The 144,179-nt window shown below is 37.5% G+C and overlaps 2 protein-coding genes and 1 non-coding gene across 4 annotated transcripts; 1 reads left to right on the plus strand and 2 right to left on the minus strand.

Annotated features, from left to right (window-relative positions):
• Nucleotides 1–13,262: 13,262 nt before the first annotated feature.
• LOC754943 (ubiquitin-conjugating enzyme E2 G1) lies at nt 13,263–23,324 on the minus strand. Of its 2 annotated transcripts, XM_030992223.1 has the most exons (5): nt 23,174–23,318; nt 18,070–18,172; nt 16,088–16,185; nt 14,344–14,522; nt 13,263–13,362 (listed from the first exon to the last, which is right to left on the minus strand). In XM_030992223.1, the coding sequence occupies exons 1-5, from the start codon at nt 23,226–23,228 to the stop codon at nt 13,282–13,284; spliced, it is 516 nt and encodes a 171-aa protein (XP_030848083.1). In that variant the 5' UTR covers nt 23,229–23,318; the 3' UTR covers nt 13,263–13,281. The 2 variants fall into 2 exon arrangements, with proteins under 2 accessions (XP_030848083.1, XP_030848082.1); XM_030992222.1 differs by lacking the exon at nt 13,263–13,362 and having other exon boundaries at nt 14,038–14,522; nt 23,174–23,324.
• Nucleotides 23,325–33,826: 10,502 nt separating this feature from the next.
• LOC579190 (ARF GTPase-activating protein GIT2) lies at nt 33,827–93,130 on the plus strand. The gene is given in 19 exon segments (XM_030992224.1): nt 33,827–33,947; nt 43,196–43,305; nt 43,308–43,331; nt 44,367–44,479; nt 52,550–52,649; nt 53,087–53,173; nt 53,759–53,889; nt 57,313–57,407; nt 58,090–58,187; nt 60,236–60,308; nt 63,294–63,388; nt 64,529–64,643; nt 66,912–67,126; nt 81,909–82,061; nt 85,281–85,649; nt 86,500–86,594; nt 87,540–87,782; nt 90,374–90,437; nt 91,564–93,130. Coding segments are annotated over 19 exon segments (2,433 nt in total). The 5' UTR covers nt 33,827–33,892; the 3' UTR covers nt 91,762–93,130.
• Nucleotides 72,443–72,530, minus strand: Mir4849 (microRNA mir-4849). Its single transcript, NR_038818.1, has one exon. It is a non-coding gene; the product is annotated as a microRNA mir-4849 (primary transcript).
• Nucleotides 93,131–144,179: the final 51,049 nt, after the last annotated feature.

Raw genomic sequence — 144,179 nt, forward strand, 5'->3', positions numbered from 1 at the left:
CAGTTGCTGTTTCATTAACGTCATTTTTCTGAAAGGTCACACACTTGTCCATTCTCAGGGGTTTATGTTGCATGAAATTATTGCGATAAAAATTCAGAGAATCTTAGAAGTGCAGTTTTAAATGGGTTGCGATCAGCCTGAGCATTGTGATTTTAAATGTGTCTACTTAATTTTTCCAATTACCCCATTTTAAAACATGATTATCATTCATGAACACATGTAAATTTTTGTTATGACCTCCGATGTCAAACGCTTTAGAATTATTGCTGTGTTAATTGAACAAAACTTGCAACTACTGTGCATTGTAAAGCGAACATAAGCTGATAATGCATTAGATGATTTGTTCTCCCTATACATGTAAGTAGCAAAAAGTTTGTTGCTTTCACCAGCTTTGCATTATCATGAAGGTGTCATCCGAGGATGCCAAGGTCAGCGGTTCAAGCCCCGGCATGAAACCTGTCCTTAAGCAAGGCATTTAATATACATCGCTTCCCTCCACCCAGGTTTATAAATTGACGCCCGGTTGCATGTGAATGTCATCTTTAATGGATTAGCATGTGAATGCCTGTGTAATAAAATAGGGATGAGGTGGAATGCTTGCCATATGGAGTGGAGAGGTGTCACATTAAGTACAGATTCGCAAATGAATCCAGTCAACAGGGGCCCATTGCATAAAACTTGTCATTCATGGTAACTTTGCCATCAATAGTAACTTGCTGTTGAGTGATGTTGCCATGGTAGTTATCATTTATGCCAAAGTTACCATCGATGGTAGGTTTTTATGCAACTTGCCCCTGGATGATGATATATTGCAAAGAGCGTTGCTCATCTGGAACTGCAAAAGCGGTATCATTATTTGTATATTTCTTAAGTGAGAATGCAGGTTACAAGCATTATTTTTTGCAAGTTTGTATGAACACCCGACTACATGTAGCTTGTGACCTCTTGAGACGGAAGACCAAGATGGTTCAATATGTGCTTTTTTAAGCAATATATATTGTACTTATGCAATGAGCTGGCTCATAGAGGTTGTGTGCATAAAAGGTATGTTGGCACCGATTAGCTAGGGTACAGATTCGCCCCCCCCCCCCCCCCTCCTTAGCTTCGGAGTATGGATGTTAGTAATATTGTACTCCAATGATACCATTTTATGTTGATGTAACAATGTTATTTATTCTCTACAGTGCAATAACTATTAATATATTACATATTTTAAGCAAAGGAAAGCATCAATAATGCCTGCTCAGTGCTTTATCAAGCACATATTATATTGCTAGATAGGAGAGCATTACTTAATGAATTTGAACATGTCAATAATTCAGAATAGGAGGTTCGTTTTGTAGAGAGATAGGGGGAAATACAATACACATGTGGCAAGCTATGGTATAAAACTCTTCAGTCTAATTTCATACACATTCATTCTCTTGTTTAGAAAGAATCTGAATATCTCATTATTTAGCCAGACGCATAATGTATGAAAACATGCCAAATATGTTTAACAGCTACATAAGTTCATTTTTAATTTCCACGGCAAGATGTACTTAATTTTGTATTCTGAAATGTTGATACCTTGGGCTAGTTTAGCTTCTACATAAAAGGTATACTTTACTAACAATATTTAATGGTTACAACAAAAAGAAAACTTTTGATCATTAATAGTGAAATTAGGGAGTATAATAAACTGAATTTGTTCCTTTTGCATGGGATCCATTTTATATAAATATTTTGTTTTAATTGTAGTCATCCCTTTGGCATTAAGCATGCATGAAGTTCAAGTGTATTTATTTTACATTAACCATGTTCTTGTACATGTATTTTGAAAGTAATTAATGATAACCGATCACCTACTGGAACCAGCCGTTCCCTGTATGAATCCAATGGGAAGTATGTAATTCATTAATTCAACGGGTTAATGATGATTATATTATGGGATGGATAGAGATGCCATGTAACAATTAGGCAAATTAAGCCCACCACTCACTACATGTATGCTATCAGACTGTGATATACTAGTAATGTGTGAAGAAATTCCAATGGCGCTTGGCGTAAAGATCCAATCATGTTAGCACTTTGATGCGTCACCAAAAAGGTTTCAAGATTCCATGAATAAAATACGCCCCACTTCTTGTATTAGAGAAGAAATGATTGATGATATACACTAGATGTTAGGAGCTAGTGGAAGTGGCTTGACGGTGTCGTTTTACCCTCGATCACTATACATCCACTTTAAGGGTACTTTCTGATGCTACATGTAAGATATAAAGCTTGCTGCGTTGTACATGTATGTTGATTTTTAAAGGGAGATGGTCTTTATGCTATTATCAGAATGAGAGGGTGTGTCAAGACTCAAGACCGATTGTTTTCTTGTGATATTGCTTTTATGATATCCTTCCACATACCATTGTATTGAGAAAAGAGAAAAGAGAATGAGAAAAGTTAGAAATTGTTTTTCCTCTTTACAAGAACTCTGACTACCTTTTCTACCTTTTCTCTAACCTGTTTTGAATTTCCTTTGTAATAGTGCAATGTATGTCCTTGTTTCTTTTCTGTGTGCAATTTTATTTGTAGACTATGTGTTCCCTGTAGATATGTGAATCTGTAGAAAAAAGTATATTCTCATAGATGATAGTGATATATAGTAACAATATTCAAAAAGCATGTATGCAATGGTCTGTAGTCTAAAATTGTCACCCTAATCATTGTACGAATCCTTAATTTCATCCTAAATTGTGAGTGTCCAGTCATTCATTTCATATGAGAATGGAATGCAGCCTTTCTATGAATGTTCACTATGGAGGTCCGTTCCCATATGATGGGGCAAACCACAACAAAATAAACAGTTTTACCTGTTAATGATTTGAAATTAAGGGTCAGAAAAATGTTAACTGTCTATGGTACATTGCGCACTCACCTAACAGCTAAGCCAAGTGAAATTGAATCCTATTTTCTCATCCAGATTTTTGAAAAAAGAGCGGGATGTCATGAAATTCAGAAACTAAACTATAGAATAAAGAATTTGAGACCAGCAGAAAAGAGGAATCGGAGGAGGGGATGAGAGAAAGAGTTTAAATTGTATTTGGCTTTATTTCTGTGTTTGAACATACAATGCCAGCCTTATGCTCTAATACAGTGTAAATCATTTTTATTTTCACCAAGCTATATGGGAAAGGGGTTTTTAATGTCTGTTTGTTTTGTTTTGTTCTGTTTTACCCGAATGCTATCAAAGAAAGCATGTGTATGCTTGTAAGTAAGCAACCAGGGGACCGACGGCTTTTAGTCCTCTCCATGGGACTTGGTAATGAGGATTAATATCAAAGGGCACTAGCGCATCAACTTGGTCTCGAACCTGGGACCTCCCGGTTACGAGACCACTACATACCACTTAGCCATCGCGCCTCCCTGTGCTTAACTCTTGTTTCTTTAAAAATACAATGTCAGTGGACAGGTTCTTGCCTTCCTTTTTATCATGAATTCCGTCTTATCCTCTATGTGCTTTGCATGCTAGTATGTATTTATTTTTGACCCGTTGCATGTATGTGCTCGGCTAATGTGGCGAGAATCATGATGCATGAAACTTTGATATACCGGTCATTGAAATGCTGCACGATGGCATTTGTTTGAATACAATCTATATTTCCAATTTCTTTTTAGTTTATTTCAAGGTGTGATGATGCTATCGATTTACTTGTGATCTATTTGTTGGTTATGTAATTTGTCAGCTGATAGGTTTAATAATTTGATTTAGATCGAGACTGAGACTTTGCATTTTGTCATGTATATGACCAGTCTGCTCTTGTTAGAAAATTTAGTTGAGTCCCGACTAGCAAGGATCGATGATCTCATGAAAATGTAACTACAGTGTATCGTTAATTTATCTAACATAGAATCCTTGATGCTCTGTTTTTATTAGATTACAAAACAGTGATGAATTGAAACCCTGCAATACAGCCCATAACCTTATCAATATGTTATCATGTGATACACACACTATTGGGAGAGGTTTAGCTTAACATGATCTTTTTAATTGTTCTCAACTGTTATGCATGTATTTGAAAGTTATTAATTTTTTGTAATCTGTGGAAAGGAATTACCCATTATATTATATGGGGTTGTTCATGGAGTATGGAAATTAACAAAACTTGTTATTGGAAAGTAACTCAGTTGTAAAGTAAGATCTTTGACATGTAATTGTGATATATGGCATGAGCCGGCGATGTAAGAAATGAAAGTATAAACATCTTTTGCTATGAATAATCTGATGTCGTTTGTCTGATTTTTGGAAGTTGGGTACATGTATTTAATTGTACAAGGTGTTTGTGTTTTTGTATAGGGATGTTTGTAGGTGTGTGCTTTTTTTTTTTACCGGTAATGCCTTGATTCGATCTTGATTGAAACACAGTACATGTATGGCTAGTAGGACACTTCAGAGAAATCTGTACAAAGACCCTGTCCAATGAAAATACAACTTCAGATCAGTGGAAAGCTGAATGAACACAGAATACATATATAAAGGAATACAAAACAAAATTGAATTAAAATCTTAGTCATTTTCGGCCCCCTCCCTCTCATAAAGTTATGAATTTGATTAATTATTGAAAAGGGAATTTTAAAGAATTTATGAATTTGATTTAATGATTGAAAAGGGAAAAATTGTCACCAGAGCATTTTAGGACATTTATTTTATTTATTTTTTTATTTATTTTGTCGTTCGACAATCCACACTTTTTCATGCCGATACCCCAGTCGCAACAATTAGTCAAAACACCATACCTAAACAAGACCAAACAATCAATTACATTACCCCAAACGATCAAGGATTGGTCGGTTTGGATTTGATGTGGAGTTAATAGACCAGTACACAGGAGCACATGTCCCAAATGACCCTGAATAATCACTCCTACACTAGTACAGCGATGGAGGTGCTACATAAATAGCCTTTGTTTCCCCTTTTTAAAGAATACTTCCACCTAACGGTATGTACCGTATAATGGAGTGCACTGCCTGTGTAGTGCATAAATGAATGATTACATAACTTTCATGAGCACATGTACAGTATTTTATCTCTGTGTATTTCACAATTTGGTCTGCAATGACCTTTATCTGCTCATGCTCAGACTGCAACTATGAACTGGCTTATTTGGCAATGTGAACAGGGTATGAACCCAGTATGAGACTACATTGTACAGTACATGTAAAACAAACACAGAAGGCACAGCACGTTGGCATTGTATTTGAACTTCTGACAGTCAATATGGTTTATTACAAATGTACAATCGTATCAGAGTCAGTATTTTTGTTTTTCATAGTAATTGCCTTTCTCTCTGTTCGACCTACAAACATGGCATCACAATATCATTCCATGTCGTCATATCTCTGAGAAATGAAATCCAACATACATGTACAACAGACTAACATCTATACATGACTACAAAATTACAAAATGTCCTGACATGCATTGTGATCTAAATAAAAAATATTCAACAATTCAATGGAAAAGAATGTTTATCAATCAATTTTGGGTAACAAAGAGACCAAAAAAATGAAAATGAAAAAAAAAGCATCAAATGCAGACACAGGATATTTTGCAGGCAATCTGAGAGTTAGATTCAACTTAATGCTAATAAAACAGAAGCAAGTCGATCAAACTGTACGAGAAGAAAAGAATAATATCAAGAATATCTATGAAAATCAGGAAAAACACTTCAAAAATGCTACACTGAAATGAGGACCATTAACATGAACATTGATAAGCGACATAAATCGGAAAAGAACGATTCACACATATTCATAAGCAAAATTCTTCAACTGTCAAATGAATGATTTTTCCTTTCATTTTTTGTGAAAGCTTTTTAAAAGAAAAAACAGAAAGCTTATTCACTTTTCTGGTCATCCCACAAATAAAGAAAGTTGACAAAAATTGGTTCAATTTGGGAAAATGCATTTGCTTGCTTACACATGACAAAACTCCTTAATGGTATCACACACAAGCATTTCATAGTCCCAAATGTTTTTGTTTTTTAAATCCAAACATTGAATTTTGAACAAAAGAAAGGTTGGATCAGACCAAATTCAAAAGCAAAATGACACTCTAAGTTGTTAAGCTTCTATTATTCTTGGTTAAATATGGGACAGCAAACGACCACATGCATGTAGGTACGGTATATGTTTGTAACTTGGACTAGCCCTATAACAGTTGTGCAATAAAAGAGTGTACAGTTCATAACAAACTACAAGTAAACTAGCTAATAACTGCTTAAATATATCAATAATCTCCGCGATATTCAATTTCCGTTCAGACAAGAAGTAGTACACCGTGGAAAAAAACAATGACATGACAATCGCAAATTAGAGAAGCGGCAACGGTTTAGGTTGAAAAAATAGCTGCCGACAACAACGTCCGCTATATGCATGTTCGCTGATCTGTGCGTTACAACAGAGAAAAGCAATTGAAGTATTTAAATGCATACTTGCGTTTCTCATACAGGTCTGAAAGAGCAGCATTTTTCTTTTACTAAAACAGTAAGGGCCTTGCATGGCAACAGGAAATTTGCACAATGCAATCAAACTTGATACGTCAGAGATGTATACATTAAATTTGATTACATTACAAAAATTGCCATTTACTGGTAGATAACATCACACTACACGAACAAGAAATATGCAAGGTCTCAAAACTTTCATTTCAACACTTAGTTTATGCAAAACAAAATAAAGAATGAGAGAAAATTCAATGGCATATATAGTAAAGAATAGAAATGATGAATTCTTGGACACAGTTCCTCTTCCTACCCTTATTAAATGCCAAATTATCTTGATACCATGCATAACAAATGGAAAAGGTCTACATTATAAACCTGAAATATCTCATAAATACTTCAAAAATAGGAATAAATTACTTTCTTATATTACTTCTACATAAATATAGAGGAATCTTTGTTTAATTGAAATTTCTTTGTGAGATAATCACTTATTTATGATCACTGCATGTAGGCTACCAACTTCGCACTAAATATCAAAGATGATCACATTTTGGGTATCTTTCATGTAGTGGTTGTCCTTAACCGTGGCAGGCGTGAATTTGCATTCATGCCGAAACAATACAAAAATGTTGACAACTACATGTACCCTCTAACCACTAATTATCTTATCTACAACAAATAATTATCTCAATGGCAAATAGTTTGGACATTTTATAGCAATTGGGTATAGATCAGAAGAATAATACCTCTCTTAGATTGGCACATCTATGATATAAACAGAGCTACATACCGTGCTCAATTGTTGGAAATTATGGATTCATTGTATCTACCTTTCTCCCTTCTGTTAGTCGATTATTATTCAACAACGAAGTCTGACAACAAATCTGAGGCTGTCAGAAATCCATGTTTCACAAAGAACAATCCTACTGCATTTCACTGTATGCAAAAAGAAAAAGGCATTTCTTTCCATGTAATCATTTACATGCAGTGTGAAAAGCATATACAGGTTCAGAGTACCAACACCCTCTTTTGACCTTTGACACGTGTATGCTATAAAATAAATGGAAAATGCTACATATGTTGAAATACCTCAAACAAGCATAAGAAACCTCATATGGCACGGGACACTTGTTTGTGTACTAAATGAACAGCAAGTGAGGATTATCTGTGTGTTAAGAGATACAGAAATGAGACGAGCTTAAGAAGGTTTATAAAAACCTGCAGTGAACTGCTTAGCGGGGCACATGTAAACAAGCCTTAAAGCCCATCTGTACTAGTTTGGCTAGGAGGGATTAGACCACCCAGGATGGTCACTGACAGGTGGCTATCTCATCAACTCAGCTCTCAATTAGCATAAGAAAAAGAGGATCATGGGGGACCAATGGGGGACCAATGGTCACCGATTAGGCAATGTTTTCTATATAGAGGGAGCAAGTAGCTTCAAGTAGTACAGTGGGCCTTTAATACATTGGTTTAGCTCTGTTTTGACACTACTATGCAATTCAACATAGGCTTCAAGACATCGATCAGGATTATACAGAGTTCACACCGCCAATCCACACGTAACAATCACTTATCTTATCTACGGTAGTACATTCGGAGAGACAGTTGGCTTTCCTGAAGTCGAGTCATGAAGTTGGAGGACTGCATTCATTCCTAGTCGTTGGAAGACATAGAAGTATAGTCGCAGAGTTTCGCAAACCCTAATAAAAGGTCATGTACAGCAATGGCAAGGAAAATGGATATCATTTTACATGAAAATAAAATCGAGAGAGGGGTTGGAAAAGGGTAGCTGCAAGCAACGAAGACCTGGTCGCACGCACTCACTTCCCTCTGTGTAATACGATACAGAAATGTGAAGTTTAACGAGACAAATGCAATTCCAGTTTTGATTTTTGACCCAGCGTTTTTTTCTTTCTCGGAGGCAATTTACAGCACATGTGAACAATGGGGGGGGGGGGGGGATATAGAGTGATTCTGATTATGTTTGAGGGCTCAAAAAACAATCATAAACTTGATTTCCAAGAAATTGGCAATTAAAAGGATTTGACATTAGTCACTGAACTATATGAAAAAAGTATGTTTTATAGGCTAACATGAATCATTATTTTCAACAATGATATTTATTCTATTTAACAAAAGAATAGAAATAAATAACTTTGAAACCAATATCAGTAACTTGCTATCTAGCTATATTAAAAAATATATGTGGAAGAAATCTGGAGAATTATCCAGTTAGGATTGCCATTACTGTACATGGGCTTCAAAAAGCATGCAGTGCACTTTTACAGTATTTGCACTCGCAAATAGGATGACCTACTACAAAACTGTACCTACTACAAACTGAGGTGTATAACGTATGTACACAAATTAATTTTTCTTTTACTACCTCTTTTGTTATATATTGTTTAGAAGTGCCTGATGAAAAAGAAATGAAATGAACTCGTCTATCTGGACTTTGATTACCAAGTAACTCTGCATGGATATCTGTGTAAAAAGCATGTGCAATGTTTTCAATTTCTTCTCTGTCCCTGAGACAGCAACGCTAATAGAAATGAGATGAAAATGAGGTTACATATTGTGACAATGTAATACACGCGATAGGAATTACACGACAACACTACAACCCTAGCACATGATACACATCTAACTACTATGAAATTTGGAGAAAGTAGAAATTGAAAAGTAGGTATTGAAATATCTTTAAATGTCATATAAATCCCTAAATGCTATTTATTCCAAACATGGGTTGGAGTAGCATCATAAGTTGTGATAAAGGCTTTATAGATCAAATAACACCAAAACAGTATACACGGGACCACTCTACAGCTTAAAAGTGTAATACAGACACATGTACCTCAAATGGAAGTGTTTGATAGAAAAGGATTTACTTTGTACAAGTCTTTACATTTCATGTGAAACAATTCGGCTGAGTATGTCTTATTATACACGAGTCTCTGATGACCGCTGACCTCTGAACGTGAAAGAAACACAAATTCTAAATACACATCAATTAGAGGATCCCGAGAGACTTGAGAGCTAAGATTTTCAATAGGGATAGATCGAGATGTGGGAATGGCTGGTTACAACTGCCAATCCTTGAACGATTCATGACACAATAATATACCTCCACCATTCAATGCTTACATTTTCTTTTCTTTGCAATATTTAAAGGTATTATTCAATATTCGGAATATCATGAGATAAACATAAGCATAAATTTTGAAGGATTTTAAACTAAACACAACACAATAGTAAGTGAAAATCTCTTTTAAAAAGAAATCAGATTTTTTTTGTTTTGGGCAAGTTTTCTGCATGCCATGTTTTCTATGCTGTTTGAGCAAACAGAAGAAGAAGAAAAAAAAAAGAAGACAAATTTCATTTTTTCTGAAAACAAAAAATTGGCTACCATTTTACTTGAAACATTTTCTGCATTTCAAATTACATCAATGTACAAACAAATCAGTAAATCTACAAATATTGAATAGTACCTTCAACATGCTGTCAGAAGAGCTGTTAGTAGAGTTTTCAGGGTTCTAATAAAGTTATAATGGCCATAACGAATCTACAAGAAAAACTTTATTTAGGATTAATCGTTGGTCAGAGATAGAAAGAGTGCACTTTTTGTATGCATTAAAATGTCTCTCAATAATAACAGATATTTCAAAAAAAGACATGAGAGGGAGGGGGGGGGGGGGGGGGGAGGGGGTAGTTAACCTTGTGATTTCCCTGGCTTGGCTTGAACTACATGGACGGTTCTGGCAAAGACCCCCAAAAAACATTCCATTTTCCAGAGGTCTGGCATGCCTGCAGCATACACAACATTCACTACAATTCATTTACAATGAAGTATTCAAGAATCAAATACACATATACTACAAGTCCAAGGCATTCGCCTCGGACAACATATTGCAGATGTGGGGGCAGACGTTTCTCTTTCTCAACTCATCCATCTTCGTATTTACAGGACTAAATTGGAGATGGACACAACAAAAATGTACTCCCGAGAAATTGAAGGGCTCTCAGTTACTCTTCCTTTCCCTTTCTATTAAAAAGAAAAACATCCGGAAATTCAAAACATAAGAAAATATGCTAAGTCGCCAAACTGCCTCCTTGTGAAGTCTCATTTATCTTTCTGAGCTGGTTCTATTCACACGTCTATTCATTTTGATCTTTCCTCTCATTGGTTTCATACCTTGTAAGGCTCGATACCTACTCTAGTTGGTATTAACTGGTATAAATTTATTTTTTTCGCGCAGAAATTCCTCTCTGTATCCTCTTGCGGTGATCAAGTTGATGAAAGCAGGTTTCTACATATTCTGTGTGCTGTATCCATGAGGGGAAATCTAATTCGTGTTCTGTCTATCGCTACTTCGTAAAACATCTCTTTCATAGCAGCATGACAGTCCCAAACACATCACTATAATACCGTATGTCCTTTCCAAACCTTATTTGGCTCTAGGGTAGTTCCAAAGTTTCTCTTTCCTTGGTATACACTGAAGATAACATATTCCTGAAATGGGAATAAAATGGGAATAAAGAGACAACAGAAATATCAAATTGACGTTTATCACGTTGGAACAACAAACAAGCAAGGTTTTGTTGCCCCTACAGAGCTCTAAAAACAATAATAATCGGCAAGGTTTTGTTGCCCCTACAGAGCTCTAAAAACAATAATCATCGGCAAGGTTTTGTTGCCCCTACAGAGATCTAAAAACAATAATAATCGGCAAGGTTTTGTTGCCCCTACAGAGATCTAAAAACAATAATAATCGGCAAGGTTTTGTTGCCCCTACAGAGCTCTAAAAACAATAATAATCGGCAAGGTCTTGTTGCCCCTACAGAGATCTAAAAACAATAATTATCGGCAAGGTTTTGTTACCCCTACGGAGATCTAAAAACAATAATAATCGGCAAGGTTTTGTTGCCCCTACAGAGCTCTAAAAACAATAATTATCGGCAAGGTTTTGTTACCCCTACGGAGCTCTAAAAACAATAATAATCAGCAAGGTTTTGTTGCCCCTACAGAGCTCTAAAAACAATAATTATCGGCAAGGTTTTGTTGCCCCTACAGAGCTCTAAAAACAATAATTATCGGCAAGGTTTTGTTGCCCCTACAGAGCTCTAAAAACAATAATTATCGGCAAGGTTTTGTTGCCCCTACAGAGCTCTAAAAACAATAATAATCGGCAAGGTTTTGTTACCCCTACGGAGATCTAAAAACAATAATTATCGGCAAGGTTATACATTTAACGGTTAAACGTTTAGCACAAAAAACGTAATGACTCAGGCTTATCAAAAACCACTAGTGTAGCATTTTGAGGAGTCAAAATATCCTGTACCTGTGTATAAGGTGCACCCCCTTATACACAGAGATTTACGGTATTTTACAAATTTCTTTATATTTTGTATACACTGAAGATACATATTCCTGAAATGGGGATAGAGAGAAAACAGAATAAAATCAAAATGACTTGATTACTTTAGTACAAATAAATTTAAAAATATCAGCATAGCTCAGTGTCAGTACCAGTCATATCTGAATTTGTCCTTTCCAAATCTATTTTGGTTCTAGAATATTTATCAAAGTTCTTTTTCGGTTTTATACACTGAAGAGGATACATTCTTAAAATAATAAAGAGAGAACAGAAAAAAATTGTATTGACTTAATTATTTTGGTAAAATCAAAATCAAAACACATCTAAAAGAAATAGACATATAATTCAAAATGTATTATGAACTGACTGCACTATAACATAATGATTATGTTTTCATCTAAAATCGTTCACCCCCGAGATCTCAAGAATTTATGGGAATTTTGGAATTTGGTGAATTTGAAATTCTTTGAAACAGATTTCTGCAGAAAACAAGAGGAATATTGGGTTTGTAACACTACATGTAGTTTGAAGGCAGAAAAAGAGGAATCGTTCCTCAACAATAGCTATTTGACTGTGCAGTTCCCGCTTCCTTACATTTCACCAGAAGCTTACTATCATACTCCCTGCTAAATTTATGAACTCTCTGGTCTTTGACCTTTGACCTACTCACACCAAAATCTAATCAGATTGTCTACCAAGGGTGATACACACTATCACTAGGTTTGTGGGTTCTTGAGATATAGCGATTACGAGGCGAATACCTGAAATGTTCATAACTTGACCTCTATGACCTTTGACCTACTTACTCCAAAATTTAATCACGACTGTCTCCCTATGGTGATACATAATATCACCAAGTTCGAAGTTCATATTTCAAGTGGATCTTGAGATATTGCGCACTGACAAAAAAGCGGGACTAACGTACGGAGAACCTGATTTACATAATGCCTCTGGCACCACCTTTGGCGGGCGGAGGCATAAAAATGGAAATACTTGGCTGCTTTAAAGATTTACTTCTCTGGTTGCAAAGAGGAATGGTCTATTTTGGAGAGTTCTAAAGTAACTTTGGGCAGTATGATGATTGATTAATCACTTAAGCACTGTGTATAACTACATGTATGATATAAGATGTGGCAGACTTACTGTATAGATCCTTATCGTTCAAGAAAACACCAAGCATCAAATACCAGATTTGACATAAAGTGTGTCTAAACCAAACAATCTAAAATGCACTGAACACTGAAGTAAACAAGGTCAGCAAACTATTTTTTTCTTTCTTTTTTAAAATTCATCTTATGATTCATTTTTTCACGATGTTTGCTAGTGCATCTTCAAAATAGATTTGAAGAAGAAAAAAATATTAAAAATGGGTTAATTCTCACCTTCAGGCTGGGAAAAACACAAATATAAAGATTTTTGAAGCTTTACAACGTATCCTGACTTTTTCTCACACACTTTTTCACCCTCTTCCTGAAGGCCCCTTGGTAATCTTCTCTCCAGTCTTTCTGTAAAATACACACATCATTTTGTAAAGAAATAGTATCAGGCAGCTGTCAACATCATTAACACATTTCCATTATAATAGATTTTTTGATGAACATTCTGAGATATAAACATAGCAATTAAACGCTATTGCGTTGTACACATATTGGAATTAATATATTAAATTAAGGATAAGACAAAACTATTACTTGTAAATATAGCAACAAAGGAACTTGTCTTGCAGGATTCAAAGCATTGAATGAAATCAAGTGTCTTTATTTTTCCTTGATATTTCCCTGGAGGTGTTTCAAATTCCAGGTTCATTATTTCGACCTAACTCCAATGCGAAATGTCGCTTTAACGAATCATAATAGATACGCCACTTGGAAAAGAGAGAAACTCTTGGAGACTGGCAACATTCTGAAATTTCCTGCTTTTTCCATGATATGAGTGATTTTTTTTTAAATCAGGGCTCTTCCCTGGTTTGAAAAAAAGGGAACTGTATTCCCTGTTTTTAAATTTTAAGGATAGCTGGGGTCCCCTGTCTTGAGTTCAACAAATGACTTTCCTTGGGAGAAAACAAGAGTTTGTGAGAAAAACCACTAAAAGAGAGATGTACAAGAGAGAAATACATGTAAAAGAGAGAAAAATACATACATATATATATATATATATATATATATATATGTGGAAAATGAGCTTTGAAGGAGGGTAAAAGAGAAATAGGGAATGGAATGATGGCAAAATTCATAGCATTTAATGGGGATTCCATGCAATGTTTCCTGTATGATATTACATTTATCCATTAATTTCATGAAAAATTAAAAAATCTTCTTGATATGACCATTTACTTATGGTTGCTTCTGGCCGGATCATTAACATTATTAAATGGTCAAGCAAGAATTTGTATCATTCTTGAAAGAAATAAATGGAAAAAGAACATATGACGTTGTGTGACACATTGGATGGAATCGCTCTTTTACACGTTTGGGTATAATACTCACAGCAGCATCTACATTTGCGGGTGATTCGTCGTTGGGGTCTGCTAACATTGAAATAACACTGATGAGTATCGTCTCCACTGTGTGGATAGGTAACCAGCGTTCTGAAGGCCTCTCGTAGCCCCACTTGTCTTCGCCTGGTTCATGGAGTATTGAGATACATACATCGCCCTCCTTGTCAACTGGAAAAAAAGGTGAACAAGACACATGCATTACTTAAGGTATAGACCAGTTTTGGAAACGCCCCCCTCTCAAAGAATGAAATGGAAGCTCTTATTACCAATCATGTGAAAGATTATGTGTTGGCTCATACGTGATGATACAACTTTTGCCGGGAAACTGCCTACTCATTGATATATTTGGTAAATTATTATACCTATCCAGACTGGATAGATCCCATATATATCTTTCTGTGTACAGTGGTTGCAACTTAACCCAGACTGGGCCTAATTTCTTATCATTTTGATGATTCCAGAACCTTGCAGTACACACCAATACTTACATGTATATGCTAGATGATCAACCTTTTCTGATCTATTGCACAACATTTCTTTCACAATGCAATCGCATGACCAGAACTGGTCTATTCCTTTGATAGGTTCTTCTCTCCTGAATCGGGCGAATTAGGCCCTTCTAACTCTAATCGAAGATGCCCAAAACCAGTTCATGCCCTATCATTTTTAATCAATATCTTGATTGCAAATTTTGGCATTAAATACAGAGGAAACTAAGACCTACATACATGTAGTGATATGCATTTAACTCAATATTGCCAAAAGGCAAATCGAGGCCCATCTCATTCTGAAGTCTCAACCGACAATTTTTTTTGTTGAAAATAATTTGCAAATCGAGGCCCATCTCATTCTGAAGTCTCAACCGACAATTTTTTTTGTTGAAAATAATTTGCAAAATAATACACATGGCATATAACATGGGAATCTTGCTAGTTGTTAAAAACAAATAGGAAAAACCAAATCTCTAATATATGTACATACTACATGTACATCTATTCATGAAAACATGAGACAAGGACCAGTATTCTTAAAATTATGTTAACTTTTTTTTTTATGTCAAGTTCCAGAATTTAAAGTGCCCATTATACCTTAAAATCAGTATTCTGAAACCTATGTTAAGGGTGAGTTAACTTTTTTAAGGTCACCGCCCATTTTTCATCGATTCTCTAATGAGAATCACCGTAATAATATTATACTCTCAGCCAATCTCGTTTTACGTTTGATTGCGTGAACAGCTACATGTGGACTACGTGTATATTGAGCATCATCATTTCATATGCACTACCTTTGTCCAAGCCTTTGAAACAAAGGTGTACATGAAAAGCTACTTCATTCCTTGTTTTCTAAGTTTGTGTTACCATTAAAAAGTTGTAGATTCCAAGAATCATATTATAGTGTTCACAGAAACCAAATAGGGAAAAGTGCAGGAAATAAAACGTCTACCGGTAATGCATTTCACATATAAATAGACCGATGTACATGTACAATACTTAATAAAGGACCTCTACACCAATGATATTTCTATGTTCACTTCTCTGTCACTCTTTGCTCAAAGAGTTTTCAGTATACCAAAACTATGTTAACTATCATGTTAAGTCCACGTAAGGTTCTGTGCATGCCCGCTCGCTGCATCTTAGTTTTCAGAATACAAATTATGTTAGCTATACCTACTTTTCATGCTAACATCATTTTCGAAATACCACCCCACGAGATAATCCTTTGATGATACTTACTATTTGGATGCCAAATCTCGGAGACAAACTTCATTTTAGGTGGCTTATTTGGGTAGTCCTTTGGAAAAATTAAATGTGCTTTGAAGTATCCTCCCTCACTGTGAACAATGAAAATAAAATGATAGAATTATTGGTATTTTCATCACATCGTCCATTGAGATCCAAAGCCCAATTTATTAAAGGCATACATGTCTAAAAATCTAAAACGAGTACCTGCACCATCAGTCTACATACTGTAGGCTACTGTACATCCGAAAAATATTGTACTATAACATTAGAAAGCAGCCAAAATGCTACATGAAACTGTGGGGGATCCGGATGGGGGGGGGGGGGTGATCTTGATGTGGTAAACTGGCCAGTCACAAGGACTGCTATTTATAAGGACCGCTATTCATAATGTGAGATGAGGGTCGCTATTCATAATTCACATTGAAGGTCATTACTCATAAGGACTGCTATTCATAACACGGAAAGGGGGGTCACTATTCATAAAAGGCATAAGGACCGCTATTCATGATGTGAGATGAGGGTCGCTATGCATAATACGAGAAGAGGGTCGCTATTCATAATACACTGTAGCTACGCCACAGCCGTGGGGGTGTCCCCCATCCAATATTTCTCTTCTTCGATTATGAATAGTTGGGCTTATAAATAAGGACCCTTATGAATAATGACCCTTTTCTAAAATAATGAATATCGGTCCTTATGAATAGCGAGCGGACCCCAATCTGACACTGTGTTTAATAGACACGATTGGTTTCAGTATTCAGAAGTCAGGCAGGCAGCATCCAAGCGAACTGCTGCTCGAGCAATTTAACAAATCATGTTATTAACGTGCCAGTGGAATTAAGTGGAATGGAAAATATGACCCTCACTCACTATTATTATTCACTTCATCCATTACGTTTAGCTGAAATGACATCACTTCTTTTCAGACTACTGAGAACAACTTACACTATGAACATCATGGACAAAGAAAGAGGACAAAATATACAGTTCCTCATTCTACCCCCAACAATTGCTGTGGTAGACAAAGGAACATCCCTTCACTGCTATTACGTAAAAACAGGTGAATATGCATGTGACACCTGTTCTACACATTTTTACATGATAGCAGTGAAGGGATGTTCCTTTGTCTACCACAGCAATTGTTGAGGGTAGAATGAGGAACTGTATATTTTGTCCTCTTTCTTTGTCCGTCATGTTCATAGTGTAAGTTTTGCTCATCAAGAAGCTTGCGGTCCCCTGATATTTTTATTTATCATTCATGTACAAGTATGTATTCCAAACCTTGATTATGGTACTAAAATTTTACATGCTGCAATATTCATGTCAATAATATTAAAATATGACCCTCACTTATTACAGAGCTGCCAACCTTGTGCGACCAAAAAAAGGAATCATGATGGCAAAAAAAAGGAATTCATGAAAACGAAACTTACAACCACGCGCGACACACTTCCAATGCAGAAATGTTCATTCATCATGCTGTTTTTTCCATACAAGCAGGTCATTTTTTTTGTGGTTATTTTGGTATTATCGGCATTTCATTTTTTTGGAGAATATTTTTCTCTTCAAGTATGTTTTAAAATTAGTTTTCTATTGAATTTGTGATCAAATCACCATTTAAGGGCAGTTGTTTGACGTGTGGTATGTAAAAAAAAATAATAATAATAATAATTTAAAAAAATAAATAAAAAAAATAAAAAAATAAAAAAAATTATTAAAAAACATATTTTATGAAGAAAAAACGTAATACCGTAATTTAGAGGAAAAAACGGAGTAATTCCGGCAAAAACGGAATGGTTGGCAGCTCTGTTATTACTATTTACTCTTATCTATTACGTTTAGCTGAAATGACATCTCTACGATTCTGAGCTGATAGGAGTTTTGCTCCTTACGAAGCTTGCAGCCCCCCAATGTTGTTATCTACCATTGATGTACATGTTGAAAGCTATTATTGCAAATTTGCATTTACTTACTAGAAAGTTTCGGGAGGTCCAATCACCATCACCGTCCATTTGTAGATATCATCATCATCTATAAGACCAGCTGAAAATCCAGTCATTGGTTGCTTTTTTAAATCTACCAAGAGAGAGAGATCAAGAATGAATTCTTTTTAATGGAATAAGAAAATGAACAACTATAACAACAACAACAACAATAATATAATTTGTTTAAATAATTTTTTTATGGATCTTTATTGCAACTTTTTAGTTAGGGAAATTCCACTCTGACTTCTGCCTTGGTTAGCTCTACTAATATTAGGGTATCTGATTGCGCACCCGATGTGTCCTAAAGTCCTTCCCATACATATTGCACGCATCCATCTGCAGTCTATGTGCATTGCGCGACCATGCAAAATTGGTCAACGTTAACAAAAATAAATTGAGATTTAAACCTTTATTTGTTGTGATCCTGAAGGTGATAATCAATAAATGAGGTCATATGAAAGGGTAGATTAATCTCCATATTTCCAAAAGGGTGTTATATCCGATATCTAAATATATCTTCCTCAAAACAGCGATAGGCCTATAAATGTTGTTTGCATCCTAGCTCTGAAATTTGACACTTTTTAGAACCGACGGCCTGATCGTTTATAGTCCAAGTCGTAGAAATCGACCAATGGGCTTGTTTTTTCGCTAGCCCCAATTGCAATTCAGACTGCGTGTGACAGCATGTGCGTGTTTGTGTATTGGTTGCGATCGCGCTCTAGGAGCGCATGCAGCTAAGCAACAGGCGTACACGTACGCTACTACGCTTGCATATTGCGCAATGCAGATGTTTTGCTGAATTTAGCAAAACAGAATAGCTCCGCATGTACGTCTTTTTCGTTGATTCTGACAAAAATTGGATGAATATTGCCTAGATTTTGAGGGGCTGTAAGGTGGATCTTTTCATAGAAACATCGGGGAGTCTTGAAATTTGATTAAATGTCTTATTTAATTGTCCAACCATAATGGTGAAAATTGATCCCAAAGGGAAAATTGAAAAATCGTTCAGACACCCTACTAATATTGCAGCCAAGACGTAAAGAGTGAAAACAAACTATTAGCACTACCCCATACAACGTTCTTCAGCTCAAGTCTAAGAATCACCTTGAGCACCCTCTGGGTGGATATGTCGCGCATTAGAAATGTCTTTATTATTATTAATAGAGGCGGTCAGAGGAGCCAGATGTAATCTCAGCAGAACAACCATCAATATCAGAGACTAAAGCTTTCGGTCTAGCCTTTGCCTTGCTTTGTATGTACCGCAGAACTTTAGCTTACGGTACATCTAGCGCATGCGCATTACCCGGTTTGTCAATCCAGCCTCGGCCTCGTTTTCCTAAATTGGCGCCTACAAGGGCCCTTCTGAATAGCTTTTGCTGGCTGCCATTCGCCTAATGTTATAAAATGTTGGTGCGAGGAGAAACCGTAGGTCTGATTTTCATAAAAATTCTTTTAAAAGTTGCGCAAGACTCAAAAGAAAAAAGTCAGCGAGCGGCGGGGCGCCATCCATATGCGTTCCCGAGCAATCAGGAAAATCGTGGAGGGGGGGGGGCCATAATGCCCCCCCCCCCCCCCCGGCCTTATTAGGGTTAAGTTATCTCCCTTGACTCCTTGAGTGATTTCAAGTTGGGTGTTTAGGGCTGGTGTTAGTGTTTAATAAACATTATATTCCACATACTAAGAATCTTGCTCTCCGATTGGTCAAAAGTAAATCATGTGATGAAAGATAGTTCGCCCATTATTGATGGGAGAAGCAAAAAGTTTGTTACACTGTGTAGATGTACTACTATCTACACAGTGCAACGCACTTTCACTGAAAATAGAGGTACTATCTACACAGGGCAACGCACTTCTACTGAAGATTATCCAAAAGCGCACTAAAACAGGCGTAATTAAGCGCGCATTACCCATGAGCGCAATTAAAGCAAACACATGCGCGCACCGTACCCTCAAGGGGTTAGGTTAAATTTTTAACTTTTTTGGTGTGAATTTGGGCCTGGTGTCTTTCATGTACATTTGCAGATGCATACACGTCCTTTCCTTTTTGTAGTTAAATTGTTTTACATGTGGAATATATAGCAAATAATCACCTTTTGGTTTCATGCGATGGCAAACTATCACTTCCTCGTCGATCAGAATGTATACGCTATCTTTCCTCAGCTTCGCTTTGGAAAGATAGCTACATCCAGAACGCCTCGGAAGTGATAGTTTGTCCCATCACCTTCACCAACGTTAGTTATTTGCTTACTAACACAAGCCCTAACACCGAAATGGAAATCAGCTGGTGTTAAAGCTTTGACCTCTGAATATCGTCAACTCCCGGTAGCTAGTCTTAACGATTTTACAAAATTGTCGTCTGCTGAACCGACCTGTGTGGCTGGTGTTAATATTTTACATACGATTATCCTATTCACTAACACTAGCCCCTAGGGATTAAGCAAATGTTCATTTCCAGTTCGGTATTAGTGTTATACCCGCAAAACAGTCAACGCACGAAAGATGCTAATTTATTGTCTGACAATCAAATACAAATATGTGAAACAGGTCTTTTACTATGTGATTCATATATTCTTTTGTGTAAAATGAGTTGTTTTTATAAGACCAGAGAAATAATTGTAAATTATTCTGTGTAGCTTTTCATAATATCTTTAGATTTTATGTACTATTTTGAAATCATCGTCGTGAAATCAAGTCTGTGTAGCGATCGTGATGACGTCACCATGGTATTAAGCTATCGATGTTGATATTGGTATCGGGCTCTGAATTTCATCAGCAAATTTTTAGCTCGATTTAAGAGCTCTTAACTGCTCTTAACACTAACATTAACACTAACACCCAACTTGAAATCACTCGTCTTGTCATTCTATTTTATGTGTGTACTTATGCCAAGTGTGCATCAGTTATAATTAAAAAGTGCGTCACCTGTATAAAGCTTGACAGTGTGTTGTGGAATCTATTGTATTGGCTGGACCATTGCGCTCTCCACTTACATGTATGGTGGTGTGACCAAATTTCGCGCGTGACCTTAGTTTGCTATCTCAAAAATCAGTAAGATTTCAAAAATCTGATATCACCAATGGAAAGAGGAACATAAAATTACCCAGAGATGAAATTTTCTTTGGAATTGGGTACAAAATTGTGAAAATATTGACAAAAGATCAGCAAATTTTGCAATTTTTTGTGTCCTTTCCGAAAAATTATCAACCTACCGATAAGGGTCTGAAAATCTTCAATTTGAGAGCAGATTTTCTCAAAATTGTAAGTAAAATGTGGTACCAACTGATTGTACGATATCTTGCCTTGCAAATTTTGATATAACCATATTTTTGATGGATCACATTTTTTGATAAATCAACTGTAAACCCCCGTGCGTGAAGTTAGGTCTCGTTGTTTTTATGACCTTTTTAGATGCAGCGCACACGCACGATCGGACACCAAATTTTTAGATCGCGATATCTCCGAAATCCTTTGACGACATATTTTCTAGTTGAACAAATCTGTAATAAAAAACTTTGCCGTCCATTTGGTAATAGGCCTAATTGAAATTAATAAATTTGTGTAGAACATGAGAAATCATAGACTCTAGATCGAATATCACATTTTGTAATACGTTCTAAAATGTCCACAAACTTTGGTCACCCATTCATACATTACGTTCAAGTGGGCCCTCTCTCACTAAAAATCGAAACCGCTCGAGCGGATCGGCCAATCAGAGCATGTAAACTCACTGTAGAGAGCTCAATGCATAAAGTTCTACACGCTTTGCTTTGAGTTTGACTTTGTTTGCACAGAATGACAGACCATCACTGTCACTGACCCCTGCTGACAATTAATATTTTGATTTTTGTTATTCAGACAGCATCATGGACATTACTAACTCCAGGAAGCTCCAACACCGGCGCCGCAGGCGTCGGAGCTTCGGGTGGTTTCGGGTGATTTTGTTGGTTTCTCGTGGGGCGGGGGCTAGTAAAACAGCCGATTGGGTGATATTATCGTTAAATCTGCAAAGGGAATACTTACAATTTTTACATCATAGGGTGCACGACCCCTCAGGGCTCAACTCCAATCACTTGAATGTAGATCTATAATTTGAAGAAGTCTTTGATGGGAAAAAAAGGTTAATTCGGGGTACTACACCAACGATTCTTCCATGTCGCAGCGTTGATTCAAAATAGCGATGAGAAGGTACGCATGCGCGGCAGTGGCGAAGAAAATATGAATATTCATGTTATCGAGCGCCAATCGCTCGAAATCGCTGAATATGCACGAGGTTGAGAAGGGCTTTGTTTGTTTGAGTCGTGCATATTCAGCGATTTCGAGCAATCGGCGCGCGATAGCATGAATATTCATATTTTCTTCGCCACTGCCGCGCATGCGTACCTTCTCATCGCTATTTTGAATCAACGCTGCGACATGGAAGAATCGTTGGTGTAGTACCCCGAATTAACATTTTTTTCCCATCGAAGACTTCTTCAAATTATACATTCAAGTGATTGGAGTTGAGCCCTGAAGAGTCGTGCACCCTATGATGTAAAAATTGTAAGTACTCCCTTTGCAGATTTAACGATAATATCACCCAATCGGCTGTTTTACTAGCCCCCACGAGAAACCAACGAAACCACCCAAAGCTCTGACGCCTGCGGCGCCGGTGTTGGAGCTTCCCGGAGTTAGGACATTACTTGATTTACCAGTCAGATTGACAATTTGCAATATAAAATAATGAACTTAGACAATTCAATATCTATGCATGAGTTTTCAAACATCAAGGAAATGGCAATTCATGTGAGTGACGTTATATATGAGTAGATCTATGACTATGACTTTATGAGCGAACAAAAGAAAACACTGGATCACGCAGCATCACACAGGTCGTATACATGATGTACCGTGCGCATTCTCATTGACACCGTATACACTGTACGTACATCTACAGCACAGTTCATTCATTGCATGCATTGCATGCTCTGCCAATGGTATTGTGTAGAGAAACATATGAACATGAATCAACGACTACGTAACTCAACTAACATCATGAATACAAAATTCGCTACAAGGAGAAATAATTCAAAAAACAAAACTAAATTGAGTTTACCTGCGAGCTGCTTGGCCAGCATAATAGACGACGTCGACCGTGTGGACGTATCCATTTTACGCTAAAATTGGTACATCGAACTTGGATTAGAAGTGGCCTTGCATGAGCTAAAACAGCTAGCTAACACAACACACTGCCAATATCGATATCGATATCTACGCACGTTAACCCAGGGTGGGGCGTACGGGCGCGCTGCCCCCATTGTTTGTGGCAACTAAAATTTAAAGCTTACTAAATGCAGAGGGGGTGCTCGAGGGGTTAGGAAGGGGTAAGGGGGCACAGTGCCCACACCTTTTCTGGTATTCCTTAAATAACCCTTTGATACGTCGATAGCTGACCCAATTTCCCCCGCTTATACGTATACGTCGATATAGAAACAATGTGCTCCTTTTCCTTTCTAATAACTGCCCAATGGCACACTGCCACCGAGTTTTTCAAGAACCCCTAAATTAAAATGAACGCAATCCTTTTTATTTTTAATAGGTGCCCTATCCACATTATTTCACCCCTATTCAAATCTGATATGTGCCCCTTAATTTTGACAAGTGTAGGCCTACCCTTTTCTTTGTAATAGCTAAGTGCCGCGTCCCCTTCTAATAAGTGCCCCCTTTGATTTCAGATAATTGCCCATTTTGTTTTGACACGTGCCCCTTTTTCCTTTTTGATAAGTGCCCTCTTTCCTTCAGATAAGTGCCCCTTTTCCTTTTTTATGAAGAGTCCTTCCCCTTCTCAAAAATACAACTTTCACCTCTAATAAATGCCCCTCTAAACTAAACTAAATTATACTTGATAGGTGCTCTTTTTCCTTCGACAGTTGCCCCCATTTTTTGGAAAAGGGCCCCTTTTTCATTCTCATAAGTGTACCTTTTCATCTTTGGTGAGTGCCCCAATTCAAATCTGAGAAGCGCCCCTTTTACTTTGACAAGTGCCCCTTTTCCTTTTTCATATTGAAGTGCACCTTCCCCTTCTCTTAAGTGCCCCTTCTCATCTCAGATGAGTGCCCTTTTATTCTCTGATAAGTGCCACCTTCACCTTTGATAAATGCCCCTTTCATTTTGACACATGCCCCTTTTTCTTTTCCAATAAGTGCATTTTTCCTTCCGATCAGTGCCCCTATCCTTTTTTTTAGTAAGAGCCCCTTCCTCTTTTTCACCTCTGGTAAATGCCCCTGTCAAATCTGACTAGGTGGCCCTCCTCTTAGTAAGAAGTGCCCCTTTTTCCATTCTCGTAAGTGCCACTTTTCAAATGCGAGAAATGCCCATTTTCACATCTGATTATCAGGCACGTAGCCATACAGGGGGTGGGCACGGGGGGCACGTGCCCCCCTAACTGCCAACACTTCCGAACCCCCCTTTCGCGGGCCTTTGCAGGCTTTTCCTGCCTTGGAGACCCCCCTAAATCATGAAAAATGCTCAATGTACCCCCCTAAATTCGGAATAATTTCTCAGGAGTCCAAAGAGATGAGAAAAAAGGAAAAAACACCCCCTTTTTAAAGAAATCTCCGGGTGAAAAGTTAATACACCCTTTTTTTTACAATTCTCGGGCCGGACTTTGTCGCACGAAAAGTACCCCTTTACAGGACATTTTGGTAACACGCATGGGGTCATTCCGACCCCGGAGTGGGGGGGGGGGGGGGGGGCCGGGGAGCGCATATTTTTTTTACACAACTGTTTAGCCATTTTCGCGAAAAAATTCCAAGAAGTGCTCTGGTGAAAGGGTCTAGGTCGTCAGCGCACTGTGTGCAAGCACGTACACCCAGGGAAGGGAAGATGATAGAAAGGAGAAAACAAGGATAGAGGATATGGAGAAGGAAAAACAAGGAAATACGTAAGGAAAGAGAAGAGGATAAGTCAAAGGAAGAACATAGAAATACATAATTAAAGAGCTAAGAGTATCATAGATCTAGACTAAGGAAAAACAGGGAAATACAGAAAGAAGGAGAAAGGGAATCTATCATATTAAAACAAAGAACTAGATGCATGACGAAGGAGAAAAGGATAGATTGAAGGAGATACAAAGAAATACATAAAACAAAAGAGAAGAGATAGAATAAAAGAGAACAAAAGAAATACATAACGAATGAGAACTGGGGGAGTATTGAAGGGAATTAAAACAAAGTAAATTAACGGCGGAGAAAAAGGATAGATTGAAGATTTTAAAAAAATACATGGCAAAAGAGAAGAGGATAGATTGAAGGAGAACACAAAAATACATAATGAAAGAGAAGAGAGGATATAACCCGAAACAAATATCGAGTATGTACACAAGTCATGTACAACTCCAGCAATCCAACAAAACTGCCAAGGGTAATGCTAGACTCTGTCTCTAGTCGTTTGTACAGTATATTTGACTGAAGTGGCTAAACAGATGTGTAAAAAAAATATGCGCGGCCGGGGATACGTGATCCTTTTCTTTGCTAATGAGTATCCTTTTGATCAGTGCCCCTTTTTCCTTTCCACATAGGGTTAGAGTTAGGGTAAAATGACAACAACAACAAAAATTTGCAGCAGGGCCGAGTTGTCCCCGGGTCCGAGTTAGCCCGGATCCAACACGGGAGTACCCCTAGTCCAGATTCAGTCCGTTCGTTCTTTTTATCCCCCACACACAGCGCGGTCTCCCCACTGATCGCGCAATCCTCAAATTTCCGTCCACACGTATTCGAGGCCCAGATTTAGAGGAATGGCTAGGTCTACTTTCAACGTTGAGGGTGTGTTCTTTTATCAGCTGATTGGGTGCGCTAAACGAAAACGACAGAGGCTGGACTATAGAGTACCCCTAATTTAAAGCGACTTAGAACCGCGCCGGTGTGACTGCGCCGTTTATCCTACCAGTGTCGTTTGTCCGTCGATAATGCGGGTTTTCTGCTCGCACGGATCGTCCGAGGGATCCGTGCGGTTTGCTATCCGCACAGTCTGTCCTCACATTGTTTCACGTGTATATTTGATAAAAGGAAGCAACTCGGTAAATCATGTGGTAGCCATTTTTTCTAGAAATTACATAATAATAACTCTCTTCAATATTTTTAAAGCAAATGGGCAAGTCCTTTTGAAAGTAGAAGTGAATCGTGATATCGGCCCCACAACTGTTGTAATCGATTATACGTTTATACGTGGCTTTGTTCTTCAACCAACTCACTACTAGTATATACTCGTGATCTAGGCCCCGCCCCTAAGTATTTGGGGGCGTTTCGAGGTTTAATGAAGGAGTAAATGGGAAATAAAAGTGATTAAAATGGGGTTGAAAGTGAGTGGGGGAGGCTAGAGTATTTAAGATAAGGTAGAGCGTAGCACAAATTGGCGGATGCTCAGGGGTAGGGGCATTTAATTACGGTCAGATGAGCATATTTTAATACCTTATTCATGACACTAGCAAGTCACTAATTGGCGTATGGTCCAAGAGGCGGAGCCCCCGGAAGCGCAGGGGTTTTAGGCATTAAAATTAAGGTCAGATGAGCATCCAGGGACCAGCGTTAGGGCCCAAGGTGGGGTCCAGGGGGCAGAGCCCCCGGAAGCTCTTAATTACGCATTTAATTACGGTCACATGAGCATGAGCATACTTTCTTTTCTATTTCTTTCTATTTATTATCTTTCATATACTTTTTCAAAAGTGTGGGGGGGGGGGCTTGAGCCCCCAAGCCCGCCGTTCCACAGGACCTGACAAGTATTTTTTTTTCCCTGATCCGTATATAGGACAAGGCCCTGGGGCAACTAGCCATAATCCGATATTTGGGTCGTTTTCCGGTCAGAACTAGCCCTAACTATCATTCCAGGATTTTGTTTCAGAACCTGAGACAAAGTTACCCAATCCCTTTAAGTTTCAAAAAGTAGACTTCGTTGACCTGTACATAGGCTTAGGAACCGGGGGGGGGGGCTTGGGGGGCTTGGGGGGGCTCAGATATCATTGAGCCGCCCCCGATACTTATTGCGGGGCTCGGATATCATTAGGGAGCCCCCCCCCCCCTCCCCCAATATTTTTGTGGGGCTTGGATAACATCACGGAGCCCCCCGATATTTTTTGAGGGGCTCGGATATCATTGAGCCCCCCCCCCCCCCCCCCATTTTGGCGGGGCTCGGTTATCATTATCATTATAGATTGGTGCACATCATTATGTTTGATCATCCTCTCCTATTATGTTTGTTTTCATTCCTCTGTTAGTCATCCTTTATTTGCTACCTATGATATACCCCGGCCGCGTCATACCAAACGACGTTAAAAGATGGGAGTTGTTGCTACCTTGTTTGGCGTTCAACAATAAGGGATAGAGCAACGTCGATCTGGCGCTGCTCAGTGGCTGCCGGGCTCACGATCAATTGGGCAAAATAAATTTCCGTTTCGGTTTAATAAAATTTGGAGTGGACCATTAAAGATTATTATTATTATTATTATTATTATTATTATTATTATTATATGTAAAATAAACCCTGGAGGTTTAAAGTTGTAAAGCCCAGGGCAGTTCAACACACGTAATCATGAAATAAGGATGTCTTCATCGAAGTGTCTCTGTAAGTGTAGAACCACGCCCTGTGCCTACCCGCTCAGGCCACTCTACATTCAGAGGCGTCGCTAAAGGGGGGGGGGGGGGGGGGGGGGGGGGTGGGGTTAAAGTCGGTGGGATTTTTTTTTATGTCGGTCGGCCAGCAAGTTTTTCTCCTTCGAATTGTGACTTTTTATCGGACAAAGAAACATTTTTGAAAATTTAGACAATGATTTAGAGTCGGTACAATGAATCGTCTTCTTTTTCTAATAATTTAATGAAACGGTGAAGCTCCCGCGCTTCGCGCGAGAGGGGGAGAAACTGAATTCAGACAATTAGGGTAAGAGTAGAGAACGGTATACAAAAAATCGTCTTCTTTCTATAATAACTTAATGAAACGTCTAAGCTTCCGCGCTTCGCGTGGGATGGGGAAACTGAATTCAGACAAGGATTAAGAGTCGAGAACGGTACAATAAATCGTCTTTTTTTCATAATAATTTAATGAAAGTTCGCGCAGGAGGCCTTTCATCCATCCCCTCCCCCACATAGGGAGCGCGCTTTGCGCGCTCTTTAAGTGATTCGCTTGCTCATTTACACATAACAATTTTGCCTTCGGCCCCGGGTTTATAGGGTTAAATATGTAGATATTGGGACATTTAATTTTGTCGGTAGTTGGTGGCTTGTTTTGTCGGTAATCGTTGGCCTCTATACCCCCCCCCCCCCCCCCCCCCCCCCCCCCCCCCCCCCCCCCCCCCCCCCCCCCCACTGAAAAAGGTCTAGCAACACCCCTGACGACACATCAGGCCTATACTTGCGTTTTGTGAGAGGCTCAAGTATCCGGGCCAGCTATCTAATAGTTGAGTAAGTTTTGAAGAAAAACAAAACGAGTACTCGATCTCCAATCGTATTAGTTTTTGGGGAATTTCGAATGTTATCAAATATGTTTTTTTTTCCTTTTAAAACAATAATTGTTTTGCAACTCAATTCAGGCCTGGCTAAATATAAACTTTTTCGTAAGGCAACAGACAAGTAATTTAGTCATATACCTGATTAACATTTGAGGATTTCCTACACTAATGCCTGGCCGTGCGTGTCCCATATTTGAACACTAAGTTGCACCTGAAATTGCAACATGTGCATTATAAGCTCCAAACGCTTTCTTTCCTACAAATACACCCCCAAAAATCCCAAAAGCTTGAATGTATACTATTTCACAAGATGTAATTAAACAATATGAATGATATTAATGATACACTTACATGGACATGCAAATGCATGATCACTTTTTGCGCTTCTTGCTGCCAGCAAGATAGTTTCCCTCTGCATTTAATTTTGTTGCTGTTATGAGTTTATATAATTATATTCATATTTTGTTATCAAACAGGAATAAATGAATGAATACAATACGATTTGTACGATAGTTGTACATTGATGATAGAAGAACCAATGAAAATCGCAACTGATCTTCCCTAATTCTTTTCCCCCTTTTCTTTTCTTCCTCTTTGTTTTCTGTCCCTTTCTCTCCTCTTTCCCTTTCACTTGCAACTGATCATTACCTTTCTTCTTCCTCTTTTTCCCCCTTTTCCTAATACTTCTCGCTCTCTCTCTCTCATTTAAGTTTGGTGAGGGAGGCAGGGGCCTTTCGCCCCCTCCCCCGATCCACACGATGTTGGTGGGATTAATCGCAACTGATCTCTGCTTCTTTTCACCCTTTTCTTTGCTTCTTCCTCTTATGTGTTCCATTTTAGCTCTCTTCTTTCCCTTTCCCTTCTTTCTCTCTTTTTTTTTGGCGGGAAGGGGGGGGGGGTGGTCGGGGGTGGGGCAGAGGCAAAGGCCTTTCTCCGCGATCCACACCTTGTTTGCATGAAAATTGCAACTGATACCCTTCCTTTTCTTTTCTTCTTTTGTTTTTTTTCCCTTTCCTTCCTTCTCTCTTGTTTTGCGGGGGGGGGGGGGGGGAGGCAACAGCATGGGCGGCAAGGCCCTTTTTGGTCCCCCCGATCTCCTTCTTTTCCTCTTTTTCATTTCTTCTTCCTTTCCTCCTTCTCTTCTTTCCCTTCTTTTCCTTCCTTCTCTCTCTCTCTCTCTCTTTTTGTTTGATGAGGAGCCAGGGTAGGGCAGGCGAAGGCCTTTCGCCCCTGATCCACACTGCGTTGTTGGGAAAAATCACAATTGATCTCCCGTACCTTTCTTTTCTTTCCCTTTCTCTTCTCTTCCTTTCTCTCTCTCTCTTAAGTTTGCTGTAGAAGGGGGGGGGGGAGGCAAGGGCCATTTGCCGCCCCCGATCCCCAACTTGTTGGCGGGAAAACTGCAACTGATACCCCCCCCTTTTTTTTCTTCTTTTCTTTCCTTCCCTTTATCTCCTCTTTTCCCTTTTTTCTTTTCCTTCTCTTCCTTTTCTCTTTCTTTTTGCTGGGGGGGGGGGTGGGGGCAACAGCCTGGGAGGCAAAGCACTTTCGGCCCCCTCCCCCTCCCCGATCTCCTTCTTTCTCCTTTTCTTTTCTTCTTCATTTTCCTTTGTCTCTTCTTAACCTTTCCTTTATTTTAATTTCCTTCTTTCTCTCTCTCTTTTGCTGAAAGGGGGGGGGGGGGTGGCGAAGGCCTTTCGCCCCGGAAAACGAAAAACGGAAAATTTGATTTCGATTTCCAATCATAGATATCTTGATAATCAGTCAGGCGATCGGTTTGTAAAAAGTCATGAGCAGCAGGAGAAATCCAGGATTTCGTTTCAGAATCTGAAACAATGTTACCGAGTCATTTTAAGATCTGATTGGTCGTAATGCGACCTCACTGATCATACTATCACACCCAACAGTGATTTGACCATGATTGTAAAGATAAAATAAAATATTGAAATCATCCTGATAATGTATTAATTACGATGTATAGGGGTTGTTACCAAAGTCTGAAAATTGTATATTTTCGCTTTGAATGTGTAAATGCCCCCCCCCCCCACGTTTCCAAAAGTGAAGGGGCAGAAATGGTCGTCTTCAAAAGCATATAATATCATTATTGGTTGTACTTGAGGAGCTGGTTTAATAAAGGATTTGATACGAAGGACAGTATACACAGGGGGGGGGGGGGGAGGGGGGTTGAGTTGATAATAGGGCCTACGTCGTATGTCAAAGACTTCCGAGGGCACATCACATAATACAGGAGAGTCCAATCTTACCCTTTGAGTGTGGTTTAATATAGGAATTTAACTCGGGGAGGAGCATCTGGTCACTTCAAAGGTACTATGTCCCATTTGTAGGCCAAAAAAATGAAAAGGTTAAATTCTAGCGGCATTTGAAAGATAATACTAATTTAGAACTTCCCTAAAAAAGGTGGGGCTTGAAAATGTCTTCAAGTGGAAAAAATAACGACTATTAGTTGTCAAATCGACTTAGGAGCTATAGAGCCAATAAGTAATAGTCTTGATTTTCAGACCATTGTACTGAATGGTAATACGTTTTATGCTGCGCAAAGATTCAATCAGTTTGATTTTGGCTATCACAAGAAGTGGGTTATTGATGTAGACAAATGCTCATGCACCCTTTACAGCTTATTTTATGTATGTTATTATCAAAGAAGAAAAAAGCCAGTCAGTCACTCAATAGTGTCTGACAGTGAAGTCTAGCAAGTAAACAGGTTTCCTTGCATAATTTGAAAATTAGGACACTGCTAACATTCAAATTTCACAGATAGGACATACATGACATATTCATAATTCCTGCAAAGTTCTACAGAATTTGAGGTTGGCTGCAAAAGGGACATAGTACCTTTAAAAACGAAATTTCTTTAAATGAGCTTTTGTTCTTCTTCTTCAGGGATTCTTGATAATGGAAAAGTCTATGGGGGATCAGTATACCTGCTCTCTCTCTCTCTCTCTCTCTCTCTCTCTCTCTCTCTCTCTCTCTCCGCTGGGGGGGGGGGGGGGGGGGGGCAAAGGCGGTGGCTGTTCCGAAGTGATTTGTTAAACATTCATTCCTCATATAACTGCGATGTATTATGATACGATTGCCAACTTTTGCGGGGTGTTTAAAACCTTGTAGACAGATTAACCTTTTCGACCTCGAGTAAATAATTTTTTTTTCATTTCAGAGAACTTGTGTGTGCCCCTATTCTGGCATAGTCACTGTCCCTCGATCATACTTAATAAGAATGAATCGTTCAAGTGATGGAGGAATTTTATAGCGGATCGGTGTAGATCGAAGTTGGTATAGCGCCATCTATAATTGCTTTGTTCTCTGTCTCAAAGTCGCCCCACCGGGAATGAAAAAGACAAACGTTTTTTAAGCGTATTATATTTAATACATCTGTATATATGTTTTATTTAATTTTATGATTGACAAAGAAAGACTAGAACCGTCTAAGTCGTTTCTGAAAACTACAAATATTGATATGAAACAAGAGTATACAATTATCGTGAAAGATAAAGGTAGAAATCTAAGAGCACTACTTTTTCGTGTGTGTGTGCTCAACGAAGAGGGAGGAGGGAAAATGCCCATTATTTAAAAAAAAAAAAAAAAAAAAAAAAACACCCCTCCCTTGCACACATGGGCGTAAATCCTTACGTAATACCTATTGTTTAGGGGGATGATCTATTCATTCATATCCCCCACTGAACAAATGTCAAAAGAGTTAAATGCCATGGGAGGCGAAGGTGATAATTTTTTTTTGAGGGTGGGGGGGGGGGGGGGGGGCGCGAATTTTTTTTCCGTACTCGAGAGGGCAAATACCCCATGTGCGCATGCGCGTGGACTTGTGATTTCTCTGCTACTTCCCATACGAAATGTACATGTATTCGCATCTACTGTGCACGATTCGCGTTCTACGAGTAAACGATGGCATAGTAGTCTTCAAACACAGACTCTGATTTGCCAGTTTGACAAATCAATATGCGTATGTGTCGCGATGTGCTTATTCAAGTCTGTGTAGTTGTATGATTCAGACCCAGTAGTGCATATGGAAATACATTGCAACTTGTATAGAATGGTATAGTAGTCTGCAAGCACAGACGCTAATCTGACAGTTTGACAACATACTAGTAGTGTGCTGAGAAGATAAAAATCACAATTTTATTATTCATTCGACCATTGATTGCACTGACAAAAGAGTTATTAGACCAAAGTTAGAAATATTATTACAGAATGACGGTTTGAGAAGGCCAATAAATGACCTTATGGTGTGTGGGTTTATCATATATAGGCCTACTATCGTTTGTTCAGAGCCAGAAGGGCATTCGTTGTGTTAAGAGTTAACATCCTTCTGGCTCTCAGCAGACCATGATTATAAATAAAAGTAATACAGAGAGTGCGAGCATACTGGAGGGAGAGCTAGAGAGAGAGAAAGAGAGAGAGAGAGAGAGAGAGAGAGTGAGAGAGCAGTGGCACAACACAGAAAACTACGAAAACTTGAATAAAAGCACTACTCAATACACAATAGGCCTATATTATTCTGTCAAACTGTCAAAGGAGAGTCTGTGCTTGCATACTACTATGCCACTCTATAAGTTGAGGTGCATTTCCAATACACGCACCAGTAGGGTCTGAATCATAAAACTACTCAGACTTGAATAACACTATTTTGTCAAACTGTCAGATTAGCGTCTGTGCTTGCAGACTACTATGCCACTCTGCAAGTTGAGATGCCTTTCCAATACACGCACCAGTAGGGTCTGAATCATAAAACTACACATATTTGAATATAAAGCACTACTCAAGACACTATGTTGTCAAACTGTCCGATTAGCGTCTGTGCTTGCAGACTACTATACCATGCTATTCAATTTGGGATGCATTTCTGTAAGCACTAAAATGTCTGAATCATACAACTACTCAGACTTGAATACTAGTACTATTGCTACGCACGATATATGCGTAATTGTTTTGTCAAACTGGCAAATCAGAGTCTGTGTTTGAAGACTACTATGCCATCGTTTACTCGTAGAACGCGAATCGTGCACAGTAGATGCGAATACATGTACATTTCGTATGGGAAGTAGCAGAGAAATCACAAGTCCACGCGCATGCGCACATGGGGTATTTGCCCTCTCGAGTACGGAAAAAAAATTCGCGGGGGGGGGGGGGGGCGGTTATTCATCTCACCGCACACATGCACAGCTCACTGACCTCAGTGGCACAGCTAGCTACAGGCGCGCGCACGCGCGCTCAATCAAGCTCACAAAATCAAAACAACTTCCGGTGATGTGAAGACTACTTCCGCGAAGTCTCAAGGAGATTTCTATCAGAATCGTTTCAAACATGCGAGGAAAACAACGAAGTCCGGGAGAAATATGTGCCGATTGTGCTATGACAGGTAAGATTCATATACCTTGATTAGAATATATGGACAAAGTAATTTGTACATGTTTTGATAAATGATAAAAGTGAACGATATGTAGTGAAAATGCTGGATGTTTTTAGAGACGAGTGCCGTGCTCTCCCCGAGCCATGGCCGTCCGCTGGCTGCTCCTGTAGCCAGAAGTCTGGATGGTTAATCGCACCAGCCGTGGCCGCTCATAACTAATGCCGCGCCCAAGACCCTTGAATTGCCTCTGCCTGTTGACGGGAAAATGGATGTATGGGACTGGTGTAAAAATAAGAACTTGTCATTGGATTAATTGAAATAGAAGAAAAATAAGACAGAAATAACGGTCAAATAATTAATTGGCCTAGATCTATCTATCATGATTCATGTTTAATAATGGGAATGACATTTGTCATCCATCCCCGCCCCGTTCTTCAGTTAAGTTAAATCCGTTGAGTCGCAATAGATCTAGGGTAGCGCGCCCAGTATTCGGTCAGACAGCCGTTTCAACAGCTGTAACAATTTAAAAAATATTTTATGAGCCACGAAAATTGCACAAATCAGGCAGTTGAACAACTTTTCTTAACTCTCAAAATTAAATCAGATTCAGGGCCCCAGAAAGATCTCCAACTTAGCTCGAAATTGGTCAGTGTCGCACAACTTTCTGCACTTCCGCCTTCTCTTAGCACATGCGCTAACATGCATAGCCATATGTAGCAGTCTATTGCGAAACAACTACGTGTGCTGTCGCAATGAATTTAGTATTTGTGTGAAGAGAATCACTTCCGGGTTCACTCCATCGCAGCGAATTTGCAAATGACGCACTTGCTGATGTGCAAGAGGTATTTATACGATACCCTTGCCATGCGGTATCGCTCAGCCAGTATTCGGTCAACGCATTGACATTCAATGCTTTATCGCGCAATTGTGTGAAAATAGTGCGCAAATACGCTTCGCTCCTTGGCAACGGAGATACCACACACAAATCGTGTGACCGAATTTTATTCGGCGCGACCAAATCTTGGGCAGAAAAATGCTTCGTCTTCTCCCGGAAGTAATTTGCTTATCATTATTCTATATTATGAGTGACTATAAAATCCTGTTAGAGGAATAAATTCCTTTTCTTTTGATGGGTAGATTGCCAAATAAAAGAGGTAAGAATTCAAAATATTAGTGATTTCCCCTTAAGTGACCGAATACTGGGCACTCTACCCTACTAAGTAATAAGTAGGGACGCTGGTCCGAGAATAAGGATAGTCTGCATAAATGAGATTATCCTTGTAAGTTGTATTAAGCAGACAAGCAATGCGACAAAAACGGAGACCACGATGATACTCCAGGATGCAATTTTCATTGACGCAGCACAGAGACTTTTATGTTGTGAACAATAAATCCTCAGGAAGACGGACGACCGGTAAAAGTAGACAGTGAATTGGGGGTATTTTGTTTCGCAGAATCCATTTTTTTGCATTGCCAGCGCGGGAATCAGTAAACCTACAGTACAACCTCAGAGCGCCAAAGAAAAAAAAAGTTGGCGGAAATGTAGAAGATCCTTATTTTTTAGGACATGATATGTCCGCGTTTACGAGGATATTCTCGTTTGTGTGGACGATCGTCATTCTCGGACCAGCGCCCCTACTGCTAATAGTTCCTAGCTTGGAAACTCAGTGTGCGCCATTGCTTCGCTGGTTCGCTGCTGGGATGTATCAGCTAGGCGACTTACTAACTTTTCTTTATCTATACCTAATGGTTTGATTCATAAATCAGACATGTGAATGTATAGAGATCTATATAACAACATAAAAAATCAATGCAGAAAGTTGAAAAATAAGGACTTGCCTTCAGAAGTTCAGCTAATCTGTCCGATTTTGTGAAGCTACTAAGCGCGATGGGATCGGAAATCACACACAAACCAAATTGCGTTGCCTCCACTACCCCTTATGCCACACTTCAGTCTATGGATAGAAGCGGTCAGTGGAGCCAGCCGTAATCTCAACGGTTCAACCGTCAACATTAGAGACTGCAGCTTTAAGTCTCGGGGAAAAATATGCAGAAATTTCATGAATCTAAATCTAGTAATATGGAGAAATATTTTAATCCTTCCCCTTAAAATTTAAAAAGGTGCCGTGCTGCCAACTTCTGTTCACGCATCAGAAATGGATCTACATGAATGCTCCACCAATCTGTACTTACCCCATACATACACTGTACTGTGTAGATCAATGATCAAGGATGTTAAATTGGACTCACAGTATGTACAAAGTCATCCCAAGCTAATCTTGAAAATCTGCGTTTTAAAATTTGTCGAAAAACAGGATAACGACTTTCAGAGACGCCAAGTTCAAAGATCGGCAATGCATGACATTTTAATGATTCGGCGCGAGCGCGCGTGTGAGGGTATAACACACGTATAAGGCTAGCGCGCATCGTGCGTAAGAGCATTTTCAGACCCTCGAAATGTGTGATGTCACGCCTAGTGCTGTAACATCACGGATATCTCCAATTCCGTTTAACCGCCTGTCAAAACCGGACGGTTTTTGGTTAAACGATTTATTAAAAAAAATAAAAATAAAAATAAAAATAAAAAATTTAAAAAATTAAAAAAAAAATCATTTTTTATTTGTTTTTTTTTGGGCCGTGTGAAAAAGCAGGAAGGTGATTTAACTGAAGGCGCCGATTTGTGCTTGTGAACTAGTCACAAATAATAGTAACAATGTCGTTTTAGAATAATGTGTAAGATCATTAAAGTAAATTAAAAACAGTAGAGGACCTAGGATAGAACCTTGTGGTACACCATGTGTTAAACTTGGATGAATATATATTGAGATCTATTACAAAGATTACTTTCAAACCAAGATGACAGACAAATTGGAGTGTTGTTCTAGTTTTTAAATGGTAAGTCATCACACCGATTACTGAGCTGGGAGACATTGCCAGGCATAGTGCCAGGTGGAGGGGCATAAATCGAAACTTAAAAAAAAACAAAAAAAAACAGGAAAACGAAACCGTCCAATTGAAAACGGAATCCGCCATGGGCGGTCGGATACCGAACGGTTAAACGTTTGACTACAGCACTAGTCACGCCTAATGCGTGATACTTGGTAACTTGGACTCTACATATTATACACACATGTACATGTATGTTTATGTAATTGGAGTTCAGATACATGTACATGTATGTGATGCTAAACCGCAGCTTTAAAAAAAAATGATGACGTCATTGTGGTATGCTTCACAATTCTGTACTTACATGTAGATGATGACGTGAGTCAGTGAGTGAATCTACAATGTACCATATTATATGTACGGTAGATAGGAAACATTGATCTGTCACACAGAGGGCTCATCCCGGTAACTGCCACTTTTCTCACAAACTACGCAGAAAGTGTGGATGTGGTCTGCAATCAAAATGACATAGGGATTCTAGCTTTAAGGCTTGATTTCAGGTCCTGTTGTTATCTCTCTGTTTCAAGATCTTATTAGGCTTGATATCTTATGGAATGTACAGGGATCCAACTTGATTGGGACCTTTTCAGTCTGAGGGGTTAAAACCAACTGGTATCCTTAAAATTGCATTCGTGAGATCTTTATTCTCCCCTCTTTCATCTTCTTATTAAAAAAACAAAGAAGATTGATCATGATCCAATCATCAATGTTTGATTCACACTAAATTGTTCTGTTGTAACTTACTGTTTTGTAGATGTATCAAAATGAACAATGAAGAAGAATTCTTAATAAAACCCATACAAAGCAAAAAAACCAAGAACAATAAAAAACAAAGGACAATAAAAACAAAACAAAATCAACAACAAAACCTCTGTCATGAATTCACATCTGTGGTACATGTAAGTTTTAATAGCACTGCAAGGGTTAAATATTCAAAAAAAAAATTCTCATTAAACTGCCACCATCCTTGCCCGAAGTACATGTGCATGTAAATGGAGATGCACTTTTATCATTGCCCTAATACAGAGCATGAGCAACAGAAATACACAATTGCAATTGCTTTGCAGATGCGTCATTGACCTTAAACGCATCTGATGCCGACTGCATTAAAATTCCAGTGGTAATGACTGGTGCTTTGGAGATTTGATGGGATCACCTCTTCTGCTGAGAGCAAGAGGGTTGTAAATTCTATAGATGTAAAATTATTAAAGTGTATAGGCCTACTATTAAAGACCAAGTACAACTCGTAGTAATGTTCTGTAATGTCCTCTTCTGCTTCTTTATCTGTCTGCCTCGCTATTGTTGGATTGAAATGAAGTAAAGAAGAATCTGACAACCTCTAGACAATAAGACAATAAGAATCCTAGATTTCAAATTGCTTTGAGCCTGAATCAAAACTTTAAATTTAACATGTTGAGAGATTTTGTTCTGAACATTTAACTCAAGTCCATTTTTAGTACCGGGTATATCAGAAAGAAAATTAATATCAAGTACCGTAATTAACGTTGTATAAACCGCCCTCATGTATTAACGGCACCCCTCTTTTTTGTGGTATGCCGTGTAATAGAAGAAAAATTGGAGGGATTATTTTTATCAACTACATATTGAAATCTATCAGAAAGATTACTTTCAAACCAAGATGACAGACAAATTTGAGTGTTGTTCTAGTTTCCGAGTGGTGAGTCAACACAACGATTACTAAGCTGGGAGACATTGCCAGGCATAGCGCCAGGTGGAGGGGCAGTAATCAAAACTTTAATTTTTTTTTTTTTTTTTTTTTGGTGTACCATGTATAAACAGCACCCCCGACTTTGAATTTTTTTCGGCGGCAAAAAGGTGCGGTTAATACACCGTTAATTACGGTAGTAAAGGTGGAGTCCCATCCTCAGTTTTGTATAAAAGATCTAGACAAGAAACTAGGAATCTGTTGAACTCCTAATCCCCTTTTGGCTCTCAGAGTCTGGCATGTTCCAAAAGTTGTTCAACAGCGATTGGAATTCACCTGCTTGTTTCATTTTGAGTGGGTTCAGTACTAGACAAATATAAGTGAGAATGTCAAATGAAATTGTAATACTGTACAACATAAGTACATGTAGTATTTTGAAATGTTGTGAAAGCATTTATTTGATACAACTTGCATGTCTGTGAATGCATGTGATTTGGTTTAATACGGTAATAGTCATGACTCCCTTTGTTCTACATACATGTATACATGTACAGTACATCTACATGGACAGTACTTGGGTACTGTGAACATTTTACTTTTTGAACATTTAATGATGATGATGATGATGATGAAGATGAGGATGAGGATGAGGCTGATGATGATAATAATGATAATGATGATGATGGTAATGATGATAAAGATGATAAAGATGAGGATGATGATGATGATGATGATGATGATGATGATGATGATGATGATAAAGATGGGGATGAGGATGACGATGAGGAGGATGATGATGATGATGATGATGATGATGATGATGATGATGATGATAAAGATGGGGATGAGGATGACGATGAGGAGGATGAGGATGATGATGATGATGATGATGATGATGATGATGATGATAAAGATGGGGATGAGGATGACGATGAGGAGGATGAGGATGATGATGATGATGATGATGATGATGATGATGATGATGATAAAGATGGGGATGAGGATGACGATGAGGAGGATGAGGATGATGATGATGATGATGATGAGGATGATGATGATGATGATGATGATGATGATGATGATAAAGATGGGGATGAGGATGACGATGAGGAGGATGAGGATGATGATGATGATGATGATGATGATGATGATGATGATGATAAAGATGGGGATGAGGATGACGATGAGGAGGATGAGGATGATGATGATGATGATGATGATGATGATGATGATGATGATGATAAAGATGGGGATGAGGATGACGATGAGGAGGATGAGGATGATGATGATGATGATGATGAGGATGATGATGATGATGATGATGATGATGATGATGATGATAAAGATGGGGATGAGGATGACGATGAGGAGGATGAGGATGATGATGATGATGATGATGATGATGATGATGATGATAAAGATGGGGATGAGGATGACGATTAGGAGGATGAGGATGATGATGAGGATGATGATGATGATGATGATGATGATTATGATAAAGATGGGGATGAGGATGAGGAGGATGAGGATGAGGATGATGATGATGATGATGATAATAAAGATGGGGATGAGGATGACGATTAGGAGGATGAGGATGAGGATGATGATGATGATAAAGATAAAGATGGGGATGAGGATGACGATGAGGAGGAGGAGGATGATGATGATGAGTTTGATGGAGAGGATGAGGATGATGATGGTGGAGATTGGAGAGGGTGATGATGATGATGATGTGATCTTTGTAGTATTGATATTTTAACTTTTTTCTCTAGTGCTCTTTTTAAAATTCTTCGCGAACTAACTTACCGATCAATTTTGTGTACCAGTGTTTTTTTTTCAGTGATTAAGTGTGTTCATCTTGTCAGTGCTGGGTGTTAACAATGTACATTGAATATTCTCTTCATAGTTAATTTATGGCCATGAAATGTTAACAAGAAAGACACAGGATATTGCGCAGAAATTAAATTGCATGTATCCCGCCAGTTCCTAAATCAATTTTTGGATAGTACTAAAAATATCCCTCCTGCATACAATCTACATTTACATTGTCAGAACTACTGTATGTGTGATATTAAGTTCCCTTGTTGAGACTCATGTGGTGAAGCATAGGGTTCATGAACATGAACATAAACATTGAAAGTGCATACCACTTTTACACACTGTTTAATTGATATTGAACATGTAAAAACATACATCAGGGCTCCACACAAAATTTGTTTCACTGGGGATCTGGATTGAAATCTTTGTGTCTATCACTCTACATGTACATGTCGTCGGCCTTATGCCAAAAGGGCCTTAACTTCTTTTGGCCATTCCGAGATAATCGCGTTTAAAGGTTTTGGCCTCTCTAATAATCAAAAGTTTGTGGTCGTTTTTTTGTTTTTGAAGCCAATTTCGATAAATATGTTAAGTTATTAAGTTTTACATGAAATGTGTTAAATGTGTTATAAAATATTCAGAATTGTACATGCTATGTGCAAAAAACATGTTAGGGCCTTTTTGGCATAAGGCTTGAATGCAGCGTATTTATGCCAGAAGGGCCGTAACCTACTCGGCATTGTGCCCAAAAGGGGCGTAACCTACGCGTCGTTATGCCAAAAGGGCGTGCATAGTTAGCGCCCTTCTGGCATAAGGAAATTTTCTTATTTCGCAACACCTTTGGTTTGCCAGAAAGGCCCTCCTATGGCTATTGGATCACGAAAACTGATAAAACTGGTTAATTAAAATGTTTGAAAAAGTATTTTTGATATCTGAATATTTTTATTAATATAATGCAGCTTTCGGTAAAGTTATTTTTTAGAGATCGTACATTTAGAACACCTTTTTCGTTATTTATTTTTCATTACAGTCCCATACGTTGACATCTGCGTATTTCAACGAGTTGGTCGCATTTCATGCATCCATACCTAATTTAAATCTCACTCAGATTTCATGATCTAAATTCATGACATATACTTTCAGTGATTATTTTAAGTACATTGTGTCTATTCTAGACTAATCATGTTTTTAAGGGTGTTTCTACTGATATTTATTGAATTAAATGGAAATTACGAAATAATCTGTCATTGATAAAAGATTTGCCGTGTACTGTAGGTTAAGGCCCTTTTGGCGTAAGGAAAAAGATGAGATACGCGTTAAGGCCCTTTTGAAATTCATAATTATCTTCATAAATAAATCAAATTTCAACAAGTGAAGCACATCATTTTAAAGAGAATGATGAAATCTACAAGGTGATGTTAATAACTCAATAACCTCCAAAATTGGGTTAAGGCCCTTTTGGCATAAGGCCGACGATGTGTATATGCCTAGAGCTTTATGTAGGAATGTTGACATTTTGGGGGTCCGGTTGTAGATTGTGGGCGCCCATGTGTCCCAGGTGCCATTGCTTTAATAGTGTTGAGCCCACCATAAAGCATACTGTAGTTCTTCTGGGCAATATTGATGCTGGCAATTTGTAACTTAGTTCTGAAGACATGCACTGTACACGTGTCACTTTACGTACATGTATGATATCCCAGTCTCGCCTCTAAACCGACTCCACTATGACCAATGGGCAACATATTCAACTGTGGCCTAAAGGGGGGTATCCATTGTTTGGTCTCTTGGCCGTCTGGTGTTGGTCTTGTTAGTATGACTTGGGTATGGCTTGGTTATGGCTTGGGTATAACTATGGTCATTCATGTACTGTACTATTGAGCCTGGCAAATTGTGTGCACCATCTCCAGTATTCCCAACATTAAAATGCCTTTCATGTACATGTTCATACACAACATGAACCGGGCAATTAACCCCTTGAGTGCATGGAGCTAGGTCATTCCTGTACTGAGCCTACGCCTGTACACATGTATTGGAATGAGACGGCTGTCAACGGGTTAATGTACTCTGAAATTGTCTTTTTCTTCTGAGCATCTTGATTGTTGTTACAGAGGAGGTTCATGCTGTGGCTGAGATTGAAAACGAGATGGCTAATGAACAAATGAAAGTTCATACTGAACATGTACAATGTACATATTAGTGATTCAACATTGTGATCTGATGAGTAGCCAATGACTGATAATACATCCATGCACTTGTACACATGCACTTGTATGATGAGTGTACATGTACATGATGTATGAATGCCTCTATTTATAAACTGATGTACATGTAAACATGAAATCTACATGTATATGATGTGACCAGAATTTTTTTTTCGTACAAATATTCAGTCTACATTTGTAACAGGTATTATAATACAGCAACATATAATAATCTGATCTAATACGTTTGGACAGCTAGTGAGTGATCTTTGATGATGAAAACTAAATAATAATAATTCGATTTAAAAAGACCCTATTCCAGAGGAAACAAAGCGCTGTCCCTTAATAGTCTAAGGAAAAAGTAAGAATCGTAGAGGTACATTGTACAGATATTTGGTAAAGAAGTCGAGTGAAGTACTATTTCTCAGCAATGCAAGGAGTTTATTTCAAAGGCGCGGGGGTATTATGATTCAAGATTGTTTACATATAAAATTACAATACATAAGGGCCACCTGTCTATTATTTCCTTGTATCAGTCGAGTGGTATACATGTACATGTGCATGTACATATACAGGTTTCACCGTGCTTATTGTTTTTTGACACGGTCCTTATTTCTTGTGTTTAGATCCAGGATGGGCCTCCCTGAACCGAGGTGTCCTGATCTGTGACGAGTGCTGCAGTGTTCACAGGAGTCTTGGAAGGCACATATCTCAGATCAGAGCCCTCACTCATGGACCCCTTGGCCACGCAGCCTCTATGAGGTAAACACTTCCATTTCTCTTAAACTATTTCTTTATCAACATCCAGTTGGAACAGCAGAAAAAAAGCATTTGTTGGTCTTTCAAGATGTTGTGCTCAAAATGAGGAACTCAGTTCAAAACAAAATCTGTTAATAATTCTGTCTGAAAGATTGTCTGCAAACATTGAAAGTACAGTATAACCTGCTTAATGACTATCTTCATGAATAGAAAACCCACCCATCAAACTTAACTACATCTTTTGTATCTCTTGAATAAATAATCTCATTGAAATTACCGCTATTAAAGGAACATTGACAGTATACATGTATATATTTTTATAAAAACCATCTTTCCTTGTCTACCTTGGGTGGTCTTCATACAGGTTCTGCCAGTGGCTTACACAGGATTTATTTTTAAGATGGAGGGGGTTAAATCTGGCCAAAAATTTCGTAACAACTCAGCCAGCCGCTGAATAAGCGGGGGGGGGGGGGGGGGGGGGGGGGGGGGGGACACTTCTTACGGGAGGGGGGGGGGTCCCAAAAAAAAATCACAATGACTCAGTCACCCATTGAATAAGCAAGGGGGGGGGGGTGTCAGATCATCTTTTTTAGGTCATCTATAAGGATATAAGTATATAATTGATGATCCAACATGCTCTACCAACAGTTAATTCAATTTGTTTTAATATTTGCTCCTCTCTCTTTCAGGGCCATTTCTCATAAGATTATTGCTTTTTCAATGGGTCCTTTCCATGTTCCATACTGTACATGTATTTTATATTATTGTTTGTGGTATGTACATGTATTAATGGTCATAAAATATCTTGAATCTTGAGCTTTAGTTCTCCAAATATGTAAGGAAAGGGACTTATATGTACTGTACCTACTACCTAATAGGTTTAGGGTTCCGTGTATTTAATAGTGAGGTCAGAGTTAAGAATTTGCTTAGTATAAAAATGCAGAACAATGGTCGATGGAAAGTACATGTAGTTTGACGTACGATTATATAATTTCATATGCCAGTTATTCCTATCTCTTCCTTCTTCTTTTCTTTTAGATGGTGCATGCTCTTGTTAGCAATGGAGCCAACTCTATCTGGGAGCATTCACTTCTGGATCCATCGCAAGTCAGGAGTGGCAAAAGGAAACCTAACCCCAAGGACTCTGTCCAGTGAGTATGCGTTCATATTTTACAACGCATTTATAAAAAAAGATTGGCAAAGTTCATAATATATATTGCAAAATATCATCCCAAAATACCATTTATCTATCCTTCAAGTATGCATTCAAACCTTGCAGACTTGTTATCATTTACCTAATATCCTTTGAGTATGCATTCAAAACTTGCAAACTTGTTATCATTTATCTATCCTTCAAGTATGCATTCAAACCTTGCAAACTTGTTATCATTTATCTATCCTTCGAGTATGCATTCAAACCTTGCAAACTTGTTATCATTTATCTATCCTTTGAGTATGCATTCAAACCTTGCACACTTGTTATCATTTATCTATCCTTTGAGTATGCATTGAAACCTTGCAGACTTGTTATCATTTATCTATCCTTCAGGCCTGATAAAAACCTGATTTAAATCTGTTTCCCGTTTTTTTTAAATTTTTCCCGATTTTAAAAAAAAAAAAAAAAAAAAAAAATCCAGATTTTTTTTCTTTTTTTCCTTTGAGTATGCATACAAACCTTGCAAACTTGTTATCATTTACATGTATCTATCCTTTGAGTATGCATTCAAACCTTGCAAACTTGTTATCTTCTATCCTTCCTCTAGGAGGAGAGGTTCATCCATACACATGTACAATGTACTGCACATGTACTGTGCTCTGAGGCAGGTCCGGCAGGGTTTTGTAATGGGGATGGGGGCGGGGAGGTTTAGCTTAAAAGGTTTGCCTTTCCCATTAGTCAGGTGCATTTCTCATTTCTTGAGTTATTTATTGTATGGTACACATTTTAAGGTTGGGGGGGGGGGGAGGGGGGTTTGTTAATGACTGGTTGTGTCTCAACCAGTGCATGTAATTTTATGGCACTAAATGCAAACAATTTTAGAACATGTACATTATGTTGACATGCTTCTCTTTTATCATACCTAATACATACACTTGTTGAATTGTGTTTGTGTCAAGTATTTTGACTTATTCTGATAGAGCTGTGAGTCATCTTGTCCTGAAGCTGTGTTTCATTGTATACATATATATATATATAAGATATCAAGTGGGTTGATTGTATCTGAATACTGAATGCAAACATCTCTGCTCTATATTGATTCCATCTTGTTTGTGTGCAAGATATTACTTTGACATGATTCAAGCAGGATGATGAAAATGATCATTTTAAAATTTACATGCAAGTATGTACATGTACATGTACATTACACCCCTGTACAAAACTAAAGAGTATTACACACACAATTCCTTTTGACTGATATATTTAATCTAATTTTACTTATACAGTCTGGGAGCCATGCAGTTGAATTGTGTTTTTGTCAAGTATTGTGAATTATTCTGATAGAGCTGTGAGTCACTGTCCTGAAACTGATTTTCATTGTACATGTACTGTACATGGGATATCGAATCGGTTCATTGTCTCTGAATACTGAATGCAAACGTCTCTGCTCTCTAGAGATTCCATGTTGTTTGTGTGCAACATGTTGACATGATTACAGCAGTTCTAAAATTTACATGTACTGTAAGCATGTACATGTACATTACACCCCTGTACAAAAATATGAAGTATTAAAAGCACACAATTTCCTTTGACTTAAAGGTAAAGACCAGTATTGGAAACGCCCCAATTTCAAAATATGAAATGGAAGCTCTCATTACCAATCATGTGAAAGAATATGTTTTGACTAATACATGATGATAAAAAATTTGCTGGGAAACCGCCTACTAATTCATATATTTGGTAAATTTGTTTCTCTCATGGTCTGTGAGAGATATAGGGTAGTCCCATATACATCTTTCTGTGTATAGTGCTTGTAACTTTACGAAGAATGGGCCAAATTTCTTATCATTTTGATGATTCCAGAACCTTACAGATGCTAGATGCTAGATGATCAACCTTTTCTGATCGATTCCACAACGTTTCTTTCACAATGCAATCGCATGACCATAACTGGTCTTTACCTTTAATTTTAAATGTGTAACTAATTTTACTTTCAGTCTGGGAGCCTGTCTCAAAATACACTGTACATGTAGTCACCCTGTTTCACCTATAACTAAGATTCAATCCCTCAAAGTTAAAGACCGTCTATGTTAATTGCCAAAATGGTTATCAACCCGACCATGTCCATTGCGTTTAGCGGCCGTTAGAGGCTCAGAGCCCCCAAAACAGACCCCAAAACAGTTTTTATCCCACCTACCCCATCCACCAAAATTTTAGTACGAAGTACATTGTACATGTACATGTACAATATGATTACAAAACACAAGTCATTTTTTTAAATACTATTTACTTTATTACAGAATTGTCATAGTCAAGTGGTTTAAGCACTTGACTTGAAATTCAAAGGTCCTGGTTCGAGTCCCGCTGCGGCACTCATGTCCTTTAGCAAGGCATTAATCTACATTTGCAACACTCGACCCAGGTGAAGTAAATGGGTACCTGGCAGGAATTAATTCCTTGAAATGCTAGAGCGCTGTATTGGCAGCTAAGCTATAAAAGCCAGGATAATAATTCAATAGTGCACCTAGGAATAGAATTATCTACATGTACATGTAGATAGACAGCGCTATACAAATGCCTATCATTATTACTCCATTGATTGGGAAAAATAGCCTTTAAGACTTCCTCTTTCCTTGTTATTGTTCTTGTTCTGTGAATTGTACATGATTCTCGGTTGCATGGAGATGACTCATGGATATTTTGATTTGATTTGATTTGATTTATTGGTTTCTGCATCTTGTTTTTTCTTTTTTCATCATACATTTTCATGAACATAATATGGTTTGATACAATATTGTAAGTGTATATAATTTTATACAGATAATGAACGAATTTAAACAAATATATTGAATGCATAATTAACATACATTAGATGCAGGAGGGCTACAGAAATAAGCAAATTACTTTGACGTGCCCGCAGCCCTCAACTTAGATACAACAACAATAACAAATACAAATAGAAAAGACTGACTTGCAGAGAAGAAAAGGAAAGGGGAGAGAAGGAGCGTTGGTAATAACACAATGTACAATGTATACATGTAGTTTGAAGAATGAAAATGAATATGACCATTAAAGGTGCATTGCCCTTTAAAAATGTATTTTCAAGATTAAAACGATTATCAATATATTAGAGGGAGAAACTACAAAGGAAGGTTTTAAATTGCCTTAGTTTTGTCAATCAGGTCATAGAGATACCTTTATTTGCTTGTAATCCATACAATGTACATGTGTACATGTACTTTGTATTTTGTTTAGTACAGTAAAATGGGTTAAATAATCAGAACCAATCAGGTATGTTCCTAGATTTATAAGAAGTATTCTGATCCAAGAAATTGTTTGATTTCATCTTCAAATGCACTTAAATGAACTTTATCGTAACTTCTTAAAAAATACATTTAGATTTTTTTTTAAATTTAGACATGGTGCATAATTAACCTGAACATTTTATTATATTCATTTCTAGGTTGCATCAGTAAAAAATACATAATTTGTTCTTAATATTACAGTGAATTTCTTTTGTTGTAGATTATTTAAGGATTTCATGAAGCCAAAGTTAAAATAAATCCATTTTCGCTTTCCTTCATCAGAGCTTGACAGTTTTTAAAGAGTCCAAATCTGTAAATTTTACACACGGGCAAGCCTATTTAATTCTGTGTGCGTTGACCGAGCATCCTCCCGTAAGTGATTTCTTCCTCTGTTAAACACTTGATTAATGCAATGAGTGAGGCAGGATTAAATGGAAAATATCACAAATTGAATTGGCTCGTGGAGCGAGTGTGGGGATGCATGCAACATACATGTAGACTCACCCTGGGGACCTAAATTTAGATTTGGTCAATCAGCGCTGGCGGGCTTGCTCGCCAAACGACAGGCTAATAAAGGCGGTAGACTGCGGCTTTTGGAAATGTCAATGTCAGTTTGGGGGAAGTTTAGAGGATGGGGCTTGCATGTCTCCTACATTTTATGTGACTGTAAATTATGTAGACCGAATCTAACAGCTAAACAACATTAGAACCAAGTCTGCAGACTACTGTTATTCTGTATTCAAGTCAATGTATTGGTTTTTATTGCTTTCAGTAATGCATGTAATAGATAATAATAAAGCATAAGAAGTTCATACAGCTGTAAAGTAAACACACTTTACATTGCCCCCTCCCCAATAAACATATAAGTTAATTTCAAACAAATAAAGTAAATAGCATTGCTTGCCCCCTTCCCCCAATACATAAATAAGTTAAATTCAAACAAATAAAATTGATAAATAATTAATTGATAACCATTATTAATCAGGGGGGGGGGGTGGGAGTAAGCGGAGTAAATTCATGAAGACAGCAAGGAATCTGGCAATTAATGATGTAGATTTGACATAGTTGGCTTAAATGTACTGTACCTAGTTCCAATCAGGTGATTGAAAAATTACTTCTCAAACTTCAAAGTGTACAGGGCTTGTGCACCAAAGTACATGTAGACAGACATTGTGCATCATTGCATCATAAAGTCATATTTCCCCCCCTTCTTTTCTCTGTAACAGGAAGTATGTTAATCTGCCATCCCTTTAAATGTGATATCAGATTGTTTAGATTGTCTGCCTGTGTCGGAAATAATGAAATCAAATCTTGTGACAAAAACGTCATATTTTGATAGCTTGAAATGAGAACCTTTTGTAAAAACATACAGAACACTTGTGACTAATTTTTGTCTTAATATCAGAGAAATACACTGAGATATGAAGTGTACTCTCTTACTGTTAAAGGCTGCATTGCACATTTTATCCAAAAAATATTGGCAGTAAATAATGTACTTCTCTAGGCTAAAGGGCCCATAACATTTGATCTATAATTAACAAGATAATGATTAGTCTAAAATAAATAATTCCCAGTGTGGTCGCCTGAGTTTTACGTTGACAAATTAGATATTGGACATTTTACAGGTCCCATTTCTCCAGTTTGTGCTGATGTTACAGTATGCTTATTAGCTTTCCTCCTCAATTTGTTAAGGTCATTGGCATACTGCCATACACTATTCAATAGATTTCTCTTCCTGAGATCAAATCATGAACAATTAAAGGCATCGTTTAAAGGTATTACAAAGTTTGGGAAAATTTAAAAATTGGGTGGATAGTGATTCTTTACAATTTGATATATTTGGATGCCCCTGTGGATGTATTATAAGCACTAGAAAATTTAGCCCCTAAAGCACTTCTGCTTTCGAGAAAAATTGAATATAAAAAATTACCGGTGCTCCCGGTAAATATTTAGATAATTTAGATAAATTTCAAATAGCGCCTACGGCCATACAATGGTACATGTAGCTGCGACCATGAAAATCTCAGAATATGTAGTTGTGATATATAATTTCCAAACGAGAATAGCTAATTGGTCGATTTTAGTCAAGAAATATCGTTTCATAGCTTAATTGATATCTTGACCCTAAGAGGGAGCTATACAGCAAAGAGTTTATTAATTAAAATTTCATAAATTTAGACTCGATTTCAACCGCGACAACGATCACTGAATATTTTAGGATCGCATATGCTTCCAATATGTTCATTTGAACCAAATTCATGACCCCATACCAAAACTTTGTATTACCTTTAACAATGTTAAACCTGATATGCATGGCCCTGGTATAATGTATGGTATAATATTGAAGCCCTTAAAAAATTGCGCTCCAAATGATCATGAAGTGCCTCAAAAAATAAAAAAATCTTTGAGTGACCGGTTTTACCATACTCATTTACCCCAATAGACTAGTGATATGAAAACGGTTAGGAAAACAAATTTCTAAATTTTGATTTCCAATCATAAATATCTTGATAATCAGACAGGCGATCAGCTTGTAATGTCAAGGGGTTCTTGACTGACCTAAAGGTTTATAATTCATTATCATTGCAGCATGAGCAAAATTCAGGATTTGTTTCAGAATCTGAGACAAAGATACCCAATCCCTAATAATGTCATATTTATTGTTAGTGGTCAAATGGGATCAGCCTTTAAATATTTTTTTTTAAAGATATGAATCTTACTCTTAGTCAGTTGGTAAATGAACAGACATGTGAAGAGTGCCCTGACTTTTCTGTACATACAATTATTAGACAATACATGTACAGTGTACATGACTACTTTTGAACGTGCATGGAAGAAAGTTTGAACGAGCTTTGGAAACATATGAGTGCTTCAGAGTGCTCTTGTTCTCAGTTTGTCATAAATCAAAATTCTTTCAAAATCTAAATCTCACTTTCATTGTCACCCAGTCATACACAAATTTTGTGAAAAAGTGAATGTACAGTATTAGTGTCAATACATTTTATGTCTTAGATTTAATCATGGATTTTACGTTCATGGAAAATGTGTACACAGACAGTGCTGTCTAAAAAGTACAACTAATTGTTAAAATATTTTGTAAATTATGACTGTGGTCAATACTCAGTAGCAGAAAGAAGAAAATTGGCAATATCCGGTGCAGTTGAGTGAATAACTGGTATAATAGAAGGAGGAATTCCTCCCATAATGAAGTTACGCACCTCAAAGGTGGGGCTTGGACATTGACAAGTTTGAAACAAAAAAAAGTGTCCCTGAATGACATTTCTGAAGTTAAAATACAGATATCTACATTTACTTGTATAGTTAGCTCATGTTAAGTTAGAATGTTCAGTCTTTACTCTTTCATTTCTCTTTCTCTTTAATTTGTGCCAAGAGCTCCTCCAAGTGATCAAATGGATGGATAGATGGATAAATAATAAATGAATATATGATAAATGAATGAATGATAAATGAATACATAATAAATGAATAAAAAATGAATAATGAATAAAAAATAAATGAAAGAATAATAGATGAATAAATAATAAATGAATAAATAATAAACGAATAAATAATAAATAATAAATGATAAATAATAAATAATAAATAATAAATAATAAATACAGTCAAACCTGTCTGTAGCGACTGCCCAAGGGAAACACAAAAAGTGGTCTTTGTAGACAGGTTTCTTTAGTACATGTTTCAATGATAAACCATTTTCAAGGGAAACAACAAATGTGGTCTTTGTAGACAGGTGGTCACTAAAGCAGGTTTGACGGTATATGCATTCTAAATGAATGAATGAATGAATAAATAAATAGATGAAGAAATAAATAACTAAATGAATAATGTAATATACTTCATGCCCCAGTCGCAGTGAAAAGATGGATGCCAGACTGACAAAAAACTTACACTATCCCCAAGTTATCGTTTGGTTTGTAGTTGGTATGGCTGTGTTACTGGTGTTACAATCTAAATGGAAATCATTAACAGGAAGATCTTTGCCCTTATTCTTCAGAAACAAGATTGGACCTTGCTCAAGTTTACACCTTGTAGTTGTGAGTGCTTTATGGATGACATGAAGTGATATAAATTGACTGTCAATATTATTGTTTAACAAGTTAAGCAGGTTGATTAATTCATAAAGAGTTACCGTAATTCTATGTCTCATCCAAAATATATTTACATGACTGTGTACCTGTGACATTTTGAACAACCAGATGGTTCAGACACCTTCCACAAACATGTAATTGAAGTTAGCTGCCAGTTTATAGATGTCCAAAAAAAAAATGAAATTTCAGTTTGTCAGGCCATGTCTGAGGTACTGTATGAACCATAAACAATGACCAGGGGGGTGTTTCACAAAGACTAAGTTGACTTTAAGTTGGACTCAACTATGGCAGGCCATTTGTGCCACTAGTTGCTCTCAGCATTATGATCTTTAGATAATATTTTTCCTTGAATAATGGAACTATCAACAAATGTAAATTCTGTAGATTTGTGACCATGATTTGTACTTCCCTTGATAGACCAAATGCCAGTAAATGTTGAAAGCAAAAATCAGCAAAAGAGTGGCATGAATGGTCTGCCATAGTTCAGTCCAACTTAAAGTTGATTTTTGGTCTTTGTGAAACTCTCCCCTGTTCAGGGTAAAATCCCTCTGGATGTGTCATAGAACTACATGTAATTCCTAGTGTCAAGAATATTGTTTTAATCCACAATTTATGTCTAAAGATTATTTTGTTTGTTTGTTTTGTGCACAGCCCATTCAAGTCTGACTTCATCCGAGCCAAGTATCAAAGGTTAGACTTTGTCCACAGACTCAAGGATGGTGACGAGGCCACAGTCAAGGATCTTAGCAGAGTAAGTTTGCGACCTTCTTCGTGACCTCCTTTGTGACCTCCTTCCTGACCTCCCTCCTGACCTCCTTCGTGTCAATGAAAGCACCAAAATAATTTCACCATGATAGGGATATTTCATTGTCAGTTCAGGGCCCGTATTACGAAGAGTTGATATCAATTGCAACTTATTTGCGATTGATATCAATCCCAAAGATGTACATCTAAGAGATAGGAGACTGCAAACTTGCGATTGATTGGAGGACTTGCGATTGATTTGGATCAATCGCAACTCTTTCTAAAATGGGGCCCATATCTAACTTCGCATAAAAATAATTGATTTGCATGTTTACTAGTATTTCAAAGTTATATGTGTTTTAAGTAGACTGATTGTTTGCAGATAAATTGCATTTGTCATGAGACGCTCTAACCTAAATCTTTTTTCCATCTCCCTCCCTGCAGCAACTCCATTCCAGTGTCAGGACAGGCAACCTGGAGACTTGTCTGAGGCTACTCTCCCTCGGTGGACTCGCAAACTTCTACCATGCAGTAAGTATGGGGTCAAAGGTCACATGTAACTATTTGTAATGTGACCCTCAGTTTGTTTGGAGAAAATCCTCGCAAAATAATTGGAAAGTTCTAATTTTCATCTGGTTCTATTAATGTAGCAGGCATATTTTGGTCCATTTTTGCAACTGCTTCAAGTTTTTGACTAAGGATTGTTTTCAAACTGATTTTGTAATGGTAATTAATAATAACAAAAGCTCTATTCCTTTTTTACTAAGGGCACATACATGTACACACGTACGTGTAACATTTCCGAAGTCACAACAAGTAAGCGAATAGCCCTTTAAAACAAATTTATTTCATGCTTTCACACCAGGAGAAGAATGTTGAAATATACATTAGAGAAGAATCACAAGTACCGGTATACACCTTGCACAAAAAAAGATAATATAACTTTTCTTCCCCCTCTTCCTCGAGGAGAAAACTCTTTCCTAGGACACATGTAGGTAGCAAGTTAGTGAAGAACATACTCAGGTTTACATTAAATATGCAAGCAGAACCTTTCTTTGACTACAACAATATAATATTCCCTCCCCCCCTCCCTCCCCCCCTCCCCCCCCCCCCCAGGAGAGATGTAACACCCCCCTTCATGTTGCTGCTAAGGAGGGTCAGATGTTACAATGCGAGCTACTGATAGTCTACGGTGCAGACCCTGGGGCGCTAGATAGTGATGGGCAGACGCCGGCTGATCTTGCCAAGTGAGTATACACTTTAATCCTTGTTCACATATGACCTGGAACACCACTTCACAAAACCTCAGTCTGTAAAGAATAGAGGGAAGTTCACATAGTGGCGCTTTATATTTGTGAATCTTATAGCACACATATATAAAGTAGGCATCACTCTAGAGAGGCTTTTGCATGCATCTTCCATTTTTTTCACTGCCAGTCTCTTTGAGTTAGTTTATATGTGAACGGGTCTTTTTTTTAAGAAGATTTTTTAAAACTGAACCGCTTCCTAGAGTAAATGGCCCGAACTCAAAAAGGAGGTTTGTTGACAAACCTAGGTTTATGTGCATCATATGACGCATTTCGCTTGGTTTGAAACGCGTCGAAAGAGTACAGACCTTGGTTTGAAATGCGTCGAAACGCGTCATATTATGCACATAAACCTTGGTTTGTCGACAAACCTCCTTTGTGAATTTGGGCCAAAGTGTTTGGTGAACAATGAAATACTCTGTGCTGTTGGATTCAGGGAATGGTGGTACATTATATATTTGTTTGTTATAACCTGTGTATGCATTTGAAACTACCTATCAAGCCTCATTCAGGTGCCAAAGCTGTAAACCGCAGCATTTTTTTCAATGATGAGGTGAAGTGTGATAATACACTCCACATTTCTGAATCTTCTAACACAGAATAAGTCTCTTGTTGTGCGCAAAATAATGTGACAGCCTTTTTACGGCGGTTTACCTCGCCATATCTGAACAAGCCTTGACTATTCATTTACACACAAAGTTTTGCCGCGCGGGTGTTCTCTGCATCATGTCTGAATGGACCTTCTCAGCTATAAATGAAGTGTTGCACCTGTGTGAAGTATGCAGCACTGGTGTCAACGTCCCCTTCTTCAAAAGCTTGCCAGGAACTATAAATGGCCCACTCTATCTCGAGCCTGGACAGAAACTATAATCACAACTACCGCAAAGAAGAGAAGATGCCTACACTAGTGTGTTGGCCTTCCTGGTTGCTTTGCCTGTTTTAGTTTTCTTTAAAACATAACACCCAGATGAATTGATGATTCATCGAATTTCCATGTGGGAGAAAGAGAGAGGCCTGATTTCCATCAGCTGGTGTCACCTTGATTTCATCTATTTTCAACCGCTAATCTGCCTTAAAAGATCACTGCGGCAAATAGAAAATATTTAAGAAAAATGCTCTTCACATTCTTTATCTGAAATGACGAACATGCAATTTATTTACCTCAGTGTAACATTTGAAAGGGAGTGGCGATCATTTTCTTTAAACAATTTTCTGTATTAATCAGTGTAAATGAGTGACATCTAATCACTTTGATGTAAAGAAAATTATAACTTATTCTGTTTTGTGCAACCAGCAATCATGAATAAAATGCTATGACACACCCGTTGCTTAATAATCCAAGATGGCTTAACTCCTTCATGAATTATTTGGCCTCACTCAACATGATGCACTAAACTGCTCCAAAATATCACTGTGGCAAAATAAAAAATATGTAACCATGAAGCCTTTCACATTCTGTACATGTATCTTATAACTCCGAAATCACCTACTTGTAACTTATTAACGTGTAAAATAGTTTTATTTTCCATGGCATTTTTTCAACAATATCTTCCCCTATATCATTCATGAATCCACTCACTCTTGGCCTCGCTATGAATGTTAGCAAATTGGCAATGCAAGATATGTCATCGATATGTGTCCTGGGTTTCAGGTGCTCAGCTTAGGTTTCCACCAACTATTTTCAGATTGAAAGTATAGAAATACTGATCTGTATTTCATGAACCCTGGTATGCCCTTGGGATGTGCTAAAATATATCAGGAACGATGACGCACTGTGCCCTGATATGAAACCAGTTTATGAAGGTTTAATTATTCTTGCCTCTCATTGTGAAGCTCTTAATTTTGACCCCCCCTCCCTCCCCCTCCCCCTCCCCCTCCCCCTCTCCCTTTTATGCCTCCGCAACCAAGTAGCCGGATGCATTATGTTTTTCGACATGTACATGTACAGTATTGTAGAGCCAATGAACTACCGGTAATAAGGTTTTGGGGTCATGGGATCAAAGGTCATGGGGCTCATTATGTATGCAAAAATAGCTTGTGATCGCATTATCATTAGAACCGATAGACGGATTACCATCAAACTCAAGACATCTATGTATCTTGATGAGCAAATGAACTAGTTAGATTTGGGGGTCATGAGGTCAAAGGTCATGGGGCTCCATATGTACATGTATGAAAAATAGCTTGTGATCTCATTATCATTAGAACTGACGGACAGATTACCATCAAACTCAAGACATGTATGTATCTTGATGAGCCAATGAACTTGTTGGATTTTGGTGTCATGAGGTCAAAGATCAAAGGGTCATACATGTACATGTATATGAACAATAGCTTGTAGTCACAGTATTCTGAAAACCTGTTAATGGATTACAATCAGACTTGACTTGTAAAAATTGCTTCTGCAGTCAAAGATCCATCTATTTTTTTCTTCATTTTTCTTATTGTAGGGATTTCCCCTTGATTTCCAAGTCTGTTTGTTGGCTTTGAAGGTATGAATGAGATGAGGAACACATGTCCCACTTGCCCCACTGAGTGCTGCGGTTAAGTGATCATCTAGGAGGGGTACATTGGGTTATCGGGTACTGAAACTTGGCAGAACAAGGGAACATATGTGAAAGACAATGCTGAAAGGGCGAGTCAACTTGAAAAGGCAACCATGAACACATGTCTTAATGGGATCATTTGGCCAAGGGTTGGATCAATAGATCAGTTCAGATAACATGGTTGCATAACACATAGAAAATGGGTGTTCTTGTGTACTCTGTAGATGCAAGACAATCGTAATGTGCAAAAGAAAGGGCTTTTTTGCAGGTTCCTTTTCATGCCCTCTGCCTTGTTGGCCGTTGTTTAACATTAAATTAAGTTGACTTGAAGTATTCTTTTCTTCTTTTTTCCCCTTTTTTTCCTTCTAAATAATTGTATGGAGTGTCATTGCTACATGTTGAGGGGGTGGGATGCATATGCCCCTACCTTCTTCCCTCCATTGAATGGTGAAAGACATAAGATAAAATAGGAAAAGAGATTGAGAGACAGAAAGGAAGAGCCAGAAGGGAATGTGAAAAGAATATTATTGAATCCCTTCCAACAATCTCCCCCTTAACGACTTAGCCACTTAGAGCCTCTTCCCCCAAACTCCCCCCTCCCCCTCCCCCTCCCCCCTCCCCCCCCCCCGCTCCACCCCCCCCCCCCCCTCCATCCCCTCTCCATCCCCTCTCCATCCCCTCTCCTCCCCATCCCCTTCCCATGATACCAGCACTCCCTAACTGACTGGATCCAAACTACCTTCACCGCATACTGTATGTAAAAGTTATATTTAAAAGTTGTGTAAATATTTCTATTTTTGTTTCCTTTCATTTTCAGGGATGAAGGTCATTTGGAGGTCGCAGAGAGACTGGTTCAATGCCAATATGAACTCACCGACAGACTCACATTCTTTGTGTGTGGAAAAAGACCAGGTACACTTAGTAGTGATAACAGTGATGATGGTGGTAGTGATGATGGTGGTGATTGTTGGTGATGATGATGATGTTGTTTTAAGTGGTGATGCTAAGTGGTGATGCTAAGAGTGATGCTAATGAAATGGATAGTAGTAGTAATGGTGGTGGTGGTGGTGGCAATGATGATGATGATGATAATGGTGTGTGATAGTGATGATGATGATGTTGTCTTTAGTGGTGATGCTAACAATGTTGATATTGGTAGTAGTGGTGGTGGTGACAGTGATAATGATAATGATAATGGTTTCGTAATATTGATGATGATGTTTAAAATGATGATGATGATAATAATGATTTTGATGATTATAGTAAGGATGATGGTGATGATGGTGATGGTGGTGAGGATGATGATGATAATGATTTTGATGATTGTTATGATGATGGTGATGATGAAGGTGGTGATGGTGGTGATGATGATGATAATGATGTTGATGATTGTTATGATGATCGTGATGATGATGATGATGGTGGTGATGATAATGATTTTGATGATTATAGTGAGGATGATGGTGATGATGTGATAATAAAGATGATGATGATGATGATGATACAGGTGATCATGGTTGTTTTTCAGGAACCAGTATCTCAATGATATAATGAAATATTCTGTATTCTTCTTCTTGTTCCTTTCCACTTTCAGATCACTCATCTAGCACTCATTTCTTGATCCCTGAGATGGCCGATGGTTCGTTGGACAGATCGGATGCCGCAGACCAGGCCAGGAAAAAGCTCCAAAGTGTAAGACTTTCATTTAAGTATTACTCCATGAAGATGTTACCAGAGCAGGGGGGTGTTTCACAAAGATCCTAAGTCAAAATTAACTCTAAGTTGGACTTAAAAATTATGGAGAGCCATTTGTAGCCTTTTAAAAAAAAATATATTCAAAAGCAAAAATTCAAGTATTTTATACATTTTATTAATTCCACATTGATCAAGAACATGAAATCTCCTTGATAATAGAAAATATGAATGATTGGAATCAACATTTTATGCCTTTAAAAATAACTTTTCATAGATGCTAACAGCTTTCCATAATTGTTAAGTCCAACTTAGAGATAAGTTCAACTTAGGATCTTTGTGAAACACCCCCCCCCCCACTTCCCCAGGAGAGATGTAGAAGAAATGGATTTTGAAAGATTTGGCATAACGTTACTTTGTCTTGATATTGTTGATTACTAAAATTGTTTATAACTCATCTACTGTATGTGTCCAAAGATGTCCTTCATCTGCACATACTTTAAAGAAAGAATTCTTGTCATTAAAGTCCAATTTTGATAAAATCAGTACCCTCAGTACCGGCATTAGATGCTTATAAAGTTAACAATGGGTGGGTGTTGTGGATACTTTCACTTCTTGTAGGTTGGTAAATTTCCCCACATTTTCAAGTACATTTCAAATGGGATACTCATTTCTTCTCATTTGCCTTTTGAGAATTCACATGCACGATGCGATGTAAAAAATATTGACTGCCAATTTTTTTGGTTATGGTTCAAAACGGTAGCTCCTCTGTGATCTTGAGCCTGCACCATGCCCCTCGACATCTTCATGGGCGCACTGTCCATCTTCAAGATCACCTCGGGGTCATGTTAAGATGTGCACTCGTTCCCTTTGTATTGTATTGTATTATTTATTCGGCACTTTCAAGAAATATAACAATTTAACAATATAAACATGGTAAATACAAAATTGGAATGACAAAAAATGTGCAAATACAAATTTTTGTAGCAATATTCTGAGTGCAAAAGATGGCGGCCAGGGAAGAAGAGAGCAAACTTAATTACTGTAACCGTGAAGGTCCCTCCGCCCAACCAACTGATGCACTCAGAAGACTGGTAAAAATATAGCATAAGGACAAATAAGACAGTAACAAATCAAGGATAAACAATAAAAATATAAAGAAAGGCGAGGCACGAGCATATGTAACGCCAACCTAGAATTTATAGATAACATATTACAAATTTGCAATTTCAATAACATATTACAAATGTACAATTTCAATAACATAATAGCATTGACTCTCCATAGAAATATAATGTAACTAGCATGTTCAGTATTTATACTGGGGTTTTCTTTACCTGATTAAATGCTATCAAAATATTACATGTATATTAAATAACTTTGAAATAAAATAAAATGAAACTATTATCCAGACTTATGACACATATCTGGTTGATCACATATTATATAAATGAAATTGAAATTGAGATTATTGAATTGGAAATTGAGGTCCAACAGAGTGCAGAAGACTGTTAAAAAACACAGCATACGGACAATAAAGAGAGTAACAAATCAAGGATAAACAATAACATAAAAAAAGAAAGAGAGGAAAGAGCAAATGTAAGCCAATATAAAAATTAAGTACACATTATATACATGTATTACATAAGAAGGTTCACAAGCTTAATGATATACCCGGTTATAATGCCATGGTTTACATTTACCTAATTAAATGTTATCAAAATATTTCATTAAACAAATTTGAAATAAGATGGAATCATGTTTCGGACTTATATCGCATATTAGACACGTAATTTATAAATAAAACTTAAATTGAAATTATTGAATTGAAAATGCCTGTATCAGCTTTATACACTGATGTCGAGGGATGAGAGGTGAGTTTTGAGGCTTTGTTTCCAATTGACGAAGTTTACTAAGATAAGGTCATTAAGGTCCTTGAGCCTATAAAACAGCCAGGCCTCCCAAAGCAGTCGATATCTCTATACTGACCCCCTCAAAGCAGTCAATATTTGTATATGATTTTCTCTTTGTCTCTTCCTCCTCTGCAGTTGAGTAATCATTTATTTGAGGAGCTGGCCATGGATGTCTACGATGAAGTGGACAGAAGAGAACTAGATTCTCGTAAGTTGTATTTTTATCCTCTTCTTTGGTGGTCCTGGCAAGGACCGACTCATGTCCTCCATTCCTCTGCGTCATTGGACCATTTTGGGGGATTTTTTCTCCATATTAGATTGATTGATTCAAATTTGTCTTGTTTATCTTGTCTAATACGAAGGATGTAAGTTGTGGTGTCCCACAAGGTTCTATTTTGGGCCCGCTTCTTTTTCTTATTTATATCAACGATTTCTGTAAGTCTTTCAAAGTTGTTTTGTCATCTGCACTAGCATTTGGCCTACTTCTTCAGTCGTTTGACACATGCACCAGCGTCAATTGCTCTACAGTCAATACAATATCCTACTCCCAAACAGTTCTGAACATCAACCCTCGACCAACCCCAGGGTGTACATTCAGAACCCTAAACCTAAACTAAAACCCAATGGAAACCCTAACCCTTGTTGATGCATCACCTCTTTACCTTTGTCACACATTATCTTCTACCCCTTTTAATCATCTCCTTCTGCTCTGTCTTCCTTTCTTATCAGTGATAAATTCTTCATCGGTGATTACATCCTTTTAAAGTTTTTGTTCTTGTTCATACAGGCCTGATAAAAACCCGATTTAAATCGGTTTCCCGATTTTTTTAATTTTTTTTTCCCGATTTTTTTTCTCTTCCCGATTTAAAAAAAAAAAAAAAAAAAAATCCAGATTTTTTTGTTTTGTTTTACCAGATTTTTGTTTTCTTCCCTATTTTAACCTGATTTTCCCTATTTCTCCCTTATTTTCTCTATTCTTCCCTATTTTGCCCTATTTTCCCCCTATTTTTTTCCCAATTTTCTTACTCGAAAGGGGGGAATGTTGTTAAATACCATTTTTTACCCGCGAATCCTCTTCTTTTTTTTTACTCAAGGGGGGGGGGGGGGGGGGGGGGGTGTGGTTGAGGGGAAAACAAAAAACCTATTTTTTTTTTAGTGCTCACTATCACCCCTGTTCATATTAGGTTAGAACATATGTCTATCGTTATTCTCTATATGATTTATGTGTATGTTGTTGAGTGACTAAAGTTGATTTTTTTTGTTCTTCTTTTTTTCTTCTCCTCTTCAAATGTATGTCATTACATCAACTTAAGAGAGATTGCCAGAAAAAGTGCATCAGCAGAACACTGCATCAAATTCTAAATAATGCACTGGTTTGTAAACTGAAACCTGACTTCAAAACAAAGAAAGCCACAGATGCATTGATTGTATGGATACTGATTCGTGCCACATTGAACATTAAATCAAAATTTAGAGCTCATAATTGCACTTGTAAGAGCCCATTAACTTTACGAATCAGCCTGCTTGCATAAAACCAAGAAACACATTATATCTTAAAGAAAGATGCAACTTATACAAGTACATTGTACCAGCAGGTGCCAATATCAGCATTGATTATAACATATATTGCATTGTATATGGATCTTGGATCTTGAATCTATATTGGACCTCTGACTGTGTCATGCTTATTTTGGGATAAATTTAGACCACGGGTTATGTAAATAAAGATGTAAACCATGGGTTAAATTTAAACTTCCTTTGTGAATTCGTGCCATTCATTGTATTTGTAAATGTTGCTCAAGAGAGTTAAGAAAAATTGTCTTTGTAGTCAAGTAGTCATTATGCACATATTACTTTCATGCATGAATCAGTTAGGAACGCAATTTAATGTAAACAAAAGATGCTGTCTTTATAAAGAGGCGATCATTGCGTACAAGTCGCTACTAAAGCAGGTTTCCTTGTACAGTGTATACATCTCCGTGCATTAGAGAAGACAATAAGAGTTAGATTTATAAGAAAAGAACATATTTTGTTTAAAGCGGGACTGCACTACTTGTAGCTACTTGGGCCTTCTATATAGTAAACAATGCCTTCGCGATAGCCGTTGGTCCACCCATGATCCCCTTTTTCTTATGTTAATTGAGAGATTATTTGATGAGATCACCATCTGTCAGTGACCAGGCAGGGAGGTCTAATCCCTCCTGGCCAAACTAGTGCAGATAGGCTTTAAAATGATAATAATAATGATAATAATAATAACGTTTTATTTACCCAGGGTAGCCACTTCAGTTATAAAACTGCTCTCCCAGCGGGCCCTGCATAACATAACATGTTACTATTACCCTTCTCCAATCTAATATGCTGAGCGCCTAGCTAGAAGGCAGAAGGTCCCATTGTTATAAGTCTTTGGTATGACTCGGCCGGGGATCGAACCCACGACCTCTCGTTCATGAGGCGGACGCTCTTACCATTGAGCCACCATACCCGGTTCTGCATTGATAATGATAATGGTGGTATTCTCATAAGTAAAGCCGGGCCAAAGTCCAGTCTAAACAATAATTTTAGTTCACAATTCTATGGAATGCTAGGTTTCATCTTCCTACTTCAATATTCATGACAAAGATAATCTACCAAAGACTTTGTTGAAATTCAGTTCATACTCATATTATCTTTTTCTGCCCATTTCATTCCAAAATTAAATTTGTGGACACTTTTCATTGAATGATTAAAATAATCTGTACAAGGTAAATGAGTTGGCAACAGGCGCTCCATAAAAATGTGGACTAACTTAGTATGCGCTAACTTAGTACCCGCTACCGGAATACCACCCTATGATGATAATATGCCTTGTTTACCCTGGTTATCCTCATCAGTAATGTCTAATGATACTATTCTACAGGGGGAAAATACTTTTAAAAATTTGGGGGCTACTTTTCAAGCTTGCTTGCATGAAAATAGCACTCTTTATTTTGTTTTGCATTGAACTCTATGCAATTTTGGGGGGCTCTTTTTTTTTTACTTTCGGGGGCTCTTTTTGGCATTTCAGGGGCTAATTTGCCCCGAGCCCCTGTGTATTTTTTCCCTGCTATTCTACTTGAGAGCCCTGCAATCATATCACTACCCCCGGTTTAGCTACGTTAACTACATTATTCCTTTTTGACATTTTTGTATTTGCGTTTTCTTGTATGAACAGTGTGGGTATCATTGAACAAACCTAGTCTGGTTGGAGGTGATAGCTCCATGCCCTTTCTACCACTCAATCCGGAACTCTCTGCTACAAGGAATCAGGTTAGAAATATGTTGTTTTTTGCAAAAATCCATTTTCGTAATGTAACCAAATTTATACTTCTACTTATACTCATGTCAAATTTTTTTTTATATAGGATGAAACAAATGGATAAATAGATTTCAAGGAATAATCCTTGTAGATATTGTATCATGCGAATGTGCATGTATGCATTCTTCACTTTATACATGTAGTTCAAAGGTCGCAAATGCGGATTTAATATCATGCCGCAGGATGATAATGCTGAAGCAGGGATTGGAACCCTAAACCTTGTGATCTGCGGACTTGTCCACTCGACCATTATGTGATACTATTCAAAGGAATACTGTTTAGAAATAATCCATGTAAATGTCGTTGTTTTATTCCTCAAAAATAGAAAGGATATGGCATTCCATGGATGATGTATAATATTATTATTATTATTATTATTATTATTATTATTATTATTATTTATATACTGCGCTTTTCCCAGAGCGGCCCAAAGCGCTTACAACAAGAAGAATTCTACAAAAAATGAAAATGAAAACTTGCAGAATCCTAAAAATCTGGATTACAAAATATAAATGTTTTAAGTCCCTTTTTGTAAGAAGGGACAGATGGTGATTGCCTGAGTATTAAGGTTAGTCTATTCCAATATTTAGATGCAGTTATAGTGAAAGTCCTATCTCCAGCTAGTTTCCGTGTGATGTTGTATGTAAGACGGAGTGGGTCACTGGACTTCAATCCTTGAAGAGGACCTAAAGCTGTTGGTCCTCTGGTTGTTCACTAACAAGCATTTATGCTTTCCTAGATGTCAGGTAAAATAACCACCACTAAACACTTTATCTTCACTATACTACATGTACCTTTTCTGGAGGTGTTGTGGACTAGTGGATAAGTCACCCGACTACAGATCACAAGGTACAGGGTTCAAGTCCCGCCGCGGCACTAATGTCCTTTGGCAAGACGTTACTTGTACATGTACTCTACATTTGCCACTCTCCACCCATGTGTAAAAGGGTACCTGATATGCTTGAGCGCTAGTTACTTTGGCTGTTCGGCTACGACCAGGGTAATATTTGTAAAGAGCCATGAGCATCGGAACCTGACAGATACTGGCGCTATATAAATAACCATATTATTATTATTTTCTATGAATGCAGGGAAGACAAAAGCTAGCCAGGTTCAGCGCCAGAGAGTTTGCTACTCTCATCATCGACATCTTGAAGGAGGCCAAGAGGAGACAGCAGGGGAACCTGACCCTGTCAAGGCATGGAGGTAATTCATTGGTCCCACAGGGGATTTGAACCTAAGACCTTCTTATTTAGTGATATTTGAGATTTAGTGCCAGAATTTTGCTAAACTCATTATCGACATCTTGAAAGAGGAGACAAAGGAAGTTTTCCCTCCCAAGGCATGAAGGTATTTTTTAAATGAAAGTCTTCTGTACATTTGACTTTCAACTTTGGTTTTAATATGCATATTTATTGTGACGCCTTAATTCTTTGTCTTTGCTATACAAGTCCCTCTTTCCTCCTTTAAATTAAATTTATTCTGTCTCTTCTTGCTTTCCTTTTGATTTGTTTTCTGTTCTTTTCTCCTCTTTTCTTCTACTCTTCACTTTTCTATCCTCACTCAATTCTTGTTTGTATCTTTTCCAATTTGTTTTCTTTTCTTTTGATGGAAAGTTTTATTCTTTCTTTTGTCTGTACAAGAAGCAATCATACATGTATGTCGATTCAAATTACACCCATGTATCACTAAAGACAATATGGAATATCCCCACAATATTTAGCTATGAACTTGAACTTGAACTTAGCGTTGCTGCGATGTACATGTATCTTATTATGACCCTTTAAATGAACAATGTTGTGGACTGAGTGCGGTTGTACGACACTTGCTATTGCGGCAATGGCTCAGCGTGAATTTCTTAACTTCAAAACTGCACCCAACACTGTACCTAAACCTAACTCTAACCCTAAACCTAACCTAAAACCCAATTGCAACCCTAACTCTGATACTACATTTTTGACCAAAAAAAGGCTTGAGCAACCGGCATTGGATTTGGATCACCACTGAGCATGGACATTGCGAAAAACCTGCAAAAAAAAAATCTTCAAAATTGTTACAGCCCCTTTAAGCACCGAACATTGATCTTTTTTTCTCCATGGTGTAACAGTGATATACTGTATGTAATTACAGCCAGTTACGTGAACGATGTAGAGGACTGTGAACAGATGGCTTAAAAGTGCAACAATATTTGGTTTCATTGCAGTCCCTTTTAAAGGCATCGTTTAACAATGTTAATCTGAGATGCATGACCCTATGTATTATCAGTGTCTGTGAAATATTGAAGCCCTAAAAAATTGCGCTTCAAAATGATCATGAAGTGCCTCTAAAAAGTAAAAAAATCTTTGAGTGACCAGTTTTTCCATACTCATTTCCCCTAATAGACTGAAGTGTTATAAAAACCGTTAGGAAAACAAATTTTTGAATTCTGATTTCCAATCATAAATATCTTGATAATCAGACAGGCGATCGGCTTATAAAAGTCATGGAGTTCCTGACTGACCTAAAGGTTCATAATTATCATTGCAGCATGAGCTAAATCCAGGATTTTGTTTCAGAATCTGAGACAAAGTTGCCCAATCCCTTTAAGCACTAGAGGTTGAAAGCTCCCTACGGATCACAAATCCTATTCTCGACCTCTCACATCCTCCCCTATCCAAACATAGCCTTTATCTTCCCAATTTCCTAGCCAGCCTTTGATATCACATGCTTTAAACCCTTTTGAAGAAGAGGAGGAAATATCCAATTCAATCAAGTCAGGGAATGAGCAAATAAAATGTGCCTTGTCGCTTCCCCTCAAAGAAGAAGGGGAAGAAGAAGGAGGGGGAAAAAAGGTCCTCTACTGTCCTTCGAGGGACTACAGCGAGTGGCTCATGTAGGTTGGTAAGTCGGTACGTAAAACCTTGAGATAATGTACCACTTCTTTCGGACAGGAACATGGGAGACTGTGTGACTTGTTAGTGTGTAATGCTTGGATTTTTACAAAGTTTCTGATAAAGGTTCTGCAGGAAATTTTTCGAGAGAGCTGCCGCTCGTTCCTTGGAAGTGCTCCTTTTCATATCGTTGTCCGGCTGGCAATGGGCGTTAGCACGCGAGCGACTCAAAATCTACTTTTCAAATTATTCCCATTTAAAGATTTGTTTTATATTTAAACTGCTTTCCGCCCTGAAAATTAGTTTAAAACTTAAAAGACTAATAGAAATGTTATAGTAGAACACGGCCACAATTTTTGTCCAGAAATAAGTCAGTTTTTTAAAAAAGATTTTTTTTTTTTTACGGTTTTTAGAGAAAAAAAATCTTTCATTCAAAACTGAGAAATATCCGCCCAAAAAGGGAAAAATGGAGAAGAAAAAAAAGAAAAAAAAAAAAGATTTCCAACCGACCGACCCATGTTTTGGCAACTAAAGGGCAATACAACATATTTTTTGTTATAGGCCTTGTCAAATCTATTTTAATTCAAATTCATTGAATTTCCAGATCAAGTTGAGATTGTTCGAGAACCGCCACCAGTCCCTCCGGCGCCCGAGAAGTCCCCCACATCGCCCAGCAACATCGCATCCTACGACGAGGACAATGAGCCCCTGTACGACAGCGTCTGCTCCGACGATGACTACGGCGAGGTGGCCGAGAATGCCAACTTGAAGAACGGAGGCAACGTGAACCTGAGAAACCGCTCAAATCAGAACTCAACGGTAAGCCCCAATTCAGTTTTTCTTGCACCGTGCACACTCGCATTCTATTATAATTTTTATGTGACAATGCTATTATCTACTTCACCGTGGCACCTCACACTGACACACAGCATATCGAGGGGTCAGTGACACAAAGACGTAACTCCATTTTGGCCATTTTGAGAAAAAGGGGTTTACATGTACATGTATGTGTCACTGAGCACTTGGGCCTTAAGGAGTTAAGTCTATGTTTCACTAACCATTGACTTCAATGGGGTCTTGGGTGGAGTTAAGTCTTTGTGTTTCCTGGAAAGCCCACATTTTTCTGAACATTTTGATATCAAATACTAATTTTGGCAAAAAAAATGGAGTTACGTCATTGTGTCTCTGAACCCTCGATATCATCATCCTGGGAACGCTTCTAGGAGCTACTGAAAAGGATTATCACTTCAAGGTTCAATGGTTAACCCATAAAATACCAACAGGATATTTAGGTCTAGAGTCTATAGAAAATGCATGTTCTACAAAAATGTTATTGCTCCCAATTGGTAAAATCTTTTAAGGTACTTTTTGAGTAATTTTCAGGAAATTGTATTATGAAAGATGTCTGAACATTACAACTTTTTAAATGGTTAATCATATTCAATTCAATTTTTTTTTCTAATAATAATGACATGGAAATTCATTGTGGGATTTCACATATTGCGTTTTACACTAAAATCTTGTATAAAAAGACATCAAAATCATGACATTGAAATAAGAAATAAGTTCATTCAAAATCAGTAAAAAATTCGAAAAACACAACATGATATTGAGACAATACAAAAATATACATACGGTAGTAAAAGGGTATAAACAGTACATGTACATGTAGTACACAAGATTAATTGTGGTATGGTAATGCTTGTTGGTGTTATCATTTATGTATTTCATAGAAAAGCATTGCAAAACATGAACTTGCAAAAGTACAGTTAATCCTAACCAGGTCCATGAACCCGTTTTGGTTTAAGGCTGGTTTAAGCATTGAAACACTATTTGTTTGATATTTTAGAGGTTATCTTCATCTGAATCTGTGATGGTAGAAATACAAAGCTGTGACACAAAGTGCATGTAGTTCAGATCACGCCGTCTCTAAAACCTTGCATTGTTTCAAGGAGGAGCTGTGTTTTGTCTTTGCCTCTTCTGAGAGGATCAGTTTCGATGGCCAGTATCACTTCTCGATATGACAAAAGCCAAAGGGGGTTTCTGTTTATTGTTCTCTTTCCTTCAAGTGGTTACCTGAATCTATGCTTAAAGGCATTCTTCACACTTCAGGCTTCATTCACAACCATAAGTGGTCAACCACTCAACAAAAAGATGTGTCAAAGGGGAAACTAGTTTATGTAAATAGCTGACAAGTGGAGACCTGTGGAAATGCACATGTATCTACATGTACATGTATATTTTTTAATAAATTTACTTGTTCATGTAGTATGAATATATTTGAAATACATATATATATATATATATATATATACATACAGTCAAACCTGCTTTAGTGACCACCTGTTTACAACAAGCACATTTTTTGTTTCCCTTGAAAATGGTTTCTCATTGAAACATGTACTAATGGGACCTGTCTACAAAGACCACTTTTTGTGTTCCCCTTGGGCAGTCGCTGTTATATAAATTTGGAGCACTCTACACTTGGCTTCTACAAAGAACCCCCAAATTCAGTACCTATATAAAACAAATATTGACTACTACTTTCTCAGGCTACAATTTAACTCCAGTCTTCGATGATTTCCCGACTGTACTATTTCCCTTGGCTTTGCCTCAGGACATACATGTACTGTTTCAAAATCGTTATAGGTCACAATTTTCACTGTACCCCTAAAAATACAGCAGTCATTATGTTCTTACTATCCCCCTTCCCTTGTCTATTTTTGTTGAACAGCTTCCTCTGTTCACCCACTCTTTCCAGTTGATGGCGATTCCTTTACATTCCATATGTGCATGTAAATGGCACATGTATATATATATATATATATATATATATATATATATGTGTGTTTCATTCACTGAGGCTCTGTTTCCTCTTGCAAGCTAATTCAATGATTGATAAATAATGTGATTGGATTAGATGCATTATGCGATTTCCTCTTCAAGGGGTCAAAAGGTCATGTATGAAGGAGGTAGACATCAGAGAGAGAGAGAGAGAGAGAGAGAAACTTCTCAAGTGTATCTTGTGAAGCAACAAGTGTTTGATAGATTAATCTGTTAATCATAGACAGATATGGATTTGATGACAATCCCACATTTGCTCTTTCAACATCTGCTTTAAAGTGACTCGATATTAAACATTGTCTCAGATTCTGATACAAAATCCTGCATTTAGCTCATGCTGCAATGATAATTATAAACCTTTAGGTCAGTCAGGAACGCCATGACGTGTACAAGCCGATCGCCTGTCTGTACAAAACTGACAAATCACCAATGATAAATTACCACATACATGGACGCATTCAATCAATCATACAGGGAGGGGGGGGGGCCAGGATTCGGGGCCCAGGGAATTAGAATAAAAGCAAAATATGATCGCATGGGTGGTGCTCCGTAGCCAATCCGAACTGTCACGTCCCATTCCTGTAGATAGACGAGAGACCTCGGTTGACCTCGGTTGACCTCCTCTACCGGTGTGTCCTTCCTTACCCCCCTCATCCCCCAGAATGGGTGCACATTGGCCCCCCTGCATCAAAACAGGATATTGCTCCTTTCCCCCCTCCCCATCTTATATCAACTTTAATGAGCGGCGGCCGTGGGACCAAATCGATTTATATCAAGAGTTACAGGCAGGAATTTTCAGTTCCTATCAATCAGGAATATTGATTGATTTCTTGGGAAACTCTGATGAATGTGACTGCCATTGCTGCATGATAGAGGAGTCTCTGAAAGAAACAAAAAGGAAAAAAAGATTAAACTTTTAAAACTCTCATATGTGGTCATTTTAATATATGGACATTATTGGTTAGATGTCACTCATTTTTCCCAATAGACTGTAGTATACAATACAATACACTGTAACAGTGTTTGGTATTTCGAATTCCAATCATAAATATCTTGATAATCGGACGGGCGTTCGGCTTGAAAACGTCATGAGATTCCTGACTGACCTAAAGGTTTATAATTATGATTGCAGCATGAGCTAAATCCAGGATTTTGTTCAGAATCTGAGACAAAGATACCCAATCCCAGTAAGTCGCTTGTTCTGTCTTGACACAAAAATTGAGAAGAATGACGTTTGGATGATCAGCGATACAGAATAGGGAGAGGGGAAAGATTCTGTTCAGCTTATACCCAAATGTCTTCTTCTCTCTTTTTGTGTCAAAATAGAACAAGCGAAACCCCTTTGTTTTGATATGGGCTGTTAATGATATTTTTAGGCAAGGGCAGGTATATCGTGGAACTGTATCATATTGAACTCTCTCTCTCGAGAGAGGGGTCCATTTCGCCTTCCTTGTCCGGACTTACCCTTGCAAAATAACCCGATATGACATTTAAAACTTGGTTTTTAAATAGGTGTAAAACATCTGCAGACACTTGTCACCATCCTTATTTTTACAGAACTGTAGTATACATTATTATGCATGTGTTTGACTTGTATATCAAATTTTAAGGAAGAAGATTCAATCGATACCAGGATGGTCTTTCCTATCCCTATCCGACTGTGCCGTGTATGGCATTAACAGCAATTCCTTCCCTAGAATTCAAGTGTTGAACATTGTTCTCAAAGTACAACTGTACAAACTGTGTAGCTTTTTTTATTTCTGAAGCACAAACAGTATTCTTTATCATGACATTTACGTAGATCCATGAAGATATTTTTACACCCATGGAATTCAATTTAAGTCAAAATTTCATTCTTGAAAGTTTACTTCAGAAAGTTGTCCCGAAAGGGGTTTGCCAGAAGGAGTTAAAGTCATCCATTATTTACAGTACATTAGAATCAGAAACAATCGCGTTCAAGAAACTTGTGCGTATGTGGTCCATATTCTTGAAGTTTGATGTTGAAAATAATTGAATACAAATCTAAATTTTTGTAAGCCTTGAAAGTTGTGATCCTGAAAATGGCTGCTATTATGCAGTAGATTGATAAATATATCTGGTTTTACAGTAAATATGTATCGGTCACTGATTAAGATGTTTACAGTAAACATGTATCGTCACTGATTAAAGGTAATACAAAGTTTTGGTATGGGGTCGTGAATTTGGTTCAAATGACTATATTGGAAGCATATGCGATCCTACAATATTCAGTGATCTTTGTCGCAGTCGTAATCAAGTCTAAACACACCATCTGTTCTTTCATGTCTATTTTGCGATATCAACACCTGCCTACTGAAACTTGGAAGACAATAATGAACTTGGGAATAGCAAAGGTGAAAAAGACACGCCGAGGGAACAAAACTAAAGAAGAAACATTTGAATTAACTGATGAAATTAGTTCGGGTACTGAACATGTGCTTCATTATTTTTTTTAAAAACAAAGGGGACTCAATATAGCACACCTCAATATATGTAGTTTGTTAGCTAAAATAGACTCTCTTAGAGATTTTCTCAAACATAGAACTGTTGATTTATTTACAATATCTGAGACTCATTTAGATGACACTGTACTCGATTCTGAGATCTGCATAGATGGTTATAAATATGAACGAAAAGACAGAAATAGAAGAGGAGGAGGAGTAGGTGTATTTATTTTGGATAACATAATGTATAACCGTAGAAATGATTTGGAAGAAAATGAATTGGAATCTATTTGGATTGAAATCAAACTACACAATACTAAATCCATCATGGTTGGAACTTTTTACCGACCACCCAGCTCAAATGTTCAATATCAAAGTAAAATTGAAGAATCAATAACAAAAGTTTGTGAATTGAATCATGAAGTTATCGTACTTGGAGACTTTAATTTTAATATGAACTTTACAAGTGAATCAAAGTTCATAAATGGTATCTGTCGGCAAAACGGTATGAAGCAAATGATAAAATCTTCTACAAGAATTACTGAAACTTCGAGTACGTTGATTGATATAGTTTTAATAAATTTTCCTAAGAATGTCAAACATAGTGATGTCCTCTCTCTCGGACTAAGTGATCACAATCTTGTATACATTGTTCGTAAACTGTATAGACCCATTGTACAACCCCGGATGGTAACATATAGATCATTCAAACATTTTGATGAGAATGTGTTTTTGCGGGACTTACATGACATTGATTGGTCAATTTGTTCTATAGGAAATGCCAACATTTCAGATGCATGGTCTATGTGGAAATGGAAATTCAGTGAAGTTTGTGATAAACACGCTCCACTTGTTACACATAGAGTTCGGGGCTATAAGACAAAGTGGGCTACAAATGAATATGTATCTCTCACTAGATTACGGGATAGGCTAAAACGAAAAGCTGACATAAGTAGACGGTTATTGGATTGGAAATATTATAGAGGGGTTCGAAATCACCTTAATAATTTGCGAACAACCTTGAAAAAGAAGTATTATGAAACTGGTGTTCGAGAAAATAAAACAAACCCCCAGAAACTTTGGAAACTCCTAAAATCATTTAATGCAAATGATAAGTCTGTAAATGATATACAGGGTTTAAAGATCAGTGGAGTTGTTGAAACTGATAAATCAGTTATTGTGAACGAGTTAAACAAATATTTTGTCTCTATTGGTGTAAGTAAAAATGACTCCCAGAGTAGTCATGATGATGCTGGTAGATATTTTCAATCACTTCCTACCAGATTTATGTTTGATGAAATAAGTGATGATTTTGTCCTTAATGAGTTGAAAAGATTGCAAACCAATAAATCACCTGGCCTTGATAAAATAAGTTGTCTACTTCTAAAAATAGCTACCCCGGTCGTTTACAAGCACCTTACTAAATTCTTCAACTTGTCATTACAATCGGGCAAGCTACCACCTGAATGGAAAGAAGCTAAGGTTATTCCTTTGTTTAAGGGTGGGGAGAGATCAGACTTGAATAATTATAGGCCCATTTCGATAATACCTGTCGTTATGAAGATCATGGAACGGGCAGTACATAATCAATTGCAAGAATATCTAACAGAAAATAATGTTCTCTCTCCGAATCAATCAGGTTTTCGTAAAGGTCATAGTACCCATACTGTTTTAACCTATTTTTCTGATTTTATTTATAGACAAATGGATAAGGGTCACATGACAGGCGCGGTCTTCATAGACCTGCGCAAGGCTTTCGACTCTGTAGATCGTAAAATAATGTTAGAAAAGCTTTGTAAGTATGGTATACTGGGTCAAGAAATTAATTGGTTCATGGAATACTTGAGTGATCGGAAACAAAAAGTTGTACTCGGAAAATTTGAATCAGATTGGGGTACGACTTTGTCAGGCGTACCACAAGGCGCCAATTTGGGCCCGTTGTTGTTTACTGTTATGGTGAATGATCTTCCTAAGGTGGTATCAAAATGCCAAGTAATGTTATATGCAGACGATGCTGTACTGTTTTTTAGTAGTAAAAAAAGTGAGGATATTGAATCGGCCTTGAACATTGATTTGAAACTAGTTTATGAGTGGGTAAAAGAAAACAATCTGGCATTAAACCACAAAAAAACAGAATTTATGTTATTTGGTTCACAAATGAAATTGGCTAAACTAGAAAAATCTATATGCATTCAACTCGAGCAACACCAAATCTCTCAGGTTTATATCTATAAATACTTAGGAGTCTGGCTAGATCCAACATTGAACTGGAAAGAACACGTGACAAAAACAAGTAAAAAGATAGCGTCAAGGATAGCATTACTTGGTCGTTCAAAAAGATACCTACCTTTGGAGGGACTGAAGCTTCTTGCCAATGCATTAATTTTACCTTTATTTGAATATTGTTGTAATACATGGTCTAATTGTTCACAAAATGTCCGAGATGTAATCATTAAACAACACAAGAAAATGGCCAGAGTAATCTTGGGGGCCAATGTAAGAACCCCAACTCAAGAAAATTTAAATAAACTCAAGTGGGTAAGCATTCAAAGTAGGTGGAATTATTTCAAATGTAAAATGATTTATTCTGTTTTTCAAAATCAAACTCCCGTCTATATTTTACAAATGTTTCAAAAAACCCAATCTTTACATAATATTAGAACACGCAGTGCACAAAACGCAGGATTAATTTTACCCAAAATAAAAACCCAGATGGGGAGACAAAGTTTTTCATTTGATGGTGCGGCTTTCTGGAATACTTTACCTAATTTTTTAAAAAATGCACCATCAAATTCTTCATTTACTCTTTTGTTTTGGCGCTATAATAATTTAAATCATTGAACTGGTCCATTGTGTTGTGTTTGTTTCTTTTCTTTTGTTCAAAAATGTTGTAACTTAATTCACTTTGTTTCGATTTGGATTGTTTGTTTTTCAATATGTTTGTTAATTTTGTATTTATGTTGTAGGGCCTCCACGGAAAACAGTATTGAACTACTGATGGAGCCACCCTACTAAAAAAAGACTAATAAATAAAAATAAATAAATAAATAAAATAAAGTAATGAAATTGTCAATAATAAACTCTTGATGTTGTATAGTTCTCTCTCAAGGTCAAGATATTAATTTAGCTATAAAACAATGTTTCTTGACTAAATACAACTGATTGGCTATTCCTATTTGAAAATTATATATCGCAACTACAAACTCTGAGAATTTCATGGTCGCAGCTACTACTGTATGGCCGTAGGCGCTATTTGAAATTTATCAAAATTTACTGGGAGCACCGGTAAATATTTATATTCAATCTTTCTTGAATTGAAGTGTTTTAGAGGCAAAATTTTCTACTTCTTATAAAACATCCACATGGGCAACCAAATATATCAAAGTTGTAAAGAATCACTATCCAGCCAATTTTCAAAATGTCCAAAACTTTGTAATAAGATGGTGACCGATTACTCCTGAGATCTTGAAGTTTTGCTCTGATGTGAACCCACCTCCTTGACGTATCACCTTTATTTTTAGACCAGTGTCCAGTGAAATTCAATCTCATTTGTCTCCCTCTGGAGGGGGTAGAATTTCATTTCCTTTGTCCGGGCTAGCCCCCTACTTCCGAACCATAACATCCGATGGAGGAAGAAGGATAAATGCACCCCGAGATGTTTTTGAAATATCTGCTTACCCTTGCAAACAAACATGCTACACTTAGCATTCTATTTGCTCTCATTTTTTTCTTCAAAACTTGGATCAAGTTTATATTTATATGCACCTTGTTTTATTTTTGTTTATTAATTTTGCATTTCATTTTGTTTTTCTTTCTTTATTTACATCTACATTTATTACAATCTTTGATCAGAATCTTTCATAGAAACATCTTTATATTTTACCACTTTCATATTGCATAGGTACACTGGACATTAATACGCCACAATAATAAGCAAAATTAGGGGAAAAAAAGGTTCATCATCCTGTATATATTTTGTTGTTTAAAGCCGTGTAGTGTATGAATATATATATATAATATTCTGTGTCTTCTTTGGGTGGCCTGATCTTGATCTATAAAAAGAATGAAAATAGAGAAAGGGTGATCTAATGAGAGAGAGAGAGAGAGAGAGAGAGAGAGAGAGAGATGGCGTGGAAAAGAGTGGGAGAGGGGACGGAGGAGATGAAATGAAATATCCTTAGTAACTCAAAAATTCAGACTGCTTGAATTTTAAAGAAACATGGGGACAGGAAGTCCTCTGAGTTGATGGTAAAATTTGATTGATCACAGACACTGGTAACATGTACAATGTAGGGCCGTGCATCTCAGATTTAACATGCCTTTAAGAAGAGAGTCCTCGTTTTTGTTCTTTATTTCAAGAAAATTCTCCAGGGAATTTCTTTTTTCATGTGGGAGTGACAAAAGAATAGCCTGATTATGGTGATAGTCCCACACATAGCATGCGGTGTAAGCGCTTGTATTAGTCATGTATGATTCAGTACAGGCATGTGTGTATTGCTTCATAGGAGTGACGTACATCGCCAACCACAATGGGCAACTTCAATTCCCCATCACGCAGCCGAACAAGGGTAATTCGCAATCAAATCAATTAACAAAACCACTTTAGAATGACTGAACATTGCGGGGGATAATTCTGCAACCTCTTTGTTACAAGATATGTCAGAGTGATCTGCCGTTTAGGTTTTATCTCTTGGCTTTTAAGGTAGAGTTGTGGGAGAAGATGAGGCTTCATACATGCAGACCTTTACAAATCAGACACTCAAAACTTTATCTTTATTCTATATGTAAAAACAAAAGTAAAATTATTAAGTTCAAATAATTAATGAATTTCAACCCAATTTAAAGATACTATGTCCCTTTTGCAGCCAACATCAAATTCTGTAGATTTTTAAAGGAATTATGAATCTGTCGTGTGAAATTTAAAACGTAAGCAGTGTCCTAGTATTCAAATTATGCAAGGAAACTTGTTTACTTTCTAGACTTCCCTGTCGGACATTATTGAGTAACTAACTGACATTTTTTTCTTTGGTATTTATATAACATACATAAAATGAGCTGTAGCAGGTACAGTACAGTACATGAGCATTTGTCTACATCAATAACCCACTACTTGAAATAGCCAAAATTAAACTGATTGAATCTTTGTGCGGCACAAAATGTATGACCATCCGGTACAAGGGTCTGAAAATCAGACTATTGATAGGTGATTGCAATCACTTTCAATTTGACAACTAATAGTCATTAATTTCCCACAAAAAGCCATTTTCAAACCCTTTCGTTTTTTGAGGGAAGTTCTAAATACATGTAAGTATTGTCTTTCAAATGCCGTTGGAATTTAACCTTTTCATTTTTGGGCCTGCAAATGGGACATACATGTAGTACCTTTAAGAGTTATATTTGTTAATGCAAACCAGACAAGCATTTTTCTATTTACAGAGTACATACAAAGTATACATGGACAGTGCAAAATGATATTGTGCAGGAATAAAATGCATAGATTTGTGTATTTTAGGCTAGACCTACGTGCATGCTCTGATTTGTACTGTTGTTTGACAAATCTGATAGCTTTACTAACAATATTTGATAGGCCAATATTTTGGTAAATGGTGTTTTAAAGCATAAAAACTTCCTTTGGAAAGCAGACACTTTTGTTGTTTTTGTTGTTGGCTTGAATAGAAGTTCTATACTGTAATTGTACCCTTAAGAAAAAACATGTAATGAGTGAGTAAATAATTGAGCGAATAAATGGAGGGATGGTTACAACTGTATATGGATGGGTGGATGGATGAATGATAAACAAATAAGTTGATTAATGCAAAGAAAGATGAATACATTAGATAACTAAGCATATGAATGAATTAATAAATAATCCTGATGTATGATCCTAGTAAAACATATATTCAGGATTGACCATTGAGACTCTGTTAATTTCTCCTTTTCGTTAAAAAAATATATAAATATAATGCTGTGTTCTTCCTACCCAGGATTGACAGTACAGTCAGCCCAAAACTAGCTTGTCATGGAGACAGACATGAAAAGTGTCAATTCAGCTCCGATTAATACCTTCCTATCATTAATTAGCCCCAGGCCGCCTTTCCTCCAAACCGTCCCATCCCCCGAACTTTTTGGCACGGTTCACATCTCTGTGTTTCTTCGAGACAACAGTCTTCAAGACAACAATCTTGAAAGAAGCAATCTTAAAGATTATAGATTTTTGAGCATAATTAGTTTTTTTTTCTTTTGCATACCGGTATTTAGCATAAAATTTAATCAATGATCGGTTGTGAAGAGAGTTACTGTAAGATTTGTTTTGGGGCAGCTATAATAATAATTATAATGCGATATAATGAGATATGATGAGATGTTGAGACAATAAAGCAAGTGTGAACAATGCTTCCTCCCTCCAATCTCTCCTCTCTCTCTTTCTCTCTTTCTTTCTCTCTCTCTCACACACACACACACACACACGCAGTCTCTCCATCTCTCCCCCATGTCTCTTCCCCTCCCCACTCTCTATCTCTGTCTTTCTCTACCCTCCCCCCTTCCCCCCCCCCTCTCTCTCTCTCTCTCTCTCTCTCTCTATCTGACCAAGGGAGTGACAGACGAACCCTGAAGCAACCAATGCTTGTCCACCCAATGGCAAATTAGCCCTGCTACAAACTGTCATAAGAGCCATAAAGACCGTTCTCTCCCTCCCTCTCTCTCTCTCTCTCTCTCTATCTGACCAAGGGAGTGACAGACAAACCCTGAAGCAACCAATGCTTGTCCACCCAATGGCAAATTAGCCCTGCTACAAACTGTCATAAGAGCCCTAAAGACCATTCTCTCCCTCTCTCTCTCTCTCTCTCTCTCTCCGCTTTGTTTGGTCTCTGCCGTTCTTTTCACCTTGTCCTCGATGAATCAGAACCCCCTCTCAGACGTCAGAGTGGCACCGAACTGGTCATGTTCATCTAATTTTCCCCCTCTTGGAAAACTAGTTGCTTATTTTCCCAAGAAGTTGAATAAATGTATCTTATTTGTGCCTCTCCTCCAACTTTGGAATAATTTTTGTTGCTAATTGTTTTAAAAAGTTACATTGATTGGACATTAAAAGGATTAAGGATGTTGGCGAGGGCTCTTTTGAAACATATTTTTCAGAAGGTAGGATTTTAATATTGTTGTGAAATTTTTGGTTCATTTGTGTTTTACCTCATTAAGATTTGTAAGGAAATTTTGTTTTCTCACATGTCATTTTCCTTTGTAACGTTATGCCAGGTTTATCTTTCTTCAAGTGATTTACCAGTGTCATTTAAAGTGATTTTTCTTTCCTTCTTTTTTTTCAAAGTTGTATTTTATTGTATTTCATTATTTATTCATTTATTTATCAATATTGTTATCAATCTTATTATTATCTATTACTATTATTATTGTTATTTTTTTATAGGTACCGGTATTTGTTTATTGTTTATTTATCTTTTTATTAATTTATTCATTATTATTATTGTTTTTTTTACTTTAAATACCTGGTATATCTTTTTTATTTATTTTTTAATATTTTTTTTATTGTTATTAAAAAAATAAATATAGAGAGGGGGAAGTTATTGACTGATTTTTTTTTCTTTTGTATTTTTTTTATCTGAATATTTTGCTAGTCACCTGCATAACATTAAATTTCAAGTATTTTGTGTACAACTTTATTTATTTTGGTTTTAAATTCTTATATTAACAGCAGGCTTTTTGGTCGTTTTTATTGTTTTACCATTTTGGAAATAATCTATGTGTTGGATACCATTTGATATTGCTAACACTCATGTTTGGACTCCATCCCAAGTTAGCTACATTTATAATGGTTCACTCTTTCTATGTAAAGCAGTAGACAAGTTTACTTTCATATTAAGGTTTACCTTGAGATTTTTTTTGTTTTTGTTTTTTTGAGGCCGCCATCCTTGTCAAGCTTTGCTTATGATTGCGGTCTCCTGCACTTTTCCAATAGAAAAGTTTGGATAATACTTTAAATTTATGATTATATGTTATGGAAATATTTAGTTTCGTTATTATATGTACATATATTATGTAAAATAACATTTTGACATGAAGAAATTATTGTTTGTTTATGTTGTATTATACCTTACATTTATATGTTCTTTGCTATTCAGTTATATTTTATATGGAAAAAATGCAGAAATAAAATAAAATAAAATCAAATATATTTAAAGTAATGGATGTATCTTTCCTGGGTAACTAGTGACAAGTAATTTGGATCGCCTGCTATTAATTAATGAATGAATTCAATACTTGGACTCCAGTCTGCATACTTTACTTGTTGCTATGTTAGGCAAGCTGTCAGGTTATCAAGAACAACCTTTGTTTAAAAAAAGTATGCATAAAATTTGAATATTTTAGTACACCGGTCTATTCCCAGCAATTTGTCCGGGGGGGGGGGGGGGGTGTTTCACAAAGACTAAAATAATCAACTTTAAGTTAGACTTAACTATGGCAGGCCGTTCATGCCACTGTTTGCTCTCACCATTTACTGGCACTGGCTTCTCAAGGGACGTTCAAATCATCATGGTCACAATTCTACAGAATTTACTTTTTTTGAAAGTTCATTATTGAAGGAAAATATATATACAGATCATAATGGTGGGAGCAAACAGTGGCATGAATGGCCTCCATAGTTATTACTTAAAGTCGATCTTTGTGAAACACTCCCCTGTCCAACATACTTGTACTCTTATTTTTTCCCCACATATTTTATCAAATACTGAAGAATCTCTATGACTATTGAATAATGGTACTTTCTGGAGAGTGTTTCACAAAGACTAAGATCGAGTTAAGTTGGACTTGAACTATGGCAGGCCGTTCACGCCACTGTTTGCTCTCACCATTTACTGGCACTGGCTTCTCAAGGGACGTTCAAATCATGGTCACAAATCTACAGAATTTACCTTTTTTGATGGACTCTTGTAGGAAAAATATTATATAAAGATAATAATGGTGAGAGCAAACAGTGGCATGAATGGCCTGCCATAGTTCAGTCCAACTTAAAATGGATCTTAGTCTTTGTGAAACACCCCCCTGTCCAACAAACTTGTCCACTTTTTTCCCCCAACATATTCCATCAAATACTGAAGAATCTCTTGACTCATATGACTATTGAAAAGTGGTTCTTTCTGGTAACTCTACCAATAGTTGTACTCATTTCAATAGTTGTACTCATTTCAAGACACATTTCTTTCATGGATGAAATTATTTGGATGAATATTGTATGCTGTACAGAATGCATTCCAGTTGCACAGTATCTCCCCATACCAGAAATTTAATTCAATGTATACATGTCACAGACCTGCCAACCAGTACGATTGGGTCGTACTTTCGTACAATTTTTTAGAAGCAAATACGACAGTACGGTTTTCCTCAATAAAATATGATTAAATTTTTTTTTTTAATTAAAAAAAAAAGATTTTAAGTGTGTGTGTGCCATTTTGAATGGGAAAATGCCCATTCTCTCATGTAAAGTATTCTACAAGCATCCCACATCTGCAGTTTGGGGATGTTCATTGGTTCATCGAACATAATTCAACCAATGATCCATACAAAAATTTCTTCTTGTATGTAGGAACTGTAATACTGTTTTCACACTGGCAATATTTTGCTTAACCCCGTACTATACAAATGTAGTTTGGGTTAAGGAGGGTCTTAGCCCCACCTATAGTACGGGGTTAAGCCTATTCCACTTTCTGTTCAGACTGACTTTTACCAAAGTGGGCTAAAGTTGGCTAACCCCACCTATAGTACGGGGTTAACTAACCCTGCAAAATAGCAGGGCTAACTCCGCAATTTTGGTGCTAACTCCTGCTAACCCCGCAATTGCGGTGCCGAGCAAATGAATGAGAACAGAAACAAAAAATAGTCCGGTACTACGCAATGGAGCGTATCGCAGCTGGCCAGATGCGAAGTATATCCAATCATAACATTCACGATATCCGGGGTTAACGAATTGCAGTGAGAACAGCGTGAACTTTCTTATTCTGGAATAGGCGCTAGTACGGGACTAAAAACAGCGAGTGTGAAAAGCCAAAAAAATAGTCCGGGGTTAAGGATAGTACGGGGCTAAGCAAAGTACGGGGTTAAGCAAAACCAGTGTGAAAAGAGTATAAGAGGCATTTATTCGCGTAACAGTCCATGTTTTTTTCTAAGAATACAACTTTTGTCAGTAAAATACAACTTTTGGGTTTAAAGAATACAGTTTTTGAACTCTAGAGGTTGGCAGGTCTGATGTCAATTTATCTATATTCCTTATTATTTCCTTTCAGAGTGCTGCATCATCGGAGCTGTCTGATGGCCAGGTCTCGATGGAAGAGTTCCTGGAAGTGAAGAAGAAGTTGTCAACGTCCGACAGTAGGGTTGAACATCTTCTTAATATGAACAAACAACTCAACCAAGAAGTTCACATGTTACAGTCCATGGTAGGTATCCCAGCAGTACTTCATCTTTGCAAAATAGAATTATAATAAATGTAATTATTGTTGATATTAACAAACAACTCAACTATTAAAGAAGTTCACATGTTACAGTAGGTGGAAGGTATCCCAGCAGTACTTCATCTCTGCAAAATAGAATTATAATAAATGTAATTATTATTAATATGAACAAACAACTCAACTAAGAAGTTTAAATGCTATACACAGCATTATGTAACTTGTCAGTACCTTATAATCTTTAAAAAAAAAAAAATTAGCAGATGTTTCTGCATTTATTGATAAATCTAATATACTGTAAAACATTCAAATAACAATTGATTTACATAAAGAGTGACAACTTAAATACACACACATAAAAATGCATATATATCTATAATTAAAAGCTTGAAAGTATGGAGTACATGTAGGAGCCCACAGAAGAACCAAAATAGCCTGGATAAAAGCAGACTGAAAAATGACTAACTTGTACAGAGTATCTGCATCTACTGTATACTTGTGGCGCCACCACAGACTTTGATGGTTTTCCCGCTGTCTTACTTGCCATGCAAGCTGCCAAGTTGAATGCTAACCTGTACTGATTTAATTAACATTCTCAATGACTTGAGACTTGATCCTCACTCCAAAATTAAATCAAGTCATTAGTCACTGCATGTGAGTATGTGTCGGGCTTTGTTTAGAATAGATTAAAATTGTACTCTGACTTCCTAAAGGGATTTTGATAATTTTCTGGACCTGGGGCTGTTGATGTTGTCTTTTATGTTATGGAAAACAATGTTAATTTCATAAGAAATTGAAATTGCGCCCAAAACTAACACTTGTCAGTGGTGCTTTTGTGGAACTCTCTTTTAGCTCTATAAAGCAAACCCAGCCAGCATTGTGCAGACATTAACCAATGGCCCGTAATAATTGTACTAACATTATTCGAATATACCGCCCCCCCCCCCCTCCCAAAAAAAAAAAAAAAATAAGGTCTATCGCATCATACATGTATATGAACAAGGGGTTGTTTCACAAAGATCCTAAGTTGGACTTATCAATATGAAAAGCCATTGGCATCTACAATGTATGATGATATTCTGTACAATTTACTTTAAGAGGCATTGAATTGTGGATTGAAATCTTTAATATTTTCTATTACCAACGGGGTTTGTATGTTCTTGATGTGGAATTAATAGTCTAATTTAGAGTTAATGTAAGTTCAATTTAGGATCTTTATGAAACACACCCCAGGGCTTAAATTGAATCGCCAAGAAAGATACATTTGAAAATCATACTTGTACTTGAATTTTAGATTGGTCTGATCCTCCAGAGTACCGAAGCTGTGACATCATAAAAATGTATTTTAGAATTTCTCAATTTTTTCTTCATTTTCTGAAATTATGCACGGCTCCTAATGGTTAGGAGCCAGAGCATATAACACTGAGCTCCTATAGAAAATATATTTATTCAGATGGTCATATCTCAGCCAATACTTAACATATTCAATTGGTTTTTCAACATTTGGACATTATTTTTTATGCTTTTTCGGGAAATGAAGAAAAAATTGAGAAATTCTAAAAATAGAATGTTGATGACGTCACACTTCACCACTCTATAAAGCAATGTAGGCTGCATATCATTACACTGGAGGCAAACAGTTTAAAGCCAAGAGCTCTAGACTAATTCTGATTGCTTTGTAGTCAGCAGTATGAAAGCTTACTGTGTGCAGGTACCAACATTGTGAATTACTTCTTGAATTATGGCAACTGTTCATTAGATGTACAGGGTTTAGATCCAGAATTATATAATATAAATGTCTTACATATCACTTTTAGCCGATTATACATGTATGTCCATGGCCTTTCTGAAATTCATTTAATCCTTCAAAGGAACAGATTCATATTTGAAACTGAATTAAGTATCCATAAATAAGTATGTAAAAGTTAGGCAAGTATATTTTAAGTGAAATTGAGTAAATGAGGAAATTAAAATATAAGATAAATGAGTAATTAGTGTGATACTGGACAGAATACAGAATGCATTGCCTCAAAACTTGGCAAGTCCAATACACCCTCTTTCTCTCAATGAAGAAACCATTTAAATTACTTTCATAAATACTACATATAGAATGTCAATAGTTCATCCATTTTTTCTGTTACATTTTCCTTGCTACATTTTCCTTTCATTTTTGTACAGTATTCCCAATCCATTTGGCATCTTTAAGCATGCAGCTGTTACAAAGCTCTTTGTATTTTGCTCTACAGGTAGACGGGCCCTGTAATCATTTGTAATAAACTTAAAACAATCAAGCTAATGATAACATTGCATGCACCAACTTCCATCTACATGTCCATCACCTTTATTAATCGTCACCCGTCTAATCTTTCTTTGGACCTTCTTTCATGATAATAATAATTATAATTCTACACTTATATTGTGCACAACTCTGCCAACATAATGGCACTCTTGGCACACAGATCAACAAATCAAATACATTGTAAGAATATGGTCAACACATCAAATACATTACAAGAATATGGTCAACACATCAAATACATTACAAGAATATGGTCAACAAATCAAATACATTACAAGAATATGGTCATTAATCAAAATTCAACAAATTATATTACAAAATGAAAAAGCGAAAAATGTTCAACATAACTACAGATATACAACTGATAACCAAAAGTAATACAAAATATTTTAAGTCAGATAATAATCCTAACACTAACAGTACGCCTTAATCATCAACAAGGTCTTCAATTTTTGTTGAAAGGTTCATGCCTTTGTTCGTCACTTCCCCTTCCCTCCATCTTCGTGTTGAAGAAAGACGATACTTGTTGGTTCAACATCATGTTATCAGCTCATGTTCTTATCTTCAACCCTACTCATCACATCTCAAACATGTTTCTGTCGTCACCTGGGAATGTATCATCTGAGGTGACTAGGGTACCCGTTGCCATAACAACCCAAACAAATAGGGTTCAAAGAAAATTCCCTTGTATTCATTTCTAGGTGGATGGCTTTGATTCATCTTGGTTTAATTAAAGAGAAGAAGAATGAAATTATTGGATAAAGGATATCTTTCCTTCTCTCTTTCTATCTTTCTACAAATGTATTTACTATAACTTCCTTTGTTAGTAATCATGATTGTTTATAAAGTGGTGTTGAAACAGAAACTTTTGTATTACTTTGTTTCTTGACCAATTCTTTTCTTTGTAGGTTGATAAGCTGAAAGAAGAGAATGCCAAGCTGTTGGTCCTACAGAGGGGTAAAGACGTCCCCAAGATGGTCAAGACAAGGGACCTTGAATCGCTGACCCAAGCACCCAAGCCAAGCCCCAAGCCAGCCCGCCCAGGTAACCGACCCAACTCCATGTTCGAGCAGAGGGCAAGCCAGAAGCCTGCTCCCAGATGGAAGCCCGGCGCTTCAAATCCCAACGCTCCCCCCGCCGCAGCTGCCCCGCCCGCCAGTGGTGGTGGTGGTGGTGGTGGTAGTGAGAAGGCGGAGTCGAAGGATACAGGGAAAGATGTAAAGAGTCCGTTACCGATCATCGGGTTGCCAACTATCCCAGATGATCAACCCAATGAGGTAGTTACTGAGAATACATTGTTTGATTCCAGGCTTTGACTTTGGTATACGTAAACCTTTATAAGTCAGTCAGGAACCCAATGACTTTTACAAGCCGATCGGCTGTCTGATTATCAAGATATTTATAATTGGAAATCTTAATCAAATTTTGCGTTTTCCTAACAGTGTTCATAAAACACTATTGGTGAAAACGAGTATGGTAAAAGCGGTCACTAAGATTTTTGAAGCGCAATCTTAGGGCTTCAATATTACACCATATCACAGACACTGACAACACGTAGGGCCGTGCATCTCAGATTAACTTATTAATATTCATTAGTCCACCATTAGGACAATAACTTTTATAAATATAATGCTTTTCAAATTGTTTAAAGATATTTGTGACTTACACCCAGTAAATAAAGATTGATTGATCAATCTGTAATTTAATTTTTTCTCTCAATATTTTGAATATTTTGAAGATCTTTTCTGACTTGTTTTCAATTACAGATCAATCAATCGATCTTATTTACTGGGTATAAGCCACAAATATGTTTAAACAATATTCAAATGATCACTCTACTGCAATGATCCTCTTTTGTTTTGTTGTTGTTTTTGTTGTTTTTGTCATTGTTTATTCATATATTATTTTGTATGATTCTTTTACTAGTTTTACAGTTTATCGTGGCTGTCCAGACAAACCCACTAGGGTTTTTATACAGGAACCAAATTCCTATTATTTTACTGTCAATATCTTACCATTATAATAATAATTGTGTATAAGTAGGGTATATTTCGTTTATATTTACTGTATGTTGATGTTTTTGTTTTTATGATGGAATTGAATAAATACTGAATTGAATTTCTACAGGAGGCAGCAGAGAAGGAGAAGTCAGAGAGGCCACTGAGTGAAACAGGCAGTGAATATGATAATGCCTTACCAACAAAGACAGAAGATGAAAAAAGGTAGGGAGAAGACCCTTGCCTTCTATTGTTGTGATTGGAAGAAAAAATAATGGAAGCCAAGAACTTAAACTTCTTTTAAATGGCTGTAGAGAAAGTGGAACATGGACCACATTTTTTTGAAAGACGGATTCCAATCGTTGGCGTTTCTATCAACCAACAAATCCATCATTTATATATCAATATACGGATTCACTGTAGACATGTAGTTTGCCTGACAGCTAGATGTAACGTTAAGTCGATTGTATTCTTCAAATTTTGTTCTTTGAGACAATTTTACAAACCCATCCAAAGTTAATCAATGTTGATAAAAAGCCAGAGGTTATTCTGACAAAACTATTTTGGTTAAGGGTTCTTGTAATGTAAAAAAATCTTTGAAATACGTTGTTGATTTTCAGTGGCTCCATGCAGGAGTTCTACACTACGTTGTACATGTAACTGTAATTGAATGTGGTGGTGGTTATTTTACCTGACTGCTAAGAAAGCATAAATGCTTGTAAGTAAGCAACCAGACGGCCGATGGCTTTAGATCCTCTCCAAGGGACCTGGTAATGAGGATTAATGCTTTACCAAAGGGCACTAGCGCTTCGACTTGGTTTCGAACCCGGGTCACCGGATCACGAGACCACTGCTCTACCGACTGAGCTATCGCGCCTCCTGTTATTCAATTCAATTCAATTCTCATTTATTTCCTTCCCAGTTAAAAATTGCATTGATACAAATTGTAAAGCAAAGATAACAAACAAAACAAAAAAACATTAATTTATTTTTAATGGTTATAATGGTATTTCGTTTCAAGATACACGACAGTTAACTATTAGTTGGATACGATACAATTTGGAATTTTTGGATTATGTTTTTTATAAACTCCACTCCGAGATCTTCAAAGTACATGTAAATGTTGTTGAATTAAATTATTGCTTTAATACTTTTGCCCTGTTCTTTCAGCACACCGAAACCAGCCTCGCCTGCATCACTACCCCTCCCCTCCCCGTCCCCCAAGTCCCCTGCCACCGTCAGCACACCCCCTCCCCAGTCCTCCTCCTCCCCGGAGCCAGAGGGAGAGACGGAGGACGGGGCGGAGACAAAGAAACCAGCCCCCACCCAAGAGTCTGTCGTCGGGACGACGGAGAAGATCACGAGGAGGATTCAGACTTTGCTGCAGGCAGCTCAGGAGGGAAAGCTTGATAGGTAAGGTGTCAAAATGACGAGGAAATGATCCCCAGACGGCATCTAACAAGCCTGATAATTACCCAATGTAAAACGGTTTCCTGATTTTTGTGGATTTTCCCCCGATTTCTTTTTTTCTGTTTTTTTTTTTTCCCCCTGATTTTTTCCCCTTCCAGATTTTAACCTTATTCCCCTGATTTTTACTTTTCTTTTCCCTTTTTTCCCAATTTTCTTAGTCAAAATGCGGGGAATTTTGTTAGATGACATTTTTTTCCCCCAAATTTTCTGTGTGTGTGTCTGTTACTCAAGGGTGAAGTGGTTGAGGAATAAAAATCTAACCACTAATGATAATCGCTCACAGATGGAGGAGCTGTACATGTAGTTCAACCCTCATATTTGAAGGATTGAATTTCCCTCTAGATTTTGGACACAAAATTCCTGGCTCAATATGTTGATACACAATGAATGTCCTAGAAGGAGGCAAGCACCAAAGAAACGGGACAATTCATTATGGCTTTTTCTGTGAGTCGAGCCAGATATATTAAAATATGGATCTTAAGTGATATACCTGGGGGGTGTTTCACAAAGATCCTAAGTCGAACTTAACTTTAAGTTGGACTTAAACGTTATGGAGAGCCACGTGTAGCCTTAAAATAAAATGTATTCAAAAGCAAAAATTCAAGTATTTTAGACTTTTCATAAATTCCACATCAAGAACATGAAATCACCCATGATAATAGAAAATATGAATGATTTGAATCAACATTTTATGCCTTTTAAAATAACTTTTACAACGTATTTCCAAAGATGCTTACGGCTTTCCATAATTGTCCAACTTAGAGATAAGTTCAACTTAAGATCTGGCACCTAAATGACATCATGGTTCAGTGATATTCACTGAAAGCGAGAGATTTTCTCTTCCTGAACAAGAGAAATTAGTCGTGAAAAATTGATGGTGTTTTTTTAATCGAAAATCTTAACATAAAAAAAAATACAGAAAGAGAGAATAAATAAATAAAGAATGAAGATTCTGATGAAATCAAGAGGTCATGAAAATAATAATAGCATAAGTGATATTATTAACATTGATAATAATAATAATATTCTGGTTGTATTTATGGATTTAAAAAAAAAAGGTAAGGTCTGGGCATTGTTTCATAAAAAGCACCTAAGCTTTTTGTGCTGTTCTGCTTTATATGAATGTGCACCTTTGTGTTATTGTAAATAGTCATTAGCATTAAAATGTGTTTAACTTCAAAAATATGTACGTAGTTGATACAAAACTACTCAAATTATGTTATTGTAATCTTTCGTCTATTTTAATTCATCGATAAGGAGCGAAATCCCTGACAATTAAAAAAAAAATGTAACATGTAAAGAGCAGTCCAAACCTTGGGGATGATTCTCCATTCTGCCAGGGGCAAGACAATTTATTTTTGAAAAGGAAACAAACTGCACCTTTTCCTTTGCACATTTACATCCTTTTGACATATCTCTGATTTTGGGCAATCAAATATTTTACGAATATCTGTATCCTACATCTTGCACCTGTTTGCTACAATTGAAAGCTGTTTTGTTGTTCATTGAGTGCCACAAGGGAGACTATAGTTTATCAGATTATCGTTCATAAATTTGCCTGAGGCCTGTCTGCTAAGGAAAGGTTGGGAAAACCTTTTCCCAAACAGACTTTCTTAATAAAAAAACCTGATCCCTAGGATGACCAAGTTTCACCTTTTTTTTCTTCAATATGAAAGAAACACAAAATTGCTATGTCCTAGACTTTAAAACGATACATGTACATGACAGTGGCAGGTTTGTTAAAGGGGCAGTCCACCCTGATAGTAAGTTGGTGTTCATAATATTTGAAAAATGAGAGAAACTAATTAGTAAAAGTTTGAGCAAAATCTGATTAAAAATGGGAAAGTTATGAGTTTTTGTAGATGTCATCAGCGAAATACAAATGGCAAAACACTGTGACATATCTTGCGAGCTCCTCTCCAATTTGCTCTGTACAAAAAAAATTCATAATTTTTTTTTCATAAAGTTTATTGTTAGCAGACTAAATTATTTCATACAGGGGTTGTATAAAAACATATTTGCAATGATTATATTAAGGGTGAATGCATGATTGAAAATTTTCAGTTGGGGAAATATAGATTTATGTAGTACAGAGCTTACGTGAGGAGAATGTGAGCGGAGCTTGCAAGATACTGTATATCACAGAGTTCCTAATGTGCGTTTGATTGATTGACCCTTCAAAATGTCATAACTTTCTTTTTATTGTTTGTTTTTGCTTAAACTTTCACCAACACTTCTCTCTCACGACACCTCTACAGTCTACACCTTTATTTTATGTATTGTAAAGCAGGGTGATTCCATTCAGTATTTACTCTGATCTTCCACCAAGCCCTTGTAATATACCAACGAATATAAACTGCAGCTTTAAGCTGTGGCATAATATGTGGTATATAACATGTAAGGATACAAAATACGCACTTGACCATATACATGTACCAGATGTAAGCAAAGCTTATCTATGAAATTCACAACCATGTCAAGTTTCTCTATATTTCCTGTCAAGTACAATTTTTTGTTTTTCTGTTTCCCTGCAGATTTGTATCCTGTTCTGATAATATCTATGCCACAGTGACAGACATGGTTGAACTATTTCCAGAGGTAAGGCAATTGAAGTGTAGCCAATATTATCTGTTTCTTAATATGTGACAATGACTGTTTTATGTCAGAAATCTAAATCTGTTATTAACAATTTTTCGTAAGTTTCATATCTCAAGCAGTTATTGCAGTATAATTAATTCATTATTCTCATTTTCGTCTCCTGATAATTCTGCTTGGTGTGGAGAAATGTTTATTTTTCATTTCATAAATTTTGTATCAAAGATGCACAAGACTCTAGGTTATAAAGTCACAAAAGCTCACAGTGCAAACAATTTCGGCGTGTGTAGTGGGGGGGGGGGGGGGGTGGAGTGGGGGGAGTGGAATGGATAGTACATCCTTCAGCCCTTTAAGGTTTAGATCCATGCAGACATGAAGCAGTAAGTTGCTTGAAGAAATACAAATACATGTGGTACATTTCTGCATATATCGTTGCGTATTCACAGAAGCCAATTATTTTTTAATGCACCTGTTTTTTAAAAATTATTTTCTCTTTCCATTCATTGACATGCAAAGTTTTTGAGGCAGATTATCATGCTATGTATTAGCATGGCTTAAAGGGATTGGGTATCTTTGTCTCAGTTCTAAACAAAATCCTGGATTAGCTCATGCTGCAATCATTATTATAAACCTTTAGGTCAGTCAGGAATCCCATCTGATTATCAAGATATTTACGATCGGAATTCAAATTTCAAAAACCGTTTTCCCAACTCTTTTTAACACTTCAGTCTATTGGGAAAAATGAGTATGGTAAAACCGGTCACTCAAAGATTTTATACTTTTTTGAGGCAGTTCATGATCATTTTGAATGCAATTTTTTAGGGCTTTAATATTACACCATATCACAGATGCTGATAACACGTAGGGCCATGCATCTCAGATTTGGCATTCTTAAACGATGCCTTTAAGACATCACTGCCTCTCTTATGTACATGTAATATGAAGTTTGATATAAATTATATACTGGTAGACAAGAATTCTCCCAGGGGGAGGGGGGGGGGGGTTGCAGCAATTGAAAGGTCTTGGATCATTTATTTCTCTCTGAATACAAACCACAAACCGAGCATGATCTCTCGTGATTCAATTTTTTTTTTAATCACAAGAATTTCATCTTTCATCTTTGACCCAGAAACCCAAATCAGAAGAAGTGCGAGTGCCCCTGCGTCTTCTCGTCTCCAGCGCCAGCCGGCTTAGGGTAGAATGCCAGAGCGCCGTCCCAGCTGACCCTTCCATAACCCCTGACCTCAAACACCTGACCAATCAGATCATCGCCTGTGCGTACGACATTGCCAAGGCTGCCAAACAACTCGTCACCAGTTTCCAATGAAGTTCCCTTAACGCGATAGCAACTTCTTTAGAAAAAAGAAAATCAACTTTAAAAGTTAATTTCAGTAACCTTGTGCGAACACGACAATAAATCCGAACATGATTTCTATGCGACATACAATAGGGTGAAATTTCTCTCGAGTTAATTTGTCAAAATAACCGTGATCATGTTGCTTTTACTTCATTTTATTTGATATATGAAATATGATGAATTTAAGCTCCAACCAGATACTCATAATGTAAGTGTCATGATAGGTGCGTCTTGTGCTTGGAATGTCATATATCTCATGAAATGCTGTTATCACCATATTTTAGTGTTTTTGTGCTGTTCATAGTATGGGAATTCTTAATTGATTACATCGTTAAAGAATTAAATTTCATAGGTCCATTGGCTATACAAATTTACAGCGAATAGACATGGGCTTTCTAGCAACCTTTTTTGTAACCTGGGATCTCCCGATTACCTATGCTCTACTACTTCTGAGCCATCATGCATTCATCCCAATGCAAGTATAACCATCCTTTCTTGATGAAAAAAAAATGCCAAGAGCAAATGTCGCAGGAGCAAACGTCGGACCACCCAGTTGTGATGTCTTCCATTTGTCTAGTACGTTCTGATATAAGAATGTTTTGCTGGTTATTTGAAATGAAAAGTTTAAAAACTTGTATATAAAGAAAGCAATTTTATTTTCCTCTACCTATCTCCGACATACTGTCCCCTAAGCTGCATGTACATTTGCAAGCCTGTTCAAGATAAAAAAAAGAAAGAATATATTTAGAAGTAGCATGGATTCTTGTTATTGTTATGTTTTGGGAATAATTTACAGCTCATGTATCATGCTAAAAATTGAAATGGAGCGACCGTGGAGAATATTTTGAGACTCTTTGTATTTTTTTTTCCTCTGAAATTGTTCCTTCATTGTGTGTTGTCTCAAACATGCTATATTAGTACATGTAGATGGTGTAATATAGTATTGATCTGGACTACTTTCAATCAAGTCATTACTGTGTATTTCATAAGTTTGGGATATAAACATGAATGTGATGGTATCTTAGCCCTATAACCCAGTTTGTGATCATTATATACAGCAATGTCAAAATGTTGTTTCACATTTTATGTGCTCTTACCACTTAACATTGTACTGCCTATGAACATGAGCAAGTGCTGCCAATGTTTATTAAGTATGTGGAATATTGAGTGCTCTAAACATTATTTGATACTGTTTGTTATCTATTGATAATTGACTGTATGATTGATAAGTTTGTTTATGTGAATGTCTTCCGTAGAGTGCATTGGGAGCACCTGTTTATTTCCAGCACCTTTCACATTTGAAAATTTAAGAATTCATAACACACACACACACACACACGCACATCATGCAAGAGTGCAAGTTTAATTTTGTAATCTAGAGTTGCTTTTTAACCGGAGTACTGCCAAAGACCAATCTGCACTTCTATGACATACATGTATACTGTAAGTTATTCATTATACACTTTTTTTTCATTTTCTTTGAAAACTGGCATGCCTGCTCATCAAATCATTTTGCAAACTATTCTGTTTTTTCTATTCTAAAGTGATCAGAAGTAATGAACAGAATACAATTGTATTTATGTGAATATGTCAGAAATGAAATTACAATGAATTTGTCTGTCACTTGTGGAAACAAAAGACTGCAATTAAGTCATGCTTTGTATTATCATGAAAGTTTGCCACGTTTGAGATTTGTTTTTTTCAAAGGATCCCATCTGTATTTTGAAAAATAATAATAAAACCCAAAAGGATTATTTTTTAATAATGGTATTTTCATGCTCCTTCAAATGAAAAACATGGTAATTTTACTGATGGTATTTCACTCCATTAATTGACATTCATTTTCTGAGACTTTATGTTTAAAAGGTAAACAAACAAAAAATCATGACCCACTTCTATATACACTGTACATGGATTTTGATATAATATACTAAAATTGCTAGTCACTTTAGGAGATTTAATGTTTAATGTGCAAAGTAAACATAAATTGCATACTCGCCACTTGCACTCTTTTGTTGAAAATGTTTTACTAATGTAAGTTGTGGACAGAAACCATTTTTATCCCATTTTCAGCATCTGAGAATGAATATACTAATCTGAAAATATAATCGGCTATATGACACTGACAGATGTCAAGTAGTAAATGAACTGGTCTAAGTAAGACCATGAAGGGAATGACCAGTTTGATGAGCTTAAATATCGTCCTAAATCTATGTGATGAATTTGAGGGCAAATCATGCATTATAAAACAATATTTCGGGATGCTGGTCGTTTTGTGTATAAATCATTTTGTATCGTGTAAATAATTTTATATGAAAATGCTTCTCTTTTTGCTTATTTATAATGATTTTGGCATGAACTGGTTTGCCTTGATATATATCCAGACTATAACAGTTAGATATCCCACCCAATGCATGGACTTTTCTTGTAGAGTTTGTTATATTGCAAGGAATAAAATAGCTATTTAATAGTATACAATGTTTATGAATGACATATTTGTTGATTGATACACTGTATATGTGATTTATGAATATGGTGATAAAAGGTGGACAATATTATGTAAAAAGCATTAAGTATTATATGTTCATTAAATCAAAACCTTTGGTTCTCACTCCCTCTCTCTGTATTAAAGAAGTATATTAATTATTTCATACCAATATTTGTTTATATATGTTTCATATTTTCTGTATGCTATTTAACTCATTTGCATGTCATGAATGTATATCTGCTCCTTACATGTAGTTCTTATGATTTTCTTCAAATTTATGATGTGAAAAAATGAACAAATATTGATCTTAATTTAAATTCAATTAGTCCATGAACTTACCTATGCTAATGTGTAGTATTTCTTGTATTTGGAATAATATGAGAAGATATGTGATTATTACATGTATAAGTAAGTATTTACCTGGGGATTTTCATTTTCAATTTATTCAGTATGTTACCATACAAGATTACACCTATACTGAAACATGTCCATAATTTTCCTAATTTTTTTTTCTTTTTTCAACATACACCTGTACATGTACTATTGTATTACATTTATTCAAACTTAGGCCTAAGTTTTTGAAAGAGAGGAAATTAATGTATTCCTTCACTTGAAGCAACGGACTATGGAATATGATTACATGAATTATTCATCTTTAAATTTTCGTAAAAATTGGTTCATTATATGCTTTATTAATGAGAGAGGGAGCAAAGATGATTTAATTAGAATATCTAAGATAATCCATTCATGTCATATTTGTTAGCAATTAAAATATTGGTATAAAAACTGACATTGTCTAACTTATTTTGAATTGAATTGAATTGATTCGGTGTATTGCAATAAAAGAACGAAGTCAATGTACAACACAAAAAACGATCAAAATATGAATGACTAAAACGTACAACCATAAATTATGCATAATGAAACAAAATAAAACTCAAATATTACATCAAAATCGAAATATATTACAAATATTAAAAACATTAAAAACTTCTGTGTCATCAAAGGTTACAAAGAAAGGAGAGAGAGAGAGAGATGGAACTAGAAAGAGGAAGAGAATGAAGAAGAAGATAGAAAGAAAAGTTGATCAGACAATATAGTATACAACAGATTGGAGGAGAGGAGTAGAGAAGGACAGAGTTGAAAATGGAAAGTAGAAAGAAAGAAGAATGGTAAAGTCTTGAGGTATTTTTTTCATTCAAAACGGGAACAAATGAATGCGAGTCTCTGCCAAGTGCACCTGAAGTTGAAGTATGTAACTTATTTTGATGGATCATACTTGCACCATTTTATGCCTTTTATGCCTTAAAATCTTTTGGTTGATCCCACATAGAAAAGAAAATAATGGTTTGACAACAGCTTCTCATATGCTGACTGTACAAATGATTACGAAAGCTCTTTTTATCAATGGTTATATAAAGTGATTTTCATTTCTTTGGTGAAACAGATGGGTAATAGTCGTGTTATATGACTCATGTTGCTTCGGAGGACACGTGCTGTGTTTTCCATTTACTTTACCCCTAACAAGAACCCCCCCCCCCCCCAAACCCCAAAACAAAAACAAAAAATGGGGAAAAAAGAGGAAATAATAATAATAATAATTAATTAATTAATTAAATAATTAATTCAAAAATGGGTATAATACTCTGAGAGGAATTCCTGATTACCGCCAAACAAATCATGAAAGAATAACCTGTGTGGTTAATAGGTTTGAAACTATACAGTAGGCTTGCGGGTGCACCCAGGGGCGTCGCTTAACCTTTTTCAGTTGGGGGGGGGGGGGGGTGTACGGGCCAACGATTACCAACAAAACTAGCGACCAATTACCGACAAAATTAAATGTCCAATATCTACAAATGTAACCCTATAAAACCGGGGCCGAAGGCTAAATTGTTTTTCCTGTGGACTATCTATAGTACTTGCATGCGCAAATAGTCATTTTCCTCGACAACATAAATATACGAATTATTTCGTCAACTTAGTCAGCATCATAGCTGATATATTTTAATGCAGGCGCGGAGCTAGGATCATATTTTCGGGAGGGCGGTAGTGAGCAAGCGAATCACTTAAAGAGCGCTCATTAGGGGGTGTGGGTGATAGGCCTCTAAATTATTAGGAAAAGAAGACGGTTTATTGTACCCTTCTCGACTGTTAATCCTTGTCTAAATAAAGTCTCCCCCCCCCCCCCTCCCGCGCGAAGCGCGAAAGCTTTGACGTTTCATTAAATTATTATGAAAAGAAGACGATTTGCTGCACCGTTCTCTACTGTTAATCCTTGTCTGAATTCAGTTTCCCCCCCTCCCGCGCGAAGCGCGGAAGTTTTGGCGTTTCATTAAATTATTAGAGAAAGTAGACGATTCGTTGTACCGTTTTCGACTCTTAAAGGCCCACTGCACTACTTGTAGCTACTTGCGCCCGCTATATAACAAACCATGCCTAATCGGTGACCATTGGTCCCCCTTGATCCTCTTTTTCTTATGTTAACTGAGAGCTGAGTTGATGAGATAACCACCTGTCCAGTGACCTTGCAGGGCAGTATAATCCCTCCTGTAAACTATGGCAGATAAGCTTTAATAAGACGATTCGTTTGTACCGTTTTCGACTCTTAATAAGCCCTATTTGGTGTACTGTTTTCGACTCATAATCCTTATCTGAATTCAGTTGTCCCCCTCTCGCGCGAAGCGCGGAAGCTTTGAGGTTTCATTAAATTATTAGTGAAAGAAGACGATTCGTTTGTACCGTTTTCGACTCTTAATAAGTCCTATTTGGTGTACTGTTTACGACTCTCTGGTGTTTCATTAAATTATTCGAAAAAGTGGACGATTCGTTGAACCGTGCTCGACTCTTAAACCTTGTCTGAATAAAGCTTCCCCCTCCCGCGCGAAGCGCGGAAATTTTGACGTTTCATTGAATTATTAGAGAAAGAAGATTATTCGTTGTACCGTTTTCGACTCTTAATAAGCCCTAATTGTCTGAATTCAGTTTTCCCCTTCCGCGCAAAGCGCGGATTTTTTTGGGGGCGTTTCATCACAATATAGAGAAAGGAAGCCGATTCGTCGTACCGTTGTTGACTCTTATACCTTGTTTGAATTAAGTTTCCCCGAAAATTTTAAACCTCTGATTTCTTCAGCTGATATTATAGGAAAGTGAAACTTCGAGAAAATACAAGTATTGTAGTTGTAGTCACTCTTGAAGTCTTGAAGTCGTCACAGCGGATAAAAAGTCACAGTTCGTAGTGAAAAAAAAAACTTGTCGGCTGACCGACAATATACATCTTACCGACTTCAAACTTCTGCATTGATATAGTACACGAGGATCGAGCAAGAATACCGACACAGCTGACCCGACATAGCAACATATTTACCCGTGTCTTTCTTGCTCCCTCGACGAGACGACTCCACCCAACAACCCCCTTCGCTCTTTTACTCCCACTCCTCCTCTCTCAGGCTCTTACCTCTCCTCTTTCTCCTCTCTTTCACCCCCGTTTCTTTTTTTTCCCTTTTACTCTTTTTTCTCTTTTTCCCCCTTTTCTTTCTTTTCCTTTCTTTCCTCTCCTGCCTCTTTTTCTTTTTTCTCTTTCTTTCTTCTCTTTTCTTTCCTTTCTTTCCTTTCTTTTCCTTTCTTTCCTTTCTTTTCCTTTCTTTCTTTTCTTTTCCTTTTCTTTTTTCTTTTCTTTCCCTTTCCCTCTCTTTTTTTCCCTCCCCCTTTTCTCTTTTTTCCCGACGGCATCGCAATTTTACCGACAATATCCTGACAGGTATATATGTATATATGTAAATACAAAATAAATATAAAGCTGCAAAAAATTCAAAAGAGGGCCGCAAGAATAATATTGAACAAGACATATGACACACCGTCGGCTGATTTGTTCACAAGTCTTAAATGGATGACACTAGACAAGCGGTTTGAGTTAAGTCGCGTTATGATGATATATAAATGCGTTCATAACTTAGCACCCTCTTACCTTCAGGTAGGCTTAATCAATCCTAATGATGTACATGAGCATCATACAAGGCAAATAGACAGTGGATGTTTACGTGTGCCTAGATTTCACACTGATTGTTATAAGTGTAGCCCAATTGTTTCTTCCATATTTGAATGGAATAAGCTAGATAATTCGTTGAGAACGGCTTCCTCTGTCAATTCATTTAAGAGATTGTTTAAACAAAGTTGTAATTTGTGAATGGCTCAGCCGTACATACACTACGTGCATGTTCTGTAATATTTACATGTCTTATTCACATAATTGCGACTTAATTAATATTTTCCTATTGACATTACTGCTTACTAGGTTAATGATATATGTTAATTTTGCAAACGAGTATTATTTTTGTAACTGTTCTGTATAAATGTTATAAACGATGTAAATATGTTCATTCAGGGCCCCATGGAAGACCACTACTTGCTGGTGAATGGGCTACCCTGTCAAAAGATCAGAAATAAATAAAATAAATAAAAATAAATAAATATATATATATATATATATATATATATATATATATATATATATATATATATATAAACATATACTATTTATACGATATACATAAGCGTGTATGTATGTGTGTGTGTGTATGTGTATATTATAAATTGGTATGTGTCAATGTTGTGTAAGTTCTCGAAAAAGACTTCACAATTTGTCAAAGAATCTGCATATTATTAGATACGATGCTTAGATACGATGAGTAAAAATTAAGACATTTACCAAAGTTTTCTGTATGAGCCTGCATATGTTTTATTTTACATCATAAAACTTGATAGGATCTTAAATAAATATTTGAACAAACTTTTTATGAACCTGCATGTAATATATTTGACATGATAAAATCGGCTTCAAAGTAATTAAAACAATTTTACTGAATTACCACACGACCTGCATGTAATACATTAATTTTGGCATTATAATGGGGGGGGGGGGGGGTGCGCACTAATTTCTTTTTGGGGGCGGGGGGCACGTCCCTGCTTGTCAGTACATTTTTGGCGAATTTGGGGCTGATTTTAACATTTTCTTTACACGTGCCCCCTGGGCCCCCTGGATCCGCCACTGAGGATATAATATATTTAAATAAATTTAACTTCATGAGTCTTTGTGTACTGCGTTTGACATTATAAAATCAGCTATAAACAGAACATGTTACTAAACCTTCTAGTGAACCTGCATGTATTATATTTGACATTATACAATTAGGGCTTATTAAAGCTTATCTGCCATAGTTTACAGGTGGGATTAGACCGCCCTGCAAGGTCACTGGACAGGTGGTTATCTCATCAACTCAGCTCCCAGTTAACATAAGAAAAAGAGGATCACGGGGGACCAATGTTCACCGATTAGGCATGGTTTGTTATATAGAGGGCACAAGTAGCTACAAGTAGTGCAGTGGGCCTTTAAATAGAACATGTTATTAAACCTTTTCATGAACCTGCATGTAATACATTTGAAAATAGAATAAGCTTCATATTATTATTAGAACATTTGAATAAACCTTTTCATGAACTGGCATGTATACATTACATTATACTTTGTAGGATAAGCTTTAGAATATATAGAACATTGTACTGAAATTTTTCTGGAACATGTATGTATGACATTTGGCATTATAGAATAAGCTTTTAAACATAAAATTTAAATAATTTTCATGAGCACTCATATTCTTGATTTGATATCATAAATATGAGCTTTGAACTTTGTACTTATCATTTCGACGAACCTGAAGGTATTACATTTTACAAGATAAAATCAGCAATAAATAAAGAATTTCACTACGCTTTTCCCTGAACCTGCATAATATATTACATTTATTGCATTATTAGATAACCTTTAAAATAGAACATGAAATCACCATGAAAACGGACCATTTCATTTAACTTTCCATGACCTTGCATGCATTACAAGTATCGTCACATTAATACGAGAACTGCCTAAATATATAATATTTACTATTTCTGGAGAAAAAAAACTGCATGAGTGACATCCAATTTACCCGTCATAACGTTCTTGAAAATCATATTCTTCGTCTCATTTATGAATGTACTTTTTGAATAAACATTTGAATAAACCTTTTCATGAACTGGCATGTATACATTACATTATACTTTGTAGGATAATCTTGAGAATATATAGAACATTGTACTGAATTTTTCTGGAACATGTATGTATGACATTTGGCATTATAGAATAAGCTTTTAAACATAAAATTTAAATAATTTTCATGACCATTTTCACGGACCATTTCATATAACTTTCCGTGACCTTGCATGCATTACAAGTATCGTCACATTAATACAAGAACTGCCTAAATTTATAATATTTACTTTTTCTGGAGAAAAAAAACTGCATGAGTGACATCCAATTTACCCGTCATAACGTTCTTGAAAATCATATTCTTCGTCTCATTTATGAATGTACTTTTTGAATAAACATTTGAATAAACCTTTTCATGAACTGGCATGTATACATTACATTATACTTTGTAGGATAAGCTTGAGAATATATAGAACATTGTACTGAAATTTTTCTGGAACATGTATGTATGACATTTGGCATTATAGGATAAGCTTTTAAACATAAAATTTAAATAATTTTCATGACCATTTTCACGGACCATTTCATTTAACTTTCCATGACCTTGCATGCATTACAAGTATCGTCACATTAATACAAGAACTGCCTAAATATATAATATTTACTATTTCTGGAGAGAAAAAAACTGCATGAGTGACATCCAATTTACCCGTCATAACGTTCTTGAAAATCATATTCTTCGTCTCATTTATGAATGTACTTTTTGAATAAACATTTGAATAAACCTTTTCATGAACTGGCATGTATACATTACATTATACTTTGTAGGATAAGCTTTAGAATATATAGAACATTGTACTGAAATTTTTCTGGAACATGTATGTATGACATTTGGCATTATAGAATAAGCTTTTAAACATAAAATTTAAATAATTTTCATGACCATTTTCACGGACCATTTCATTTAACTTTCCATGACCTTGCATGCATTACAAGTATCGTCACATTAATACAAGAACTGCCTAAATATATAATATTTACTATTTCTGGAGAAAAAAAAACTGCATGAGTGACATCCAATTTACCCGTCATAACGTTCTTGAAAATCATATTCTTCGTCTCATTTATGAATGTACTTGTATATAGTGCTTAAAGATATTATATCATAGAAATACGTAATAATAAGAGAAACATTTCTCATGCGATTATGTCCATCCCAATGTCCATAACAGCACATATAAATATACCTAGTCTAGGATATATCATCAGACCAGCTGAATATATATATATAATATTTGAATGGATAACAAAGAGAAAATATAGAAATTAACCAGATTTTGACATAAAATAAGTTTTCCAGTTTTTCTGACTGGGTGGAAAGCAGTCCCAAATTCGGGGTGCTGCAGCGGTAAAAACTTTTCACGCCAATTCATTCTTGTTCTCGGTTATTTAAGCTTCGTGAAAACGAGGAAAGGATATCTGACCTTTAAGCTATGGTCACAAATCAGAGCAGCGACCGACCGATCAGTAGCCTGCTCGGTCGCTGCTGGAATTAGGCATCGCCCAGCGATTACGTCGGTGCCCGGTCAGCGACCGCCCAGGCACCGAGCGTATTTTGGGCGGCGACTGAAAAGTGAGCAGGCGCCGCCCAAATTTTAACTCCGCGCTAAAACTTCAGCGGCGACCGAGCGATGCCCTAAAAACGAGCGGTGCCTGGGCGGCCGCCGCTCGGTGGCCGGTCAGCCGCCGGGCAGAATTGGTTAAAAACTCGCCGCTCGGCCGCCGAGCAGGCTACTTTTGGGTTATGTGACCATAGCATAATATATAGTTGAAGAGGGATGGATGAGAAAGGAAACACAATGAAGGGGAAAGGTTAGAAAGTGAATGATAGGTGAGTAGTAAGAAGGACAGGTTCCATCATTACAGACTATTTGTGGTAGATATTACCTTCAAAGATAGTAATTATGCTCTTTCTTGTATCTCTTGTCTTTTTAAGACATCACGAGAAAGCTTTATACAAGTAACCAGACATAAAATAATCACTACAGATAATCCAGCTACCATCCCATAAACAGACTTCAAAATTTGTGAGACTGTCTCTCCTATGATTCTTTGTGGCATTACTGAAGTATCTTTCGCAGGGGTAGCATGAGAACTTGTATCTTTACTTTGACCCATGTTTTTGGAAGACGACTGATCTCTCAACACTTCACCTCCCAGTTCTAAGACACTATCAGCTGAAGGGATATGGGATGTTAGTAAATCCGGAATAACTGTTGTAGCAGGGCAGGGTTCTACGGTTCTTCTTGATTTCCTCAACTTCGAAGGTATCCAGACAAATTCTTTACATTGACACTGGTCTTTTGGTAGTTCTTGTGTGGCTGTACAACAAAACACAGAGTGTGATAACCTAACCCAAATGGTCTGCTCCAGTCTATTGCGTTTCTTTATAGGAGTGCTGTACGGAGGCAATCTTTCACCCCTTTGGTAGCATTCAAATAGCCCAGACAGGGTCCCAACTGTAGCTGTGCATTGGAACAGCCCCCAATCTCCTACCGATGATCCTTCTCTCCATTCGCATGATGCTTCACCAGGAGGATAATCAATATTTAGTCCAATCCTTTGCATATCATGAAAAGCACCACCGTTCTTGTATACCTGGGTGATATAGGTGCCTGCATCATTTCTATGTACGGGGTTGATGCTCAGATGAATCGAACACCCATCAGTTGTAATCATATTCTCTATCATGAATCTGCTTTCTGGATAAGAAGCGAGTGTGATGGATGCAGGATTTGTTGATCTGTAAAAGGGGCTTTTATATCCATGCTGTAAGGTGACTTCAGTGCAGTTGCAATCATATGGAAAAGTAAGGTGAGCTTCTTCCCCCTGGATCAGTTCGATAACAGATGGACAGGTTACTGATGTGATTAATGTAAGTATGGTAGTGCCGATAAACGCCAAGTTATTCATGATGAGAACCAACCTGACTAGGCCTCGATGATTTAGGGGGTATGCTCGAAACGGACTTTGAAGAAATAAGAAGAGGGATATGGTACACATGTATATCAGAAGCGATGTAGTGCGATCTGTCACCTCCGGCGAACTGTTTAAAAATGAGGAAGTACAACATAAGTGTCATTAGTAAAAGGGTATTTAAATTGGAGGGAAAGCGGAGCTCCGCACCTACGCCACTGCTTTACACGGAACTATGCTCAATGAATATTCAAACAAAAATACATGACTATACATGTATTTATGGTGATGAGTAATAGTACTTCAGATTAATCTTTGATACGTGGATAATCAATCATAATCTGAATGGGGAAGTCCCATGATTAAAGTAAATGACAAAGTTTTAAAAGTTTACACATACTTACACGTATCTTGCATATTATTCCGACGTGGAGGAATGCTTATCGTTTTTCCTTCTCTGCAAACGGCTACCGAATATAGTAATGTCAAATTTCGGACACACCTAAATGCGTATGTAATGAGCTTATCATAATCTGTTCGTATATCTACAAATGACTTGATTGGCTGATTAGATATGGCAGTCATGAGGAATAAAACATTCTCAAAAGTTTGACAACCTTGATGATGGTTAGAACTATAGCCATGTATGCGGGCGCGGATCCAGGATTTTCCAATAGGGGGGGGGGGGGGGGGGGGGGGGGGGGGGGGGGGGGGGGGGGGGCCGGAAATTTGAAAATTGCGCAGACCGTTTTTCAACTCAACATACCAATACTGACAAGGTCATATTAGAAGCAGCATACCGGTATTTTTTTTGGACATTTTCATCGAGAGGGGGGGGGGGGGGGGGGGGGGGGCTAAAGCCTCTTGCCCGAAAAAGTAATTTTCTGGTTTCACAATTCGGCTAGTGAGCGAAGCGAGCGAGCAAAAATTTGAGGATAATATGTATTTTGTGAAAGTGTTATTTATCACCAAAATATACGAGAAAAGATATAACAAATTCATATTCGGGCAGCTCGCTGTTCCCCTCCCCCCCCCCCCCCCCCCCCCATTACGCGCGAAGCGCAGAAGCTTTAATGTTTCATAAAATTATTAGAGAAAGAAGAGGATTCGTTGTACCATTCTCGACTCCTAATCCTTGTCTGAATTTAGTTCCTCCCCTCCCCCTTCCCCCCCTGCTCTCCCCCCCCCCCCCCTCCCGCGCGAAGCGCGGAAGTTTTGACCTTTCATTTCTTGATATTAGAGAAAGAAGACGATTTGTTGTACCATTCTCGACCCTCAATCCTTCTCTGAATTTAGATTCCCCCCTCCCGCGTGAAACGCAAAAGCTTAACGTTTCATTAAATTATTAGAGAAAGAAGACGATTCGTTGTACCGTTCTCGATTCTTAATCATTGTCTGAATTCAGTTTCGAAACCCCCTCCCGCGCGAAGCGCGGAAACTTTGACGTTTCATTAAATCATTCGAGAAAGAGTACCGTTCTCGACTCTTAATCCTTGTCTGAATTGAGTCCCCCCCCCCCCCCCCCCTCTCCCGCGCGAAGCGCGGAAGCTTTGACGTTTCATTAAATTATTAGAGAAAGAAGACGATTCGTTGTACAGTTCTCGGTTGTTAATCATTGTCTGAATTCAGTTTCCCCCCTCCGCGCAAAGCGCGGAAGCTTTGACGTTTCGTTGAATTGTTAGAGAAAGAAGATGATTCTTTGTTCCATTCTCGACTCTTAATCCTTGTCTGAATTCAGTTTTCCTCCTCCCGCGCGTAGCGCGTAAGCTTGTGACGCTTCATTAAATTATGAGAGAAAGAAGATTATTCGTTGTCCCATTCTCGATTCTTAATACTTGTTTGAATTCATTTTTCTCTTTCCGCGCGAGGCGCGGAAGCTTTGACCTTTCATAGTTTAATGAAATTATTAGAGAAAGAAGATAATTCGTTGTTCCATTCCCGACTCTTAATCCTTCTCTGAATTCAGTTTCCCCTTCCAGCGCAAAGCGCAGAAGCTTAACGTTTCATTAAATTATTAGAGAAAGAAGATGATTTGTTGTACCGTTTTAGACTTGTCAAAAACGTTTCTTTGTCTGCTCCTTTTTTTTCGTCCTATGTTCTCTTACTGCCCCTACCGCCCCTAGCTACGCATGCTTTAAAGGGAAAAAGAAACAATCATGATTGTGATAGCATACAATTAGGTCTGTAGAAATGAAAGGGGAAAAAAAGATATATTTATACACCAACCATGATATAATCGCGACCGGGAGCGTCATATCTTAGTTTTGTGTTTTCGGGCGAGGGCCGGGGCGTAGCGACCAAGCGAGATTTTGCAATGTAGAATGCTGAAATGATGCATTCTAGAAAATCCTTTAGTCCAATATGTACGTTCTTTCCACTACATGTATATTTCTTTCTAGCTATATATCTAAATTTTCGGGGGGACGTGTCCCTCTATCGGGCCCAGGATCGCCGCTGCTGTCCATTATCACTACCAACATGAGTTCAAATATAAGCACAAGCGAGTTGGTATGAGCTGAATCCAAATGAAGGGCAAAATAAGAGTTGTGAAGCGGCCCTACCGTTAATTTAAAATTTGACTGTTTAGTATATAGCTTCTATTTGAAAGACATCCAAAATATTGTGCCCTTTTCAATTTTTTTCAAAAAGCAGGGGCTGTTTGTAACGTTTAACTTTGAATCCGTGGCTCGAGATTTTATGCGGCCGGCCCGGCCCTCTCTATTCAATAACGTTTCCCAAGCCTTCTGGAATGATCCCAAATCTCCCGATTACAGTTTTTCCCTTATTCGTCGTTATACTGTCACTTAGCGCCATTTCCTTGTCTTTCCCCCTTTCTCACCCGACTTTTCTCTTCCCCCTTTCTCACCCGGCATTTTCTCTTCCCCTTCCCACCCCCCTCCCCACCCACTCAGTGTTATATAGGGTACGCGCATGTATGTTCCCCTCTCTTAGTTTGAAAGCACCCCTTTATCTTCGGTGCGTAAAGTCAGTGCGGGCCGGATTTGTGTGTATTACGGGCCGGACTTTGTTGCGTGAAAACTGTAACCCTTTATCGGAAATTTTGGGAACGCAAAATCGGTCCCTCCGACCCCGGAGTGGGAGTGAGGTTGGGGGGGGGGGTATCTTCTTCTTCTCTTTTCTTTCTCTCTCTCTCTTCTTTCTTTTCTCTTTTCTTTTCTTTTGTTTGTTTGTTTGTTTGTTTGTTTTGTTTTATTTCCACTTTTTCATATCAATACAAAGAAACATACAAATAAATATGATGAATAACATGTAAGTTTGACAAAATTTGTTTCTAGTTAAAATAAAAGTTTCACACAAAAGGAAAAAGCAGGAGACCACATGTCGTAAGCGTAAATGCTTGACGTAAATCTCTTCTCCTTTCTTTTCTCTTCTCCTTTTTTTTTCCTCTTTTTTTTTGCGCCGCCAATAGGGGGGGGGGGGGGCTGCGGCCGTTTCGGCCCCCTGGATCCGCCACTGTGTATGGGCTCATTCCCCCTTACGTCCCTTATTTCCCCTGTGCATTTTATGAATTTTGCGAGAGAGTGAAGCGATTGCATATTTTCTTTCATACATGAATGGTGAACAAATGTAATGGGTCCTCAAATACACCATGTAAAACATAAAAATATACATTGACAACCTCGCTGCCTGAACATATTAGAAAGGTTGCCATGTCATGACCTTAAAGTACAAGTCCACTCCAAAAATAACATAAGTTTAATAGAAGCAGAAAGATCAGACAAACCAAACAAAAAAAGTTTGAGCAAAATTGGATGACTAATAAGAAAGTTATGAATTTGTTTAAAATTATGTAAAACTATGGAACAATGAAAATCACTACACAAATTGCCAATTTGGTTATAAGTTCGTGACGTCATGTCCTCACTATTTCCCAATTGCTTTATATAGTTTAATATCATTAATTTCCCTTTTTATCCCCCAAAACTTGATTTCCCCAGCATGCCTTTGCCTAGGTTATATGATTTGTATCATATTGCGTGCATGACAATTCACAAAATCTTTTATGAACTTTGAAGAATTGATACTATTTCTTAATATTGTATATTCATAATCATTGATTTTTATATAATTAATCAAATTCAAATTTTTCATGATTTAACTGGAAAAAATACTCTATATTAGTGCATCCACACAAAATCACATTACTATCAATCTAACTTGGATGCTGGTGTGAAGAAATATGATTCTTAGTGGGAAGAGAATGGGACTAGGTATCAACTATACCAAGACAAAGTGCCTGGTGGTATCCAAAAGAGCAGTCCAAAATGTAACTTGAAACTGAAAAAAACCGACTATTAAACAAGTCTCCTCATTTAACTACCTCAGCAGCATGATTACCGAGGATGCCAGATGCGAGACAGAGATCAAGAGAAGGATAGCTCTCGCTAAATCTGCATTTTCAAAGTTAGGCAAAATTCTGTCAAATCGAACAATGTGTATGAGGACCAGAATAAGGGTATTGAATTGTTACATCTACCCAGTACTTATGTATGGTAGTGAAACATGGACTTTAGCCTCTGATACTAAAAAGCGTTTGGAAAGTTGCGAAATGTGGTTTCTAAGAAGAATGATGAAAATCCCCTGGACTGACAAAGTTAGTAATGAAGAAGTTCTTACACGAGCTGGAGTGCAAAGGAAAATGATACGTGAGATGTTGATTAGGCAGTTGAAGTTCATGGGTCACATTACACGTAAAGAAGGCCTAGAGAATCTTGCTTTGACAGGGAAAATTGTGGGAAGAAGGAGAAGGGGAAGAAGGAGGATATTTTGGATGGACAGTCTGCAGAAATTGTTGGAAGAGAGAGGAGTGAAAGAACTGGGAGTGGTACTAATACAGAAGTCTAGGAACCGAGGGTTGTGGAACAGCATGATCGCCAAAGTCAAACCATATGGCACTTAGAGAGAGAGAGAGTGGGAAGATAGAAAATTTATATTATCAATATAAAGAAAACAATTAGTGGATAGTGAGGACATGACGTCACAGACTCATGAGTGAGTCTTCATTTTGTCTTGTGATTTTCATTGTTTAAAAGTTTTACATACTTTAACACAAAATCATAACTTTCTTATTAATTATCCGACTTTGTTCAAACTTTTTTTGATTGGCTTGTCTGATTTTTCTCCTCTATTGAAAGTAAGTTATTTTGGAGTGGACTTGTCCTTTAAAAGCTCGAATTCGGAGGGGGGCTGTTCAGGCCCGCTGACAGCCCTTACGCCCTCGTAGACCTGTACGGTTAGAACGAAATTGAGTTATTTAAAGTTATTGTGCGACAACGTTTGAATAATGTCACATTGTGAAATAAATACACGAACAAAAAATGAGGCGTCCTTGTTAATCTCTCGAAATAATTTATGTCTGATAACTGCCACATGCACATCTAACATATGACCAAAAGGAGGGGAAAAGAAGAAATAAATATTCCAAAATTCATTTAGGTAAATCAAAATATAGGTTGCCTTTTTTTCAGAAACATATTTCAACTTAATGTAGGAAAGTTCGCCATCCTTACCATGAATACAGCTGACAGCTTTTCCTGGAAAATTTTTGGGCCTATACCCCTGCCTCCCAGTAGATTAATGAAGGAGATGAAGATTGATTGATTGATTCGAATTTATTCCATGTCATATATCAATTGTTTGCACAATAAAGAACATAGTTGACAAAGTAAGTTCAAAATTATGAAATGAAACAGGAACCTACTGAAAAGCATAGCTTGTTTTTGTAGAATAAATATTATTAATATAAACCTTGTTTTCATAAATCATTTTGAAGTGTTTTAATAATCACAGTAAAATAGTTATAATATTATAACATATTTTCATAAACCCTTTTAAACAGAATTACAAGAATAAGAGGGAGGAGGAGGAGGAGGAGGAAGAAGAGAGTCCGGCTATTTATGATTTTCTGAGCGGAGCCACAGAGAACTTTGGTCGAGACTGAACAACATTAACAATACAATGTGGGCAAAAAGTACAAGAAATCTCGCAGGATTAAGCCTGGTTCACACAAAACAACGTCAACGGCCGTACAAAGAAATGTCACTGCTGGCTTTTGAAGGCGCCGGTTAAACGTGCCATGTGTGAAACAGACTTTACTTCGCAGAGTAAATTGAATTGTGGTGTTGTTCATGCCTGGCTGATTATAAGTCGATAGCTACCCAACCTGATCATGTGAAAACAAGCTTTTTGTTCAATTGATGTCTCACTTTATAGAATAAAGGCAATGGGATCAATCAAAACCTCGCATTCATTGCACGGTGTATGATAGCCTTTTATGACTGAGGCTTAAAAAGGAACATCCAGTAGGAATATGCGTAATTTCTACACAACAGCATTCCTTTAGTGGCATGCAGTGTCATAATGATAGAAAATGGAAAATGTAGGCGTAATTGGATCACATTTTAGGCCTAATATCAAGTTACATTTTGCTGCTGAAAATCAGTACTTGTTTGGAATCTTTGAACGATTGCCTTCAGTAAAGATATATATAAATACATATCATGAATTTTGCGTAATGCAATACATTGTTTTTTAATCATATTTTTTTATAGAAATATTGAATTAATCTTGCTTAAAATCACATACACTGCACATAGAAAGGGGTATATTAGACCACACACACATATGTCATAATAATGATAATAAACTGTCACTTATATAGCGCATAAGTCGTAAAAACTGCTCTATTCGCTTAACATACAGCTCTCCGAGATTACCTAACTACAATACAAACAAATTAATGTGTCTTTAGATGTCACTTTAAAGATTATGTAGATGTGCACGACCGTATGTAAGCCGGTAAATTATTTCACAATTTTGGATAGGGATTTTGGACCACAAAAATCAAAGCTAGCTTCACCCTTCTTCGAATTGACTCTAGGAACGTGTAAATTTGAAGAATCTTCATTAAAGTTTGGTCCCAGATTTTCAGCTATTTCATTGTCAAACTTCAGAATGATACACGGCCATTTGGGGAGAAATCCTTTTACGGATACATGCCGTCAATGGTATTCTTCTACATTTTCAACTGAATGATTAGGCTCACAGATTATACATTACCTAAATCAAATCTTATATCTGATAATTTTAATGTCCAGTGTCATAACTGCATTTCTCGGGAAAGTGGCGTTTAAACCATCCTGAATTTTGGTCACGTACCAGGTTGTTTTGATCAGCATAACGTGGACAAACTGAACGAAAACTTGCCGAATCACTATACACAAACGCACATAATAGGGGAGAATATAGTTATAAACGACACACAGTTTGACGTCCATTTACATTTTCTGTGTAATTATATAGTCTCACACAAATAATTTAACTCCATTTCTAATTTTTCAATCACCTTAGAATCTCAAAAGACGAATATAGACCCTTTGTATTTTATGATAATTACAATTATAATTTTCATCAATGTTAATTATTGCCATTGCTGTATTAATTATGTCCCCCAAATAATGTCAAATACACATTAAATGACGTTGCATTCATTATGCCATATCATGTCTATTGCTGTTACTGCGATCATATACATAATAATTATATAAACAGTCATTTTTTGTCGATATTATTGCATGTAAGTATTGCCTATTAATTTAATTAATTAATTTGCATATTCATATAACTCAATGTGTAAACATCTTCTCCTCTTGCATTCGAGCACTTTCTACTTTTATCTTTTATGGTAACCTTGATTCCATGTTTAATTATTTTGCGTCTGCTATGTATTTCCGGCGTGTAGGCTTATATTATGCCATATTATTGGAATTACTTCAAGTTGAACATAAGCATGAACTTGACCAATTATTCGTGGTATTTAATAGGAGGGCTAATCGCTTTCCAACGTTACAACGTCTATTTGACTATCCTCGTCCGATTCGATGACTAATCTGGTCTCCTGCAGTTTTGTATGTACTAGAGGGTTGTTCCTCAAACGATTCTGCTGATGGAAAGCCCTATAATAGAAAACGAGACGTACAAAAAGAATTAGTATCACAGTTACTAATCCAATCACCAACTCGTAAGACCCTTGGCACTCAGGTTTTAAACTGTTGTCTAATGTAACTGCTCCTGTCGTTGGTGGTGTGTTGTTTACTGCAGAGATTTGGGATGGCATTGCACTTGAAAAGGGTGTAGGAACAATACAAGGATCGGTGGTAATAATTGACTTTTCATCACTTGAGGGGTCCCATACATAGTTTTTGCATTGACACCGGTCTATAGGACGGTCCGGAGTTGTGGAGCAACAGAACACGGGATTAGAATTCGATCTAACCCAAATTGTTTGGTGTAAAGTACCATTTGTTTCCACAGGTGACGTCTTCGGGGGGACCGTCTCACCATTTTGATAGCACTGAATATACCCTGATAGATTATCCGATGAAGCGGTACACGACAGTATCTCCCAATCACTAACTTCGTAGGCATGGTCCTCAATCCATTCACATGAAACCTGACCAGAAGATAACGTGATGTTAAGTCGAATGCTAGGACACTCTGACAAGACGCCACTGCCGATTTGATATGGCTGACAACTATACGTACCCGCATCGGCTCTTTCCACAGGATTAATTTCAAGATGCAGGGTACACAAATCACTTCCAATTGTATTCTTTATTGTGAATCTCTTTTCTAGATCCAAAGCCGATGTGGAAGATTCTGGTTGTCCTGTTCTGTAAAACGGGACTCTGCTTCCATGCTGGAGTGTCACTCCCGTGCTGTCACATGGGTATGTGAAAAACAATTCTGCCGATTCCCCTTCGACCACGTTAACTACAGACAGGGCTCTAGTTGATATGACCGATCCAAGTATGACGATGAAAATCAGTGTCCACTCCATCTGAACTCACTTTTCCCCCGTAAAAGCAGAATTCTGTTATCGTCTTAGTCTGTACACAGCTCTGCCGATTTCCCCTCAACCATGCTAATCACAGACAGGGCTCCATGATAAAACCAATCGAAGTATGATGATTAAGATCAAAGTGGCCACTCCATTGGAATTCTTTTTTTTAAATTCAGAATTCAGAAATCAATAATAGGCTTATTATTACTTGTAGTTGCAGTCATCCAGTAATATCTCTATACCTCAAAATCCTACATAAGGCACCTCACATGAGTGCCTTGTCACAAACAAAGTGACATGATGTCGTCGATCCAATTATTACCATTTGTAGTTGAGTGTTTCTTCTTATTTAGTAGGTGAATCCAAAGAAATGCCTCGGTGTCATGCAGTCACATTTTGTAGCTCTCTATAAACGTGTCGAATACAAAAGTTTCATAAGGTTATTGAGAACAGAAAAGCGGTAATGAATATTACAGCTCACCGGACTGTGCAAACATGCAGATCTAGTGCATCCTTTTATAATAATGGCTGCGACAAGGCAAATCCTTGTCACTCAACACATTGCCATAAATTACGAGTGAGTCAAACATAATTCCACTCGAGATTGTGGTATATCATACTTCAATGACACATCTGTGATATCAGGCTGCCAGTATACATTAAGATATTCTTTTGTTCGCAATCCAACTATTGTCATTTAGGTTTTTAAAATCTACAACCTTTGAACGAACTTTGTATGTAAATTGTCATGGTTCAAAGAATTCAAAAGGCTGTATCTGCATGCCACAAGATATTACTTGTTCAGTTGCTACCGACTTGATAGAAAATTATAGAACACATACAGTAGCTTTAAGCCCTGCATATCATGGTAAACTCATCCCATTCTGTTTGTAGTATATACCTCATTTACCAAGGCACAAACGAGAATAAGCAAGATGATGTGGCAAAATGTCGCAGGAACAAGACATAGTGTCGAACATGTCCAACCGTGGTACAGTTGTGCAGATCATTGTTGTGGTTTTCTCTGAATGTGATTTCTATAGTCAGATTTTCTACCTAATGACAAACAGTGCAGAGGCATATGTTTCTGTTTACTCCATTCCATTTAAAGGGACCTGGAGGATTTATTTGGTTGCACCTTCATAATAGTACAATGATTATCGCACGTAATGATGACGGTGATTCAAATGATTTGTATGGCGCCATCTCTCCGCTGAGAAAACATACAAGTCCTAGCTAATACTTAGAACGCTTAAAAGGGCCACTCTAACCAAAACGGGCTAAAAAAAAAATGGGGAAATAGACATGTAGAATAATTGTTGACGGAGATTCCGAAGATGACAATGATTTTTCTTAGAAATCATCAATGATTCTGGAATCTAGCTTTTAAAATGACGACTCAGAACGCGCAGAAAAAAAAGCCCAGTTTCGGTGATGACGCATTTGACGTGATTTAGGCAATAAAATGTCTTTAAAATGGCAAACTATGGTATTAATTGGAAGAAGAAAAAAAAATTATCCGAAAAAATAATATGCACTTGATAATCCCATTACGTTTATGGCAATTTCGTCATTCCTAATTATGAAATTATGAAATTATCAAATCGGACATGCCCGCAATGACGTCAAATACGTCATCAAGCCACGTGAATGGCTATTATCATTTTTGGGTCAATTTAGATATTTTCTCTGTAGGGCCATGCATTATGTTTCAAGGCATGCCCACATAGAGGATTTGTTTTATGTTGGGGGTCGGGGCAAAATGCAATGAATTATTGATTATTTGTTGCTTTTTCCTTGTTTTGTTTTTTTGTATTTGTGGGGGCGGCGACGTACCCTAGCCCCCGCTGCGTACAGACATGGTTCAGTGGCTAAGCAATGGCCTCGTTACTGTGAGGGCCCAGAATAAAATTCGTGTCGAGCAGCTATATTAGTGACTTTTGTGGGGCATTATTCCTCATTACTGTCAGTTATGACTTTAGGACGTAGGTCCCCTAGTTGCTTAGCATAGTAGCGCACACATGGTTTAGCAGTCACGCAAAACAAACACTCACAAATCATTATTCAATAAAATCTGAGAATGTATACTAATATTTAGATCTATTAGGAATAAATCATTGTCAAAATCATTCCATAAATTGTTGTAAAAATAAGTATTTCACCTTTATGACCAACAGTGTACCTTTTCTGCTTCTTAAAGCTATTGTGAATGAAAAAGCTAAAGGCTTAATGTGGAATCCAGTTACTTGAGCTCATTGACTTAAGTGGTTGTAAACCCTTTGGGCCGTTGCAAGTGAAGTCAAGTGAATCAAGTCAATCTGTTATCTTTGTATTGAATGGCCGCGTCCTACGACTGTGACCCGTGAACGCTTTCAAGTAATTGAGTAAGCAATTAACATGATAAGTGATAAGTGGTGGTGGTTATTTTACCTGACTGCTAAGAAAGCATAAATACTTGTAAGTAAGCAACCAGACGGCCGACGGCTTTAGGTCCTCTCCGAGGGACCTGGTAATATGGATTAATGCCTTACCAAAGGGCACCAGCGCATCGACTTGGTTTCGAACCCGGGTCACCGGATCACGAGACCACTGCTCTAACGACTGAGCTATCGCGCCTCCACATAGAATATCAACTACGCTGTATGTACTACACTTCTGATCATTTAGATTTATTTTCAAAAACAAGATTGTTATTGGTGTATCTTACATGATTAAGTTTTGTTGAGTAGTATTCTGAGCTATGTTTTATACTTTTTTTAAAATGGTACAACAATTTCCATGCGTTCGCTGTAGTAAATGTGTTAAAGCAAATAAGAAAGCACTTCTCTGTTCTTCTTGCCAAAACTGGGTACTCATATCATGTTTGTAAATCTCGGTATAGACACTATGAATATGACTGACAAAGAAAGCGGACAAAAAGTTCCTCAGGGAGACAAAGCAACATCCCTTCACTGCTATTATGTAAAAATGTGTAGAACAGGTGTCACATGCATATTCACCTTTTTACATAATAGCAGTGAAGGGATGTTCCTTTATCTACCTGAGGAACTGTATATTTTGTCCGCTTTCTTTGCCCTCCATGTTCATAGTGAGAGTTACGATGACCTTTAATGAGCGTTTAGTATTAAATTGGGAGTGTTCAGGATGTCTCTTAAACCATCTTCCAAATTATATTGTGAATAATTCAGAGTCCGACGTCGACGATTTTAGTAACATATATCCCTTGTGTAAATCTGGTTAGAACATATCTTTAAAATATAATCAACTTTCTGGTAACGGGATTAAATATGTCCACCTGAATATTGTAAGTCTTTTGAAATATCATGAAGAAATGAAGCAAATCACGTTTGAAAATGAAATACATGTTCTTGCTCTGAATGAGTCTAGATTAGACAGCTCTGTTGCAGCTAGTGAAATGTATATACCCCATAACCATTACTTATTACTTCTAAAAGGTAGGGATAGAAATGGGGGTGTAGTGGCCATTTACGTCCATGAGTCTATTCATTCCAACTTAGTCATGATTCCCTTCAACATTTAGAAGCATTGCGCATAACAGTTTGTTTGAAGAGCACGAAACAAATTATATCTTTAAACTGGTACAGACCACCAAATTCAAAAGTCGAGGTTTTTAATCACAATGAGGACCTCTTGGTTTTTGCGAATAGTCTCAATTGCCAACTCGTTATTATGGGCGACATTAACTGTGATATCGCGAAAAAAAAAACCTTTGGAAGGAAATAAGAAAGTTTATAATCAAATAAATGATATATTTTTTTTAACAGGTAAATGATACATTGTATACAAGAGTATAGATCTTGCACACTTGTTGATTATGTTAACCCTTTGACTACTGAATTATCTCATTCCCATAGACTTAACACAGGGACCACCAGGTTCCAGTAAGCAATGGGTTAACGGATTATCCCGATAAGGTAAAATCGTGTGACCAGGGAGGACAGGTGAAAGAAAGGAGTGGAAACTCTTGTAATTTATTCAAACGCATTCGTGAGTTCTAAAGCGAAACAATGTGATGTGTAACATTCCACTTGGCGTTGAAGTTCCATGCTCCGAGCAAGGATTCCACTGCGGAGAATTTTGGAGGCCAGGCAAAATTTCAGTGTAAGTTATAAACTTTATATGAGGATTGTATTGGGGATAGTGCATCAAACAACTTTTCAAATTTAGTACTCCGCCCTTCCTATAATTTGTGTTCCAGAGTTGGAAAAACAAAAATTAGATCCTGACAAAAGCTCATTTTTTTAGGATAATGCGCTACTTTGTGCATGTTTTAATGTCCCGTTATTTAATCCAATTGATTTACAATCTTCGACAACATTAAGTTTGCTAATGCGTGTTTTCGCGTGTTTTTTGTATTTTTGCAGTTGGTAAAAGGATGAAATTACACAAGTTTGTGTTCGCTTGTTGTACTCCTTACACATTCAACAAATGATGAGAAATCATTAAAAGGGACAGCGAACAGTTGCTGGGAAACCATTTTCTGATGTAATTTTAACATATAGCTCCGTTTAGTCTCATTTCACAACGCCCCCTATCGTCAGAGTCAGCAGCCATACATGTTAGCCTATGGACGTATTTTTTTTTAAATCGTTACAAATTCATTTTTGTTTAAACGAAAAGCACATCCACCCCGACGTACGTTATCACTAGCTCTTTCATTGAAGCCCTTATGTCTCATTGACTTTTGAAAGTTCACCCACCGTAATTTTTCAAAATAGGTTGCAAGCTCGCCATTGCCTATAATACACATGTGAAACAAGTCGAACTTTGGACTCAGTCTGCCAAGTGATTGTAAGATTATAGGTCAAGCACACGAAGGATAAGAAGCATGAATTATTAATTATCACTTCTGCTATGTTCATTATGTCCATTTCATCCAACCCCCACCGTAATTTTTCCATTTAGTAAAAGCAAACATTTTGCCGAGTTTAGCAAAAACATGAATATTCATGAACGGTCAGGCAATACAGCCTTTTAGTACGTAACGTGTAGTGAATGGGAATGGGCGATGATCCGTCCAGGAGGTAGAGGTTAGTGTTTTGTGCTGGCAATGTTCACGCGAGCGAAAATGAGACAATCGGAGCAATATGATCCTGAAATTTCATGCGCTCTTTTATCTCACCACCTGGTGAACAGTAGCCTATAATCTAGGCGGAGTGCCGAGCTTTTTTCTTTGCTGCTAGACTAACCCTAAGCAGAACGTCTGATACGGCGAGACTACGAACCGTGAGTCGCGAAGCGGCTCACCGCCTATAATCACTGGTCTAGCTAATCAATATTCATATATATTCAAAATGGCGGATCTATGAATCATTCAACAGCCCTACCAAATAATCACAGCACAAGGGGATTGCTTAATATATTGCACTCTTTCCAAAACCAGTAGGTAATGCAACAAAAATATCCCTGCCGGCTTCAATAACGCTACGAATAGCGGATTTCTGCAGTTCTCTGAATTTTCCATTAGGAATGCCTAGTTTGTTGGCCGCATATGATAAACTTTCTCGCAGAAGATCGTCGTCGCATGAACTACCCGCCATCTTGGATGAAGAAAATGACGTAATGTCACGTAATTTATAATATGCATATGGATAGACTCTTCTCCATACGTGTTTCTGATTGGTTGAGTTCATTTCGTATTCATGAGGTTTTTTCGTACGAAAAACTGCCACGGATTCATGGTCGATAATAAAAAAACAACGACTAAAGCTAGACCAGGGATTATAGGCGGTGAGCCGCTTCGCGGCTCACGGTTCGTAGTCTCGCCGTATCAGACGTTCTGCTTAGGGTTAGTCTAGCAGCAAAGAAAAAAGCTCGGCACTCCGCCTAGATTATAGGCTAGGTGAACAGTTGCAGATTAGCGCATAACTTTTCGGCGGCTTGGAGCATGGGGTCAAAGGAAAGCGACTTGATTCCACTCCTTTCTTTCACCTCTCTGGTGTGTCTGGAAATGGTATAAGTGATCATTATACCAGTTACTTGATATGGAAATGTACATACTTCCCCAGGTGAAATTTTTTAACGTTTAGAAAGTCGAGAAATGTACATTTAGCAGCTTTCAGGTCTGATTTGCTTAATAAAAAAAGCTTAATCGGTGAATAATTGTAATTCTTCTAACAGCACTTTTCCAAAAGAGAATTCAGGTGTATTATATGCGAATGAATTTGATAACCACTTTGCCAATATCATTCTCATGGTGTAAAGGTTTCTGACAGAAAATTCAAATTTTGTAATGTATCTCAATCTTATGTTTTGAAACAAATAATGTCAGTGAAAACAAAAATATCCGTCGGGTTAGACGGAATTTCTTTGTATATTCTTAAAAAGTCAATAACCGAAATGATTGAGTCTTTTACCATTTTAATCAACAAATCTTTATCGGTAGGGGTTGAGGCTGACAAATGGAAAGTCGCAAAAGTAATACCGATACACACAAAAGAAGATAAACTTGATTTCAATAAATACAGGCCGATCTCATTGTTGCCTTGCGCCTCTAAAGTTATTGAAAGAGTCCTTCAACGACATTGCTTGATTACTTAAAGTCTCATTCCTTGCTTACCAAAAATCAGTCAGGTTTTCGTCCAAAACACTCTACCGTGACAGCTCTACCCGCAGTCACTGTTGACTGGTTTTTATTCTATCGATAAAGGCGATTACATTGGAACAATAATAGTAGATTTGCAAAAATATATATATATATATATATAATCAATCATGACAATTTACATCTTGTATGAAGCTTGTGCGCGGTTCGAGTAAATTTAATGCACGCACGTATTGTGACATCGGATCCTACCTTGTTTTCGACAGTACAGAGCTCTCTTGTTGGTAACATTTTGGAATACGGTCATTGATGGTAGTAGCAGGACCGGGTAGTAGTGATACAAAACTGTTATTTAATCTATCCCGAATTTATCACCAGTTAGATCAACAACAGAAGCACAATTCTAGTGCTTACCAACTTGAGAAAGTAGATAATACATGTTGAAAGAAAATAATCATCTCCACTCGTGACCATATATCGAGAAGCGAGGAAGACGTAGCATGGCATCTGTAATAACTTTGCTCTTTCGGTGAGTATGGATGTGACTACCAGTTCACTTTTTTTAATTACTTGATTAATTAACTTACCTTCCCGTGAAATAATGCACCTGTCACCAAATGTGTACATACATACAGTGGCTGACGCAGGATTTTTCCAAGGAGATGTTTTACAATTGGATGGCAACATTAATGTGAACCCCGCGAGGTAGCGAAGCAACCGAACAGCAGAGAGTGTTGGAGGGGGTTATTCCATCCAATATCGTGAATTTCGATATCCTAGCTTTAAAATCCTGGGGTTTTCCTGCATTTTAAGTTTTCAAGTTTGTTTTTTTTCCTCCACATTTTACAGTAAATAGAGACAGACATGAAATATACATCATATACATGTATATATATGTTATATAGGCACGTTATCATGATATTCAATTAACTTGTCAGATTAAGTAAAATGTGAGGAACCTATTGAAAAGCGGTGCTTGTAGATTATAGGTTCCGCATTACAAAAAGCTCTCGTTAAAAATATTCCCCATCACTATAACACAGGAACCAAAGTGATTTAGGTGGGGGTATCATTACCTTTATTTCGTTTCTCTCATTAAAACTTTGACAGAGCCTTGCACCTCAGCGTGAGAGATTATGATATTGGATTGCAGTTTTTTGAAAAAAGAAGTGTTCCTTTCCCACTTGTATCACAGAGAAACAACAGTTTAAGTTAAGTCTAACGTTAACGTTAATTTGTTATTAAGTAGAGTACAGCCCTTGGCCTTAGGCCTAATTTAGGTCGTAACTGTTACTGTTTGAAAATCTAAAGTAAAATTAGATGGTCTTCATGGTTAGACCAAGTAATTGAGAACCAAAAAGTTTACCCGTCACTGAGACCAGGTCAATCAATCTTCTAGATCCATTATTAGGGTCTAACGTTAGTAGATATAAGGTAGATGCAGGCGCAGATCCAGCGGGGGTGAGCGGGCCTTGCCGCAAAAGAGAGAGAGAGACAGAGAGAGACAGAGAGAGAGAAGGAAAAGAGGGAAAGGGAAAGAGGAGAGAAAGGGAAAGAAAGAAGAGGAAGAAGAAAAGAAAAGGGGGAAGAAGGAGATCGGGGGGCAAAGGGCCTTGCCTCCCAGGCTGTTGCCTCCCCCAATAAAACAAAATAAGAGAGAAGGAAGGAAGGAAATGGACAGAAAAAAGGAAAAGAGGAGATAAAGGGAAGGAAAATTGAGGAAGAAGTAAAGAAAAGAAGGAGGATATCATGCAGTTGCAATTTTCCAGCCAACTAGTTGCGGATGGGGGTGGGGCAAAAGGCCTTTGCCTCCCCCGCCCCCGCTAAAAAAAGAGAGAGAGAGAGAAAGAAGGAAAAGGAAAAAAAAGGGAGAGCTAAAAGGGACCAAAAAAGAGGAAGAAGAAAATAAAAAGGGTGAAAAGAATTTCGATGCGGTGTTCGAGTAGAATTCTGTGAGATGATGATATACTTTCTCGTAGCTTGATGTGACAAAGTGTCTCTTTCCAGATATCTGTTGATAGTATTATAGAATATAGAAGCCTGATATGACCTTCTGCTCGTAACTGACAAGTCACCGCATTAAAATTAAATTGCAAATAGTGTTCAACAACACGATGGTGGATGAAACTTTCTAATATTCGAAGATATATGACCCTCAGACCATATTGTTTCATTATTTTTTATTCAATCAATCAATGTCAAAGAATTGATTCATCATCGCACCTCAATTTATTATTTCACCTTTTAATGTACTTTCATTCTTATGCATCACGAAAGAACACTGAATTGGATTCTTCAATGTTTGTTTTGATTAATTCCTCCCCTTTCCTTCTCCCTGTTTAATACTGATAAAATTTTCAATTTTTCTTAATCAAGGCAAAATATTATTTTCATATTTTCTTTATGCAAGACAGGGAAAGCGAGAGAGAGAGAGAGAGAGAATATGTTAAGTGAGAATTATCGAGTTCAACTATGAATTGCATCCTTTTCAATATTATTCAATTCGCTGAAAATATTCAGAATATGAATATGATAAATCCACATAACACACCAACGCTGTTCAACGCATCCAACGCTCCAACCATAGCCCATATGCCAATGCACCATATTTATCAAATATGAAAAGATTTTTGAATGAAATTTGAAGAAAAATCAAATTTACAATGCACTGACAGGCATCGGTTGAAATCATGATTTCTCTGTGACTGGATTAGCACTAGTTTCTGAGGGACCAGTCACTGAAGAGGAGATAAAGGGAAGGAAAATTGAGGAAGAAGTAAAGAAAAGAAGGGGGATATCAGACAGTTGCAATTTTCCCGGCCCCCCCCCCCCCTTGGAAAAAAAGGGGGAAAAAGGGGGAAAGATTTTTTTTTCTTTTCCCACTTGTATCACAGAGAAACAACAGTTTAAGTTAAGTCTAACGTTAACGTTAACTTGTTATTAAAATGAAGAGTACAGCCATTGGCCTTTGGCCTAATTTAGGTCGTAACTGTTACTGTTTGAAAATCTAAAGTAAAATTAGACAGTTTTCATGGTTAGACCAAGTAATTGAGAACCAAAAAGTTTACCCGTCACTGAGACCAGGTCAATCAATCTTCTAGATCCATTATTGGGTTTTAAGTTAGTACTGCAGGCGCGGATCCAGCGGGGGTGAGCGGGCCTTGTCCCCCCCCCCTCCCTTCCCCAAAAGAGAGAGAGAGAGAGAGAGAGAGAGAAGGAAAAGAGGGAAAGGTAAAGAGGAGAGAAAGGGAAAGAAAGAAGAGAAAGAAGAAAAGAAAACAAGAAAAGGGGGAAGAAGGAGATCGGGGGGAGGAGGGCCTTGCCTCCCAGGCTGTTGCCTCCCCCCAATAAAACAAAATAAGAGAGAAGGAAGGAAGGAAATGGAAAGAAAAAAGGAAAGGAGGAGATAAAGGGAAGGAAAATTGAGGAAGAAGTAAAGAAAAGAAGGGGGATATAACTTGCAATTTTCCCGCCAACAAGTTGCGGATGGGGGTGGGGCAAAAGGCCTGAATTGGATTCTTCAATGTTTGTTTTGATTAATTTCCTCCCCTTTCCTTCTTGTTTAATACTGATAAAATTTTCAATTTTTCTTAATCAAGGCAAAATAATATTTTCATATTTTCTTTATGCAAGACAGGGAGAGAGATAGAGAGAGAGAGAGAGAATATGTTAAGTGAGAATTATCGAGTACAACTATGAATTGCATCCTTTTCAATATTATTCAATTCGTTGAAAATCTTTATTTTATAATTCCACGGGGGCGATTTTTAATTTTGCAATCGCCCTCGTAGACAACCTGATGGGGGCGATTATGGAGCTCACGGGGGCGAATCGCCCATCGCCCCCGTGTATTTTGAGCGCTGCATATAGCCATAGGGAAAGTATTTTTTAATACAACAAAACTTCACAAACCTGTGACGGGGTAGTCAGTGCCGTCATCTTCGCCCCCTCTCGTTCACTATGCTGCTCGTACTGATGGGGGCGTGGGGCAGTTGCCCCCCAATTAAATTTCAAACGTTTTTCTCACTTTTTTGTAAAATTCCTAAATTTACAGTCAGGCAAAAAATATGCTTATTTAGAAGCCTACATGGCAGGGCCCGTGGTTCGGGGTCACTCAGTTTGATTTGATTGGAGATATATCTCTTTAATGAAACAGTCTAAAGGCTATATAGTCTCAAACAAACATACACCATTAAACTTAAAGCTCACTCACACAATCATGATATAGTGCGACAATTTCAAGGCTTCAAGTTCATAAATAAACGGCAACAGCTTCATTATAAAATGTAGGTTCTTCTCACTTAAATCATTGGTCTGGAAACAATTCTTTGCCCATTGTTGTATACAATACATCATTTTCCATAACCATGAATTTACATTGTAATGCAATTTTCAGGTTTCCCAGATTTATTTTTGAAGAATAGAAGATTATACATACCGCAACAGCTTCAATATTAAATTTAAGTTCTTCTCAATTAAATCATTGGTCTGGAAACAATTATTTGACCATTGTTGAATATTGTATTACATTTTCACTAACGATGAATTTACATTGTCATGCAATTTTCAGGTTTCCCAGGTTTATTTAGGAGAATTGAAGATTGATATTGTTAATTTGTTCGATAACATCACTCAGTTTGATTTGATTGGAGATATATCTCTTTAATGAAACAGTCTAAAGGCTATATGGTCTCAAACAAACATCCACCATTAAACTTCAAGCTCACTCACACAATCATGATATATTGCGACACTTTCAGGGCTACTTATTATTTCAAATTCATAAACAAACGGCAACAGCTTCATTATTAAATGTAGGTTCTTCTCACTTAAATCAATGGTCTGGAAACAATTCTATGCCCATTGTTGTATACTATACAACATTTTCCATAACGATGCTTATACATTGTAATGCAATTTTCAGGAAAACCATATTTGTCATTTGTTATATTTGCTATATGATACTAAAGCAAATCGTTACGCTTATCGATAGGATAATGTGAAGTACGTGTCAAATAATAAATCATTACGTGCTATTATTAACCGGACTAGACATTTATAAAAACATGTGTACACTATTGCTAGCAAGCAAGTTTTTCAACAAAGAATTCAGAAATTGAACAACATTGCATTATTTAGTCAGGAGAGATTAGAATTTGCTTTCAAGCATGCCCTACACTTTTATTTGGACTGTTGTCTTCTAAAGTATTCCATTTAAATATACATTTAAAGGAGGTCAATAATCATTATGAAAACACTACTTTCCTAAGGTTGACATATCAAAAGTCTTTGAATGAATCCAAGTCTCCCGCCACCTGGAAATCGGCGATTGTGAGTCCTGTACCGAAAACAAACCGTGCGTCCCAGCTGAATTATCGACCAATCGCGCTTACTCGATCATCATGAAATGTTTTGAGAGAGTCGTGATGCAGTTTCTTCCCATCAGTATCCCATCTTCTCGACAAAATTCAATTCGCATATCAGCCTACATAGTTAAATTTTTTGTGAACACGTTGTTTAAAAGTTTAAACAACCTCGGATTAACGGGTGACCTGATCTGAGAGTTGTTTAAAATGTTAAGCATCTCGAGTTGTTTAAAGTTTAAACACTTAGTTGATCAACATTTTGAACAACTTGTTTAAAATCACAATTTAAACAACCTGTGTTGTTTAAAGACGGTTGTTTAAAAAGGAGCTGTTGTTCAGTGGGGGTTGTTTACACCAACTGGGTTGTCTAAAGAAAGTTGTTTAAAAAGGAGTTGTTGTTCAGTGGGGGTTGTTTACACCAACTGGGTTGTTTAAAGAAAGTTGTTTAAAAAGGAGCTGTTGTTCAGTGGGGGTTGTTTACAACAAAAGGGTTGTATATTAATGGGGTATAATTTGGGTTTGATACTCTGAATAAGAGCACCACTATACTTCTGGGTCTCTGTATAGGTACACTGTATATGAAGACTTATGCCCCTTTCACACCGGATCTGCGTAGAGTTGCGTAGCGTTGCGTACTGACTACGCCGAAGTTAAGCTGCGAACTCATGAATAAATTGATGCTTCGGCGTAGTCCCTGCGTAGGTTCTGCGTAGGCTTGCGTACGATGGCGTATAGTTACGTACTCTGTGCGTAGGCACCGCGTACCTACGGCGTAGGCAATTGGCGTAGGGTTAGGTACGCTTGCGTAGGCCTGGCGTAGGGTTGCTTACGGTTGCTTACTGTGTGCGAAAATGCCATGTCAAAATGCAATAGACGCTCGTAGGAGCCGCGAGTATAGCCATTGGCGCTTTATAAACATATATAATAAAAAAATATGTTAAAAAGACAGTTCAATTTATTGTATAAATGAACTGTGCAGTGTACAAAGAATTGTACATGTTATTACATGTGAACATAACTTGATCTTAGTATAATAATAACATTCTGACAAACTGTGACATCCAAGGGGCAGTGGGTCTCTTTTGCATGCGTGAAATAGGGCTGAAACGCCAATTTGCGTAAAATAGTGAGTGCAGAAAATAACATTTATAAACCTGCCATAAGTTTTAATAGTAAAAAGTGGCATTTTGTACACGTTTTTGACCGTTAAATTTTTAGTTTTTTTAGTAGGTATTAGCAACTGCTGAGGTTTTTTTGCAGTAATGTTAATTTGTTCAAGATTTTATTTTCCAAAAAATGCAGACATTTTTGTTGATGTACTACATTATTGTACTATGTATCATTCAAAAGGGTAATATATGAACTTTCTTTTGATGAACATTGCAAGGTCACGTGATGTGATTTGATACCTCAGAACGCCAACAAAAGAGAGCGCTTATTTTGATTTGTGAATAAATGTGGACAGAAGTCTGATATTTGTTGACCATATCCCTTTTTTCACATATTTGTAAAATATCATTCCATAACAGTTTCCTGAAAGTTTGAAGACGATATCTGTTGTCCTTTGTCCGTAGCGTATTTGTGTGTGACAATGTAATGATATAAATGTTAGTCATTTATTAGATTTAAAGCAATACTTCTGACATACACACTCACTCAGTCTCACTAACAGAGTGAGACAAAATTATTTCTTTGCTCATTTCAATTAAACAAAATTATATTACAAACATACAAACAGGACCACAAACGTACACACAAGCAAACAAACCGACACAAATACATACAGATTTCCACAAAACATAATAAAATTTTCGCATGAGGCATCAGTTTATGAATCTTATCTCTGTTTATTATATCGACAGCCTGAGATGTCAATTATCACAAATTGAATAAACCATAACAAAACAAAACATGTCAGTCTGAAATACCTTGTAGTAGTACAAACAGAATTACAAGCAAGAATGATCAATGATCAATACCTGCCAAGTTTACATCCAGGTATATACCAAAAAAAAAAAATCTTTATACCATACGTTTTTAATGCTTCGTCGGACTGGCGTAGGGTAGCGTATTGTTGCGTAGGCTTGGCGTACATTTGCGTAGGCTTGGCGTACAGTTGCGTAGGCTTGGCGTACAGTTGCGTAGGCTTGGCGTACAGTTGCGTAGTAAAGTCTACGCCGAAGGTACGCGAAAAAAATTAAACATGTTTAATTTTTTGCGTTCATCTCGCGTACCCATTCGCGTCCCTCCGCGTACAGTTGCGTAGGGTTGCGTACGATCGGCGTAGTCGCTACGCAACTCTACGCCGATCTACGCAACTCTACGCAAGGCCCGGTGTGAAAGCCCCTTTAGAATATGGTAGGGTAATTCTGCAATTGATGAATTAGCGTCAAAACAGTGCCCATTTTGCATGAGCGCGCATGCACGCACGTATAAACTGCATATAATAGGGATGCATGCAATCTATGGCAAGGAATTTAGCACACGTTATAATCGAGTGCGCGATCAGTGCCGCACTACATGACGCGACGATTTTAAGTCTACCTATATTCTGACATTTGCGTACAGATACTGAAAATTGTAACTGTGAACTTACGCTATAAGTTAAAAACTTCAAATTGGTTAATATAAAAGTGATTTCAATTAAGCCATTGAATCCCCAGTCATTTAGAAAAGCGTCGGTAACTTGGTCAACATTTTAGTCAACGCGACTTTACTTGCACGTGACACATGACGTCATATGTAAACAACACTGTCTAAAAACTCTCGTATAGTAAATATAGCAGTCATTAAATTTTAAACAGCGAATGTTTAACAAAATTACTTTCGTTTCGAGCAACATTGATCATCACTTTTTTAAGCAGCGTTTTTACTGTGTAAGAAGTCCATTTATGGCGCCGTCATAACACTGATTCAAGAAATCGCACAACATAACGAACTTGGATGCTATGCAAGAGTCATGTTCGCAGATTTGTCATCAGCATTTAATACTATGCAGACCCATATTCTCTTGCAAAAGTTACTTAGGATGAACGGACCACCTTCTTTATTTTTGTGGATAAAGGACTTTCTTACGGACAGGACTCAAAGAGTTAAAGTGCAAGCAAGCGCGTAGCTAGGATATTATTTTAGGGGGGCGGTAGAAATTACTTACAAAGCGCGCTCCCTAGGGGATGGGTGCAGGGAATTCAGTCTCCGGCCCCCTACCGCGCGAAGTACGGAAGTTTTGACGTATTATTAAATTATTAGAGAAAGGAGACGATTCTTTGTATCGTTCTCGACTCTTAATCCTTGTCTGAAATCATTTGTCGGCCCCCTCGCGCGCGAAGCCCGGAAGTTTTGACGTTTCATTGTATTATTAGAGAAAGAAAACGGTTCGTTGTACCGTTCTCTACTCTAATCCTTGTCTGAATTAAGTTTTCCCCCCCCCCCTCCCGCGCAAAGCGCGGAAGCTTTGACGTTTCATTAAATTAATGAAGACGATTCGCCGTACCGTTCTCGACACTTAATCCTTGTATGAATTTTAAAAAGTGTTTCTATGTCTGCTTCTGTTTCTTCCTACGTCCTCTTACTTTTTCTCTGCTCTCTCTTTCTTTTGTTTTCTTCTCTTCTCTCTCTTTCTTTTTTCTTCTCTTCTCTCTCTTTGTTTTATGGGGGCCGGCGTTTTTTTTTTTGGGGGGGGGGGGCGGTTGGGCGACAACACCCCTGGCTACCAGTCACATAAATCAATGCTTCACCGAGCGTTTGTTGTGATTTGCCAAATCATGACTGAGTTGTGTGCAGAAGTTCTACAATCCATTGATTGAGTATGTATATTATGAGTACCGGTAGTCCAAATCAGGAGGGTAATGATCTCCTTCTCTTTATGATTCCTGAAGAGCCTTTGTGGTTAGAGATGAACTTGAGAAAGGTACCCACGTTGTTTTGGAGTCACATGCTCCTTATGCTGACATCTCCTCTTCAGCAACTTCTACAGACAATTCCACTTGCAGCAATGTTGCCAATTCCGATAAGCCAGCTGGTCATGAATAACATATGTTAATTGAAAGAAGAAGAACAAATTTCAATATTCTACAAGCACTTTAAGATCTAAAGCTGATATCACAAATATATATTTTTCTTTTTCTTCTTGATGTTGTTCTTCTTCTAGTAATCTTCAAAGGGCTATTAGTTTTATAAAAAAATTATTATTTGCTCGACAAGAGTACATTCCTTATTTGTCATACTTATTAGCCCAACGACAGATCCCGAATCAAAATAGTACTTCTCATTATGGTCTAAAACAAAATGCCATTTTCCCAAACATGCTTTTTATTACTGATATGCTAAATGTCGGAATAAAATATCTAAATAAACATACAGACCGTTTTTTTAAAGAATAGCATTCATAGAAATGTCATAGAATTAAATCCAAATAAATTTGAATCCTTCAACTTTACGCTGTGAAAAACCACCTTTTGATTTGAATTTGAATTTTGAGTTATTTACAATCAAAAGTGTCCAGTGAATATTCTTTTTTTTTTTTTTTTTTTTACTTTTTACTTTTTGTACACAAAAATGTTTTTCTTTATCACACTTGCAGGTTCTGGGACAACTACATCCAGAACAACCAGGATAAAGTCATTTAAGATAATTAGATCTTGTATGGCTAAGCTACCCCCCCCCCCTCCCATGTCGTAAATATCACTTATTTATTCTAAATGGAAAAACAGTAATACATGTTTCACAAACTGCGGGTCAGCGTATTTTTAATTAACTAAAGCTTTTGGAAATGATAAAAAGAAGTGGTGTAAACTATCCTACCTTTCGACTTTTCACCATGTTTAAGCTGCTATTACAATACAAAGGAATTGTTTTTTTTTAACTGCTAATGATGAGTAACTTACTAAGTTCCACCGGCACCTGGAAAATCTGATGGTATGATACTTGCTCCTGAGACAATTGCTCCACATCGATTTCCTACACTACACTATTTTGAAACTCCATAGCCCGGGGTGCTTCTAAATAAGGCCCCCATATGGAAACGTTGTATCATCCGCTCAATCTGACTTGCGTGCATAGAACAAATAAGCATTTTCCATGAAAAAATGAAGTTTTCTAAAAATGTGCGTTTCTTTCCAGCATTGGGGAGCCCGGAAGTCACTCGGGTAACATTTCATAAAGTATAATATAAAAAGACCATATGCAAATTTTCTGTACTTTTGTCGGAAAACATATATTTATCCAGCACAATGTCGTCTCTTTTTGCGTTGGAGAAGAGCAAATAGCGAGTTTCAATCACACTTTGACCGCTCTCGCAAGCTCTCACTCGTTTCACTGTGGTCAAGCGACTTTGGGGCAAGCGGTTAATGAAAATACTATTCGTTAGCTTTCTTCTGGTATTAAACTTGTTTTGATTATTGTATAATTCTGTCGGAATAAAGGAAACAAAAAGGCTTGACAAATAATTTATCAGCGTCTGAATTGACCTGTTGACCTTGAATTCCCTGATGGAAGCGCACATAAACAGGTTCTAATGGGAAACAATAATCTCGCAAACATAGCGATTTTATGCTCTCATATATAAGAGCAAAAAAAATTGCGACAAACTCCTACTTAAAACTATATAGTAGCGAAATTCAAATAGCGAGTTAGATCGCTATAGTTGGCGCTCTACTACTAGTAGTGGCAAAATTCAAATAGCGAGTTAGATCGCTACGGCTGCTGCGCTCTTTTATATAAGAGCGAAATTCAAATAGCGAATTTTATCGCTATAGTTTGCGCTCTCCTACTAGTACAAACTCTTACTATAACTATATAGTAGCGAAATCTGTAATAGCGAGTTAGATCGCTACGGCTGCTGCGCTCTCTATAGTAGCGAAATTCAAATAGCGAGCTAGATCGCTATAGTTAGCGCTCTCCTACTAGTAGTGGCAAAATTCAAATAGCGAGTTGGATCGCTCGCTCCCTTGAATGCAACTAGGGGGGGAGGGGGTCCACTCGCAGAACCAAGATCTGTTAGGGCCGGCCTGGAAAGTTTAAGATGTTGGTGCACCCCTGCTGAAAACGTTGTCGCCCCCCCCCCACCCCCGTCGACAGGATGTTTTGGACAAAAAAAATATAAAGGCCTCTTTATGGCCGTCACCCCCCCCCCCCCCCATCCCCTGTTCAGTTGAAGCATTTCTAGTCGGTGCTTCTGTACTTCTTATCATGAGCGTCAACTATTTGTTTAGGGGGGCACCATATTACCCCCCCCCCCCCTCCACGGTTTGGCGTAAATGGGGGGGGGGGGGGGGTTGGATTAATAAAAGGGGAACATGCCGAGAAATATGTCTTCCTTTTTCCATTCTTAGCCAAATTTGGGGAATAATCAGATGCAATGTCCCCCCCCCCCCCCCCCCCACACACACACACTTAGACCCGAAAAGAAAAAAACAATAGAAATTGGGAAATTTCGTTTTCGTATGCGACCATGAACGATACTGTCCGGGTTGGTCATAGGATTGGGGGGGGGGGGGTCTTCCTTTTTTAAATGAAGGAAAATTTTGTTCTGTCAGCTCTTCGAGCAGCCTGTTGTGTCCCGGCCCTCACACTCGAGTACATAGGACTATGGATAGACGCACATAATGCTTCCTATTGGAGAGCTATAGGGTACGGGGCACATTCCCCTTCATTCCATGTCCTCCTAAAGGACTCCGTTTATCTTGATGAACATGACAAGTTCAAAATGTTCTCTCTTTATCAACACCCTCCCCCACAATTATGTTCCTTTTTCTTCCTGTACCTCTCTCTGTACCTCTATCAAGTTGCAAAATTCAATTAGCGAGTTAGATCGCTACGGCTGCTGCGCTCTTTATATATAAAACGAAATTCAAATAGCGAGTTAGATCGCCACAGTTGGCGCTCTCCTACTAATAGTGGCAAAACTAAAATAGCGACTTAGATCGCTACGGCTGCTGCCCTCTTCTATATAAGAGCGAAATTCAAATAGCGAGTTAGATCGCCACAGTTGGCGCTCTCCTACTAATAGTGGCAAAACTAAAATAGCGACCTAGATCGCTACGGCTGCTGCCCTCTTCTATATAAGAGCGAAATTCAAATAGCGAGTTAGATCGCCACAGTTGGCGCTCTCCTACTAATAGTGGCAAAACTAAAATAGCGACCTAGATCGCTACGGCTGCTGCCCTCTTCTATATAAGAGCGAAATTCAAATAGCGAGTTAGATCGCCACAGTTTTATTTATTTATTTATTTATTTCTATTCTTTTGACAGGGTAGCCCATTCACCAACAAGTATAGTGGTCTTCCATGGGACCCTGAATGAACATATTTACATCGTTTATAACATTTATACAGAACAGTTACAAAAATAATACTCGTTTGCAAAATAAACATATATCATTAACCTAGTAAACAGTAATGTCAATAGGAAAATATTAATTAAGTCGCAGTTATGTGAATAAGTCATGTTAATATTACAAAACATGCACGTAGTGTATGTTCGGCTGAGCCATTCACAAATTACAACTTTGTTTAAACAATCTCGTAAATGAATTGACAGAGGAAGCCGTTCTCAACGAATTATCTAGCTTATTCCATTCAAATATGGAAGAAACAATTGGGCTACACTTATAACAATCAGTGTGAAATCTAGGCACACGTAAACATCCACTGTCTATTTGCCTTGTATGATGCTCATGCACATCATTAGGATTGATTAAGCCTACCTGAAGGTAAGAAGGTGCTAAGTTATGAACGCCTTTATATATCATCATAACGCGACTTAACTCAAACCGCTTGTCTAGTGTCATCCATTTCAGACTTGTGAACAAATCAGCCGACGGTGTGTCATATGTCTTGTTCAATATTATTCTTGCGGCCCTTTTTTGAATTTTTGCAGCTTAGTTGTATGAGATTGAAATCTGTTCGACCATACAACAGAGCAGTAATCTAATCGTAGCAACACTAGACTGTTATAAAGTAGCTTTAAGGATTTTTGAGGCAAAAAACTCTTTGCTCTCTTTATCATGCTAATGTTTTTCTGGGTAAGTTTACTTACGTTTTCGATTTGTTTAGACCATTTCAATTCTTCATCTATCAAAAGTACTAAGCATTTGGTGAATTGAACTCTTTTGATCAAATTGCCGTTTAATGAAATGGTGAAAGATTCAATTTTCTTGAGATTAGCAGGAAAGCCTATTAACATGACACAAGTTTTTTTCAGTGTTAAGAACAAGACGATTTTCCTTAATCCATGCCATGACTCTGTTTAATGCAACAGTTAATTTTTCTTCCACAACAGTTGCATCATTTGCACTGACGGTAAGTGTCGTATCGTCAGCATACATATCTATGATACCTTCAGGAGTACATTCAGGTAGACTATTAACATATATTGAAAATAAAAGGGGACCAAGAATTGAACCTTGTGGCACACCTAATTTGATGGTTGATGGATGCGACTTCGCTCCTTTGAATTGGGTCAGTTGGCGCTCTCCTACTAATAGTGGCAAAACTAAAATAGCGACCTAGATCGCTACGGCTGTGGGGTGGATGATTGCCCAGGGAGTATTTGTCCTGATACGGTATTGATCAAACTCTATGACTCTTTTATATTGATCAATAAAGATATGACAACATGAAAAACTTTATCTATCAAAATTAAACCACATTGTCACGGTGATCACATGAAAAGAGTTAAGATAAAACGAAATCTAACTTCATGGGCAACAGTGTTTTTTTTTTTTAATTTTATGATGAAATATTGGGGGGGGGGATATATCCCCCAATATTTCAGGTGGGGGGATGTCCTGTACAAACACGAACACATCAACCAGCGAGCCAACACGGTCTCTCATTTCCTTATTAACCCTTACTGTACTGGGCTATTTTGAGCACTTCGTGACTGGGGGGAGGGGGGGGGCTCTAATGAAGAGAGCCCGATGAGAGTAGTTAATGGTTATTACTCGCAAGATGACCATCAATATACACATTTTGGTATCCCAGGCCCCCCCCCCCTCCCAGTCACGAGGTGCTCAAAAAAGCCCAGTACAGTAAGGGTAAATAAAGAAATGAGAGACCGTGTTGGCTTGCTGGTTGATGTGTTCGTGTTTGTGTGTGTATATGTGTGTGTGAGGGGGAGGAGGTTGGAAAAAGTGGTGAGAGAGAGAGAGAGCGAGAGAGAAAGGAAAACGATTCGTTGTACCGTTCTCGACTCTAAATCCTTGTTCTTACTACGTCCTCTTCCTTTCTTCTTTTTCTCTCTTTTTTTGGGGGGGGGGGGGCGACCACCCCCACCACCACCTGGCTACGCGCCCAGTCTCCCACTCTCTTCTTCTTTTTTGCACTTTTGCACTTCGCGCTTAACATTTACTAAGCTCGTTGCTTTTTAACGCTGCGGCTTTGCATTTGGCGCACTGCATTAATATGATGCTGTTGATTGAATAAATTGAATAAATTCATCAATTCCTGATGAAGCCGTATGAGCGAGAATTCAATTTATTCTTGTCTCATATACGGTCGTCTCATTTACCTCGTTTTCCATTTGTATATGTTTGTATTATGAAAATGAGATACCAAAATGTGTATTGTTATGTAAAGGTATTACAAATCTACACCCCCTCAGTAATAATATGTAATATCACTCAGTATGCCCCAATAGAGATAAGACCCACCCTGCGAAATACCAGACCTCCTTCCAAGACATTTGTTTAATAACTTATTCCAGCCAAATAAACCCCAAATTGTATACATCTTTAAAGTGCCCCCAAACCTCCAAAACAAAAGACTTCCTGTCTTTCCCCCAATAACCAAAGCCCCCTTTGTTTGATAAGACCCTTTCCCAGAACAGATTACATGTCTTAGCTAGATGACTGCAAAAAGTGATTTTGAAATTATCTGAATACTCCTTTCAGATTGGATACAAAAAGGGTACTGAACTCGTTTTGGCAGATTTTCTTTCTCGAGCCCCTTCTGGCGACCATGATGAGATTGACAGGGTTGTCCCCATTTCATGCTGCTTATTTGACGAGAGTGATTTTGTTCATATGTACACCCTCAACCCAGTCCAACCCATGGATAGGAGAATAACACGGGCCTATGCCAAGAAGATGGGAATAACCATTCCTGAAATTTCCCCCAACAATTCTAAGGGCCCCGTTACAACAGAAACTAGTGTAAACACACCTACTAGGCCAGCTGACCCAACGCCCCCTAACAGACCTACCACACACCCCCCACGACCAACCAATCACGGACAGGCATCACGACTTGCCACGCCCCTCAGGCAGGCACCAGTGCATGACCAAGACAGTACATGTACTCATTCATGCCCCCTTTTTCTACCACTCCACAAGAGCCTAGACTTGTTGACAGACATACTAATGACCACCACAGAGATGTACCACCTCATCTATACACACCGCCTAAGCCACTGACTACCAAGGTACACAATATAATAGCAGGACATATCCCCAAACAACAGGAACTTGATAGGATTACGGACATAATAAAGAGGAAAATAATCAGAGACTACAACCTCCCCATTGACATGAGAGAAATTAAAACAGAACAACAAACATCACCATTCTTCAAACCTGTATATGATTTTCTAGCTCACGATATTCTGCCAAGTGACAAAAAGGCTATAAGATTGAAGGCAGAGAAATATATTCTTTGTGATTGCGTTCTTTTTTTTGGTCATCTTGCGAGTAATAACCATTAACTACTCTCATCGGGCTCTTATCATTAATTTTTTTTTAGTTTTTTTTTTATGATGAATTATTGGGATGATTGTACAGGCCATCCCCCACCTGAAATATCCCCCACCATCTACCCCCCCCCCGGATCGACACCCATGATACACACAAAAGGAGATAAACTTGATTTCAATAAATACAGGCCGATCTCATTGTTGCCTTGCGCCTCTAAAGTTATTGAAAGAGTCCTTCAACGACATTGCTTGATTACTTAAAGTCTCATTCCTTGCTTACCCAAAATCAGTCAGGTTTTCGTCCAAAACACTCCACCGTGACAGCTCTACCCGCAGTCACTGATGACTGGTTTTATTCTATTCGATAAAGGCGATTACATTGGAACAATTTTAGTAGATTTACAAACAAATATATATATATATATATATACAATGCGTCCCAGAAAAAAACGAAACCGAGAAGTATCGATGTTCTATCATAAGTTAATCACAACTATAATTAATGAATGATACATATTTGGAAAGCTTAGAGTCTCCTCTTTTATGTGATGCTACTCAGATGATGCATATTTTACGCATGAGTAATTAAAAGCAATGAAGGAAGGAAACCAAAAAGACATTTGGCGGGCGGTATCTGAATTTCGAAGAAAAATGCACATTTCTAGAAAGTTGAGTTTCTGCCCTTTCATATGACACCTCAATCAGGAAAAATGAGCGAGGAATGACAAAGTTCTGTTTGTTTAAAGTAGTGCTTGCATTTCCATAATTGTATTAAACGAATTCGTTTTCCACTGGCTGCCCACCGTATCAATAAACGAAATTAACAAAAGACTTAACTCCGTTTCGTTGACAATCAGCCGTAGACGAGATTCTTCGTGCATGGCTGATTGTCAACGAAACAGAGTAAACTCTTTTGTCAAATCTGCTTTTTGCTACGGCAGGCACCCAGTGAAAACGAATTCGTATATGAAAGACGCACTGTACAATCAATCATGACAATTTACATCTTGTATGAAGCTTGTGCGCGGTTCGAGTAAATTTAACGCACGCACGTATTGTGACATCGGATCCTACCTTGTTTTCAACAGTACAGAGCTCTCTTGTTGGTAACATTTTGGAATACGGTCATTGATGGTAGTAGCAGGACTGGGTACTAGTGATACAAAACTGTTATTTAATCTATCCCGAATTTATCACCAGTTAGATCAACAACAGAAGCACAATAGTGCTTGCCAACTTAAGAAGTAGATAATACATGTTGAAAGAAAATAATCATGTCCACTCGTGACCATATATCGAGAAGCGAGGAAGACAGCATGGCATCTGTAATAACTTTGCCCTTTCGGTGAGTATGGATGTGACTACCAGTTCACTTTTTTTAATTACTTGATTAATTAACTTACCTTCCCGTGAAATAATGCACCTGTCACCGAATGTGTACACGCACATACATACAGTGGCTGACACAGGATTTTTCCAAGGAGATGTTTTACAATTGAATGGCAACATTAATGTGAACCCCGCGAGGTAGCGAAGCAACCGAACAGCAGAGAGTGTTGGAGGGGGTTATTCCATCCAACGTCGTGAATTTCGATATCCTAGCTTTAAAATCCTGGGGTTTTCCTGCATTTCAAGTTTTCAGGTTGATGTTTTTTCCTCCACATTTAACAGTAAATAGAGACAGATATGAAATATACATCATATACATGTATATATATGTTATATAGGCACGTTATCATGATATTCAATTCACTTGTCTGATTAAGTAAAATGTGAGGAACCTATTGAAAAGCGGTGCTTGTAGATTATAGGTTCCGCATTACAAAAAGCTCTCGTTAAAAATATACCCCATCACTATAACACAGGAACCAATTTAGGTGGGGGTATCATTACCTTCATTTCGTTTCTCTCATTACAACTTTGACAGAGCCTTGCACCTCAGCGTGAGAGATTATCACTGGCGTACCTATGGGGGGGGCAGGGGGGCAGAGTGCCCCCCTGACGGGCTCCAGGGGAAAAAAAGAAAAAGGGGAAAGAAAAGAAAAGAAAGGAAAGGAAAGAAAAAGAAAAAAGGAAAAGGGAAGAAAAAAGGAAAGAAAGAGAAAAAAGGAAAAAAAGGAAAGAAAAAAGGAAGAAGAAGAGAAAAGGAAGAAAAAGGGAAAAGAAAAGGAAAGGAATAAAAATGGGGAAGTTTTTTTTAAAAAGACCATGGCCGTACGCACCAGGGGGGGGGGGGGCAGTTGACACCAGATATTTTGAAAACGTACAGTTTTTTTTCCTGAAAATGTAGTGTAGGCCTATACCAAATCCTTCAATTCTACTTTTGAAAATGCAAAAGTACCCTCATGACCAGTTCGGTCGCTCGGACTCCCTTCACTCCTTTTGCTTTTGAGATTCTTCGAAAACTTTTAACGCATCTTTCCCCCTCCCCCACCAGAAAAATATTCCGCATACGGCCCTGAAAAATTAAAACAAATTAAAAAATAGGAAAATATAAGTGATATAACAAAGTCGAAACTCTTCGCTGGCGCGAACTGCTTGCTAGCCTATTTTGTATTAAATGTTTTCACTTGCTCGTCCCCCTGAAAAAAGAAAAGGATTAGTATTGCCTAGAATACAATTGTGCCTGCCCCGACGGGCCCCGACCTGCAACCATGGCAACAATAACACACAATATATGTACCAAATGTTACTAAAGAGACTAATTCATTTTTCTCGCTCGCTACACTCGCTCGCGAATAAAATGAATAGACATTGCTTTGGAAACAATTGTGTCCACCCTTGACCTGCAAGTCTGCAACAATATCATTAAAGATGGAAGAGTTTTTTCGCCCTCTCGCCAAAAAGGAATTGAATCGCGTTAAACGCGATTGCGTCCATCCTGACTTGCACCAATAAAAATAAGTTTATTTATTAATTTTTATTAAAAGAGAATTTATTTTTTTTGCTTGCTCGCTATGCTCGCTTGCCAAAATAGAATTGACACCGCTAACGTGCCCGCCCCAACCTACAACAACCAGTTAATAATTATGTACCAAACGTTATTCAAAGAAGTTTTGGTGTGCTCGTGCTCGCCAAAACGGAATTAACATCACCTTAGACATGATTGTGTAAGCCCTGCCCTGCAACAAAAAAATCTGAAATTTATGAACCAATTATCATTACAAAAATTTTGCTCGCTCGCTCGCCAAAATAGAAATAACACCGCTTTTAATAATCACGTCCCTGACATGGAACAATGAACCCAAGTTTATATACCATATTTTCCCTATAAAAAAGAAGTGATTTTTTTTGCTCGCTCGCCAAAATAGAAATAACACCGCTTTTAATAATCACGTCCCTGACATGGAACAATGAACCCAAGTTTTATGTACCATATTTTCCCTATAAAAGAGAAGTGATTTTGTTTTTTTTCGCTCGCTACGCTCGCTAGCTCGTGGAATTATGTGCCCACCACTAACCTGCTACAATATCATTAAAAAGAGAAATGTAGGGGGTTGCCTGCCCGCCAAAATGGGATTGACATTGCCTTAAACACGATTGTGCCCGCCCCCTACCTGCAACAATGAAACAAATTTTATATAGCATTTCATTGAGACAAAGATGTATTTTCGCTCGCTAGCTAAAATGGGTATAAAATCACCCTAAATACAATATTGTTCCCGCGCCCTGCATGGGACAGTTGAACCAAGTTTAAGTGGCAATTATTAAAAAAGAAGTGATTTTTTTCTTGCTCGCTACACTCGTTTGCAAAAAATGAAATTAACGTCGCTAACAAGTGAATGTTCCCACCCCCAACTTGCAACAATACCAGTTTATATACCAAACGTTGCTTAAAGATTTTTTTTTTGCTCGCTCGCTCGCCAGAAGTGAAAAATAGCATCGCCTTTTTTGTTTGTTTCGGTCGCTTGCCCCCCCCCCCCCCTGACGGAGTACCCCAGGTACGCCACTGGAGATTATGATATTGGATTGCAGCTGTATTCTTCATCATCTTACATAATAGTGTAAACAAACTCTTACTGGGGCTCTGCCTGAAAGGAAATGAGTATGAAATATGTATTTTCATGTCCAAAAGTCACTCATGATTTAGATAAAGACCAACATGAAAGTTCGAACGAAGCAAATTGACCCAGATTTGGCGATGTAACAATAATTCTAACTCTGAAAGCCAGCACGACAGGGAACTCTGAAAATTACAGCACACAGGGGCAGCGATCCCCGGGGGTGGAGGACCCTCCCCCCCCCCCCCTGAAAAATTCGAAAAAGTGCAAAAAGCAAAAAATGTATAGCAAATACTGACTAAAGACTGCAACACACTTTTAGGCTATGGAGGGCCCAACAGTAGAGCGTTTAGACTAAGAAAAATGCAAAAACATCTTCTCGCGCGGTCACTGGCATATCCCTCGCATAATATCCTTCAAAACATACAAGTAAATATTGTAGAAAATCTGTATTCCATTGGTATAAAGCACAGTTTACACAGTATGTTTACAAGATTAAGAGTTATAGAAATAGATCAGTGCTACAAAAATGAATATGCCGCTTGCTCTTATTCAGTGAGGAGTTACAACAAAGTGTATATATTTGCCACGCCAATATTTGCAATTTCAACTCCCATAGCGATATCAATATACACGTATATGACTAGAGTGGGAAATAGAAATCCATTCGTACCCACGCTCCCTGCTTACTAAAATTTACCTACTGAACTGATATTCCACAATTGCACACTAATTATCGGCAAAGTAAAAGTGAAGTGTGTAACCATCACATTCATATAATCACATCCTCATTCACTCAGTGGCCCGTACGGCGAGTAAAAACAGACATTTTTGGAATTTTTCGGCCGGTGTCCGGCCGGCTCCCGTCCAGTTTCTACAGCGAGGCACCGGGACATTTTTTAAAGCCGTACGGGTGCCGTGGTGCTGAGTTGGCTGCTCTCAATTCTCCCGGCGTTTTTATCCGACCGTTAGGCTTAGGGCCGTGGGGCACCTTACGGATCCTGTGCGGGCTTCGGATAGTGCCCGGACGCGAATATTTTTTTACACGCTAGCCTGCGAAGTCAAATGAGAATGTGAAGAAGCTTAATAGAGCTAGGAAAGTCGCTCAGAGAATTACTCACACAGAGTTGCCCACATTTGGTGCTCTGTATGAAAAGAAGGTTCTACTGAAGATTCATAAAATAATGCAAGATTCATCCCATCCTCTACATGAGCTTTTTAAGTTCAACCGTTCAGGTATACGTCTAACAGTGCCTAAAACAATACGATGTAGATTCAGACAATCTTTTGTTCCAAATGCCATACACATTTTCAACAATTCTGTAAAACGATGATTTCCTAATTGAGTGTATGTAACGTGTAGATGGTTTGGGTGCATGCGTGGAGCCAGGTCGTAATCTTTTCTCCTTTTCTGTCCTCTCTAACTCTACCTGAAGCATTGTTTTGGGTGTGCACCTATCATTCTACCACTTTCTTTTTCTTCTTATTTATTTCCTTATCTATCTCCTTCCCTCTATCTCTATTGTATTCATGTACCTGACTTCACGTATGCCTGCACACACACATGCATACATGTAAATTGGTATGTTATGCTCTGATCACAACTCTGGTTTTTTGCATGTCTTGTCATGTAAAGCAGAGTCATTTTCATGATAACCATTTTTCGAACAGTTGATGTCTTTTGCCATGCTTTTTTTGATCAAATTTTTAATCAAGTTTTTAACCAATGTCAATATTTCAAATGTCAGTACTAAGTGCAATAATGTAACCTATAACAGTAAATGTCTTTCAACTCAACAAATATGTATATTTGAGAAGAACTGTCTTTTATGATAGTGTTAAAATGCCTTTCACTCTGTCCATAATGATGCGAAACAGTAATCTTTTAAACTTTTAATGGATGAACAACTTTTTTTGAGTGCGTGCATGAGTGTCAGCTGCTATGTTCTTTCTCCCTCCCTCTTCCCTCCTTTCACTTGAAGCTTTGTTTTAGGTGTGTTTTTCTCCCTTATCTACCACTTTTTCTTATTTCTCCCCTCTCTCCTACACTGCATCTCTTTGTATACATGTACCAGATTTCATGCATGCCCTCTTACATGTTTTTAGTATGTTATGGCCGCTGTCCCATGACACATGTATATGTATATGTAAATGTGAAATGGCTAAGGCTAGGTTCCTTATTGAACACTTTTTTCTATTCTAACTTTCTACTGCACAGGGTTTATCTCTAGCTTGCAGCTCTGAATTTCGAATTTTTGAATGTTGACGACTCATTTGTCTCTCTTACCACAGGCAGTCACTGTTCTTGATATCCTGTACTCTACCTCTACCTCATCTCTTCCCTCCCAGAGCTCCTCGTTTTCTGTCACCTTCACTTTTAAATTCATTTATTCAATGCATTCTGTGCATTATCAAGATTCATTTTTAAATGTTAGTTTTCAAGTTTATATGTCAGCTTTGTTAATGCTATTATTGCTATCATTATTGTTATTATTATTATTGTTGTATTTTCTTTGTATCGGTATCCTCGAATGTATTTATATATTGTTTATGTTGTTTGTATACATGTATGTACGTCACTTGCCAGTGGAGGACGAATTTCTGTATTTTTTTAAATCAGACAATAAATTATCTTGAATCTTGAATCTTGAAGTTTTGTCGTAATACTTTTGTAAAAGTGCGCTGGACAGGTGGGAAAGCCTACATAATAGGCATGCACGCAGTTAGTGGACTTGGTTGCTCGCTAGCTGTTCGTTCGTTCGTGTCTCCTTAGATCACGGATGGCCAACCTTTTAAAGCTCGCAGGCCACAGCTAACGATTGGCATAACTTGGCGGGCCGTAGCTAGTCTCCCCCTCCCCCACACACACACTCATGCAATACGTGTACACACCTGAAATTCTGCAAAAACAAACATGCAAACAACAAGATCAGTGAGAAAAACAAATCAGGCTTATATTTAGTGTGATTTTTGTGGCTTGCACTTTTCTACTATGTTGTTAACCTCCATTACATACTCTGGTGAAAATGAGGTAAAGTGGTCCACCTTTCTCTTCTATGAAGAAATACTTTAGAGACCAATCTGATTTAAAGTTTCTGCCTTCATCAGAAACTCTCCTTTTCTTCGCAGGTCTCGAGGTCGTTGCCATGTTGGTTGTTATTTCAATCAAAATCAAGGACACAGCAGAAAAAATATCCTAAATGTATTACTTGTACACTGTACACAGGGGCGTACGCAGGGGGGGTGTTTTGGGGTTCAAACACCCCCCTTTGGTATTTTAATGTATGTAAACTCCCCTAAAAAAACCTAAAACCCCCCCCCCCCCCCCCCCCCTTTGGTTTTTTTTTTTTTTTTTTTTTTTAATTAAAAAAAAAAAAAAAAAAAAAAAAAAAAAATTATACCCACGGCTAACCTAAATAAGGTGACCTTGCCCTCCCCCCATACGTAAAAAAATGTCAAATTTTGAAATTTTGAGACCAAAAAAAAAAAAAAAAGTGTCCGCTTACCCCCCCCCCCCCCCCCCCCCCCCCCCCCCCCCCCCCCCCCCCCCCCCCCCCCCCCCCCCCACTGAGCGACTTTTCTGCCGGCTGAGTCGTTGCGATTTTTTTGGCCTCCAAAAACAAAACAAAAAGTGTCCGCTTACCCCCCCCCCCCCCCCCCCCCCCCCCCCCCCCCCCCCCCCCCCCCCCCCACTGAGCGACTTTTCGGCCGGCGCGATTTTCAAATTTTCGGGAGCAAATATTTTAAAACCCCCCCCTTGAAAAAATCCTGCGTACGCCCCTGACTGTACATCTAATTGAACGCGGTGTAGAGGGAAGGGGACTGACTATAAAGTTTACGATTAAGATTCATGAGAAAATTGTACGGCGGGAGAAAAGAGTTGTAAGTTTGAAAACAAGTATGGCATTTCAAACATTATTTCTCGATTCACAACAGTTGTTACTGCGTGCGGAAATTACAAACTGAAATTTACACGGCGAGTGATATTAATGCGGGTATTAATGTCGTTAATATAATGTAATGAGAGGGAATTTGAGGAGTCAGTGTATCACCAAGTAACGAGTCAATGCGTTGTGAAAGATGAAATCAAATTATGGAAATATTAGAGATAGCTGCGTGTAAATATTTTACCCTACTTCATCGCTGCTATATGTGGCTGCATTTCATTTATGAAGTATTTTTTCACTGCTCCGCGGGCCGCGGGTTGGCCACCCGTGCCTTAGATCAAGATTAAAGTAAAATTCCAAAATTAAACTAGATTTGTAATACTTGTTTTGAACAAGTATAGGTGGGCTGGTCTAACTAAAATTTGAGACAAAATAAAGGGCAAATTTAAGATAGCTTATTGTCTCAGCTACAACATACTCGAATTTCAGCGTAAACGAAGCTAAAACGACGGAGATATTGCTCGCGAAAGACGGGAATGTAGAATCCAGTTTTGAAAAAAGTCATGTCCCATAGAGAATACACGCAAAAAGAGAAAAATTGATATTCCTCTTTTAATCGCAAAAATACGCCATGATGCTTTTGTTAAAATGAAAAATTGTGAAGGCTGCATTCGTAGAAAATTGTTCCAGCTAGAACATATCAAAATTTGGAAGAAAATCGATCGATATTTACAGAGATACAATCAATTTTCAAAAAATATGCTTACGTCATAATATGCAAATTGAAATTATGAGTTCGGAGGCCATTATGATGACGTCGTGAGTTAATTGAGGGTCAAATGAGACATGCAATCATATCTCCGATCTCTATCAACATTGAAAAAATAGGGGTCACCTTACATTCTAAAGAGCTACAATGGATTTTGTATGGGTATGATTTTTTTTGCCCATATATGCTATGTATTACAAGAGCTCGCACGCACGGACATGTATCTTAAACGGACCCTCACTCCGTTATTAAGGGTCAGAAAAAGGTGAACAAGGTATCAAAATGCTTGAAAAAATGTGCTAAATATGATGACGAAAAAAAATTTGGCGATTCTATTTTGCAAAATGTCAGAACGCGCCAAAACGCGCGCGCATGCGCCTGTGCGAATTTTTTTATAAAATGCTTTAAATAGCCTTTTAAAAGGTAATTCTAACGAAATTATAAGGTGGTCTGTATTAGATACAGCCCACTTAATAATAAAGGCAATTTTTACAAAATTATAAGGTGGTCTGTATTAGATACAGCCCACTTAATAATAAAGGCAATTTTAACAAAATTATGAGGTGGTCTGTAATAGATACAGCCCACCTGATAAATAATTAAAAGGCAATTCTAACGAAATTATAAGGTGGTCTGTACGATATACAGGCCACCTGATAAATAAATAAAGGTAATTCTAACGAAATTATAAGGTGGTCTGTACGATATACAGCCCACCTGATGAATAAATAAATAATAAAGGCAATTCTAACGAAATTATAA

This window comes from Strongylocentrotus purpuratus, unplaced genomic scaffold, assembly GCF_000002235.5.
Source record: "Strongylocentrotus purpuratus isolate Spur 01 unplaced genomic scaffold, Spur_5.0 spur5_scaffold_2, whole genome shotgun sequence".
In the NCBI taxonomy this organism is placed as follows: domain Eukaryota; kingdom Metazoa; phylum Echinodermata; class Echinoidea; order Camarodonta; family Strongylocentrotidae; genus Strongylocentrotus; species Strongylocentrotus purpuratus.

Bases quoted from the DNA above. Each gene is read 5' to 3' on its own strand.
- LOC754943 (XM_030992222.1), bottom strand. From the start codon at position 23,228: ATGGATACGTCCACACGGTCGACGTCGTCTATTATGCTGGCCAAGCAG. The intron at 18,173-23,173 runs GTAAACTCAATT...CTCTCTTGGTAG, and splicing joins GCTGGCCAAGCAGCTCGCAG to ATTTAAAAAAGCAACCAATG. The intron at 14,523-16,087 runs GTAAGTATCATC...CTTTTTTTCCAG, and splicing joins CGAGATTTGGCATCCAAATA to TTGACAAGGAGGGCGATGTA.